General features: G+C 36.9%; 6 protein-coding genes across 9 annotated transcripts in view; 3 read left to right on the forward strand and 3 right to left on the reverse strand.

Moving 5' to 3' along the window:
• Positions 1-4,389, forward strand: part of strip2 (striatin interacting protein 2) — a 38,527-nt gene extending 34,138 nt beyond the window's left edge. For both annotated transcript variants that reach the window (XM_053508516.1, XM_053508517.1), the window contains 5 exons: positions 482-582; positions 683-749; positions 879-983; positions 1,188-1,392; positions 2,305-4,389. In XM_053508516.1, coding sequence (XP_053364491.1) covers positions 482-582; positions 683-749; positions 879-983; positions 1,188-1,392; positions 2,305-2,552 — 726 coding nt within the window. In that variant the 3' untranslated portion in view covers positions 2,553-4,389. The remainder of the gene's footprint in view (positions 1-481; positions 583-682; positions 750-878; positions 984-1,187; positions 1,393-2,304) is intronic.
• Positions 4,390-6,837: 2,448 nt separating this feature from the next.
• Positions 6,838-8,029, forward strand: LOC128534195 (small lysine-rich protein 1). The gene is made up of 2 exons (XM_053508524.1): positions 6,838-6,921; positions 7,152-8,029. The coding sequence occupies exons 1-2, from the start codon at positions 6,919-6,921 to the stop codon at positions 7,410-7,412; spliced, it is 264 nt and encodes an 87-aa protein (XP_053364499.1). The 5' UTR covers positions 6,838-6,918; the 3' UTR covers positions 7,413-8,029.
• Positions 8,030-10,175: 2,146 nt separating this feature from the next.
• On the reverse strand, positions 10,176-23,242 carry cd9b (CD9 molecule b). Of its 2 annotated transcripts, none has more exons than XM_053508520.1 (8): positions 23,027-23,242; positions 13,174-13,276; positions 11,864-11,961; positions 11,487-11,561; positions 11,307-11,408; positions 11,122-11,211; positions 10,945-11,028; positions 10,176-10,846 (listed from the first exon to the last, which is right to left on the reverse strand). In XM_053508520.1, the coding sequence occupies exons 1-8, from the start codon at positions 23,093-23,095 to the stop codon at positions 10,781-10,783; spliced, it is 687 nt and encodes a 228-aa protein (XP_053364495.1). In that variant the 5' UTR covers positions 23,096-23,242; the 3' UTR covers positions 10,176-10,780. The 2 variants fall into 2 exon arrangements, with proteins under 2 accessions (XP_053364495.1, XP_053364496.1); XM_053508521.1 differs by lacking the exon at positions 23,027-23,242 and adding an exon at positions 14,977-15,161.
• Positions 23,243-32,713: 9,471 nt separating this feature from the next.
• Positions 32,714-68,960, forward strand: ano2b (anoctamin 2b). The gene is made up of 24 exons (XM_053508515.1): positions 32,714-32,764; positions 33,084-33,413; positions 38,179-38,277; positions 38,561-38,715; positions 38,897-38,951; positions 39,202-39,253; positions 39,806-39,861; positions 40,008-40,055; positions 40,139-40,203; positions 40,332-40,466; positions 40,940-41,100; positions 41,957-42,039; positions 42,402-42,485; positions 50,248-50,322; positions 50,506-50,707; positions 51,041-51,152; positions 51,449-51,506; positions 51,661-51,761; positions 56,364-56,512; positions 62,000-62,152; positions 62,270-62,322; positions 63,351-63,517; positions 66,246-66,351; positions 66,861-68,960. Exons 1-24 carry the CDS (start codon positions 32,741-32,743, stop codon positions 67,227-67,229), a joined length of 2,892 nt encoding a protein of 963 aa, XP_053364490.1. The 5' UTR covers positions 32,714-32,740; the 3' UTR covers positions 67,230-68,960.
• Positions 68,961-70,540: 1,580 nt separating this feature from the next.
• On the reverse strand, positions 70,541-74,903 carry LOC128534194 (putative uncharacterized protein DDB_G0271982). 2 transcript variants are annotated; one of them, XM_053508523.1, is made up of 6 exons: positions 74,858-74,903; positions 74,544-74,586; positions 73,922-74,050; positions 73,756-73,824; positions 72,253-72,345; positions 70,541-71,264 (listed from the first exon to the last, which is right to left on the reverse strand). In XM_053508523.1, the coding sequence occupies exons 2-6, from the start codon at positions 74,583-74,585 to the stop codon at positions 71,184-71,186; spliced, it is 414 nt and encodes a 137-aa protein (XP_053364498.1). In that variant the 5' UTR covers position 74,586; positions 74,858-74,903; the 3' UTR covers positions 70,541-71,183. The 2 variants fall into 2 exon arrangements, with proteins under 2 accessions (XP_053364498.1, XP_053364497.1); XM_053508522.1 differs by having other exon boundaries at positions 74,854-74,903.
• Positions 74,904-76,329: 1,426 nt separating this feature from the next.
• Positions 76,330-105,030, reverse strand: ntf3 (neurotrophin 3). Its single transcript, XM_053508519.1, has 2 exons — positions 104,631-105,030; positions 76,330-80,280 (listed from the first exon to the last, which is right to left on the reverse strand). The coding sequence occupies exons 1-2, from the start codon at positions 104,646-104,648 to the stop codon at positions 79,492-79,494; spliced, it is 807 nt and encodes a 268-aa protein (XP_053364494.1). The 5' UTR covers positions 104,649-105,030; the 3' UTR covers positions 76,330-79,491.
• Positions 105,031-127,793: the final 22,763 nt, after the last annotated feature.

Genomic DNA, 127,793 nt, shown 5'->3' on the forward strand with positions numbered 1-127,793 from the left:
AAGAGATCACATTTTTCCCTACTCTGATAGTTGTTGATATGAACTTTAACTGAAGCCGCTTACCTGTTATATCTGCATGGTTTTATTCCCTGCACTGCTGTCACGTGATTGACTGATTATATAATTGTAGAAAGGAGTAGACAGATTTTCCTAATAAAGTGCTCAGTCAGTGTATTCTACAAGACAGTAGTGCATATTTTGTTTCAAATCATAGTGTAGCAAATTCTATTTTACTAATCAACCCTTGGGAAATGCAATGTGGTATATAGCTTAATAGTATTATAGGGAATAGCTTAAAGTCAGCTTTTTAATAGTGAATAATAGTGAATATACATTTCTGTTAAAGTTTCTGTTAAATTACAAAAGGTAAATTGCATGGTGATTAATGCATGATGTCAAGAATGTGCTCTTGCAAAATCTTGCGTGAAAATTGTGAAAATCTTAGGCATGCTAATGACCATGTTTCTGTTGTCCTGCACAGTTTGAATATGTGTCTCAACATCTGGTATTTGCCAACTGCATCCCTCTTATCCTCAAATTCTTCAACCAAAACATAATGTCTTACATCAGTGCTAAAAACAGGTAGGCACATTTAGTCTTCTATGTGATTAAACTTTTTCAAATATTATGTTTTTAATGCATGTTTAATCAGTATCTATTGTACAATGTGTTCTGACTGCAGTATCTGTGTGCTGGATTTCCCTAATTGTGTGGTCCATGAAATGCCTGAACTCACTGCTGAAAGCCTGGTAATTGCCATACTCCATAGATTCTTTATCATTCTGTACCTTTCATGACTTCTGTTCATGTCTAGAACATTTAAAATGTGAAGATGTCTAATCAGGTATAATAAGGAGTGTATGTGTTTGTATTAACAGGAAGCTGGAGACAGTAACCAGTTCTGTTGGCGAAATTTGTTCTCATGCATCAACCTTCTGCGGATCCTCAACAAACTTACCAAATGGAAGCACTCCAGAACCATGGTGAGAGATGAAACATTGCACCAAGGAGACCTAAATCATGTGAATGATGAGGCACTCTTAAGCTGACTTTAAGCTACCCAGATCAAGGCCTTTGTAAATTAAACTCATTGTAATACAGCAGTGAAAACATTACTCCATGGTATTGTGGAATATGGTGTCTTGTGTTTCGATGCTGGTGGAAACTCACTTTTCACTCCTTTCCAGATGCTGGTGGTGTTTAAGTCTGCACCCATTTTGAAGAGGGCACTGAAGGTCAAGCAAGCCATGATGCAGCTTTACGTCCTCAAGCTTCTCAAGATTCAGACCAAGTACCTGGGTCGCCAGTGGAGGAAGAGTAACATGAAGACCATGTCTGCAATCTACCAAAAGGTCCGGCATCGACTAAATGATGACTGGGCTTATGGGAATGGTAAGAACTTTAGCAATTTCTGGTATTCCACAATAATTAATTTGAGTATAATGCAAGTCCACATAGGCTATTATGGTAGTTTAGAAAATATGCCAATGATTTAGACCCTCCTCTGCCCTCTGGACCTGTCTTTGGACCTGGTGCCCCTCTTCTAATTGGAGATCTCATCGCATTGAGGCCCCGTGTGGTCTGCTTGGGATGTGTGTGGTGACTGGGGACTGCCTCCAGGTGCTTGTACAGGGGCCACTATGGATGATGTGTGCATCACTTTATACATCTCCCTTCTTACTCTGATGAAAGATGGTCAATCTGGAAACCACATGGTCCACATGGTCTTTTTCCATTGCTCCAAATAGGAGCCTTTTTTCTCATTAGTTTCACTAATTAGTCATTTTCTTATGGCCACAGAGCTGTTTAGTCCCAATCCTGTGAGTTCTCGTCACATTGGGTGAATGGCAAATGCTCTTACCTTCACTATAAAGCAGAGCTATGGTTTTTAAAGTTGATTTTTTTTTTTATCACACCAACCGTTTAATTGATCTCCAATTATTAATTCTTTCCGACCACATTTGTTCTATAAAGTCGCCAGTTTAGAACTATCCATCCAGTTGTTGATAATGTGTTGAATGGTTCTTAAACTGGTCCGAGTTCCAGTCATGTCAAATCTTCTTTTTGTTCCTTTGCCTAATGCAGCTCAATAATTTGACCGTTCTGAAGTGGTGACTTCTATGTTGCCTCCAAAATCACATCACATTCTGACTAACCATAATTTTGCTCCACCTTAGTGATGTAAAGGTCCAGTGTGACTCTGCTTCAGATCAGAAATCATGGACAGACCAGGCTAAAACAGTATACTTTTATTGTTATGTTCTTTAAAACACACTGATATCCCTCTCTCTTTTTAAACATCAGATATCGACGCACGGCCATGGGACTTTCAGGCAGAAGAATGTGCTTTGCGCGAGAGCATTGAGAAGTTCAATGCACGGCGGTACGACAAAAACCAGAACAGTGAATTTGTCCCAGTGGATAACTGCCTGCAGAGCGTGCTGGGCCAGCGAGTCGAGCTGCCTGAGGACTTCCGCTACAGCTATGAGATGTGGCTGGAAAGAGAGGTCTTCTCTCAGCCCATCCAGTGGGAAGGCCTGCTACAAGCCTAGTGACACAACAAGATGTTAACTTGAACCAGCCTGTTATACAACCCGTTGTGGATTCACAAGCATCCCACGTGTATACACACACACACACACACACACACAAACACACACACACACGCACACGCACACACACATATCCAGACAGAACTTATAGCAGTGCGATTCTTATCTTGTGTAAATAAATGCCTGTAAATAGAGATATCTTCAAATACAATGTATGAGTTTTGGGATGGTAAATCATTTCATTTTTTAAATACCATGTATACCTGACAACAAATTCTCCAATTCAACCTTTATATTGTAAATAAATAAATGACCGTTTAAAATATAAATACAGTAAAAAAAAAAAGTATTATGAGTATGTTCTACAGAAAGAGTGAAGGTATTTATTTATTTATCTATTCTTTTTAAGGGGTCTATAGTCTACTGATAAAACTTTTACTTTTGATCCGTACTTGCATATAAATATAGAACAAAAAAAAGAATGCATGTCAAACTAAAGAGACTTGGTTAAAAAAAAGCCAAACATGACAACCATAAGCATTACTCATATGTCAGCAAGACAGGAAAAACTGGTCCTTAATGACTCCTTCTAAATACTGCTGTCGTCTCTCTCTACATGCATAGTGTCCCTCATATAGTGTACTGGAGAAATGTCCTTGAGAAAGTCACGTTTTTTTTTGCATGTCAGACGTCAGGGCTTCCTACCATTCAGTTATAACATAACACAAAAAAGCACAGAAGTGTCCTTGGTGAATAGCATCACCCTCTTTACAGATAGCAAGACTCAAACATAAAGGTGCTGGTTTTTAACACAATTTTTAACACAAAATCTCCTCTGCCTTCCTCCACTCCCTCCTGTTCACCTCTCTTGTTGCACTTCATTAAATAAAGACGATTCATTGTTTTAAAACAGGAGAGGGTTTTATAGTCTTCATATCACAATTTTTATATTTATAATCATTTTTACTGTTCTGTCAAAAATTATTAAAAAACATTTTAAGTCGTGACATACAGCACTGTGGACAAGTCTTGATTCACCCCTCAATTCCTTGTATTAAATTCATTTCAATAAAATTATTAAGATTACATTTAAAAAAAAAAGTGGTTTTACTGCAACAGACTGCAAAGCGCCTAAAGATATGACTAAAAATATACAGTAGATATTGATTGTTTATGTAACAACCTGAGCAGCAACCTCATTTTTGCTCCAACCATTCAGCATCACCAGTATACTAATCACCTGTCATCATCTGCACCTGTTTCTCACTGGTTCATGCCTTTAGTTAGATTGCTTTTTTATGCTTGAATGATTCATAGGTCACTGTGTGGCTTAACAAACAAAAAACATTCCACTGAAACTGATCAGGTGCATGGACTTAAATTAGAGCCAAAAATTATTATTCCTCTAGATTACATTAAAATGTAAGAAAGTCTGACTCTTTGGAAGAAAAATATAGAGATATGAGGTGTGGCTCAAGACTTTATTTGCACAGTACTGTACTTACTAATAAAAAAAAATTGCAGACCAATGTAAGTTTACTTTCTTTCTTTAAGCAAGAAAAAACAGTAGAACTGTTGCAGAACATATTTTAATCTTTAATCAGATGCACCTCATTGTGTCTTATTCTCCGATATCACTGTCACAAAAAAAAAAGTTATGTAATTATTTCTGTTTTTCTGGTCTCAAAACTGTCTGTACAGAGATATTTATCCAACATAAGGGAACAATATCATCTAGTGGCTGCACAAAATAGATAAAATTGATATTGTGATTATATTGTGACATATTGCACTTGCAATATGCATTAATATATTAAAAGACATTTGTGAATCCATAGTTAATGACTGGTGTACATTATTCTAACCATAATTATGTGTTTGCAGGATCATTTGAAAGCTGAGCTTCCTCAACTTCATAAAAAAAATTATTGGCAGTGATGATCACAGGAATTAATTGTAATTATTAGTTATAACTAATATAATATTAATTATATGTACACTACCATTCAAAAGTTTTAGAACACTTTCTAACTCCATGATCGTTCCTGATTTTTATTTCTTTCTACATTGTAAAGAAATGCTGTCCAAAAAATGCATTAATCTCCTTTAAACAGTTGATATTGAGATGTTTCTGCTACTTAAGATCTGTAAAGACTTCATAACGCCTCTAATCTGAGGTGCTGTTAAACCTAAATGAACTTCTCGTTTGCGGCAGAGATGGGTTTTGGTCTCGCCCTCCTGGGATGGTCTTCATGAGAGCCAGTTTCATTATGGTGCTTGATGGATTTAGCAAATGCACTTGCCAATACTGTTCTTGCAAGAACTACTACAGAAAGGCTGACCTCTGTGTCTTAAAATAACAACTAACTGTTGTTTTTCTTGTTGTTACATAATAACCTAATCCCATATGTGTTATTTTATAGTTTTGAAATCCCCAGTATTGTTGTAGAATGTAGAAAATAAATCACTAAACAAAAAAAAAAGAAATTTGCAAGTGTTCTAAAACTTTTGAACCATAGTGTATATATACACAGAGACACAGAAAAAGCTCAGTTATATTTAATATACTTGTGTATAAAAAATTTTATACTAACTTTATTGCTATCCATTATATATAAATATCCCCAACCTCTCTTAATATAGTATATACAATTTATCTCTGTATACATTGCACAATAATACACTGCTCTTTAAAAATAAACATTTAATACAATGCTGATCTCACATAAAATATATATATATATATATATTTACATTACCTGCTTATCTTCCTACACACTCTGGGGTCTGAGATGGCCACTCTATAACCTTCACCTTTTCTGCTGTAGCCATTGGAGGGTCAACTTGGGCTTGTATCGTTGTTATGTTGGAACATCCAAGAGCGTCCCATGCAAAACTTTCTTGCTGTAGAATGCAAATTATCTGCCAGTATTTTCTGAAAACATGCAGCATTCATCTTGCCATCAATTTTAACTAACTTTGTTGTGCTGTGGGAGCTGACGCAGCTCCCAAACATATATATCCATTTACATGCTTTACAGTGTTTATAGTGTAATTTTGTCATTTGTGTACAAGTATCTCCTTATTGTGCTTTTTACACCACCACCACTTTTTTTTTCCAGAACAGCCTGTATTTCTCCTGAAGTTGTTTGTGGGTTTTTCTTCACGTCTGAACCAATTCGTCTGGCGGTAGTGTCTGAAATCTTTCTTGGTCTACCTGACCATGGCTTTGTATCAACATAACCTCCTATTTCCACCCTCTTTATCAGAGTTTGAACAGTAGTTACTGACATTTTCAAGTGCTGAGATATCTTTTTATACCTTTTTTTCTGCTTTCAACTACCTTATTACGAAGGTCCATTGGCAAGTTTTTTTTTTTGTCTTCCTCATGGTGCAGTATTCAGCCACGTCAGTGCATCACCTCATGAACTAAGAAACTCGATATTTATGCGCAGACACTAATTACAATTACAAGGAGTCAGAAGCTTCCCTTTAATAGATAGTGTGCCAATCTGTGTTTATAATCTGGCCAAACACTGAAGATTATGTAAACTTTTAAACAGGTTTGTTTGGGTGATCATTAGGTTTTAAAAGGAGTCGAACAACCTTGTGACAATTAATGACCACTATTCTTAAAGAAGAAAAAAATATATTTTGAACCATGAGTCATACTTTCCAATGGCAATGTTCAACAGTTTATTTTAGGGTATGTAAACTTTTGAGCACAACTCTACTTATTTAACTTACACCTCAACTTGCACTGATGTACAGTACATACACTACCATTTGCACTTCTGGTAGATGCTAAACTGCATTTCATGGCTGTGTCCATGTACTATGCAATGACAATAAGGTTGTACCTAACTACCTGCCTATTGTTTTACAGTTCTGATTTTCCATTTCACAAATCCACCTATTTACAGATATGTAAATACAATAATATACTTCAGTGTTTTATATCCTTTTTGTGGGAGGAGTTTGGTACGCACAGGCCCCGCCCCCAAATCTCGCCGCCTCCGGGCTCGTGCGGTAGGTAAGTGAAAGTCATAGAGCGCGCGTGTCTCCGGGACAACCCGATATAAACACAGCTGTTTCTCTCAGAATAAACGGACGTGGTGTAGTTCGTGACTAAGGTAAGAACTGTGAACTATAAACTTTTTTGTGTTTTTAGTTATTAGTAATTGCTTTACAGTTTTACGCGCGCATGCGCATTTATAGGTTCACGCCATAGAACGTGAGTACTTATCATATACTGTACTGTGTGTGTGTGTGTGTGTGTGTTTGCAAGAAGGGGAATTGCTATTTTCAAGGGATTTTCACCGTTTTCTTCACAGAGTGTCTTCATTACTTAAACTGCCTATTGAGAATGGTAAGCCAACAGAACATTGTGATATAAATATTCTTTTCGTGTATAGAACATAAGCATTCAGCCAAAAGTCTAGTCAACCTTATACCTGGTTAATTTAATTAATATATCCTATATAACTGTAATAGTTAGTCACCTTCCCCCTTTACTACTACATCATATTGTTAGTAGACAGTTTAATGACATGGATGACTGAAACCCCTTGTATACTTTCCTCAATGTCTTTTTTACAGCCTACAGGAACCAAAAAGTCAAAGTCCCATAGTGCTAAATCTGGAAAAAAGAGTGTCAAAAAACGGCCATCGAAGAAAAGATCAGCAAGCACTACATGCACAAAATCGCCAGTGGATATCCTGAGCCCAGCTGCCAGGGAAAACGTCTACTACATTGCCCACAATGCAGTGGACTGCCTGGATTTCAGAGGCTTTGGATGGTCTGAAGTCACTAAGAAAAAAGGAAAGGGACGAAAAAAATCCCAAAAAACAAAAAAATGAGCAAGGAAGGACCTGTCTTGCTGTCACTTATAAAAATACCATAGATATTTTGTAAATATTGTCGTCAGGTACATCAATTCTGAATAAATTCTCTCAATATATGTTTTTAATTACCCAAGCAATATTTCATTTAACATGTGTACACAGTGCTTTTGAATTACTGTAGTCAGAAAGTGTTGTTTTTTTGTAACAACCACACAATAGTCCTGGATGCAAACTTTGCATTGATTTTTTGATCTCTTGTACAGTAACGATTTATGTAGGAACTTGTATAGTATATGGCACATGGACAGATTAAAAATGTGTGTAATCATTGTTAGGGTAAAGTAAGAGTTTTGGAAGAAGTGTCAGTGGTTTATAACAGTCAGAGGTAAACAGGTCAAATAAAGTTTTCAAACTGGAAAATCGTCAGGATAAAGTGGTGACAAGCTGCATTTTTGTGTTAACTTAGGAATGTACAAGACGCAGTGAGATGAAGCACAGAGGGAAGGGCGCAGCAAAACAAAAGCCCTTCAACAGTAAGCTGAAAAAATGCAAAAAATTTTAGAAAAGGCTTAAAGTGCAAGTGAGTTTGAACTGCAGACACATAGCTACTGTTATCTGATTAGACTATCCATCACTGTCTAGCAAGTAAAACTGTAACCGGGGTGTACTACGGTATATTGCTTTCAAATTAGCAGAAAGCAATATACCGTAGCTTAGTGGGAGTGGAGTTCTTTTTTCATGTGCAGAGAGAGCACACCTGAGCAATAGAGCGGCACTTCTAATCCATAGTACAGTAGTATGCTGATGATCAGTGGAGGCATAGCTCTTTTATAGTGAGGTGTAAACAATATAATTTCACATAGGTCACAGGATAATGAATATTCATAATTGTATACAAGTGTATAAATGTTTCTACTTTAACTTAGGTAATGAAAGCTTCAAAAGTTGGTTCCCCATATCCATAGCAACTAATCTGCAAAGGAACACTCACTGATAGTCATCTTAAAACAATACCTGAAGACATAACACAGACGGATAAACAAATACTACTGTATGGTCTGAAAGTCAGTGCATGTTTGCAGCCCATAAGAACCCATGGTGACTCAAGTATCACAAACCTTTTAAAAGTTCCTTTTTCAGCTTTATTACTTGACTTCTGCCTACAAGTCCCTACTGTACGTTACATCTAATGAATATCCTGTTGCAGTCATGTAACAGTCTGTGATGACATGTTTCCAAGGTCTGTCTCCCCATTACCTATAATTTAACAAAGTGTACCGTAAGTACAGTAAGCCATCCCTCTGTAACAGCTAGTTAGACAAATGCTAACTATTAAGTCATTGACTAAATAGTAAAATGTAAAATTCTAAATGTGCATGTGGTTTGGTTGGTCTGGGTTATTTATAGCCCCCATAATTTCACTTAAAAGAAGAAAGGGGTCTGAATTCTTATGGGTTAAGATTGTCAATAAAAACCTTAGATTAAAATGAAGCCCTTTTTAAACAGTAAGTCTGGCATATCCCTAAAGCATTGGGCCAGCTATCATAACTTGATAATGATAGTAACCAATATTTATAATCAGTGAGGTTTAATCTTTGTCACAATGTGAATCACAATTTGAATATTTCTACATTAGAACACTAAAGAAATTGCAAGATGTGTTTAAGTATTGTAACTACATTTATATGGGTCATTTAGCAAAGCATTTAATCTTGCCCAACTATTTATGAAATTAAAGGTATACTATTTCTTCTTCTTTGTCTTTCGGCTGTTCCCTTTCAGGGGTCGCCACAGCGAATCATTTGCCTCCATCTAACCCTATCCTCTGCATCCTCTTCTCTCACACCAACTAACTTCATGTCCTCCCTCACTGCATATACTATTTACTGTTGTTAAAAGTAAATGGATCTCACTCATCAACCAAACTAAAAAAAAAAAAGCACCAATCTACAAATGTTACTGCATTCTAAAATAGTTTTCTGTGGTTGACTGCGATACGAGTGGTTTCAGTTAATGGAAACTTCGTATCAGCTCAAATCATAGATGCTTTCTTGTTTGCAGCTCTGTTAGAGCATTTTTCAGTAACTAATTTTCCAACACTCACTGCTGTGTAAGAATTTCAGATCAGTAGCTCCCAAAACCAGGCTGTCCAGCGCCAATAACCGTCATAATCAGAGACTCCGAGATCATAATCTCCCCCCCCCCCAGTTTGTAAATGTCAGCTGAAGCGCTTGACTGACATCTACATTGAGCTGCTGACTCATGATTAGCCCATTTTCAATAAGCTACAGATCTACTATATTGAGGACCCCCTCCCCCCCAAAAAAAGATGATCAGTGGATGCATAGCTTTTATAGTGAGGTGTAAACAATATAATTTTACATAGGTCACAGGATAATGAATATTCATAATTGTATACAAGTGTATAAATGTTTCTACTTTAACTTAGCGGGTAATGAAAGCTTCAGATGTTGGTTCCTCATATCCGTAGCAACTATTCTGCAAAGGAACACTCACTGAGACACTTTAAAACAATACCTGAAGACATAACACAGACGAATAAACAAATATTACTATATGCTCTGAAAGTCAGAGAATGTTCGCAGCCCATAAGAAGTCAGAGACTTCATCATAATTCCCCCCCCTTATTCTGTTATTCATTTACTTATGCTGATGTAAATGTCAGCTAAAGCGCTTGACCGACATCTACATTGAGGTGCTGACTCATGATTAGCCCATTTTTCAATAAGCTACAGATCTACTGTGATCAAGCAGTACAAGGACTCTGAAACGTGTGTAATTGCACATAGAACACAACTGAATAATCAGTTTGGATGTTATAGAATCTGCCATGACTGCAGAAAATGGTTATTTAACTTATTTTTGAGTCAACAATCATGAGTCGGTATTCTGAAATACTGTACAACAATTGCAGAATTCAGCACAATGCATTTAGTTGTAAGAGTTGTAGGGCTTTGTCCTGCATTTATAACCTTGTACATAAAGAAATTAGCCAGGGTATTGGAATTCAATGTTTTTAGATAAATTTTATTTACCATTTCAAAAATAGTTAACTTTCCAGTATAGATAAATGGGAAATTATGATTATAAAATCAATCTATTGCTAAATAAAAATGTTTTATATAGTGAAACTAAAATGCAAACCACAACAAAATAAAATACAAAATTAAAAGAATATTCTACAGGCAAACCAGAAAACTTAAACATTGGTCTCCAGTGCAATTTTCAGCTGGATATGCAACTGCATTAGAAACAGAATTTAATATATTAACATATTATAGGGTGTTTTAGCAGATCGCTTTGCCAGTGAACACCTGGTATACACTTAAAGGGGAGTCAAGTTAGTCCTGAAGGGAAAATGTTTACACGACATCTCGAGTCCTTCTGACGGCACAGCACAGCATCATGCTGAAGATCATGCCAAAGATCTGTAAATGAGAAAGCCAATTGGCATCAATGAATCATTAAGCATGTAATCTTATTTATCTCAAAGTATCTATCAGTTCCTGCACAACACTATACTCACCATAATCAGTCCAATGCCAATGCCCACACCTGCAATAACGTGCATCTTAGAATTGAATAATTCATATATTGCAGATGGGCAGCTCTAAAGAAAAGATGAAAGAAAGCAGGTTATCAACTGGAAAGAAACAGCCAAAGTGTTGGTCATTATACATAATGACAAAGTGTAGATTGTTACCGTAGTGACAAGAACATCAAGACCCTCCTTCTTTGGGCAAGTGTCTGCACCGCCATCAAAAAAAGTTCCAGATGGACCGCAGCATTGCAGCTAATGGAAGCACGGGGCGAGGGGGGGGGGAAATTATCCACTGTGAAATAACAAAACCTTTAACAAAAAACATGTACATAAAATTTAACACTTACACCAAACTGAATAGCTCTCAAAGTTTCTTTGAGTGCTGGCTGCTTGGTCGACTGGTATTTGCTGTACAGTTGATTGTAGAACTGAGTTACATCATCTATAATCTGCAAAAAAGGAAAAGAAATGTTACAAAAAGGTCTTAAAAAAAATAAATAATTAAGCCTGCTTTATCCTTCACAAACCTTATCTTTATTGGAGAGCCCCCAGATTCCTGCCGCCACTTCTGCTGCAAAGATGATGAGCAGGAAACTAAAAAACTACAGATAAAGAAAAACATGGACAGAAGAGACTTTTACTGTTCTGTCAGAGCATGATATTGAAGTAATTGAAGTAGTTGAAAATTGAAGACAGTTTTAATCATGTGGTTTAAAAACAATGTTGTAGTTTTATTCATTCTTTATTATTTTTATTTATCACAGTTGCCCCCCCTCGCAAATGCATGTTGCTTAAAGTAGCACAGCATGACATTAGAATTTTGAATGCGAAACAGGTACAAAAATATACTGGAAACATCCCAAAAGTCAACTGATTTTATATACATTTTTAATATGCTACTTACCAATCCTAGCATAAACTGGGACTCTCTGATGGCTCCACAGCATCCAAGGAAGCCGACCACCATCATAAGGGCCCCAGCCACAATGAGAATGTAAACACCTAAACAGCACAAACAGTGGTCAGTATAGGGGAGGGGGAGCAGAAGGAATTATGGACAAAAATCTTTTTAACACTGATGCATGTTATTCAAAAAGTATGGCACATTTGAAGCCATTCTTTTAGTGCAGCATGGGCGTATTCAGTATGCAGAGAGTGCAAACAAAACAGTCCCAATGCTGAAGTCTGACTAACACCACCCACTATGTATTGTTGTAGGCACTCAATCAATAAGATATTTGCCATTGCAGGACAGTAGCTCACTGCCCTGTGGTCATGTTAGGAGTTATTAAACTAATGAAGGGGGGGGGCTAAGAGCCAAGCATTTTTTCATGGGGGAAAACAAGACAGAACAATGCATCTTGTTATGGGATTGTGGAGACTGGCGTAGTGGGAGTTCAGAACAATGCTTGTCTGATGGGTTGTGGAAGAAGAAGGGTTAGAGGGAAGAAATAGAACTGGTAGCTCTATGGATAAGATATGGGGCTACCGATTGATAGAGCATTAAGTTTAAATCCCAGCACTGCCACCACTTGAGTAAGGTCCTTAACTGCTTAGTTACGCAAGAAATGCAAGTTGATCTGCACAAAACCATCTGACAAATGCTGCAACAGTATTAAACTTAATTTGCCACACTACTGCTAGCAGTCAAGCATGTGTTCCCAATTAATGGGTATGGGTATTTAAGCAGGTTAGTCTAATTAGATTGGATTAATTTAAACCCAGTGCCATCAAATCCCCAAAACAGGGGCATTTTAGGGATTGGGATGTCCAACAGTCATCAGTGAACAATGTTCACTGGGGCAAATTACAATGCCACCAAAAAAATAAAATAAAAAGTGGGGGTGCTCCACCTCCACACTTTAGTCATCTTTCTGCCTTTCCAATGTAAAACAGAAAAGTGTTATACTTTACATAAATATTTTGTTTACGCTTTGAACTTCATGAAGTAAAAAAAAAAAAAAAAAAAAGCCTATAGGAATTTGAATTGTCAAATGTATAATACTCAAGACATTTGCATTCTACTATATACACACACACTCTTTTTCCACTCTGTGTGGTGTATCTGATTGCATGACCATGTTCATTTGTTAAATTTTTGGGCATGGCCATTCCCATCACAACCAAAACTGCAAAGGGAATCTGAAGGTCTGGGGGCATAACTCAATGCTGAAAGATTTGTGTTAAATGAGTGATTTTCTTTGTTGTTATTACCTGTGAGGAATGCTGAAGGGGAGTCTTGCGCCTGAAAAAGGCCAGATGTTGACTTATCAAAACGCATCCAGAGTGCAATAGCCAGGACGAATGTACCTGCAAGCTGATTAAATCACAACACACATGAATATAATGTTTACATTTCTTTCCAGCAGTAAGATAACAGAGGTCTAACTGGCGCAATGTTGCCAGATCAGTTAAGGAAGTATGTAGGCAGCTTTGTCTTTTCAGACAGGTGAAAAACACTCGAAGTTAGGAACTTAAAAAAAAAAAAAAAATTATATTATATATACATACACTTAACAAGAGACATCCTCACTAGGGTGGGGGACATTTAAATTACACAGAATCAAAGTTGTACTTCACTGCATCATTTTACTTAGACAACACTTTACACAACAGTGGATGTGTAGCAGGCAGGAAACCTGGTTATGCACCTCCTATAAATTCCACAACTGCAAGGTTATGAATGTGAGCAATAGTATGAATCTCATTCAGTGGGCACATTTCCTTATGGATAAACATGATAAACCACAATAATTACAATAATATAGTAAGATAAAATGTAAAATCAATTGTTGGAACACAGTTGTCATGCAAAACTTAAGTTCAATAGTGTTGAGGTAGGACCTGAAACTGCTTTTTGTCAAGATCAAAAATAAGGACAGGGTGTGGTCAGTTTCGCTCAGGTTTAGCACTCCTGTCCACAAAATGGCTAGCAACCCCAAGTATTATTTACATATTGGCCTTACAGGGAACCAAACCCATTATAATCATTAGATGGATCTGTGTGCCTTATTTGTTTATTTGATCTTTTCCCCCACCTGATTAGAATACTTAGCAGGAATACTTTCTGCAAGTTGCTACCCCCGACGCACAAAAGCCTAGACTTGCAAAACAGGTTTTCACTGACCAAGTAAGCTAATTTTAGGGTTAACAATTTTCTGCTGAGAATCTTTCAGGTGATAATAATTATGACTCACAATTCTGATCTAGACTTTAAAAAAAAAAAATAATAATATCTAGAAAAAGTATAGAAAAAAAAAAAAAAAAACATTTTCCATTTAACCATGGGTTAGTCATGGAACAAAATATTCAGATTACCATTACCAATGCTTGGAAGCTTGGACATTTCATAAGCCCACATTCCTAAGCCCTGCTCGTAGCAAAACATTGCTAAAGTAAAATTATGACTAATTCAACTTCTTGAACTAAAAGGAGCCTTTCATAACCGATTAAACCATTCACCCACAACTTCCCTTAAACAGCACTTACATTTGTCTACATGTACTCATCATACTGGACAGAGCAAACACCTTTTCAGGAAACAATGCCTTAACAGTAAATTATACTTCCATGAAGAACTTACTCAAATCCATTACCTCAAACATGGCTATTCAAACTGCTTCAGAAGGTGGAAACAAATTACATTCAGGCATTTAGTAGAAACTCTTATCCAGAGAGTGACTTACACAAGTGCTTAGAAGTTTCCATCATTAAATATATGCTTACACTGGTTCACCAGCTAGAAGTACCATCAGTCACACACTTTGGGAAGTCAAGTTAATAAATGACTAAAGCACTTTTTTTTAACCAACCCGAACATGTCCCAAACTAACATATTGTAGATGAAGGAACTCCTAATCTATGCACTAAGAGCCATGAGATTAATCCACAAAGTGAATAAACAACACAGCACAAGCCATGTTTTGCAATACACTATCACAAGTCAATGTTAGTACCGTAGCCATGCCGGTTTAAAGGAACTAGCGCCATTTGCCAACATTAAACGCCAGTACCTACCCAAAACAGGAAATTGAAAGCAAACATCAAGTACTTGATGCAACTAAGACCATCTCCTGCTCCCATGGTTAAAATTTCAGGATGTCCAAGTGAAGAAAATCAAAGAAAGTGTGTAACACCTCTGGAAACGTCGTGAACGTATACCTTCCCTCAGGAGAGACTGAACAAGGAGGAAAACCTTACAGCCAGCCACGCCCCTTTATAACACTCCCGAGCCTCATTTGACGGCTGAAAGCAGAGTGTGGGCGGGGCAAGGTGTATTAGGATTCAGGAAGTTAGGGGAGTGTTCCCGGAAGTGCAGGTGTATCTGATAACTCTGATATGATTCAGTGTGGACAAACTAATGGTGTGGTTTTTGTTGGACCATAGATTTGAATGATGCATGTTTAATTAGGGAGATTTTAGTTTCAATGAACTTGGAACTTCCGTGTTTATTTAAAACTACACTGAATGGATTTATTTACTTATTCGTTGTTTAAAAAAAAAAAACTCCACAAAGTATACTGATGGTAGTAAATGTAAAGAGAGAAGGGAATAGGTCAGTTAAATAGCTTGTCCTTACGAAAACATAAAAGTACAGTAAAAAAAGTATAGTATAGTCTTTGTTTTGAAAAAACAAAACAAAAAAACAAAACGTGTTGTTTCAGGAAGTGAAACTAAGTAACCAAATGTTTATCCATGACTTCTTTTTCACTGGGGCATAAATATGAGGTCAGCGTCTCTTGTTATTCATAGGTAAGATAAACTGATAGAATTCAACAAAAGAATGTGCCATTTATAATAAATAAAAAAGTTCCAAGGTTTGTACTACCACAATGAATGTACACAGCTGGTGCCATTGCTACATAGTCATGCTATGTGGTGTGCATTGATTGGTTTGGGACACAGCAGTTATTCCAAGCCCATGCACTCAGAGGCATGAGATTAATCCACCAAGTAAAGGAAGAACACAACACAATGTTATGTGATACCCTTTTCCAATCAACTTTCATTAGCATTTTACAACCTGAGAAAATGAAATTCCAAAGGCTTACACCCTGTAACTTTAAAGATAACTAACATATAAAAACATGTCTGGTTCAGATTTGGTTACGAAGTTTGTTGTGTGGAAAAGTAATTGAAAACCGGCCCTCCGGCTAGAATCTTGGAAAGCATACACAACATTATCATTGTCTTCCATTGTTCCTATGGCTGGTAGAATATCTCTCTATTCTTTATTTAGACTGTAATTTAAATAAGAAATTGTTTTGTTGCCTAAGAAATATTTTTTATGAATAAGGTTAATAAAGTATGATTTTATTGTCTGTTTCCATGATCTTCTAAAGTAGAGCCAAACAGCTGTAAAATTTTAAAGGTCAGATGAAATGTGAGTGTTTATGGTTAAAATGTGAATGCTTTCTCTTTGTTTAAAAGTAGAAAAGAAAAAATTAAGGACCTATATATTTTTATAAAGTGCACCTTTGAATGCACTTTCAATGCGGCATGGCATGGAGGCGATCTGCTCGGGGTCAGAATGCAGGGTCAGCCATGATGTTTCTATTATTTTACCATATACACCTGTACTGTATATTGGTTAAATAGGAAGAAAGAACACTGATCACAGTGTAACAACAATTACATTAACAACTGTTAACCTGAAAGGCAGTTCTCCAGTAAAAGTATGTGTAAAAAGCTACCAGTGATTTACATTTCAGTTATGACTGCTTGTTCTCTCTTTAACGGCCTGAACAGGTGGTTGCTTCCACACATGCTCTGACCACTTGTCCAGCTATCCTGTATGCAGTGGTTGCTCCACTGTTTGGCATTGTTGGCAGCATGACAAAGACCATATTTGTTGGCTTTCGCAACATTTATTGCATTCAGAAAGTCAGGAATTTGAATCTCAGCTGTGAATTAAACATGACGTAATTATTGTTCTGCCTGGAACCTGTTTAACCACAACTTTTAATCTGATTTATCTAAGTTGCCACACCTCACTCTAAAATTCTTTTGGGTTACAGAACCTTTAGAAGGGAAGTATTATGCAATATTAACTTTTTAGTAATTTTTAGTCATGGGTCTCCAGTCTGTACCGCTTTATCCTGAACACACAAATACACAGGAAAAAAAAACATTTCCTGCTGTTTGTCCTTTTACATTTTTGTACTAGCTGGGCTTACATAAGCTACTCAACTTTCCTCCGTTGTCACCTTATAAACCAATAACTACGAGATCTTTCCTGCCCTAATACTCAAACTCAAAACATTGGAAAAGCTATAAAGAGTCTGCATGTAACATAGCCTGCTTCAGCTTATAGATGTGTTTTAAATATATATAGCTAAATATTGAGAATAAAGGCTCTTTTTATTAGTCAAAAATGCGGGTGGAAAATGCTTGATAAGGTGCAAAAGGGTCTTTTGGGCGGCTCATTTAAAGCTACAGCCACTGCATAAGACACTGACAAAATGAATGCATGATCTAAGTTGTATTTCTGGTGGAACACTACTAGATAAACTTTTAAAGATTCCTTAAAAAAGGAGTATAATATGTAAGCCCTAAAAGAAATTGACAACGTGTTTATAGAAGTGGGCTACACACCTATAAAAACATCTCCCCTTTCCGTATTGGGCTTCTTTCGCTTTTCTAGCCAAAAAACATTAACAGTCAAGGCTGATATTTTATTTTATATAACTTCACTCTTGCTTGTGCAATATTGCTTAAGTGTATTTTGGTTTGAATTGCTGTGTTCTTCTGATATATACCGTGTGTAATATTTTTTCCACCAGATCTCTAAAAAAAAAACTGCTTTTTGGTCTTATTTTTGTAGCCACTGAATAAATGATTTGGGAATTTTCACCTTGTCTACTAAAAGTAAAAAAAAAAAACACTGCTGTTGTGATGCTTGCTACTCGAAAATATTTTTTTTTCTACTTGATTAAATGTTCACAGTAAATAAGCAATAAACGTTCAATATAAAGTAAGTGCTGCATTCTAAACCGCTCTTTCTAATGTCCAAGCTTGCTACTAGCAGGGAAATTAACCAGTAATAGGTGGTTATAGCATTATACATGTTTTTGTGATTCTCTGAACAGCTTCAGTTTTCTGTGGCAACACCATACCCCTGAAAGTGTTGGACATTTTTTGGCCTATTTTACAACTATTTCTCCACTGAACATTAAATCTGTGAATCACCTGTACAGCCACATCTAAAGTGTGTGCTAAACTGCGGATGCTACAGAGGAACGCTGAACTCATTGTCATGTGCTCGCATCCAGTTTAAAACAACATACTTTGTGAAATTGTGTTAGAACACTAAATAAATTGTGATCATAATGGGATGCATATGGTGAGCAGCAAACAATGCTCGACTGTGTGAAATGTATGCTAAGAAAATATTTCAGTGCAGGTTGGGAGCAAGGATTAATTCTGTAACATGAAATTCTGAGGCTATTATTTGCATGTCACAACAAAAATCAAGATTTTTATTCAGCTATTTTGCTGGATTATGCTCTAGTCTGATTTAGAATCTGTGTCTAAATGAAAATCATTCTGTGGATCATTATGGGCTTATCGTACAAACATGTTAACGCTTAGTACTGCATCCGTATTATTGTTCTTCTTAACATTCACAATTGTTGTGAATTACAGTTATTTCTGTCCTTAATACTTTGTGGGTTTGTGGTTTTATAGAAACCTGGAGGGCAAGTGGCCTCATTTCACTGCCAAATGTAAACAGTGCTACACAAAACATGAAAGCTGTAATATTTTATTACAGGAACATGCCTTAACCAGTGTTTCCCACAAGTCTGAAATATACCTGTGGTAGCCAGCGAAACGGGACGGCACAAATATATATATATATATATAGATAGATAGATAGATAGATAGATAGGTCATTCTAGAATTGCGGGTACATTTTGCGTCTCCGAGATAAACCTTTTATTATTTTTCAAAACCAAAAAATTTATTGAAAGAGTTTTGAAAAATTACACAAATTATATCAAGCTATCACTAAAAATAATGTTTATATGTGTATTTAGGAACATTTTGACATGAAAATATTAAATTAAAGACTCCCTCTATACCTTTTTTTGACTGTCTATGCCTCCTGAATCATACATTCAGCTTCAATTTCATGAAATAATTACATCTAATTTTAATCTTTTTTGTGTGTTTACTCTACTAATTTATGTAAACAGTTGCATAAAACATCTATTTTCTGTATTATTTGTAATTTTAGTAATTAAAAAATACATTTTTGTGTCTGTCCCTACGTTCTGGTCAACTCTGTTAACTCTGTTATAAAAAGGCACAACAATTTTTAAAGCACTGATAAAAAAAAGCATGTGACTTGCTCTAAGTGATGTCACTTCCTCTGGCGGGAAAATCTGGAAGGCACTGAGGTATGTCATTATTCTTCTCTCATTAATTTGTACAATATGTGTAGGTTACACCAATAGTTGATTAATTATTTGTCGAATCTGTTACTGTGATATTTCAGTGAATCTCTCATTCACTTTTTTAAAAACAATAATATGATGAAAAAACATAAATTTCTGTTTTATACATGCCATGTGGTATCTGGTTTGAGGTTAGCATCTTGAGCTAAAGCACAAAATGGTGGAAAATGTCAACTCTGTTATTGTCAACTCTGTTAGTGGTTGACAGATTTTTCTGTTCGTACTTTGATTTTCAGAACAATTTTAGCAAATCAGATCAGCAAATATTGAAAATCTTAAGTTTGAAGTGTGTTCTATGAAAATAAAAAAGTTTAACATAAAAAGAAAATACTATTTTTTGTCTTCTTTTTCTATTTGAAATGTACCCGCAATTCTAGAATGACCCATATATATATATATATATATATATATATATATATATATATATATATATATATATATATATATATATAGTCACATAGACTAATAATAATAATTAGAGAGGCACATTTCCTAAAGAAAATGTGAGTGGTGCTTGTTGTGGCATCATAGTCATACAGTAGCTATGATGTCACAGCTGATGTTGGTCTCAATGTTAAGTCTGTAGGAATTTTTGGGGCAGTTAATTTATGGCAATTAACCGCCCACCCCTTAGGAAAGTCATAGCACCCCTTTCCCGAATAAGCTGCACGATTTGACACCTCACTTATGGGTCTATGACAAACGCCCCAAACTTGCACGGAAGAGGAAGTAGCAGAAAAAGACCTACAGTAGAGAGTGAAAATTCCTGAAGAGATTTTAAGTGCCTATGCGACTGCAGGGTCAGTGCTAATGTGTGCGGCATCTTCGACTGAAATTTGATGTCACAGCAGAGGCCGGCCTCAATGTTAAGTCTATGGGACTTTTTGGGGTCCTTTTTGGGGGGATTTTAGGAGCACCACGCGACTACCCTCACCAAAAGTCATAGCACACCATTCCCGAGCGAGCCGCACGGAACGGTGTAACATAGTCTAGGCACACTTAATAACTAGAGCGGCACATTTCCTAAAAAAAAATGGCGCTGCTTGCCATGGCATCATAGACATATGATCATATGATCATGACTATGATGTCATAGCTGATGTTGGTCTCAATGGGACTTTTAGGGTCAGTTAATTCATTGCAATTAACCGCCCACCCCTTAGGAAAGTCATAGCACCCCATTCCCGAATAAGCCGCATGATTTGATACCTTATCCATGGGTCTACAACAAACTGTGCGGGACTAGTTACAAACTTTTGGCGGAAGAAGAATAATAATAATAAGAAAAAATATAAGCCTGTGAGATAACAATAGTAGTGCTTCGCTTCACGAGCACCACTAATAATATGAAAAATTTTCTGAGTTCTATCTACATTTTTGTGACATCATTCCCTTATTTTAGCAGCAGTAAAATGTACACATTTTAAATGTCTCAATGTTCTGAAGCCTTCTCCCTCAGCATATACCTGCAGGTAATCCGTATAAGCAGTTGTTTTTGTTTTTTTGTTTGTTTGTTTGTTTTAGTTGGTTATTGACCAATGCAATGTTTGTGGCAGGAGCCGTGTCAGTTTTAAGGATTTTATTCTTCCTGTTTTTTTTTTTTTTTTTTTTTAAGTAAAACTGTGTTTTTCTGCAGAGCATTTTTGTCTATCAGTACACTAATATAATTCTTTTTTCATAACGCCTGCATTTAGTGACTCTCAGTACACTGAGGGAACTGTCCGCTACAAGTTAATCGATCATGGATGGCAACATTTTTCCGGGACAGATTTGGGCGGCCGACAATATACTTGGGCAGCCCAAGTTTGGGAACATTTGGAAAAACACTGCTAAAAATTTAAATGCATAGAGATTTTTAAAAAACTTGTCTATATTAAACAAACAATTCAAAAATCAATCGATCAAACAAGCAAACAAATAAAGAAATATCTTAATTTTCTTTGCAGGCTCAAACTTTGACTCCTTTCACAGAAAAGCTTTACACTTATTAAAGCTTACACATATTTTTAATGCTAGCATCCTTAGCTTTGATTATGATGTCCAATACGGTGGCCAGTTCATGTGTGATTCCTCATGCTCCAAGGAACCACTCTTTCATATTTTAAATCCTGGAATATGCCTGTACAATCAGGGAATAAAAACGACTTTGATAAGATAACCTGGTCATTCAGTAAATTCGGCTCATCGGCTGACTTTTTATTTCCACATAACGTTGCTGAATCTAGACCTGACCAACTGAAGCAGCCCCAGATCATACAGTAACACTGCCTTCTCAGGCTTGTACAGTGAGCACTGTGCATGATGGGTGCGTTGCTTCCCCTTATACACTGACACACCCATTGCTTTGGGATAATCTGGACTCTTCAGACCACATGAACTTTGTCCCAATCCTGTAAGTGTTTGTAACATTGTGCATGTTAAAATGGTATTCGTTTTTTTAAAACATTTTTTTTTTTTGTGCAAATAAATTACACAAAGATTCTTGAAATGCTATAACAATTTATGGTTGGAGTAAACAGTACACGATCCAATGTATAAATAGGTCCCATTTCTGTGAAAATAACTGACTTGTATCTGCTTGATTTTATGAATCATGCTGCTATTTTTGAATAATTCATGTATTTCAATACCTTAAGAAGAAGCCATTTAGTAGGCCAATATGTTTCTCTATACAGTACAAGGCAATAGACAGCAGTAACCACTGTGTGAGTCATTGCATTCTCATACATGTATTCTGCCATCTTGTGGATCATCATTGCATTGCAGTCTTCATTATGCCTACCATAATTCCAAATACACTGTCTATTTCATCAAACTGATAAAAGATCATAGGTGTTTTGTTCATCCTCGGATTGGTGTTTAATCATCCAGCCAAAGTGGTTTGGAGCCCACTGCAATCATTCCTGATCCTTAAACTTGCAGAAGAGACGCTTCTGTCTCTGCAAACGTTACACACAGTTATTCACGAACACCATTTGCAAAAATACAAGAACTTGGCTGCGAGTTATTGCCACATCCCCATACTGTCCCGACCTCGCTCCAAGCCATTTGCACATGTTTGGCAAAGGGAGTTCCTGGGACGCCAGTGTTTCAGACATGAACAGGCACCCTAAACGAACCTTGATGGTATCCGAAAATAAATGTAGGTTTTACTCTCATAACTGTGTTCTATTATTCTGCACACTCAAAAATCAGTTTGCCTTGAATATCCCTCAAATATCAGTTGTCATTCTAAAAAATGTCAGCTTATTATTTATGCTCTTCTGATAATCACTCAAAGATAATTGTATATATATAGTGTTTAAATAAAAGGTCCAGAAACTTCAAAAAGGGAACAGATTTGTTGCAATCCAGTTAATAATGTAGGCCGGGTTGGTCAGAGTTTAATCGCAATCTGTATTCTTGAGCTGTTTGCTCATCAGTATTGCCACACTTACAGTACAGTATCACAGTGATATTGTGGTAGTCATATGATTGAAAACAAAGTAACCAAGTAAATGCATATCATAAATATTAAGTTTTACATTTTATCCATATTTCATTTACGAACACCTGATTATTTCTTTAAATAAAAGTAAACAAAAGTAAATGAAAGATTTTCTGCAACTCACCCAAATAACAAAATTAAAGCTGAATAGGAGATATTTGACCGACTTCTCTCCACTTGATAAAGCTGCCATCACGACTCCACCGGTAAGTCGCAACTTTGTAATAAAGTGACTGCAAATGGTTTTCTATGCCAGACAGCAAAACAAGTATTTTCCAAATAAATGTGCAGGGAGAAAGTTCTGCTGGTTTTAAGATGGTCAGTGCCACTCCTTCTGTGGGGATGTGAGAGATGTGTTTGTGTTGAAATGAAAGAGGGAGAGAGTGGGAGAGAGAAAGAAGGGGTGGAGGTGGTGAGTACAGTAAACGGACAAAAGGAGTACAGAGGAGCAGGACATAGGGACAAGCAACTGGTGCTCTAAAACCAAAAGGGGAACTCTGGGTGTACGCTATACAGTCAAACAGTAGAGAGCGAATTGAAAGGATATTTATTTCGTCTTTTATTTTTGTACCAATTTGGACATAAAAAATTCATTTAAGATCACAGACTTGCATTTAATATTTTAAGAAAAGTGTTTTATAATAATTAAATATGTTAATATAAATTAATAATAAAGGAAAACAAGATGGAAAACTGTTTGAATTCTGTATTCTTTAAACAGATTTTAGTTTATTATTTCTTAATATATATATATATATATATATATATATATATATATATGTATGTGTGTGTGTGTATGTGGTTCAATAAAGCCTACTTTAACTTGACTTGATGCTCATATTTTCAGCCTTCTTGTAATACATGTACTTGTTTCTTACTTTAAAAGTAATTTTTTTCTATATTGACTCAAACAATTGTGAACAATTATGAAACCAATATTAGACAATGAAGAGCTCATTATATATATTTACAAACTGAGGTCACGCACTATGACACACAAACAAACTACACACTCAGACATTTGGAATGTAATTGAGTTACCCTAAGGCTAAAAAAGGAATAAAATTTAATCCAGGGCTTGAGTTTCAAAATTTGTGGTATTGTGCAGATACTTTTAGTGCTAATGGTTAATATGCAGTTGCCTTACTCATCTTTGCATGACACTGTAATGTTTATGGCTTTTTCTACTAGTTTCGGGATGGTACAACCAGAAGGGCGGTAGGGATGACAATTGTGCCTTGGCGAAGCGAGTGTTTTGTACAAAATAATAGAGTCCATTGTCACAGACAAGGCACCGCTCTCTCTCACCCACTCACCAATCACCCATTCCTGTCAGTGCTGTGTGTCATTCTTCACAACCAGAACACAATAGATGTCAGAGGGTTAAAATCAGTAGATGGTGGCAGTAAGGAATTGTTACACATTAAGGCTCATTTTGGCAGAAGCTCTGATCCAGAAGCACTTACAAAAGACAAAATATAATTCAAGCAAGTTTGGGAATCAGATCTCACCAACTGCAGGTCAATAGAATGCATTTGTCTGCCAGAATAGTGACAAGTAAGACTTTTGTTTTGGTGGAAACCCAGCATTGCTTATAACAGTGCGAGAAAACATTGACTATATTGAAACATTGGGCTGGAAAAATTATCCATGGTCCTCTCGTTATAACTTTAAATAATACTTTGCTTGCTTGCTACCTATCTTTTTATATTAGTCAGTGAATGTAAATGTCAACATTATGGGTTATTTTATGTTGAAAAAATGTGGAAACATTCAAGAGGTAAATACTGTTAGGTACATGAAATATCAACAAGCAAATGCAATAATATGTACTGATTATTTAAATTCTCATTAAGTCTTATCAAAGTTCAGAATAGAGCCAAGAAGCTAGTTTGTTTAATATGTAGGAGGTTATATAAAGGGTAGGCAGATGTTTTGGAATTTAACCCGCGAAAAATTTAATGGCACACAGAGAAATATTAAATGCCTCAAAGGCTCATCACAAAACAGTCTTATTACAATCCAAACTCTGGTCGAAACTGTGCACATGGGTTAATTCTGATTGCCCACCATGTGGTAGTTTTCCTTTCAAGACTAGTAATTATGAATGTATATTACTTTGTTGTTAAAATGTGAATGAATATAAAGTCAGCCTGCCATTTTAGAGATGTAAACCAAAACTGAGAGTTTAAAATCAATGTCTTATTGAAGCTAAGCTTAAAGTAAATAATAGTAGTTTACCAGATACTTAAATCAGGATCAAAAAAGGGTTTTAAACTAAATCCTGACTCTTTGTGCAGCTAGATTACTAGATAAACCTTTGATGTTGAAGTAATCCGGAAAGTTTGGATTCTTATGAGAACTGTGGCAAAAGAAAAAAATAGGTGATAATCTAAAGATAAATTTAAAGTGTGATTTTTAAATTCTGCAATAAAACGATGGCATAAGTAGAACATAAAGGAAAGAGCTGTTTAATACAGTAAATTTGCTCAGGCAGATGGCAGATTGTCATAGGTTTTCACCAGCGAAATAATGCTGTACATGTCCACAAAAAGTAAATGATGACAGTGGGCCTTGGCAAAGTGATGCTTTAACTTGTATGCTATAATTTATGTGCCTTAATCCCAGAACTCCTATTCAAAGCATGGGTCACCTGGTTGTCCACAAAACAGATATTGGACACTGAAGAATTATATTGTTTTATACTCCTTTGGGAGGTTCCATGAACCACATAATATCATAAATTAAATACCGGCAAATATTTTTAATTTTTTATTTGAAAAATACTATAGGATTTGTGTAACAGGCAAAAAACATAGCCCTTATATTCCAACAGTTGTTTAATTTAAATTTAACAGAGCTAGCTACCCAGCCAGTGTACTGTATGTGTGCGAAGCTTTCTATGACAAAAGTTAAATGAGGAGGTTTACATGAATTAGGCATAAATAGTTCTTTGTTGTTCATCTGCCATTGCTGTTGCTGCACACTGTAGCTTTTTTGGTGCCTTCCCTTAACCATAGAGGTACAGTACCAGACTACAGTAGTCTTGCCCCAGTGTGGCTTTATTGTGTCTAGTTCTTCCCCTGATGCACAACAATGTGCTTTTATGCCGGAGCGCTTCCTTTGTCCACAGGGTCACCTATGCTGGAGTTATCCACATTCTCCCAGGTGACAAACTGGGGTCCAGATAATGAGAGTCTGTCAGCAACATGTTCAGCCATTCTTACTATGAAGGTTCTTTATTCTGACAATATTTGTCACCACATATAATCTTTCTTTTTTGTAGAAAATGTACATGATTGTTATACCCTGATAGTCTTCTCTATATAGGACATAAGCATCTGGGTTCCTCACCAGCATTCCACTTTTCCAAGATAAGTCCACTGTTATGAATAATAATTGGCAGACATCATCTTGTTTATGATCATTGTTCTGCTTTTTGGCATAAATCTTAGCTTTTTTTGTCCTCCAGAGATCCCAGCAGATCTTCTTCCTCCTCTAGCCATGTATACATTTTAAAAAGTCTTATTGCACATGATTGCTTTAGGTCAATTCTTACCAACCTTACCAATTCTCCCAGGTATAGGACATGCTCTAGGTAAGGTAGGCACTTTCAGTAAAGCACTACTGACTTTACATAACATATGTGGGTGATGTCCAGTGCTATAATATGACAGAATTTAACATTCTAATCCTAAGGGGTACATGTCCTTGCAAATGAGGTAACCAATTCAGTGTGCTAAAGCTAGGATTACCTATTATCTTAATTTCAGATAGCAAACAAATTGATCAAATTACTCAAATATTTTGTGTGTGTGTTAACAAAGGTCAGTGTGAAATGTATAAAATTCTTAGTTTAATAATTTTTTGAAATATCATAAAATTTTAAATACAAAAAAAAAAAACAAGAGTACAGCAAAACCAATCATATACACACTGTTGCCATCTAAAGTTCCAATTAACAGACAAACAAACAAATAGCTTCCTGTAGTACCATAATGTTTCACCAGAGGGCTGCAGATCAATCACTCATTGTCTTACTCATCTTCTACACCGCTTTATCCTATATACAGGGTCGCAGGGGGCCTGGAGCCTATCCCAGGAGACTCCCACGAGGCAGGGTACACCCTGGTAGGGGTACCAATCCAACACAGGGCACACTCATACATACACACTCATTTACACACTAGGGGCAGTTTGGGCACGCCAATTAGCCCAACCCGGATGTCTTTGGAATGTGGGAGGAAATCGGAACACCTGTAAGGAACCCATAAAGCATGGGAAGAACATGCAAACTCCATGCACACAGACCAGAGGTGAGAATCGAACCTGGATGTGCAAGGCAACAGTCTCTTACTAAAACTCTTACTAACATTTAATTAAGAAAAACAAACATTTTTAGACTAATAATAAAACTTTTGTTAAGAATAATTAAAATAACAGATAGTTATATAACATGTACAGTCATGTGTAAAAAATTAGTGCTCTTCTTTTTTAATAAAGAGCTGATGATTTACCATCTTAAATTCTGTGAAAGCATTACAATGTAGAAAATAACAAAAACAAGATACTGTACCAATCATATTGTCATGACAGGCCTCATAAGTCCATATAGAAGAGACAAAGGAAATACTTTATAGGCTCTTCTGGAACAGGAAAACAAAACAAAAACAAAACAAAACTGATAAGTCTAGATGGGACAGCCCAGAAGATATATCCTGACATTTAAGACAGATCCTTTACTTTAAAATGTAAAATCACAAACTGGAAAGATGTTCTCTAATTTCCCAATTCAGTACCTGAAAAACACATATACTACTGACCAGGACAATTTAGTAAGTATGAGTGGTACATGTGGCCAGTAGGTGCCTTCAGACCACAAGAGCCATAAAAAATATTATTAATAATAAAGCAGTTCCATATTCTACCCCACGAGGGAGCCAAAGTTCCCTCTTTTCTCCATAGTAGTTTTCTCTGGAAAACTAAATTCAAAATACCAAAATGTAAAGAAAACACTACTGACTTAAAGCTGTTATACATGTAATAATATTTAATAATGTTTATATTCAGAATTGCAGTAATTTGGGCGAAACTGTCTTGAGCATCTAGGATTAGGTCCAGGCATCAGAAATAATTAGACGGTTTTTCTATGTAATATAGCTAATAGTGTAGACACAGCTGAGCTAGTATTAGTTTTGTTCTTTGTGCCTTTCATTTATGATCACATATTTTGTTGCTGCTCAAACAGTTTGGTTTACATAGCAATGGACATGAACCCCTTTTTGTAATTTAAACCCCACTACTTAACAGCTCTTGTCATGAAGTCCACCATTTTGAAATGTAACCCTGGTATAAAAATGAATAGAATGCTTAGGATCTGTCTTTAGAAGAGGTCTTTCTTTAGACGTGACATTTTCTAGCTTTCTTGTTTCCAACGAGAAATCAACTGAATCAAGAGCATCTGCCAAGCTGTGGGGGTGAGCTTATTTAAGAATAAATCTATTTGTAGAACCTTGGACAGTGTATATTATAATTTCATACTTGCCAATATTTACTACTGATTTTGATGACTAGATGTTAGATTTAAGCGTAAAAGTAATTACAAAGAAAATCTAAATTAATTATATAGGTCTTTACATGAAGCATGTGGATGTTGAAGACAAGTTGAGACGTTTACATGGGAAAGTATTAGGGACAATAAAAAATATTTTTTTTTGTGTGTGTGTGTGTGTGTGTGTGTGTGTGTGTGTGTGTGTGTGTGTGTGTGTGTTTATCTAATACGTTATAATATATTTAACGCAACTTTGTGCAGTGCAAAAAGCTTATCTTGTTATACAACCTTGTGATGAAGTATTCTGATGAGCTACTTGTGTTTCACGGGCTTTCTAATATTCCTAAAGTGTAGTAGTATCATGCAGTGCTGACTAATTAGCTATGCTGACTAATAAAACCTCAGTGCGCATATGTCAGTCAAAGAGTCTAATTAGACCTAATACAGTCTGTGACATTGTTTATTTCCTTGAAGTTGGGATAAGGGTTCCACGAAAAGCAGGTACAGACTGCCTTAATATTTAATTGCAGAGATATTTAACAGGTGAGGAGTGTAATAAGACACTATCCCACATCATACAGCACCGGGAGATGAGAGGTTCTTGCTTCAAGTCTTATATTCAAGAGATTATGTGTTATAACTATTGAACTTTAATTTTGGAAGAGCATAATCTTACTTCAGAGCTTTTCAGAAGGATTTTTTTTTAACATTCACTATTTGCAGCTAATCAATTAGCGAAGGTTTGAGTCTGGAATTTGTCATGAACTCTGTTCAGCTGTTACTAAACCAAGACAACAATTTCTGCCAATTAGTTCGGGTTTGGCATAGCCATAAGTCTCCTCTCAAGCAGGCATGGTATTAACTGCTCCAACCGTCTGTGATTTAAGCCTGGACAAAGCCGAGAACGGATTTTGCACTCTGACAGTAGCCAAGAGACCCCAGACCCTCAAAATGGCTATGAACAGTCCAGGATCACTGACACAGGATGGTAAGTGCATGTCAGTCCTGTTAAACAATAATTGAGTAGACATAGTTTGGTCATGTTATAGTGTCTCTATTTGTTTATGCTAGGCAGTAATGGAATTAAATTAAAAAATACTTGTGTGGTTGTGGTTGGGCATCTGAAAATCCACTTTATTGAAAATGTTTAAAAACAGTAAATGTTAATTGGAGGTATGCAGAGATACATACAGCATACTTTTAGATAAACCATATTTAAAATAATATGAGCTTCTTTTTTTCCAGTATAGTCTGTGTTTTAGTTTCAGTTTTTACTTGAACTTCACACAGATTTTAAATTTGCAGTTTATTTGCTAATGAAATTAATGTGTCAGAAAAGTAACATGGAATGAACAGCAAATCTTTTTAAAATAAAGTATAGTTTAAAGGCTTAAAAATTTAGATAAAACTTAAAAATAGCATATGAGTGTAAATGTGATCTTTTGCTGTAGTTTTCCCCAAATTAAACTAGTAGTAGTGACAAAGTAGCCCACTTCGAGGTCAATAACGAAAGATTCTGTTACAGCTGATGATTAAAAAAAAATACAATTGGGCAGATTTATTACATAATAAATACACCTAAGTATCTTATCTTGGCCATAGCATTAAAACCACCTGCCTGATATTGTATTGGTCCCGCTTGTGCCATCGAAACAGTCCTGACCTATCAAAGCAGATTCTACAAGACCCCTGAAGGTATGCTGTTTCTTAGAGCATTAGAGCAGATCCTTTGAATCCCATAAGTTGTAAGGGCCTCTGTGGACTTGTTTGTCTAGCAGGTTCCACACCTGCAAACTCTTTGGCATGTTCCTCAAAGCATTCCCAGACAGTTTTTGCAGTGGGAAAGATGCCACAGCCATTTTAAACTACCATTGCCAGGGAGGTCTGCTCTTTGTCTGCATGGTAATGTGGTGGAATATGTCAACATGTTAACATCCACATAAATGGAGGAGACAAGAGTTCCCAGCAAAACGGTGCCCAGATCATTACACTGGCTTTACCAACTTGCCTTCTTCTCATAGGGCATCTTGATGCCATTTCTTTCCCGGATACAGGATGCACACACACTCAGCCATCGATACATGAATTAAAATAAAATGTGACTTATCAGTTTAGGCCACCTTCTTCCAATGATACATGGTCTTTTGGTCATTTGCCTTTTTTGGACACTTTAAGGAGTAGACTTTTTTCAGCATGACTGTCCTGACCTGTCTGCAGCTACATAGCCACAGACACAGCGAGTTGTGTATTGTCACCTTTCTGTGATATACTCTGGAGCTTTTAAAAGGGCTAGTCTTAAATAGGCCTTTAACACCAATGAACACAATCACCAGTCAAGCAATCAAGTTCCTAGGACAAATTTTTGTAGGTACTAACCAATGCATACTGGTAACACCCCTTAAAACCTGCCGTTTTGGACATGCGCTAACCATCGCAGTCTGGCCCTTGTCATAATGACTCAGATTCTTACTCTTGCACATTCAATACATCACTTTTGAGAAACAACTGTTCACTTACCCTCTATATCCCACCCCTTGACAGGAGCCATTTAAACGAGATAATTAACGTCATTCTCTTGACCTGTCAGGCTGGTTAAAGTAAATGCAGAATGCATAGTCCTCAGTCTTACCGCTTTAATAATAAATAAACGATGATTAAGCAGGTTTTATGAGTAATATGTCTAGGGATTTGGTTACACATGCAACACTTTGAAACCATGTTCTGTACTAATAATTATTACATATAAATTGATTTTTTTTATCAAAAATGTTAGAGACTCAAAGCAACTATCACCTGAAGCATGAGTACCATTCACAAATGAGGTGTAGAGTTTTGGATAATTTTCAGGTACTCTATTTGCTCTTTCTTTGTTGGCTTTTCTTCAACTAGTAATAGAAGTTTATCATTTAAAATTGATAACATTCTGACAACATTAAAAAAATTCTTTTAGTTTAATGATGTTTATGTAATTGGTAGATGACTAAGTCTTCTTTTCTGTGTAGATGACAAGCTGTTTTCCTATCTGGCATTTCTTATAAGTTTTATACAATTTTATAAACATTTTAACAATTAACGACAGGTTTTAATGCCACAACATATTAATGTTCTGTAGAATTAACATATTTGATATCCTGGTACTTGCTTTCACAAATATTGCTTAATGTTTTCTTTTTCTGCCTCCTTTTTTTCTCACTGATAAACATTTCTTGTGTTTTTTTTTACTGCGAAAGTTTTCCAGTTTACTGATCCTCTTTTTAGAGTATCTATCCATGGTCCTGAAGCTTAAGCGCATTTTTATTCTTGAGCAAAACCATCTTTTGGAAAGTTGTCACTTATAAATGATTGATTTAAGCAGTTTTTTTTTTTTTCCTGCGGTATAGAAACGAGCAATGTCATGAATCAACTGAGGAGAAATGTGGCAAAGAGTGAATGCAGTTCCATCCACAGCGACAGACTGTACAGCATTGCCAGAGAAGTTTCTGGAATGGGGCTTGATGCGTTTGGATACATGGAGGAGAGTTCACATTCGGTGAGCTACATTTACCTGCTTCATGCTGAAATGATATTATTGTTATCTGATTATATAATTTTTTTTATTTATAAAATATAAATACTATACCATTAAAAAAGTTATTGTGGTTTAGACAACACGCAGCTAATTCAAGACAAATGAATTAGAGCTCAGTAACAAGCACAACCTTTCAGGCTAACTTTATAATAAGTTGTGATTTATATCTATTTGTTTGCCAGGTTCCACGCACCCTTTCCAGCTACTGGCAGTTTATATTCCAGCTCCAAATAACTTTGCCCAATTCTATGTCTCATCACAAATGCACTATTGCAGTCAGATATGTACAGTATGTGTGTGATTTAAACAGATCAGTATTTCTCTAATGGCTCTAATGGTCCTGAGGCTGAAGATGCACAGGTGTTTCTAGAATGAAGAGAGTGACGAATCCCAAGTTTCTATGGAGATGCGGTGGTTGCGCGAGAGCCTCGCCTCGCGCTTCCTAGTCAGCCTCGTCAGTAGCGAGCAGCGCCAAACCTGTACAGGCGGGAGGGTTTCTCTTGTGCAGAGTAAATGGTGTGATTTGACGACGGGTTAGGATGCTAAAGTGGCGTGTCTTTTCGGAGTGATTAGGGTGTGGACATGTTCTGAGGAAAGTAGGCGTTTGTGCGGCGCGCACGTCGCGTGGAATTAGAAGAAGCAGAAGAAGGAGACGTTAAGAGCGATTCAGTTCGCTGTGTATCTCCTGCGCTTTGGTTTCTATTAAGAGCACAAACAACATGTTACACTCTGACAAGCTGCCCGTAAGTACTCTTTCTTTACTAACTAACTCACTCAACATGCTGGCTCAGTTTGCCTGTTAGTAGGTTATTGAATGACTTTTAACGCGTACAACCTTGAATGGAAGGTGTCCCCATCCAGTGCTGCTCTCCTCGTCTACCAGGGTATATCGGAGTCTATTGAGAGCAGCTAAATTAGAAATAGCAATAGACTGACCTACATCCATGCCTATCATCAGTATGCACCCCCTCACCCCACCCTCCCAGCTTCCCTCTGATGTGAATTTGATATGCACTGGGCACGCATGCTTCTGCTCATTTACGCTTTTGTCACCCGCTTCAGGTGGTCAACAACTTTTTGGACGGTATGGGGCACGAACCGGGCAAAGGGCTGTACTTCGCTGATGGGAACAGGAAGGTGGACTATGTGCTGGTGTACCGGGTAACGCCAGTGGTCCATGACTCTCCAGGACAGCACCGGCTCTCGGTCATCTCCAACGGCAGCTTTCCACGAGCAGGGAGCAAAGGAGCTGAAGCAGTGAAGGAGGACAATGCTGAGGTTGTGGTGGACATGGGACCAACGGATCCAGCCGAGGGTGAGAAATTCAGGATCCGAGATGAGTTTGAGACCCACCTGAGAGAAGCAGGATTGCACATCGAGCGTGACAATGAGGTGGGTGAAGGTTAATTCGCTGCATCACACCTGAAGTCTCCTGAGTAATAGGACAGTTTCTGTTGACTCACTGTGTTATGGTGACAAACCAGAGTTCAGCCAAATGTTACCAAACGCACCCCCAGAAAGCAAGAGTTGATGTGGGTTTTTGAGCAAAGGTTTGAAGTCGAATATTAAGGTGGTGTAAATGGAATGCTTTTAGTCAGCATTGAAAGCTGTGAATCATTTCAAATGGAATGGTTTTCATGATGCCTTAGTGAAGGATTTTTTTTCTGTCACTAGGCTCTGGCCAGAGAATTTCGCTAAAGATGTGCGCATATTTTGCAGATTTGTCAAGGCTATTTTATTTATTAGCAAGTAATATTGATAGATTTCATTTTATATCAGCTCTTCTAGAACTACTGCTTCACAAAATATACCAGAGTGGAATTTCTGCATGTGTGGGTGTTTGGTTTGGGCTACTCCTTTTGGCTGTCTCTTCTAATCGCACCGGGACTCATGCCAGGTTTTCCAGAGAAACTGTTTATTTTTGAACCATAACATTTTCAGAGGCCAAAAGAGCAGCATTTTTTTTTTCATGTAAAACCTGGTTATTATAGATGATTTTATCAGTAATCATATTGGATGAATTATTACTGTCAGTCATTTGTATGTTTATTCTGGATAAATGCTTAATATGACAAATCCTAAATAGATTACAAAGGTATTTTTAAAAGTCATCCTAAACAAAAGAAGATCAAAAGCAGCTTTAGTTGTTAAACAGAAACCTGGTGTGAGCTATACACAATATATGATTATTATAGGAATGAGTGATTGCTTACAGTTCTAATATTTGCATGCAGCTTACTCATGGTTACTCACCTAATTAATATTGCATTGTATTCCTGGATAGACAATGCTTCTTTTAAAACTGAAATTATGAGCTCAAATTATGGTGGAGTTGAATACGTTGCAAGTAATTAAAAAAAGTTTAATATACGTATATGCACTAATAATATTAGGCTTTAATATCTTAAAATGAGTATTAGATGGACATACCGTTTTTTATTTCTAAGTTTAAACTTACAATTTAGGCATTAGATTGGGAAGCACTTTAAGAATATTATAATTTTGCACTTGATTTGATCTTAATTTAAGTGTATACATCTTTGAAAGGATTTGACAGTATTTGAGCACTAATTGTTCACATACTAAAAATATACTTTAATAGACTTAAAATGAGAGTTAAAGAAGAAGGTAAAGAATCACTGTAATGCGCAAACAACAAATGGTTGCTAATTAGATTACTTTAGCTAAGCTCATAAATAATTGTGCTGCCCAAAACCAACATCAAACTTAAATGTGTAAGTAAAAGACATTTTGTATTTCAAAAGACATTCAAAGACATTGAGAAAGCATGACCTTCAAAATGATCATGTTTAACAGCTAGACACTTATTTTATTCACACCTAATCCTTTATAGTGTTGGATTTGGGTCACCTTGCCCATGGCCTTAATCAAAAATGATTTTAAAAGCATACAGTACAATATTTGTCTTGTCTAAAGCAAGCACACTGCACTGCACCTCTCACAATTAATTGCCAATTCTCAAATCTCAGAAGCAGAGTATTATGCAGACCTTTTTAATTTACTTACTAACATTATACTTTATGTAATACAGGATAGCTAATTGACAGGCAATACATTTTAGAACAAAAATGTAGTGAAAATGCCTCCACAGTATGTATTAATTAATTAATTAATTAATTTATTTATTTATTAATTAATTTATTATAAATTAATTGATTTTTTTTTTAATGAAAACCTTGCCTTCCTGCCATTTTGTGTTTTTCAGTAAGAACTGTTATATGGTCCAATTATGGAGTAAATGTAATATGGAGTTATGTAAAATTGTTTGTCATAATAATGTTTACCTCAAGAGTTTTGTGTTGTTGCACATTTACAGTGTTTTATTTGAGGAAAATAATCGCAGTATATTCCTCATTATATTAAACTATGCAGATTGTGTAATATTGTTAGATGATTAGTAAAAAGCAGTAAATATCTGAATGAGTGGTGAATCCCAATTATTTGCCATTTTTAAATCCTCCAGAGCTTTGAGCCACTCAAAAGCTAAGAATTGTCTCGTATCTCCACATTCCCACTTTCAGCTTTTTCTTTATTATTTTTTTTTTTGTAAGAACTACAAAATACTACTACCTGTATCCTTTACTTTAACACCATCTGGATAACTTGGAAAGGGATGTGAAAAAAAAAACCCTATCAATTCACTTTAGAGCAACCTGCTACTGGCGTTGTTACAGCAGAATGGAAAAAATCTATTGCGTTGTGTAGTGTCTTAATAATATTCTAGGTTAAAAAAAACATATGGGTAATCATAAGCATAAGCAAAATTATTACTCATGTAAAATGTGCAGCTTTTTTTCCTCAGTGGCTATTCATGATTGACAAGACTATAAAAATGCTAAACTAAGTACATGTGAAAATGTAAGACACTGTCAGTGTAAGTTAATTTAGCTAGTAAGTTAATTAAACTATATCTAGCTTATTATGCTAGTTTAGATCAAGCTCGATGATCATAAATGTTAATACAAGCCATAATAATTGATGGCTGTCGATGAAAGTGTTGCAATACAAGTTGAACTGGGCACTGTTTGATCTGCATTTTATTATTCAATGACACTGACAGACTTTTGAAAGAGATATTTTCAATTTAACTAAAGTGCAGACTCGGAGGAGGACTGCAGGATTTAGGGCACCATTTGGGTAACGGTCAGACTCAGCACTCATTTTGAGCTAGAGTTAGTCTATAATGCCTGTAACCATAGTGACAACCAGAGAGATTCTATTCTGAAATAGAGTACTGTAGAATTATGAAAATAGAGTAACATCTTCCTATATGATTTTCATATGGACCAGTTATTTTTATTCATTTTGATACCCGGATTTATCCTTCTTTTTCTTGTTTCTCTTGGATTTGTTGCTTGTTGGCTAATACATTTCAGTGCATCACGGTGTATCAGTGGCTCCTTTGTTTGTTTTTAACATATTTAAAACCTGAGGCCCTTGGTGTAACTAACTCTAAAGGGTGGTGATACATTTAAATATTATATAACTACTGCTAAGTACCTGAGGCTGCAGCCTGTAAATTATTCACTTCATGTAATGACTGCAATCTGAACAGCGAACTTCTCCTTTCGCCTGAGTGTCAAGACATTGGACCTCATCAATTTTATCAGAGCATCGTAACAGGCCTATTTTTATGACCATTATCATCATCATTATTTTAATCATCATCATTAAAATAAGTTTTTGTATCATCAGTCATACACATGTTAGTTTTGTCCTATTCTGACTGCCCTTTATTTCTGCTTAATTATTCCAAATGCCAAAGACAGGATTCACCCTATCATGTGGAGACACTTCCACTTTTGAGCCTTCGGAAGCCCCTTAAATGTCAGCCACAGCCGGTTTCTGTAACGAGGGCTCCCCCTCAGCCCAGGCTAAAATCGACCTAATTGCCTTACCCTGCTGAGATGAAGTACTAATTGGAATATCTTATCCTAATTAACCTTCTCAGATCCACATGTTATTTTTATCTCACGTTCGTGTGGTGTGTGTATCGCGGGGACAGAATAAAAATGTGAGTACCAGGGTCACCTGTTCTTCTTTCTCCCTAAACAACCGCTTATTTGTTGCTCATGATGTCATAGCTAAGTATTACCAGACCGATAGAGTTACTGGCATCTCTGTGTATAGAAGAGGGTCCAGTTACACCCCCACCAGCCCCCCACACACAGTGTTTTACCGAACTCCATGTAGGTGAAGTTTGTTATAAATGTTTCACTGAGCCTCAATAGAGATATGTTTGATAAAGTGACCTGTTACCTCCATTTGTAACTGTGATGTACATGCAAAATATTTTTTAACACATAATTAATCCCCTGGGGAAAACCTAAAGTGCACCCAACCAAAGCACTGCCCAGCATTGCAAAGACAGCTGGGACCCAGGTAATACCAGCTAGCATAAGGTTTACCAGAGGACACAGTTGATCAAGATCTAAAACAAAGAAGTGTGTCTGACAGTGGAGCATGACCAGTGGTACAAAGGGATATATTAGCAGTGTCTATGTCAAGGAAGGGATAGGGTTAAAAAAGTAAATAAAAGGAAAAAAAAACCAATGTTAAAAAAATAATGTTAGTGGTGTAAAAACATTTCTGTGTTATTTTTACAGAGGCATCCTGCTGTTTTTTTTTATTTTTTTTTTTAGAAAAACACATTTCAGTATATGATGGGGTAAAACAAACAGTATTAAAGTATAGGATGTTTATTGTTGACTTAGCGGCACTGTGGCATAGTGGTTAGCACTGTGACCTCGTACCTCAAGGGTCGAAGGGTAGATTATTGCCTTGAGTCTGTGTGTGTGTGGAGTTTGCATCTTCTCCCGGTGATTGGTGGGTTTCCTCTGGTACTCAGGGTAATCTCCCACATTTGAAAGACATGCAGATTAGGTTAATTGCTGTTCCCACATCGCCTCTTGTGTGCCCTGTGATGTATTGGCACCTTGCCTGGGGTATACCCCGCTTCATGCCCTAATCTCCTGGGATAGGCTTCAGGCCCCTGCGACCCTGTACACAGAATAGTGGTATAAAAGATAAATAAATGAAAATACAATATAGTAGACTTGATTATTTGACTTGAGATTGATAAAAAACGCAACTTTCTTGAAGCTTACAAAGCTTACTCTATGTGTTTCTCCCTCAGCATAAGGTCTATGGGCAGGGATTTGTCCGGCTACATGCCCCTTGGCCAGTACTAAGCAGAGAGGCAGAGTTTCTCAAGATCAAGGTGCCTACCAAAAAGGTGTGTAATTTCTAATCACTAGTTCTGGATCTATCTACCTACACAGGGCTTTATTTAATGCCAAACTAGAGTCTGGACCATATTGTCCAAAAATCTTTAGACCACCTTAATGATTGTACCAGAGCCAAGAACTCTCTATATATTTACAGTACATTTCTGTGGTTGTCTGAAAGGGAAAGTTTGTGAAGGGGACATGTTTGACATGTTTAGATAAATACCCAAGTCAATGACTGTAGATTAATTTTCCCTCATATCATGTTGTTTTATTGCACATGTTGCCCAGAGCTATGAGCTGAAAGAAGAAAAAGGTCTATCAGCAACTATGAGCACAGTGTGGAGGAAGCTGAACCAGCCATTCCAACCCAACATCCCTCATCTGCAGCATCAGAGCCGTACGAAGTTCCTCTCTCACAGCTTCTCCCGGGACAAGCTCCACCTGTAAGAAACCTTTGGGGATAATTGGTGGTGGTGGGGTGGGGGGTGTTGTTGAGGCAGAGCGGTATTTACTAAGATTTCTCCATGTGCCGAAGGCACCTTAGCATCTCAAAAACATAAACCCTGACTCATCCCTTTACCCACACCTGTCTTATTCCACGTCATTATACTTGTTTTGTTTCAGATACAACATCGAGTGCAAGGACACCTTCTTTGACAATGCCACAAGGAGTCGAATTGTGAGTTCTGTTTTCCTGTGGCTGAAAAGGTTTTCTTGGCTTATTTTAATGGAATGGCTGTAGTTAGCTGTCCTGATTGTTATGTGGAGCTGTTAGAATAATGTGGTTATTTACCAGAAGTCTGAGGTGGCCGCGTTCCCTGTGGACATATTACTAGGAGACAATTCCCCTATGGAGTTTTCAGGAACAAATTGCTTGTTTGTCTCTCCCCTTCTCTCTCTTGCTCTCTCACTCTCTCCCTTCCTCCCAGGTGTATGAAATCCTTAGACGCACTGCCTGCACACGGACCTGCCAAACCATGGGTTAGTAATTCAGTAAAGCCATAACCAGTCGTGGCATAATGTTGGAGGGGGTTGTTTAGAAAATCTAGGCCTGACATAAGAGTTGCAGTGAGCGCAGAGCTGGCAGAGCAGGTGCTGGAGAGGAATCCATATGCTCTCCTGGATCGGTCCGCTCGCCAGACGGACATTGCCACCAGCTACAATGGAATTGAGGCTAGCTAACAGAAGGGGTTGGGTTTAGGGTCTCTTACTTGCTTCTCCTCTGTCTCATCTACTGTCTAAACTGGGACAGTGAAGCAGGGTCTATGGGGGAAGTGGTGGTCCCTCTAGCTTGTTGCTAGGGAGCCATCTTTATAATTGAGGGCTAATAGTGAGAGTGTACATGTTGTTCCTCTGAGGACTGATTAATTACTTTGATTAAAGCTTGTGTTCTATATGTCAGCCCCCTTCCATTTTGAAATGCTAATGTGCTGCATGTACATGAAGCAGGGCACAATGTCCTGTCATGACAGTAAGATGATTACCCCTGAGGTAGTGTGTGATAATATAGTTGAGTTTTCTCCTTGCCTACAGGTATCACTACATTAATAGCTAAAGGGGTATATGACTCTGCTTTCCCTCTGCATGATGTAAGTTAATTCTATGATTTAAAAAAAAAAAACCTCTTTGTGTATATATGACCCATTTAGTTATTATTAAATGAAGCATAATGATATTCTGCTTTTAATATATTCAGTGTTATTCATGTGATGCTTTTATAATCGCATGCCTGTAGGGAGACTTCCACGACTCCAGGCAAGGAGAAGAGAAGAATGAGAGACAAGTGAGTAGCAATTTTACTGTATAAACTAATCAATCATGGTGTGATTTGTATTCATAAATTCTGAATTCTTCTAATTGTTTCAGCTATTACATGATGAATGGGCCAGATATGGAGCATTTTATAAATATCAGCCTGTAGATCTTATCAGGTACATGTATATTTTTATATATAACTTTGCATATTGCTCTTCACCTGATATTATGACTGCCTTTTGCTGCTTATATTCATGACCGTGATCCACACTTTTGGCCTACTTACTTCATCTTTTGCCCTCAGGAAATACTTTGGGGAAAAGATAGGCCTCTACTTTGCCTGGCTTGGCGTTTATACTCAGCTGTTGGCCTTGGCGTCTGTTGTAGGCATCATTGTGTTCCTCTATGGCTGTTTCACCATCGACTCAAATATTCCTAGGTATGGGACAGTCTGTGGCCAACAGGTATAAGGCTTGACGTATTTGGGTAAGAGGGTTATTCAGAGTTCAGGCCTGCTAATTTTAACCCTAGGTTTTTGTCAATTGTAGAATTATGGAGCAAAAAAGTTACTTGTGTCACTTGCAGTGTATCAAGCAGATATAAGTGTGCTCCAGGAGCAAAAAGCAAATTTATTTACATCGTTAGTCTTTAGTACATCTTAGTACATCAGATATAATTCTTAAACATTACATATTTGTGTGGAATGTTTTTAACAGAAAATTTCAAGTTTGAAAAGAATGTGATTTTATTAGTTTTATTTATAATGAAGATAGTTATCTGATATTAAACATTAAAATAAACAAATATTTTATTCATATAATCCACTCAATCATGTCACAATTGAAGACACAGTGTAGAACTCAAGTAGGTGCATTTGGACTGATATATCCATTGTCTGATTTGTTTTTCCAGTCTGGAGATGTGTGATGAAAAACGGAACTTCACTATGTGCCCTCTTTGTGACACTGCCTGTGAATTTTGGCAACTGAGCACAGCGTGTGGCACTGCCCGAGCCAGCCACCTCTTCGACAACCCAGCCACGGTCTTCTTTGCCATTTTCATGTCCCTCTGGGGTAGGCATCATCCTCTTCGTCCACCTTTTAACTTTATGTTCTTCCTCTCTTCTTCTTCTTCTTCTAACTTTATATTCCTCTTTCTAATATTTGTACTTTATTTCTTACCTTGTATTTTAAGGTAAGGCCAAACATAACATAGGTCCATTTTTTTTGTGTGCTGCCTTAGCATTCCCTCGCTCTGATGAATGTAAGACTCAGGTGAAAGGCTGTGGTAGTAAGCAGATCTGTTGGTGTGTCTCTATGGAGATGGAGATTGAAAAAAAAACTTGTGTGTGTACAGTATGTGTGGGAGATTAACAGTCTGGGTATAGTGTTACCTGTGTCTATCAGTGCCTGCGTGGGCTCAAGGCTCTATCATCAGCTTTTCTTGTACAGCTTTTGTAAAGGCCTTTTGTCTTTCATTGCTGCTTGTTGTGGCAACAGGGCAAACACATTATTTCTCATATGCAAGCACTTATCCTGAATTGGGCTTGGGAGGTGGTCAGATGGACTCTGTTTGTGTGTATGTACACTCATGCACCTGTATCACTGTTTACAGGCTTGCACCAATGAATATCTGCAGATGATGTCATTGACATTCACTCATGTTTTTTAGACTGATGGTAAACATTTCTTTACTTTTGAGCCAAGGTGAATAGGATGATACCTTATCCCGGATATTATTACAAATCTAGTTTAGAAAAGTTTGCTTGAGCTAATACAGACAGTACAAGAATAATAGAATATGTAAACAATCGATGTTACCATGTAATCTTCTCTTTCGTATGAGTTATGTAATATGTTTGGTTAGTCATCTCATCTCGTGTTTCTCCTTTTTTCCCTTTTCATATCTCTTTCTCTTCGCGTCATAAAGCGGTAATGTTTCTGGAACACTGGAAACGCAGGCAGAACAGTTTGAACTACAGCTGGAACATGACAGGAATGGAGGAAGAAGAGGTGTGTGTCTTAGACTCACAGTAAATATTAGTTTACATGATACAGTATAATAATGGCTATAGTGTTTACTGATTTAATTTTTCCACTTAGTCTTAAATTCAAATTTGAATTTAATCATTTATTCTAATACTTCCCTTTCCACTTTAAAAATGCACTCTTCCCTAAATCAGGAACGAGCAAAGGTTTGATTTTTTTTTTCTTTGGTAAACCCATCTTCCCCGAAGTTCTTCAAGTTTGGTGTGTTTCCTTTGGTTTGCAGTGGATTTGACCCGTTTGATTGATTTTAAAAGACTTCCAAACGAAGCCAATGAATCACGTACAGAATATGAGTTAAATATGATTGTTTGATTTTTCATCTGCAGGAGCATCCCAGACCTAAATATGAAACATTACTTCTTGAAAAGAAACAGAAGAAGAGGAGAAACAGAAAGAAGAACAAAAGTGAGGTGGGTAGTTTTCGTGTGGAATGCTGAAATCTTTACAGAAATAATCTATAATTTCCTTTGTTTTTTTTTTTATTCTTCTTCAGGATCTTAAACTATAAAAAACAATTTTAGTTGTTCCTTTGAATTATAACTGACTTTCAATAGCTGTCTTGCTTTTGCTTTGTACAGACTGTTACTGAAGAGTACAGCACTTGCAGTGTATATGTTTTCTCTGAAGTAATCAGAATGAAGAGTTAGTGGTAGAGGGCTGGTGCCAGACGCTGCAAGCCGCCAGCAAAACCCCCATGATGCACTGCTCTGGCTGCAGTCATTTGGCACCATAACATGAAAGGTTGGTGGACTGCTCCTGGTACTGCCACAGCAGAAGGAGTGGTATGGGAAAAAGGGAGAGATAGAGAGAGACAGTGTGATGTAGGTAGGAAGAGAAAGGTGAGCAAGCATTGGAGAGGAGGTGAGAGCGCAGCTTCTCTGTCCATGAGCAGTAGAGGTGTCTGGCTGGAGCTCCTAATCGCTAGTGTTTTTGGTGTTGTTACCTGTTAGTGTGTGATCCGTGGGCTCTGTCTGTTCCAGCCTCAGAAAAGTGTGGAGGAGAGCAGCGATCCAGGCAAGGACAAATGGAGACAGTGGTTGCTGTCTACCATGGCTGCAGGGAACCTGGTAAATGCTGATCTTTCTCTTTGTTTCTCGCCCACTGTAGTTCCTCTAGAGCAACGATCACTATTCCTGCTCCTGTCCAACAGAATTTAGCTCAGCCCTAATCCAAAAGATCTGATCCAGCCAATCTAGTAACCTTGTGCATTTCGATTAGGGTTGAATCAAAATTCTGTATGAAGGGTATTGCCTGATCACTGCTCTAGAGATTCTGCACCTGCTTTCATGCTTCTCTGTTCCTCGCTCTCTATATCTTTTTCAGTTTCTAGTTCTACAAGGTTTCACCTCTCCCCTTGTATACTTATGGCCTCTGGTCTTTCCTTTCTTGGTCGCTGGGCTCTGAATCTGCTTTTCTGCTGCTGCTTTGCTGTCAGTAGCTGATTTTGACCAGTCCTGGATCTGCCCTCTTTAGAATGATGCTAAAGCGGGCTCGATCTTTCATTTTTTCTTTGCCTTGGTTGCAAAAGTTTTAAGTTCAACTGAAGTCTAGGTGGGGCTTGGGAAGCATATTATTACTTTTAGTACTTAGTTGGGACGAGAGTAGTGTCATTCTTTGTGTGCTGTTTGGTTGGAGAGTATTTCATTACTTCTAATACTTAGCTAGTAACAGAGTGTTGTTTCAATGTGATATTTTCTTACTTTTTGTACAGTATGTAAATAGAAAATTAAAGTAGAATTTACTGCAGTGCTCTTAAGATAGTGGGAATTAACAAAATATAATCTCCAAGTAGCTTAACTCTAGGTAAGGTAAAAAATGAGCTACAATTTAGTGTAGTATTTAATACAAGATAGCTTTACTGCAGGATATACTGATATAATACTTAATATCGTCAATTATTTTGATCTCAAATCATTAATAAACCGAATGTTTTGTAATCGTTATGCTGTTTGTCACAATTCACATCAGGATTTCCAATATTAATATTTCCTACATATATGACTTTATGAAGCTAATTATTTTTTTATGTAAACATACGCAATGAAAATTACGCATAACACATATTCTGTGATGTTTATGTGTCACTAAGCATGTAAGAGGATTAGTTAAAGCCGTAAGGCCCAGGCCCACTCTGGGGCTACACTTTGACACTAGCTGTTCACAATAATGGCAATAATAATCTTATCCTAATCCATCTTCCACAATACAGTTGTTCCTGCTTCTGCAAGTCACAGAAAGAAATTTCCACAAATCTTATTTAGTCCAATGTTATATACTGTATATGGCCCTGCCATATGAGATAAAAAAAAAAGATAATCTGATATCTTTAAATACTTTAGATGTTTACTTTAAGAGATTGATTTTGACATTTTCAGCAAAGCTTAAAATCTACTGGTTACTTCAATTGAGTTTTTAAAGTTTAGAAACTGATTTTTAATGGGCATTTCAAAAATGAAGTTTACTAAGGAAGCAAAATACGCAAAACACTTGTCAATTAGTGCTATATCAATTATACTGTACTTAAATGTACAATATGCCTTGTGTCCGTGCCCTAACTCTGGAGGTGGCTTTCTCACTTGATTGTATGAATCATACTGTAGGTGTTTAGACAGAAGGATAATCTGTGTCTGAGGGCTTGTATGTATAAAGTATCTCAGAGAAAGCATATTCATAATGAATTGTTTAATGCCAAATTTACTCTGTCCATTTGCAGCAAGTCGATTCTAGGTCAGCCCTCATTTTTAAAGCGGTGTGATACCCGGGGGCCATGGTGTGCAAAGTAGACCCAACGTTTGACAACGTTAACTTCTGCTCAGGTTACTCCTATGTGGTATAGAGTTGCTTATCAGCTTCAACCAACTGTGTGTAAATCAATATATTTTACTGTACATACAGCACATTGCTGCTGCCAGCTTAAGGCTTCTTTTTCTTTTCAGCTAGTGCTTGATCCTGAGTCTTGTGTGTTGTGATCGGATGGCATGTTGACAGTGGAGTGAAGTTGATGTAATTCTGCCAAAATGCTTGAAATACAATATGAATCATTAGAAAAATTATCCATGTCAGTCAAGGGGTATTAATAGAATGGCACAGTTGTAAAAGGAATACAGGCTTGGAGTCTGTCAATCAAGCAAACGTATATGTGGGACAATTACAGGTTCAGAAATACTACTGTATCCTTTTTTTTAAATAAGGAGCATGAGGACAATAGTTTAAAATTGACACTCATAGTTCTCTACAGTATATTGTTTTTACTCCATGTGTGTGTGTATAGCATACAGTGGATATAATGTCTACACACAACTATCACTGCCTTAAGTGAGATAAGGCATGCTATTGCATTTAAGTGAAATGTTTTAGCGAAAAAAGGAAAGAAATACAACCCTAAAACAATTCTTGTAATGTAGTGCTACATGGTTTTCTGGTGAGACTTTTTCAATTTGTGCACATTCTGATTGACATTTTATACTGTACCACTCTACCTGGCTGCATGCACCAGATCTATCAAATTAAAAGGTGAGGGCATTCCACAGGCTTTTTACAAGATTTACATCTGGGCCATTAAAAACACAGATCTTCCTCTTTAGAAGACATTCTTTCATTTACTTCGATTTGTGCTTTGCTTTGGTATTGTTCTGAATGCTGAAAATGGTCTTTGCATTTTTTGTGGGAAAATACATTCTTGGGGGTGTCTGAACTAAGGAACAAGTGCTGTTGAACATATCATCATTAGAATTATGCCCCAAACTTTATATGTTCATCAGACGTCACATTGTGCCACATGGTTTGCCAAAATCTATGCAGGCTTGGATGTCTTTTCGGGTGAAAAATATTCTGTCTCCCCACCTTTATCCCAGACATAGTTGTCAGATGCAGGTAGTTACCAGTATGTTCCAGACATTCCTGCAACTCCTTTAATGTTACTCTATGTGTCCTGGCAGACATGGTGATAATTTTTCATCTTGTCCTTTTCTTAACTTTGAATGAACATCCTGTTCTTGGTAATGTCACAGTGTGCTCTATTTTTTTTTAAACTTGTTGATGAATGCCTTCCTGGTGTCCTATGGTGTATCTAGTTCTTTAGAAATTTGCCTCTCCTGCTCATTGGTTTTCAACAATGAGATCCAATACGTGCTTTGTAAGCTCTTTGTGGGTCATAAGTTTAGCAGTCAGGTGAAACCAAGAAGATGTCAGGAAAAGCCTAGGGAAACAATTCTGGTTGTTGCATAATTAATCTTGGCTTCGTATTTTACATGAAAACCTTTTCATTTCTGCTGTAGCTGTTGAGGAATAGTTTGTATTGCAGGGTGAAAAATGATTGGATAGATACTGATATTTAACAGTTTTATAATACATCTGAAATCTCTCTGTAGTACCATTCGATTAAGAATAAATGTGCTTTGCAATCATACATGGGGATCGCCAAAGTTGTTTGTGTGTGTGTGTGTAGGGGGTTTAGTTAGAGGGTCTGAAAAAAGGATATTAGCCTCATATGAGTGTTTTTTTATTTGTTTTTAATATGCTTTCTAAAAATTCTTTTTAAGTCTTAAAATCTACTTTAATCCTGCTTTTTCTAGATTGTTACGTACATACTCTGGCCAGCAGAGAGAGCTATGCTTCAACCTAGTGTTTGTATGGAAGCTTATGTGTATTTCTGTGCGTGTGTGAGAGAGAGAAGGGAGGAAGAGAGAGGGAGTGCCCTCTCAGCTGGACTGTCACAGCTCCACATGAGGCAGATCGCCGAACTCAGATTAAACCACAGTCCCTGCTTCATCGTCATGGCAACCCTGTGACATTCAAGCCCCTTTACATGAACACACATGGGGCTGTTCTGATCTGGTGTTTTTTTTTAAGCCTTATTACACCATTATGCCTACTCTTTAACGAGACACAACTAGTAGGGATGACCATGATAAAAATAATAATAGTTTCAGTAGGGTGACAAGCAAGCAAATGTGCTATTCACTTACAGACGGAAGCAGAAGTACATTCAGTATTAACAGCTAGCAGGAGGAAAGTGTTAATTTGCGTACAACCTCCTCCTCCTTAATTGTATGTGGTCATTTTTTAGGTATAAAATAAGAATTTATTGTTTTTCCTTGCTTCTTTGTTTTATATGTACAATAAATATGTATACTGTCCTCATCCTGTTTGTTGTTTAGACTATTGTTTTCTCATTATGTGAGTTTATTCACACTGCTGTGGAACCACAAATTGGCTATAAAACTTTGATGGCTTCTTCTTAAAAAATACAGACCATTTGGGTTTTTACAAGTCTAGTTAGTTCTTGGGCAAGAGTTCACAGAGTTTCAATGGAGTTTATCTTAATCATATTAAGGTCTGATCATTATGAAAGTATCTTAGCGGGAAGTCTGAGTCTTCCTGAGCATTATATAATTAAATTTGCCATTAATCTGTAAAGGTCATTGGCAACCTCGTTCGAACTGCTTATGGGAAAATGTGTGTTTTTGTGGTCTTGCACATGGAATGGGTGTATTGAGGTGAGCCATGACGTGGGTCTTTTGGCCTGAGCTGTTCGAAGGAATTATTGCATGTGTGCATGAAAGAGGGATTTAATCTCTCTGTACTTAACACCTAAAAGGCTCTACTGTATAAATTGAGAGGTTTGACCAGTGCATATTTTAGCTCTTACTGTATAACTATAATCATGTTTCTGCCACAATGTTCCTGACCCCTTCTAAACTAAACTACAGTTATGTGTCCCATATGGCTAACATGAGTATCATATATATTTTTGGTCTTCCCTTCTCTCTCTCTCTCTCTCTGAGTATGTAAATGTACTGTACATACATGCGTCTCCGCATGAGATGGCCTCAGAGGAGTTCTCCATCAGTGAGTTTGTCACTAATTTCTCAAAGTGTTTAACTTGGCTCTGTTGGAATGGTGTGTTTAATGTGGTCTGTCTCCACGCAGTAACTGACACCCAAGCAACTGTTCACATGGAACTTATTTTCAGCACTTTTCACATATATCATGAATATTAACATTCTGTGAAAAGCCTAGCACAAGCATAGCAATACATCTGCACAATTATCAGTGTAAAGCTCTCAGGGTCAGACACAATTCTTTTGAGAATGGAACAAGGTCTTCTAAGAGTAATAATAGGCAAAACCTTTTATACATATTTAATGTCATGTTACAGACATGTGCAAAAGCACAGGCTTGACTTGACTGTTTTATGTGACAGATACTGTAAGAATAAAAATTAAAGCTGAAGAACAGGGGCACACTCACGCTCCACTTTTTATCACAAATTTTGCAGATAGACCTTGCCAAGGGCTAGATAGTAAACAGACAACCCTGCCTTTTTAGTACTGACAGTGATTTTGCATCATACCGAAAAATTTTGGAAAATATTGGCATTTTTAGCATTTGTTCGTCACTCCTTTTTTGGAACAGATTAGAGCTATGAGCTAGAAATCTAGGCTGAGATAGCACTGGCTTACATCTTACATCAGCAAGCGATTCAGGCTTTATATGCAAGCGAAGTGTTGAATAAAATGTGTTTGAATGAATTGCAACAAATTTATGAGAGGAGTTCAAGACAAACTCGTGATGAAATTTCTCGTAAATGAGAGCATTTACTATTGACATTTACAGAAGACAGGGCATGGTGGTGTGACTCTTAGTTAGTAAGACATTTAAATGTTGTAAAAAAATTTAAAGGAGTTATTGCCACATCCTCTGTATTTTCCACATGTTTGGTTACGGGAGTTCCTAGGAGGACAGTTTTCAGCAGACAGTCCAATCATTGCTCTGGCATACTGAGAAACCTTTTTACCTTGTTAATATTTAAGCACTAGTAAGAAATAAATTAGTTTTTACTCTTGTACCTGTGTTTTGCACAATCAATCCGGTTTGACTTAAACAATCTCATATTTTGGTGTGTATTTTACATGGTTTATATTGTGTGCGCTTTACATGTATTTTGTATCTTCTTTAGTTTATAAAGTACTAATGCATTTATAATCATTGTATATTTATAGTGTATCTGGAGATGTCTAGCTCCATCTGGCCTTTCAAGGCAAAAAGTTTTTCTGCCGTTTAGTTTTAGTCAGCGAAGCTCCGTATATCCGGGGATCCTGGAAATACATCCTGACAATTAATGATGTTGCTGCCTAAAGATGGAGGACAAGCTTACCTGCTTCATCTTTCTCTCGGAATAGTGTGATCCACGTTTTGTCACTGAGAGCATGGGTGTGCTGAGAAGCAGCATGATCAGCAAGGTCACGTGTGACCCATGACTCTCCCTGTGGTTTGTCATTAATGGCTGGGCTGCATGACCTACATTCATTATTTTCCAAAACCCAAAAGCTATGGCATTCTGAAAGCTTCCCTCAAGTACATTCATCAATCTTTAGCAGCTTTGGCTGTCCCAGGTCTCAGACAGTGTGGTTTAGTCATGGTGTGTGCTTCTGTGTGCTAGGTGGTGCTGTTGCTCTTTTAATGAGCTTAATTAAATCTGGGAGAGGCTACCAGGCCAAACTACTAGAGATCCCTTACCTGCTCAATTGGATGAATGTTAACCATCGAATATATTTGTACCCAATACAAAATAATTTTGGTACTTTTATAGCGGTCATATTAGGGAATGGGAAGATTCAGTGGTGTGTGCATTTCACCAAGTTTTGCATTACATTGTGTTGATGTTTTGTGACATTTTGTTCTGGCTCCAGCCACAAAATTGGGTGAATAAGGAGACTCTTCATGTTTGTTTATATATTGCTACTTTTGTCTACATCAGCTTAATATGATGCGTAAGGATGTGATAAGGGTAGTTTTTCTTGGCGTATTTGCTTTGACTTAGCTGTATATGGTTTTATGGTTATACGATAAAGGGTAACTCCACAAGCAGTGGAAACATTTCAAGTGCTTCAAAGTGTTTTTGGTGAATTCAAAGACATGATCCTTAGGAGATGCTTGTGATATGATTTATGCACTGAATGGTTTAGGTTGTAAACCAAGTTATAGTTTTGTTGAACCATTGTAGTACAACGTTGAAAGCCACTGTAAATGCCACAGACATTTGAATAAACTATGAAGAGAAGGAAGTGTACACCCACAACACAGGCACATACAAAGGGGCATATATTTATTTAATCCTCCAATTCTCTTCTTCTTCTCTGTCTTTTTCTCTCTCTCTCTGTCTCACAGCCTGGAGATGAGAAACTTACATGGAAGGATAGGTTGCCTGGCTATTTTATTAACGTCTCCTCTATTTTACTAATGGTGAGTAGTGCTACTTTAAAAACAAATTTGTTACAAGCAGGTAATAAACTGCAAATATGCTTTACAATTAAGGTTTAACCTCATATCACAGTATCTTTCTAATTTATGTCTTTCTGGTTGTTATTGTTTTTCTTTTTATGGGCTGCTTTCTTTTAATCTATTCACTTTCCTCTTGCTCTGTAGTTTGGTGTAACTTTTGCTGCTGTGTTTGCGGTGATTATGTACCGCATCACCGTCTCCGCCTCACTAGCCAAGAGTACAGACCCCCAGATCAAATCGAGTGTGCGGGTGACTGTCACAGCCACAGCGGTCATCATTAACCTAGTTGTCATCCTTATCCTGGATGAGATCTATGGCTCTGTGGCTGGCTGGCTTACAGAGCTGGGTGAGATTTATTTTACACTGCATACTGTACGGTTACATGCATTTGGACCGAGTTGCATGGTCCTGTGATAATACTGCTTACTGTCAGTCAATATTATTCTCTAATGAAATATTTTGTAGAAAGTTGAAATTATTTACTAATTTAGGAGACCTTTTGATTTGAATAGTTTCATTAAAATGAATGTAAAATAGTGCCCTTTCCTTCTTAATTTTGTATCAACCTCACTGTAGTCCAGAGAGTAATCTCTAATGTAGATAAAAGTGATGCTGGGACACTTGATACACAAAATCCCCAAATAACTTTTAAAAATACCATTTTCCGATGTATTTGCAGAGATTCCAAAGACCGAGACCGGCTTTGAGGAGCGTCTCATTCTGAAGGCCTTCCTCCTTAAGTTTATGAATGCTTACGCTCCCATTTTCTATGTAGCCTTCTTTAAAGGAAGGTAAGTAACCATCTTTATCCTTAAGCTTTAGATTTTGTTTGTGCCTGGTTGCTGTTAAAGTAAACTGTACTTCCGGTAAGAAATATTAGGTAGGTTTATTAGATAGATTAAGGAGAATATGTAAAAGACAAGTGAATACTACAAGAGATTTTTTTCTGAGGCTATATTGAGGCAATATTGCTCTTGTGAAGGATTGTGTAAAGGACAATGTTTTACAACAAAACTTATTTTATGAAAAAGGATGTTGGAAGAGAAATTGCATTCAGTTTAAATTTTTTTTTAATCCCTACCAACAGGTTTGCAGGCCGACCAGGAGATTACGTTTATGTTTTCAACCGATACCGCATGGAAGAGGTAAGTTATAAAGTGTCCCTGTGTGATTATTTACACCTGTTATTCTGCTATCACTGCTATAACCCAGTAATAACTGTATTTGCTACTGTAGTTATTACAACCATTTTGGAAGGCATTTCAATTTCTGTCTCTTTCTCATTTTTTTCTTTCCCAGTGTGCCCCTGGTGGTTGTCTTATTGAGTTATGTATTCAGCTCAGCATCATCATGTTGGGAAAACAGCTCATTCAGAACAATATCTTTGAGATTGGCATCCCGTAAGTAATCAGACAGTTCACTACAGTATATCTCCCTGTGTAAAGCATGCTCAGTCGTGCCTTATCTCTGTATAACCTGAAAGATACAATATCTTCAACTTGGTTAAAGAATTTAACATATTATCAGATCTGTCCCTAGGGCTTTTTTTCTCTTATTTCAGCATGGGAAATCTCTATATTGAAGTTACAGTTTTTCCTATAAAGGATTTAGAATACTTGGACAGGATAATAAACTAGGACACAATTTCCCCAAAGCACCAAAAGGACCTGTAGACATGCATTTCCATTTACTGAAAATCCCTGTTTAGCCTAGATTTCCCTCATCGTCCTTTAAAGGAGCACATACTCACGTCTCTTCATCCTTGTCTTAGTTTTTCTCTCTCATTCATTAGAATAGTGTTCATCCACCACTGCTAAGATATACAGTAGGTATTTACTTGTGGTGTCCTGTCTGTATTTGCTTTCTTGAACCAGTGTGTTTTACCCAGTGCAAGGTGTTTGTATTGTCTATGTCTCCTCCATGTTTTCCATTTATTTTAATTAACGTGACATGCTAGCTTTCAGGCCAATCCACAGCCCTTGTTCTTTGTTGGGTTTACGGTAAATGCTAGCGTCTCTGGGGTTTTGTTTTCCCATGGCTCAGTTTACATCTGCCCTGGCGTGCATTTCTAAAACGGCTGTTTATGGTAACAGGCCTATGTCTTGTACCTACAACTGTGAATACATCAATCATTCATTGGCACCGACACTACTACCTGCCTTTTGTTTGTGTGGTTGTCTGTCTGTGTGTGGAGAGACAGTTAACACAGTAGGTATGAACATGTACAAACACAGCATAAACACAACTATAGGCTGTGAAGTATATACATAACAGGTTTGAAGCTGTTGGTTTTTCTCTATGGGTTTTTCAAGTGTCTATTTGACAGAGGAAGCACATATGTGAGGCAGGCTGCAAAACATCTTCTGAAGTCACAAGAGCGGGAGTCTGAAATACAACCAAAAATGTTTTTTACAGTACTTTGATATTTTTATATTAAGGGATGCAAATATATCATATTTATTTATTATTTTTATTATATTATACAACCTGCTGCATGTCCTCTTGGGCCTTTCTCTTTTCCTCCTGTCCACAGCTCCATCTCTAACTTTGTCGTGATGTACCCCTCATCTCTCCTCTGCACATGCCCAAACCATCTTAATCTGGTCTCTCTAACTTTGTCCCCGAACTTTCCTACCTCCATTCTCTCTCTTATATACTCATTCCTAATCCTGTACATTATTTGTTACTCCCGAAGCAAATCTTCAGCTCTGCCAGCTCCAGCTCTACTCCTTGTCTGTCACCAGCAACAATGTCCAAACTCTACAACATTACTATTCTCACTACCGTCCTGAAAAACATTCCCTTTTATTCTTCCATTATATCAAAACTAAATAAATTGTCTGCAATGCTTCTGTGCCGCCACCACCACCATCATCATCATCATAAAACTAGAGAAAACTTTAAATGATGTACAAAATGTCAAACTTTAACCATGTGAAGGGTTTTGCAGGCCACCACACAAAAGCATCCAGTATTGTTTATTGAACTTGATCTCAAGTTGACCAGCATGAGACACTGCTTCACTGCTTTCCAGTTTATTATCCACATTTATGCACTTGTTATCATTTTCTATTAAACCATCTTTCTATTAACTTAGCTTGTTTAAGAATGCAGTTGACGAGAGTGAAGTCCTTGGAAAGGCCTGGTAGAAGAAAATGTGGGTGACTTTAAACTGATTCTCCTGCTCTGCTCTATAAATACCCAAATTCGTTACTGGAGAAAGGACAGAGCTGAAGTGCCTGGTGCAAACGTTCCGTGATGGAGGCCAGAGGGGACAGGAGGACTCAATATCCCACAATTCCCTCAACACACAGACCTGACCTACTTTGTAGTTCTGATCTCCAAACAGCTTGCTCTACTCCCTGTCTTACCATATTATATCATACAAATGGTATATGAAAGTGTTCTCCAATATTTAGAACCAGTGTCCATTACAGAACATGTTGTTGCATCCAAGGCAGCGTGTGTGTGTGTGTGTGTGTTTGTGTCTGTGTGTTTTTGTTCTAAATGCATCTCAACAGCTGGTAAATGGGAGCTTTAGCACGGCAGGAGAAAGGCACTTCTAATACAGAGACATTAAAAAGTAATGTCCTGGGAAAGGGCTGTATTTTGGGGGTATAAATAATACATCAGCTGCGTTTAACGGATTTTATTGAAGACATTAATAGGCAGAGATATGGACCACATGGCCCATTTTATTGTCTATATTTGGCTTTTAGAGTCAGCAAGAGGCACACGAACTCTTTCTCGCTTTTCCTTTTTACTGTACTCTTATTCTCTCTCCATGGCAACTTGCTAAATATTAGGGATGACTTTCTACACACAGGCCAAGGTTATTGTTTATCTAAAAGGGCTGAATTATTTTAATTTAATTATCTGAACACCATAGTGTTTGTAATTAAAAATGGCACTAAACATATCTCTAATATAGATCTAATTTATCTAATAATAAAAAAGATACAAACAATAGAATATTACTGAAATTACATGGGATGTTCAAGTCAAACCAGGATATTTGATGAAATTTCTCATGAATGAAAAAAAAACTGATTTAAAACTGATAAAACTGATTTAAATTTAAAGTCATTGATGAAACTCTTGGCTGCAGTAAAACATTTGAATGTTGCAAACATTTTTAAAAAGCCTGTACAGCCATGAATAACTGAGATGGCTTAAAGCACACCATAATCATTCACATGAACTTTCAGCAAGTGGAATGCTCTCAGGAAAAAAAATGGCCTGGCTCGATCACTAAAGGCATTCTGTTTTTTCAGGATAATTCATGACCTCATACTGCCTAACGCAACACCTGCACGTTACAGAAATGGTGGATGGGAGGTATTGCCACATCCGCTGTATAGTTCTTGCTCCAAGCCATTTCCACATTTTTGGGCCATTGAAGGAATTCCGGCGAGGCCATGTTTTAGCAGTGACAATGATGTAAAGCAGGCAGTCCAATCATTTCTCCGGCATACTTAAATTTTTTTTTTTATCTTGATTGCATCCAAGCACTAGTGAAATACTGGGATGTTTTCTATTTCTACCCTACCACTATGCCACAGGAGAAACTAAAAAAAAGATGTGAAGTGAAAGAAAAAAATTTTTAATTTAAGAAATTGAAAAATTAAAATTATTTTATAGCACAATTTATAGCAATAGCATTTTTTTAAAACTTTTTTTTTGTTGTGGTTTATGACAAAAACATACAAAAAAAAGTGGTTAGCGTGCCTCCAATTTGTATCATGTAACAAAAGGCTTCATACTTGACTCATACCTGAATCGAATAAATATAAAATACTTTTATTTGCGTTACTTTTTTGTCCCATGTTCCCAGTCCCAACACTGTTATCAAGCAGATAAATAGAAATAAAAAATAATAAAGAATAGCATCCTATCACATATTCTCTTTGACCTTTACCAAACATTTGAATATGACAATAATGTAGAGCATTTTAAACTGTTTTTGCGCAAAATGAAAGCAGGTAAGCTTTCTAAAGGTGGTAGGTAAAGATAAGGGTTACATCTAAAAAAAAATAAAAAAAACTTTATCTGTTTTAAATGCTCATTATGATTATCATAATGTGTAACAGATCTGTATGTAATGACTTTGTTTTGGGAATTTATATCAGTGTAAAATTTCATTGGCTATAACACCTTTTAAAAAATTACTGTAAAAGTTGCCTATCCTGATCCTAATCATCTGGAATTGTCATAGACAGGAAACTATTTATTGGTTTTCAGCACCATCCGGAAAACTTCCCTTAGTAATTATTGGATTAGGAGTGAATTTTAAATTATTATTATTACTTCCATTTTTAACACAGTAAAATAGATCCAAAAATTGTTTTGAGCATGGGAACTTTTTTATGAGTAGAATGGCATGAGATTGCATGCTGAGACTAAGACATACTTTCTGGAACATTATTAGGTTGGAATTGGTCCTATTTACTCAGGTTGTAACTTTTACTGCAGAGTAAATGTTTATGAGTGAAAAGTGAGGAGCCCGGGAAACATGCAGAATGCCATACTTCATTTTCATTCATGGGGAACCACAAGTAGCAACACTTTGGAGCCTAAAAGTCAGTAAATAACTTACCTTTATTAAAAGGTAATACGTTTAATGTTAGTGTGCTCTAACATGCTACTACTGCGTCAGTGTCTTGTGTGCTTGGCTGATTGGCCAGAGCTGTGAAACATCTGAGGATTTATGCCACACAGCTTTCATTCGTTCATTTTTCAAAGCTAAGGGAAAAACGCATCCATGCTATTTATTTATACGCAATTTCCTAAAAACCATTAGTGCTAAGCTTTTGTGCTTTTGATGTTTGGTGTCCAACTGATCAAAAAAAGTTTTGCATTTATTTTATAGAACTTAAAGTCAAAGGGATAAAAAATATATATAAAAGCATGCATATATAATAGCAACAATGTGTATCTTCCAGATGCCACTTTCATATATTATTAATTAATATGTGCGCTTTTGTTCTTTGTACTTTCTTCAGGAAGCTGAAGAAGCTGTTCCGCTCCCTAAAGGAAAAAAAGCGAGCTCCAGAAGTACATGTGGAACAGACAAGTCGTATTCTGCGCCAGTGGCATTTGGACTACGACCTAGAGCCGTTTGAGGGTCTCACACCTGAGTACATGGAAATGAGTGAGTGACCTTCTTCCAGCCTCAAAGTGTCAGAAATGCTCATCACTTTAAGCCTCTTTAATGTTTTTGGTTGTCATTTACTGGTGGTCCTCTCTGACTGTAGAGTTTAAATCACTTGGATTTGTTTGCATGCTGGGTTAGAGCATGCAAGTCCTGCATTTGTCTTTTGGTCATGTTAACAAACAGCGTTTCCATTAGCGAGTGTGCTGTGTATAATTCATGAGTGAATCATTCCTTATGTTGTTGTTATTGAACATGTGTGTGTTTAGCATATCTTATACAATCAGCATTATAAAAGGAAAATACATGTAGAGATTTATTCTTAATTTTGCATGTCGTGTAATACATTCTAGCTCAACAGGTGATACAGGTATTGTACATACTGTATTTTTTATTTTATTTTCAACTAATACAATTCATGTTGTTATTATAGACTTTAAAAAAAAACTTCCCAACCCGTCAGGCCATTGAATAAGCAATTAACTGTTATTTCTGTTATAACTGATTGTTTTCTACTGGAACTTTAAATTTCAAAGGAAAGGGCTTATCTAGTGCACTTGAATTCAGCTTGCTTTACATTCATGCATTTTCTTTAAAGAGATTATTTTCTTAATTTTTAATCTCAGTTGTACTATATCTGAGAGAAAGAGAAATGCATAAGGCATGTTGATTGAAAAATGCAGTTTAGACACTTTGATAGGCACTCAATACTCACAGGCCTAAATGAGTATAGCATCTCAGTTTTGTCCTCAAGCAGTCCTCCAGTCCTCTAGTAAATTCTATTTCCCACAAAGGTTGTGTTCCATGTTAGTGTGAGATGACAAAAGAGCAGTCTTGTTTTCTGTACGAAGTTATAGGCTATAATTATTTATAAGTATAGATTATTGGATTATGTGCAATGACTTATCTGGAATCGTCACCTAATCACTTTCTGCGGGTTCTCATAAATTTGAGATGCTTAGTTAAGCAAATATGTGACCCATCATGTCAAGTCAGTTCTATGACAAACAGTGTGCATCGTATCAAAATTTCAGCAAAAATCGGTTGATAAATACTTTATCTTCCTGATTTCTGAACAGAATTGGGAATGTTTGAAGAATGTTCAGGACTGTTTTAATTTTAAACATTATTTTAAAGCAATTAGCACTTCAATAAACAATATCAAAGTTGTTTACTCTAGTTGTAATAGAAAAACATGCATTTTCTGGCTATAAAACTGTGCTGCTGGTTACATTATTTTTTTAGGATAGCAGGGAAACCCTGGTGTAAATGTGAGGCTGAGATTTTTTTTCTTTCTTACTACACCAGAGAATTCCTATTTTAATATTTTAAAAAATAGGATTCTGATGGATTTTTTCAAGCAGCTCCCATACCAGCCATATTTCAGCAAGCAGGCATGATATAATAATTAAATTATAATAAAAATTGAGCTTATTGTACGAGGAATCTGAAGATTTACATCTCAAATCACCCAAAATGTGACTTAATATATGATTTGATGTTGTGGGTCACATATATTGATAGAACAATAACTAGCTTAAGGCAATCTAAACAAAGACTCTTTCAAAGAATGCTGGATCGAAGTTTTGCTCAAAATGTATTCCAGTTTAGATTTCAGGTCTAATTGATTTTTGTAATAAGTAATAATAAAATATACATAACAAAAAATATTGTTATTACACAACATTTTATATTGCCGTACATGTATTTGATAAATGTTAAAAACCAAGGCATACAGACTCTACTGCTGCACTCTAGTGTTATTCTTTACATTTTCAAGTCTTTCTCTCGTACACCAGATCCTGTGCATAAATGGAGTAAGATCTGTGATGAGTTAGGCAGATGTTTTCTGGTGGATAGGGAACATTTTGATGTAGTAAGGACACAGAAAGGGCGGGGAAGCTATAGCTGAGCAACACTTAAGGAATGCCAGGTAATATAAATGTGTAATTGCTATAGTTTGACAGACTGTATTTCATATTTCAGTCCATGATAGATGTAGTTATGGGAATGGGAGGTTTTGAATTCTCATATAGTCGAGAGTTTAAGACACTTATGAAGCTTGAAAGCCAAAGAAAGGTCATGCTGATTAACACAGGATTGCATTAAATACACCACTGTTCTATGTGTTTAACACATTTGTTTTTTCAGCTTTAATAACTACTTTGTCTTTGGTCAGGGTTGCTGTGGAATAACTGACTTATTTTTTTTAAATAAATTATTAATTATTAATTTATGAATTAATTATCTATTTAATATATATGCTGTGGTAACAATATAAATAAAGTGAGGAGTTGGTAGGATTAATTAATTTGTCACTATTCCTTAAAACAAAATTTCTTGAAACAAACACAAAACATCGCAAATATATTAAGCTATTAAACAAAAGAGTTAGTTTTGTGCGCGCGCTCTCTCCCTCTTAAAAGCAAATGGGAATAGATAGTATTGTGGCGTGGGCGGGGTTTTGCACTAGTAACCATCATGCTTTGCGGGAGGGGTTGTTAGGTGTTCACCCTGTCGGGGAAAGGTGTTTGGGTTAGTGGCTTTGGCCAGGGTGTGTGTGTGAGAGTTAGAAGTGTGTCTTTATTAATGTTGATGTGTCGTGTATGCTATTTCGTGCCATTGTTAATTAAATTACTCCCAGCCATTTGCATTTGGCAGCAAGGAAGCTCACTCGTCTCTCCACCATCCTTTCCCGGCGATAAAAACGCTACAGTATTTTAGAACAATGGTGAACATTTTTCCTGCCCTATTTTAAGTATTATTATTTTTTTTTTTTACAAAGTAGCTACTAACTTAGTACTGTAGTTACTTACCTACAGGAGCTAGTAGCTACTAACATTATCTACTTATAGGGGGAAAAATCACTGCCAACCATGCTCCTGGACATCTGTTTATGTAAAAGTGTCTGAGATGAGGATGGGCACTTAAATGAGGATTATTTGACCATTCTAAGAAAGTGGGTTCTGTCTCCTGCTTCATTGATTGTTCTGTCATACTGTGAGTTCAGCTGGCAGATTTGGGCTTATGCTCTGATGCATGACTGCGAAACTGATGATGACTGAAGTTCAAATTACTCTCTAGATGAATTAATAGCTTCATCTGCAACACTCCTGGCTGAGCTGAATTCAGAAAGTAGCAGCTAAAAGAAATGTACCTTCGATGCACACCACCCTTAGTAAGCAGTTGACGCTTTTGCAAGTGATCTAATAGACACCTTGCTTTTTTTTGGCAATGAGTCATCTGGGCCAGGTTACAGGAATACTGGCTGCCAAGTTGGAATCTTCCTCACTGCCTGGGCTATGTAAATTAGCCCCATGCAACCTTGTGAAATGAACCTGCCTGGGTGCTTCATTGAGGCTGCTTTTAATGTAGCCCTGAACGTTAGGTTGCAGGTTTCAGAATCATAAAAGCCTAGTGTCCATGTGGTGCTTTAAAAGAACACCACACCCTCTCTGCACTTTCCAGATGCCTGGAGGGATGCATATTCAGGCTCCTGCTTAAGTATTTGAGTGTCCAAATACCTTTCAAGGTTGGGTCTAGACTAAACCCCCAACTACTAAAGAATTCAGGAGAACTTGCAACTAATTGCTGGGGGCTGGGGATCTTCTTTCCGAAAACATCCCAGAAAGTCATGACTACAGTGTTGCAAGGATACAAACTTCAGTTCTATCAGCAGTCACCAAAGGTTTTCTGATGGCCCATGGCATCAAGACACTCCATACAGTATGTTTGCATGCATGTACTGTAATTTCCCTGATAAATAAATTAACCTGAAACTTCCAGAATATAGATAGCCATGAAAATTCCTTGTAGCCAAATCTAGAATTTTTGACCCTGAATCATGTCACCTTGCAGCTTTTGAGTCTCATGTGGTCCTGTGCATGTGCTTAGTTGCATACTTTCTGCTAAGGAAGATAACTAACCCCTAAAAGAACCCCTGTCTAAACATAAATTCAAGCAGTTGAGTGGATGACTATGACCTGGAGCATCTCAACATCATAGGCATTAATTAAAATAAGTGACAAAATCAGTACCACCTGTACAGATTTCATGACGTATCACCACACAATCGAGTACAAGATTTACAAGATGACATAACCTCTCTCAAGGGGAGGGCATCTGTATTCATCTGTAAATGTTTTTCGTGGCTGTCCTACAAAAAATAGTGTTGTTCAAGACATTGTTGGCAGCTTTTTAATGTGTTATGACCCCGTTTAAAAAGGTCAAATAAAATATGTAGTTAGAACTTTGGGTATATGAACCCTGTATAACCTTCAGGTCATTTAAAACATGTGAGAGGTCACTGACAATTTTTTTTTATGTTTGTGAAATTTGTTATGAATAGTGTGTTATAAATCATTGCAGGAATAGCTTAGCCTAGTGCTTGCTGTAAAAATCATGATGAACTGTTTTTATGGCCACCGCGCGAAACCGCATAGGTGAGATAGGGGTAATAGTCAATAACAGATTATGGGCCAAACTTCGCTAAATCATGAAGGTAAAACAATTATAAAGATCTTGACTAAAACAACATGCATGAGAAATCACAAAGGAGTTTTCTGCAGTGGAAAAGTGCTCTAACTATCAGAAAGTAACGCTGTAATTTAACTGACTACTTTTTAATGACAATAATTTTGTAATGTAATTAGTTACTTTAAAAAGCAACGTCCCCCAACACTGGTCATAAGGAATTAAAAGTACTGTATTTGGGCCCCAGTACACAAGTCTCTCATTCTAAAGCGAGATTTAGGGAATGATATGGAATCACAAGCAAGTTGCCAAGAGGCAAGTTTCACTAGTTACATAGCAAGTAGAAGCTTGTATGATTATGAGTGAACATCTCTTTTATCTAGGTTAAGTACAATTTACTCTTATGCTGAAATCCATATTTTTTCAAAACCATATGTGATTTAGAGGTAAACAATTGTTAACAAAGGTCAAATTCATCTAATGTTTGTAGCTTTAATTAAGGCAAACTATGGCCATTTCTGTTAATACTGCCTTAGCTATTGATTCTTCCTGCTTTGTCGGCAGGCTGCTGTCTGACTCACCTCTGACTATCAGCCAGGAGGTTCCCAGTTGTTTACTTGTTAACACAAGTACACTTTTTACAGGTTTTAAAACCAAGCCATATTCTAATCATGAGGCAGCACAATTAAAACAAGAGAGACTTTTGTAAGACTTTTGTAACACTGGAGAAAAATCAATAATGTCCCTAAGGTTTCTTCCCTAATAACTAAGGCCAAGATAGAAATCAGTACTTCGGTAATATACAAAACAGGTTATGTTTTTAAAACATATAATTCTGGTAACTAAGGCCTTTGGATTTTTAATCAGTCCAGGTACACATAATCTAACATTGTAATAAAAAAAATGTTAGTTCGTGTTTTTAGCTGCACTGCATGCACATCATTCAGGCAGATGCATGATGATAATGAGCTCAAGACCATCTATTTGTTTGTGTTTATTCTTTCCTTTCTGCAGTCATCCAGTTTGGCTTCGTCTCCCTCTTTGTGGCCTCTTTTCCTCTGGCTCCTCTTTTTGCTCTTTTAAACAACGTCATTGAGATCCGACTGGATGCTAAGAAGTTTGCCACTGAGCTACGCAGACCAGATGCCGTGAGAGCACAAGATATCGGTACGAGACTACATCTATATGTACTGCTTTATATCTAGAAAATAGATCATATGTGCTGAGGTTTATGCACATTTGTGACAGCTCTTGTAATTTGATGTTATTCATGTCTTGTTCTAGGAATATGGTACAACATACTAAATGGCATGGGCAAGTTTTCAGTACTGATCAATGTAAGTGGGCCCATTTCTTAGTTTTAGCTCCTCTGTACAATTACATAAACACTTAACTACACTATTTATGTGGTTCTGCCCAAAAAAGATCTATGCGTGTAAGAGAGGTGACAGGACAAACCACTCTGAAGTCACTGCAAAGAAAGTTCTTTTCTTTCCATATAAAATCTTACACTTCTTATGGTATTCAGTACACATTGCACACCAGATTGACCTAGCGAACTTCTCTGACATTTTCACAAAACAGTGCATGTCCGGTCAATATTAAAGTATGTCTGTCCAAGCATTCTCACTGTGCTGGTGTGTTATGTTGTTAAAAATTTTACCTGTCAGCAACCACAGGGTCCTACTGTAACTGCATACCATGTGAGTTATAGCTGAGATTCTATTATAAAATAGTTTGGTATATTAGTATTAAATTACATGTGTTCTTGCTTTGTATAATGTTATACTCTGGTTTCACACTAAATCTTATATAGGTGTGTATAATCTGTTCCTACAGTTAATGTACTGTATTAAGTTAATAAGTCTACCTTGGACAAACTGTATTAATTTCTATTCATCTGCCTAAAAAGCATTTTTTAAATGCAACTTTTCCATGAAAAAATGATTTTTGAATTATAATGAGGAGCAAAATTAATAAGATGGAATTCAGGTTAGAGTGGTAAATACAGTTGACTTGCTTTTCCTTAAGAGATTTGAAAGCCATTACTAGCAGAAACAGCAGTCTATGTCTGTCTAGTTCTGCCAGTCATTTGATAGACTGCCAAATTTAAAGTCTAATTTCCTACCTCATTGTGTACAATTCCCCACAAATGTCACAAAAAGACAAAGAAAGATTGCTTTATATAATAATTATTTTATTTTGTACACCAATAAAAATCACAAAGAAAAATAAAATTAAATATTTTTCACTCATAAATATTTTTTCTCTACACTGTTGACTGTTTTGTTGACAGTGCCTACTTTTTGTCTTTTCCTACAGACAAAATAATGCTCTAAAAATGTAAACATTTCCTTTTTTTTAGGCTTTTGTCATCTCCTTTACATCAGACTTCATCCCACGACTGGTTTATCAGTACTTGTACAGTCCGACTAGCACCATGGATGGCTTCATCGATCATACATTATCTTACTTCAATGTCAGTGATTTTAAAGGCACAGCACCTATTGTCTCCGGTATCACAGTTTGCCGGTAAGCCCCCACCCCTGCTGTTTATACTTTGTTTAAAACTGAAAGTATGGTTTCTTAATACAGTGGCTACTGCTTTTACGTTAGCAGGTGGACATAGTAGGTACATTTTTGAGGTGATTGGTACCAAATAAAAAGTAGGTATGCAAAGCATATAAGAAAGTAATGCTGGAGCTACAATATGTATACAAGCATGATGGGTTTAACTGGACAGTCAGATCATTCATGTTTGTTTTGAGTTTGTTTTAAAATTGGAAACTATATGAGTGGCCAAAATTTTGCCAATATTTAATCTTTAATATAAATTCCATGTGTTGTAAAAACACAGTCTTATAGTCTGGAATATGTTTGCCACTCTTCCGAGGGCCTTCATCAGTTTTTAAAAACTGAGAGATGAGAATTAAGAAATAAAGCCCTGATGAGTAGTGACATGTCTACGTCACATTCCAAATGAATGCTCTCCTCTGTACAACATCTTGTCCCATAAAAGACTAAGGGTTTCTATGCAATCGGAATTTCCATGTTAATAGAAATCCTGTAATCCTTTATACTTTGACTGTATATTTTAGCAACTTTTTTAAATTTAGGATGTCCGTCAGCTCAGTAAATTAGCCTAATCTAGCTCCTTGATTAATTCAGACATGCACTGATATAATAAAAATAAAAGAGGAAAGATGAATTCACATGCTGCTTTTAACATGGTGTATCTTATGTCCAAATGAGCTTATGCTGTACTGGCATTCCAAGGGCTTTAAATCTTTAACGACATATTTATGCAGTAAATGCAGTACCATTTAGATCAGGTGCACCATTTAAGCCATGTTTAGAACAAGATTTGTATCAAGTTAAAATATCTGTGACTCTTGTGTCTGGTTTCATTTAATGCTTTGAGTGACATTATTAGCGTGCATTTTGTGAAGTCATCAATCTTTCTACCTCTGTAACTAGTCTAGCGAAAGAGGATTACATTAAGGATTAAGCAATGTTCACACAATACTAAAATTACAAGGTGATAACAGAGAATTCCAAATAAATCCTCTAAAAAAGAATCTGCATAAAAAAGAAAGGTATTCCTATCACCTTCTTTATAAAGGGTATTAATATCACCATCTGTGTTTAGGAAGGGTATTCCTATTACCCTGTTGGATTAATGTCAGCCTAGAAGTTACATTAGGGGTCTTTCAAATCCCAGCCAGATCCATGACAGAACAACAGAATTATGTCAATAATACGTCAGTGTAGTGGCTACATTTATAACAGTTGTCCTAGTGGACATCTCATTTAATAGTTATTAAAATTCCAATCAGTTATTTATTGCAATATTTATAAAGTAATTGCCTTTTGATGTATTAATATAAAAGTAAAGAAAGTTGCAGAAAATAGTTAAAAGAAAATTACTGTAAAACAAGTCACATACATTTGGGAAAATGTGCAGCAGATAAGGATGTCTATAATCTAGCTAAAGAGCAGATCACTTTTAGTAAGAGCATGCTCGCAACTATAACAAAGAACACTACAGGATATTTTTTCTTTTATTTTATCCTCTCTTTTATTAATATTTCTGTTTATATACCTGCTGGTTCATTCTCTCAACACCTGGTGCACCTTATGTTCATATACAATCATCATGCGCGTGTACATTGAAACAGTACATTCGTATTATTTGACACAATTTTTACCTTTTCAATGGTAAAATATGTAAAGTGGCTAATATAACAATACAAATCTATCATATATCCATGACCCATACAGTGTATATACAAATTTACACACCCCTGTTAAAATTGCTGTTTTTTGTAATGTAAAATTTTTAACCATAATCAATCATGTCAGATTTTTTTTTAGTTTATATGTGATTTGATATAGCAACCAATAGAATTTAGCTGAAAAAACAAATTCACTATAAATGTGTTAGGATAAAAAAAATTATCACAATGTGAGGGGCATCAGTTTCTTCACTTGTTGATAATGGTCTTTACAATGTTCCATGTTATATCCAGGGTTTTAGAATACTGGCCTCATTACCTTTCAACATTGAGATCCTGTATATAGTTTACTTTGTAAGCTCTTTGCAAACCATGGTTTCAGCAGTTGTCTGAACCCAAGAAAAGGTCAGGACAACCTACAGAAACTGCTCATCTTCACTTGGAGTTCAGTCACATGCCTCATTATAAATGGGTATGCACAGGATAGGCAGAAAAAAAGTATTCCCCCCCCTCAAAAAAAAGCATACTGTATGTGTTGTTTTTTCAGTTAATTGTTGGTTGCTATGTTAAATTAAACGTGAAAAAGACATTTGTGTGTACAGTATAACAAAAACATATATGTTGAAGATTTATATCCACTGTTTCTCCTGAAATAGCTGCTTCAGTATCAAATAATACTTTTAATGTACATTTAATGTAAACATAATGAAAAACAAAACAAACTCAACAAACAGACTTTAGGGCGATTTTCCAGGAAGCTACAGCTAATTTAAACTAATTGTATGCCAATGGAAATCCTAATAATACTTTATATGGAATTTGGTAACTTTACTGACCATATATGTTCAATGGGATCTTATAATAACAGAATGAATAGAGTGAAATCTGATCTGATGTTTTCTCCCATGTAGCAAGCTTAAATCTGTGGCATGTCTAACAAAGATCCCTTAAGAAAATAGAGCTTCATAAAATACCTTAGTCTGTCACACATTTTCGTGCATTTTTAACTCTGATCTTCTCTGCAGGTATAAGGATTACAGGGAACCACCGTGGTCTTCAAATGCCTACGAGTTCTCCAAACAGTACTGGTCAATCCTAGCAGCTCGACTAGGATTTGTAATACTATTTCAGGTATGCTTTTTACATTCCTGGCATCTTTTTACTTTAATCCTTTTGACACAGCTTCTCTTAGCGTGATGAGTATTCTCTCGCTCTATCTCTCAAAAATGTTTAGCAGTGACAGAATACAAGAGGATTTAATAAAATCATTTAACTGTGGTGGCAACACTGGAAATTCTTTGAAAAAAATTTTATGTTCATTTCTGAATGTGGGTGTTACATGGGAGATAATACAAAATTAATGGATTGATATTGGATGTGAGGTCAGATTATGTTACTTGGTACAATTTTAATTAAGCAGTAACAGAATACATTTTTAAAGTAACCTTTCAACCATGTATGTTAGTAATTAGTGAATGTAATTGATAACATTGGCAAAGTGAGGCAATTGTAATACAAAGCCATGATGTCTTGTTGAGGTAAAAACGCTTAGTATGATACTCTAAGGAGATACTTTGTTTGCATTTTTCCATACTCATTTCCCTGTGTCTTATTTTGTATACTGTACTTATGTGCTTCAGAACCTGGTCATGTTCTTAGGCCTCCTGGTGGCCTGGGTAATCCCAGATGTGCCTAAGAACATCAGTGAGCAGATTAAAAGGGAGAAGACGCTGCTTGTAGATGTCTTCATGAAGGAAGAGAAGGAGAAGCTTCAGCTCATCCATAGCCTTTTCTCAAAGGAACCAGGCCCGCTGCTGCTGCAGGAGCCCAGAAAGGACGTGCAGCCAGTGCCTGAACCCCAGGCTCCCTTGCCCAACTTTACACAGGCTGATGATACAATAGCTGCTTCCCGTCCCCGTACCCGAGCACGTGCTGCTAGCTTTAGCCAATTTACTCGCCAGGCCTCCATGTCACCCCATCATGACGGGGGCACACAGACAGCAGTGTGAACAGCACAAGGAGGGGTTCAACGGCCATGAGGTCTTCAGAGTGCCCATACTCAGAATGGAGAAATAACAGAGAACGGAGGTTAGGGCTAAGCTTTCCACTGAGTTCCTGAGGTGAATTAAAACCAACCATACAGTGGTTCTCACCGGAGCTAATGCAAGAGATGTTATTATATATCTATCTCTGTACTGTATGTCTGAGCATATGTCCACAGGCGGTGTGTTTTGGTTGCTTTTAAGGCTGTGGTGTATCCACACAGTCTGCAGAGGCGATTTTATCCTGCTCCTAAGCCAAGGCTTCCTAGGCCTGCTTGCCATAGGACCTCATCCCATGCACAACGAAACTGGTTGAGAGCACAGACACTAGAACGAAAGACATGGAATCTCATCCATGGGGCCTCTCGCACATTTCCCCCCATCTGTTATTATGCTATGGGGAAGATATTTTTTAAAAGGACTCAACAACATTTTCATCGGGTCCATGCTTACTGAACATTTTGTGAAACTGCACAAATCCAAGCTGCTTTGCGAATTTTATGAAATGTAGCGTATCACAGCAAATAATTATTCCCTTTCATTTTCTCAGGTAACAGCATCACTGTAGGCTTTATTTGTTTATCTGAATAATCTTACATCTTTGTGTTTTTTAGGGACAATGAAACTTTTTTTTGTTGATAAGGGATAAGGAAAATGAACAACATTATTGCACAAATTGTATTGTACAAAAACAGTGCATAAAACTTGATGAGTGTCAAACTTGTTACAGGTCTTTTTCTTTAAAGGTGGCACTCTTCACAAAGTGAATTGTTCAGTTTTCTCATAAGTAAACTATTATAGATTATAAGACTGACTCTGAGGTATGTGTTACCAGGTAAGGTTTTGTTTCTGGTTAGGGCCAGCGAATAAGCCGTTTCACGTTTACAACTCGTTATTTATTATTATGGTTTTTATTTATTTATCAACTTCTGTTGTATGTATAAGTTACAGTGTCTTTCTTGGAAAAGGCCAGTCAATAGTTATTATCCACTGAGAAGTCAGATACATGAGCCAAGATAATGTCAACGATATGTAGTGCATATATAGATGGAACTATGGAATTAAAATCTCATTTTATATTAAAGTTTACAGATCTAATTTATCTCATATGTATCTACTTTCTAAGTTCTTACAGTGCATGCGTAATCTTCTTTTGATGCAAGTCCGCATCTTGGCACTTCTTCAATGTTTATGAATTTTGTACAGTTTTCTGTCTTTCTGTAAAACCCAGGACTATTCCCCCAATATCATCAGCCAGGAACAGATTAACACATGGTAGGAGGCTGGAAAAAGAAGACCAACATCTGGCTGTGACACTTTTTTTTCCCCTTAAATGACTCATTGGGCTTCTCTGTTGGCAGTGCCTTGTGTTCTGTTGCTTTATGGACAGTGTCTGCACAACTGTATTCTTGAGTGCAGAATTTTAGCAGCAGATGCCTATGTTAGGGCGAGAGATCATTTTAAACTTTCATCAATTATTTCTGAAGTTAAGTTTCATATCACCTCATGCAGCAATGTAATTTATTATTATTTTTTTAATTTATTAATCAGTTTCCATGGCTTTGAGAAAGAACTGTGTACGAGTGCCATTCTGTGACCAGGCTGGTGGCTAAAGAAATGATCCCATACATACATAAAAGAATGACTTATGTATGATTTGCTAGCTTTGAAGGCATTAAATAAACTGAAATTGAACATGATTTCCAATTGTACACTTTCATACCATGTAGCTATTCTATTTAACTTTTTTGTAATGGTTCAGTTTATGCTTGCATGGAAGTAATTATTGCATGAAATTTATTCATTGAAAGTTTTAACAGGAAGATGGCATTGTTGGTAGCTAGGGACATAAAATTGTTTGTGTTCAATCATTTCCTCCTTCTACAAGCCCTAGGCCCTGTTCAAGTGTATTTTGTTCATGACAAATATGATTTTATGCAAACTCATGTCATTATATGAGAATGTGATACAGTGAAAGGTTCAGCTTCACCCTGTAATTATAATCTTTTCTGTCTACTAACGGCAGTCTCAACAGCTGAATAATTTAATAAAGCTCCAGTCAGTTTGTCATTTGGCTGGCTAATGACTTAGACGTCATGACAGGTGTTGTCTGGGTGTAGGTGTACCGCACAACTATGAAGAAATGTGATAGATCGATTAATGTTTCATTAATGACTCAACAATTCCTTTAGATGACCTTGGCCGATGTAATGTTTTGTATAGCACCATAATAATCAAGTGTATTTCCAAGTACATGATGGTCAGGTGTTTTTCTGAAGAGTTTTTCATTAGCAAATAGTTAAAGTGGTAGCAGTCAGGAGGAGATTAGTGACAGTAATCTGCCTCCAGCATTTCTTGAACAGGGCTTGACAGGGTGAAATGAATGTCATGAAAATCAGAGAGCATTATTTTGCAAATGTAAGTCAAGAGACACTAAAAACTCTAATTCTATGAAAGAATTGTAGATATTGTCTACATATTTGGTTTAAGTTACTTGTGATACTCATTACATTGTATCCTGCTTTCCTACTGAATGTGAATGCTTATGGATGTGTATACCTCGGAGGCATTTTACAAGCCCAGAGTATAGAGTATACATGTGGAGTTTCACAATCCAGGCACAGAGGGGCAACAATCATATCCTTTTTCCAGAATTTCCTCTAAGGGCAACATCTCTTTACCTGAAGATAGTACATACTTGAGTTTCTCATAGTTTCAAGTGTTGGTTACACCTTAGAATTCGTCCATTTTGTATGTGTACATTTCCAAACTCCTCCATTTTGTATGCACAGGTAAGCCCTGCCCATGGCACATTCCTCAGTTAAGTCCACAAGATTGATTTGTGTAATACTTGACTTCTTATTTTCTCTTTTGCTAGATCTCCAACTGTTTGTGCATTTGTGAAGAAGGCATAAACTAAATGGATGATTTCGAGAGTGCGTCTGAAAATGCAAGTGTCAGATTAAAAGAAAAAGAAGAAGAGCGGGTTGATCTCGTGAACTGGTTTTCGTGATAATGTATCCTAAGCAGGTAGACCAAAACTGCTTGCCAATTATGTCTTAATCCTTTTCAGCAACACAGCGATACCAGACAGTCAGCGACACATTTTGATTCTATGCAATTGTATAGATAATTATATAGCATTCTAGCATTACCCAGCACTATTTCTTTTATTTATTTTTGCTGATTATTTCAGTTATTACTTGAATAGAATAGAATAGAATAGAATAGAATAGAATAGAATAGAATAGAATAGAATAGAATAGAAATGGGGCAACATCATTTGATGTGAATTTATGTGCTTGCTTGTATGTATCACAGAAAAAGAAAAAATGAGAGAGAGAGAGAGACACTTGAGTCTGGCATTTTCCTGCCCTCAGGGGCCAGACATGCTGCAACATGACTCCCGAGAATCTCCTTTATTTAATGCTAGACCTGTATGGTTGGGGCCCTCTTTCTGTCTTTCTTTCTTTCATTCTTTTTCTCACACTAGTCATGCATCAGTCTAAACTTCCTAAAGAAGACACAAATCTAAATAAACATGTGTGTATAAGATCAACATGACCACATTTAGCCCACGGCATCATGGGAAACATGATCAGCTGAAACTCTTCAAGATGTCAAATGAGAATTCAGTTCTTGCCTTAGCAATTCATCACTTTGTCACTTTACCATCCTCATAATCCACATAGTCACGATCTATTCTATTGTTAGTTAGACCAAAAAGCTTACACATTTACAAATTGCTTTTCAGCTACAATATAGCCAAAATATCTTGCCTTGAACATTAGTGTAGCGCAATATACAACTTCAGTACTTAATGTTATACTGATACTATACTGATAGTAGTTCTTTGACTATTTTTACAGTCACAGACTTGTATGAGTTATCTGTTCCTTCACTATACAGTAATAACTTTTGTTACAGTCTCATGAGCAGATGGGTGAGTTTCTCATCAGGCTCAAGGTCCAGATCCTGCATCAGCACTCTCTTCTGGAAGTCCTGTAATGAGAAAGGTATGTTCCAGGGCTATTTATAGGAAATACTATGGTTTAGGATGCTAATCAATCATTCAATTAATAAAATATATGGGACGTATGTGCTAAGCCTAACTAGTTTAATAGGATAGTAAGGTCCGCACACAAGTTATCTCCACTTAAAAGAATCCTTTACTCCCATGAATATCCTCTGTTTCCATATTCTGTATAATATGCGTACCTACATACCAAAGCGGCAAAGAATACATGTACATACTTATAAACCTCCCACATACCGGCGATTATGAAAAGATTACTTGCACAGTATGCCTAAAAAGGAAAAAAATACTAAATAAATATATGATTAGTAATATATGACACTTAATAGTGATTATATGTAAAAAAAAATAAAAAATAAATGTTTTTGTGACTAAATATCTTCAATAAGCCCCTCGAGTCCTTGCATTTAGGGTGAAGATCCAAAAAAAATGAATGAATTCCACCACCATTACTAAAGCTATCGCCTACATATCTTAGGGCAGTATGAAGCTTTGACAAAGTGCACAGCTACTTTTAACCTCAAATGTCTTTGTGGAATTTTAAAAAAATTGCAAGGTGCTTAGTGCGCAGAATCCACTTTGTTTTTATTGATATACTTTGAACTTATTACTTGTAAATTCATTGTATCTTTTTTTAGTTTTAGTTGCTTTGTAATAAACTATACAACTGCCATGTGTGAGAATTTCTGTTTGATCCAGAAAACAGCCTACGGATTGTATTTGTGAGCACTTGTCTATAGCAATTTTTTTTTTTGTGCTTAGTGTTTGTGTTGGTCTAAATCAGTGGCTTGGCAATGCTCAGCATGCTCTATGTAACATCTGGTGTAGTTGGGTCAGCCTTTCCCTGACTCCAACATCTGTGTGGTTAATCGATTTATTGTGTGTGTGTGTGTGTGTGTGTGTGTGTGTGTGTGTGTGTGTGTGTGTATGTTTATATTCGAGGGGCTACCTCACCCTGAATTCACGTAGCCTGTGTAATCTGCCTCGGACAGACTCACGCTCAGATGCTAGGGCTGCCACATGGCTTTTCCATTGCTCCTCCTTCTCCTTCAAAAGACACACAAAACCGCATCACACACTCCAGGATGATATGACAAATACATGAGAAATGCCCAGTGCTTAAAATGATCTCACCGTGCTTGGCAGAAGCAGTTTGCAAATATGAGACTTACATAATTTTCAGTTATTGCCTTGACAAACAAGATTGTGCATTAAAAGGTTTGAGTCTCCTCTTATAAGTGATGACTTCTCCCAGAAATTTGGGATAACCCTGAATCCTGAAGAGTACTTCATTCTGAAAAATCGACTCGCTTCCTGTGTGGCTCTGAGACACGCCTTACTGCTCATGTTAGCGCGATTTAGTTGATATAGAGTGATAGGGATGGGTATGTGAGCTCTATTGTTACATACTGAAAATATCTCTCATGTGGACTCTCCTGCTTCCGCTGTGGTAATAGTATAGCTCCTTAAGGAACAGAGCTATGCCTATAGAACTTGCACACTTTTCAGCATATGGAACACATCAGAACGCGGTGCCTCTGTTTGTTCCGACTTTTAAAAACATGTTCCAGCACCTCATTCCTCAGACACTCAACACATTCACACCCAGGTCCCCAGGGGGAGGGGGGGGGGGGGGGAAGGGTGGAGGTGTGTGATTTATTTTAATTTATTATTCTTTTTACAGGGATGAATGAGGGTATGTAAAGTTTATTTATTTGTATCAGACGGTGGCAGTGATGAATCGTAAAAGAGCGACGGATGGAGTGAAGTACACGATAGAAAGAAACTGGAACTGGAAACTCTGCCATCCGTTTGTAATTTAAGGGCCAAATAAAACCTGATTACTTTGGAAAGTGCTAATTTATTTTATGTGATCGAAATAGTCGAAATCTCACACCTACAAAAGAAAACAAGAGCAGAATGGTCCAGTGAGAATTTCCCATAATTGCTGACCAACTGGAAACAACAACAACAACAAGTTGTTCTTTGGTGACCTCACCTAATCCTGTTAGACCATCACTGTGCTGGCAGTCAGATGCATGCAGCTGCAAACTTTCTTTCCTTATACACAGACACACATACCGTCTCTGAGTCTACTCTCAAGCTTCTAGCTAATTATACAACTCAGGCTTGAGTCCCTGCCAAGTAAATCACTATACACTTACAGTACACCGTCTGCTGTTTATGGGAAGAGATGTGTGGTTATATTGTAGCACTTTTCTTTAGTTCTACTCAGCATGATTTATTTTGTTAAGCCGAGGTCACAGCATATGCGACTGCATTGCACCAATAAAGCAATCAAGCGCAATTAGGATTGCAAGTTAAGTTAGTCTGCTGAGGAAGCCTTACATTGCTTGGCTAGACAACATTGTGGGATATCAGACATGGATATAAATAGCTTTATCTCAGCAGATTACCAAAGCGTTAATGGCCAAGCTGGCGCCCAGAGCATCATACCCTCCTCTGCTTCTCCAGCTCGCACTGCCTCTCCTTCTCCTGCTGCTCTCGGTCTAACCTCCGGCGGTGCTTCAGGGCCCACCACACATATGGCAAGTCATATTAATAAATTTGGGCTAAAATTGGGGTAATTTTGGTTTGGGAGTTATTGTTCAGGGGTATTTACCCTTTCTTCTTGTTTCTGCTGCCACTCGCTTACATGACATGTGCTCTCCTTTGGTGTCTTGTCTACTTCCTCACTTTTCTGGCTGTTTAGGAAAGCATAGTCCTCTTCTTTGCACATGTCTCTCATAGACTGTGAAGAGAACAGCCTGTCACAGCTTCATCATCAGCTCATAATAATAAACAGGTGTTCTAGGACAATGAGCAGATTCACTTCTTCCAAAGCTCTGAATTCAAAGGTTAAACAATCGGAATTGTTACAATAAGCATATGTGTGCCGGCCTGGGAAAGCACTTCACATGGTCACATTTTGGCATTGTGTTCGTCTGTTTGACAGAAGAAGTTTAGCAATCAAAGTTAATAAAAAACATTGTCAAGTATTATTAGAGTAAACTCCAATGATGTAAACTTTAAAGCACTTCTTGTAAGTCGCTCTGGATAATAGTGTCTGCCAAATGCCTAAATGTAAATGTAAACTACTATACAATCATGTTTTCTTAAAGTAGGGACTGCAGTAAGAACTCAGTTCTTATATTAAAAAATAAAGAAATATGCCAGAATTTACTCACATCAACTTCAGCATGGTTTTACATTTACTGTATCAGTCTGAAAAGTTTCCTACTAACCTTGGACATAGGAATTGCGGCGAACCTCTTCATGTGAGCCATCCTTGAAAGTAAGTGGAGCAAAATTAATAATTATTTTTAAAAAAACTTAAAAAAACAATTCTGGATCACAAACTGTAGATCAGGCAGCAAAAGGTTTTGAAATAAACGTACTAGTAGCTTATTCCAATGTAATCTGTACAATTAAATGAAATGTTGTCCATATGCTGCTCGATCACACAGATTCACTCACTGTTCCGCTTCCAGCCTGTTACAATATCAACAGCATCACATATCGACATTACTATCAGCAGTAAACCAGCAAACTCACCTACTGTATGAAAGAGTTTTCCAGCTTGCGAGTGTTTGCAAGTTCTCCTCTATGTACTGTATACTGTACAGCTGATCCTACTGTATGTGGCGGTCAACCTATTTCCGAACCATGATATACCCTGACGGAACCAAGCAGACGTTACAACTATTTTAGCACAGACGTGCTAGAACTGCCACTAACGCGCTAATAAAATCCAACAACTCATCAATCTTAATTGTTTGGAATTGTTTCTGTCACAGCGTTCTCTGTACACTGTGTTCAGAATGTGTTGTTTCCATACCCACCCTCTCTATTTACATGTCTGTGCACATGGTATTAAACTATTTAGATAATCTGTGTTGAACAATAAATGCTTCTACAGTTTTTAATACCCAAGGAAACTACTAAAGCAAGACTCTCTAGACTTGAATGCTTTGAATATGCATGACCTTATAGCAATTCTCTGCTTATTTTTGGCTCTTATAACATGATGACAGTCTAAACTGGTATGTCTGAAACCTAAATTGTCTTGAAGTCAAAATCTGAAATTTAATCAGCATTTGCACATACAGTACTGTAGATTGCTAAATCATGCTACTCATGCTAAATTCTTCCCTGCTGGAATAAAATCATAAGACGCCACCAGAGAGCTTTAATGTCCCTGGTGGTCCATATTGGGAATTTAGTGGAAGCTGTTACATAATTCACTTTTAATGGTAACTATCTTACAGACATAAAGGCCCACATGGGTCCATTGATATTTGTTAGGAATCAAAAATCTGTAACAAAAACCTTTAAAAATGTGATGAAATCAAGTCAGTACCCTTACAGAGATCATTTTGAATTAAATTAAATTTTGAATATTTTGCATTATGGTACTTTATTTAGTAACTATTTTTCCGTATTTATTACTCTTTCCTTTCTACTAAATAACAAGCGTGAGCGACTGTAACCAGGAATAAGCAATTTCCCTCTGGGATTAATAAAGTTATTTCATTCTTAAATCTTACTGTAAGTTTAAGTTAAGGTTAAATTTTGCCACAAACTATTCATTTATTTTATGTAAACTTATTTTATTTATTTTTATGACTAACACCCATTATCCCAGATGATTTGCTGTATATCTTTCTATATTTCCAATTTTTTTCTGGTTTCAGCCATATTCCACCTAATACCCCATCCAGACCGCCATCATGCTATGCTTCCTTTTTATTTATTCATTCATTTAGCGTCAGTGGCTTGAACTGTTTGGCTCATGAACTGAATGTTGTAACCCAAAATAACCTTTAATCATCCTCCATTTGGCGGTATCAAAAAGATCACATGTTTCACATGGCTGTGTGATTTATTGGATTAGCACCCGTCACATGCTGATTAGAAGAATTATTGTACTCGTTTGTGTTCCTCAGCAAATAATTTAGTTAAATAAAATACATTCATAATTTATAATAAATCAGATCACAAAATCATCATAAAAAAACAAGTTTATTCGGAGAAGGCTTTTGCGGAAACAGGACTTAAGTGTCATTGCATTTAAGTGGTTTGCCTTTTTTTCACAATGATCCTTCAAGTATCATAGACCACGATGGAGCATATTTAGCCAGATAAATGAAGTGAGGGACAAAAACAAGTAATTGTGGATTAAACGAAAACTACTTCACTAAACAAAAACATCCAACGTACATAATTTTATATTATTAAATTGTGCTCTATTGTTAGCCACAATTAACTCAGTCTTGACGAACCCAAATAGAAAATGACATTTAAAACATCAGGTGGAACATGAATCAAACAATTTGGCACATTCTCCTTTTGAAAGGTGTAAGTATCCATCAGTAAGAAAAAAAGAAAAAGGAAAAAAAAAACCGTATTTGTCCTTGGATTTCAGCATTTGCACTGGTTTCCATGATCAGGGTCATCATAATTTCTTAAAGCAGCAAGAATCGTATACAGTAAGCACTACAACAGCAGGGCCTTTACACACAGTACAATAAATGATGGAATGTGGCACTGGATGAATTGAAGATGATCTAAAGATGAGCAAGATCAAGGGGTGTGTATGGCTGCATGCCTTCCAGACTCCAGTGTAAAATACAGCTTAACAGTGAAGTGCTGAAATGGATGTATAGGCTCATTCTCTAGAGCTTCTATATAGAAATAAGAGTTGCTATATTATGAATATTGTCTTAATATAGTTCCAGATAGAAATGGAGGAGGCATCCCATTGGAAAAAAAAAACAAAAAAAAAAAAACACAGCACATAACCGGTTCTGTTCATAACGGTAGATGACATCTGAATGGTGTTGAAACTTTGACTGGCCTAGAGAGCCTTATCCGATTGATCAGACTCTTGCATGAGATTTCTTTGTATTTCTAAACGCACCATTAACACATATTTAAGTACAATACAATAATTAATCATGTTTCATAGCAACACATACTTTAATACATATATGGACAATAAAGTTTTGCACTCATGGTCTTAAAAAAGAAATTGCACACCCTATCTATTTATCTAAGCACTCTGCTTGCACAGCTGATGAAGACCTTTGTCTGAAAACATTTAAAAGAGCAAAGGTTTACAGGACACTACAGCAGTACTATTTCACATGGATTTATAGGGGGCAGGGTCTCTTCAATGACCCTATGGGATGTTTATGGGCTGTTACTACAGTCACCTGAGATACCAAAACGGACCTGTTTAAGCATAGCTGACCCCTGAGCTGTAAAGCACCAGCTTCTTGCCCTTTTGTGTAGTCACTCGTCACTCAAGTCCTCACAAATATATGGATTTTTTTGTCTCTCTATTAATAGAACATAATAATACAAATAACAAAAATTTCTATAAGGAAACAATTCATTGAAGTGTACATAGCCTGACTGGGATACTAACATTATTATTTTGGAATGCAGATGAGAAACTCGAATGGAATTTTCAGGATGTAAACATGATGACTACCGGGCTCAATATCCTCTTAAAAAGTCAGGGGAATATTAGTAACATCTGGAAGTCTTAAATTCTAGGTGGTACATCCTTAAATAAAGCATCCGCTTGCTATGATACAAATCCTTTCTTTTAAAGGACACCAGCTATTTTATTTGAATGTGAATAGTTTTAAAAATAAATAAATAAGAAAGCCTGGGATTCAAACAGTGTTTTTGGTAAATGGTTTCCCAGTGTGCAACCTGTTGGACATAATGACCACAAAATAACTCACACTGGATCAAGCTTTTACCAGGTACATTTCCTGTGATTGTATATCCTTATTTGAGGTATAGTGTGAACATAGACTCGGACAGAACAGACAAGTAATGGAAGCTATTGCAACCAGTTTTATATAACGGTACCCAGTTCCAAAAAGAAACGTTTTGGTAGTCAGATGTCCCTGTGAAATGAACAATAGACATTTCTATTTAAAAAATGATGTAACAGCATAGAACAGTGGAAAAAAAAAAAAAAGAAAAAAAAAATTATGTTGGAAATATCAATGGAGTAGCTTAGAAGAGGTGGAAAAGTACTAAGAAGAAAACCATACTGGAATTAGGGACTAGCTTTCACATATTTAATGTGTCACGTACAAAAATCCTTAATCCAAAGAAAGGTAAATCTTCCTAATGCCACTCAAATCCCAGTATGTACACCACCTTAGTACAAGTTCTTCTGTAAATGAAAATTTAGCCATAAGTCCTTTCTTTGATTTGTTGCCATATGGCTTCATGAATAAATTTAAAAGCTGCTACATAAGGTGTTAATAACGGCCAGTTTATTCCTGATCTGTTGGCTTAAGGTAAGCGGTTTTATATCCATTATTTCTCGATTTGGCAAGAAGCTTTATTCAGTCAGCACTCTATTCCATGATGTTAAATGTAAATAGAAAGGTCATCTCTACTTCTCTCCCCCCCAAAAAATAAAATAAAATAAAAATCAGAGTATCCACTAATTGCTAAAATGGACTCTCCACAGGTATCCACATATTTCTGGTATTTGCTCTCCTTTTTTCTGTACATAAAATTGCGTGACCAGTATACCCATATGCATTGCATTCTGTGCACAAGTATACAAGTTATACAAAAATATATATTTCTTAATTATTCCATGCATGTTGCGATACACCTAAACCTTAACCGCTCTGTGGCATTTTTCTTCAAAGTAAATAAGATCATCTGAACTATGACTTTTTTTTCCCAGACATACTGACAGCACAAAATCAGTAGCACAGACTGGAGCAATACTGTTGATGCGTGATGAGGATTTGACTGGTAAATTTCTGCTTTTGTAAGCATACAATCTTTTTTTTTTTAAACTGAAATTACACTAAAGTTTATACTTCAATTGCAGCTGATCCCAGGATGCAGGTCCAAAGGAGTGATACATCCTCTTTGTTTGTGAAGATGCTTAGGAAAGGCACATAGTTTTACCCTGTAATGCTCTTTTAGTCTAGTGGCATTGTATGTCCATGATCGTCTTAAGTCCATCCATGTGTCTGTTTTAGAATATGCTTAGATAACCACTTAAATAAATAACACAAATATATTTATACATAATATAGACACATATAGACTACATGCATTTATATAACTTAAATAATAATTTATACCATATTTACAACATCCCAGGGGAAAATGAAAACATAGTGGACAGGGTTGCCTTTATTTTTACGTCTTGCGGTGTTTGCGTGAAAGCGCGCAAACACATGAGGTGTTTATCCGTATCCAGCGCCAGTTCATCACGTTCTTAAACTTGGTAAGGGCACGGACGTATGTCTGTGAGTTTTTGCACTGTGAGTTCCAGTGCTTTTCATCTATGCCTCGGCAGCCACTCTTAATCGGCATGCTGTTTTGGCAGGTTGTCTCATAAAAGTATTGCTTCATAATCGACCGTTTTATCTCCACCTCTGTGAGCACAGAAACCTCGACTCCATGGATGTCCACTGCTGTGGTCTTGTCTGTTACCCAATGGCTCATGCTGTCACAGACCGAGTACTCACCACGGTAGCTCTTGTGCTCGGCATAACGCTTCTGGCGGGTTTTATTAGTACTCTGAATGTCCCGAGCACCCTCGAAGTCGTCCATGAGGTATAGCGGTGGGGGTTGCAGGGGTGGCCGCTCGCTCAGTAACACTCGCGGTGAGTTATAGCGCTTTTGCTGTCTCAGTAGCTCATCGGCCATAGCCCTCCTAGACTGATAGGCAGATGGGCTGACATGCTGGGGGTGTTCCATATGTGTGGGTGCAGTGAAGGAAGTGGGCACGGGTGTATCTTGGTTCCCCTCATCTTGCTTCTGTCGGCTGCGACTTATGTCAGCCTGCAGTAGCTTGACAATAAGCGTGTTTATAGGGTCCTGTGTGGGCCGCTGCTTGTTCATTTCAGTGATGGAGACACAGTATAGGTACGTGAGGAATATCACGTACAGAAGGATGGACATCACTAGATTCACCTGTAAGATCTGCAGTGAGAAAGAAAAAAGCATCTTTAGAGACAAAAAAAAAAGAAAAGTTTCATGAATTGCAAATAAATATTTAATAGTCCCTCCTGTTTTTTCATAGTTAAATCACAGTATTGTGTATAATCCATTATTATACATGAAAATCAGTAGTAAAGTGTGGCAGTAGGAAAATTGTGTATGACTTTGCATTTGGGTTTAAGCTTCTGTGACAGGTTTATGCTGTATGTATCATATTGTTTTGCATATTGGTGAATAGTTAATGTTATGTAATATGTGGGTTCTAATGATGCTCTTTTTAGATCTTGGATCTAACCACACTCACACAGTAGCTCTATTCAGGGATAGAGCCTTAGAGATGGCCTCAGTGATTTGGGAACATCAGTAAGAGGAGGTATGTTCAGTTTCCCTTCATCTCCCTTTGATCATGAACAAGTGAGAAAAGACTGTAGAACAAGACCTCTTGATTTCAGTTGACAGGCTGATAATCCCTCTGTGACAATATCTTTGCAACCTACCTTAACAGAATTCTACCCTCTACTTTAAGGTCCTCCAGGATGATGCACAGAGAGAACTGACTTGAACTTGACACTGTGACTCTAGATGGACTTTTTATTCACTTTATCAAACGGGACCCTATTCTGTAAACAGCAAATATTCATATATATGAATTCGCTACCATAATCACTCTTGTGCTTTCTCAGCTCTCATAGACTCTTTTGATGTAATTTCATGTTAATGGAAATAAATAATTTCGCATTTCATCTTTCTAGCTTTGTTTGAAGGCAGACCATTTGGAGAAAACTCCATGACCCATGTCACACAAACCTACATCTTCTATCTTCTAACATCTTCACCTTACACCATCCTAAAGATGATATTTAATGTGTACATTCATTCACTTTATCTATCCATAGAGTTTGTAATTGACTTAATTTGTTCCAATGATGCTAATATCCACTATTATGGTGGTCTTAGGCACCTGGTGTGAGGACATATCCATAATAATAATGATAATCCATTTCTGCACTGATAAAATGGTTCATGAGCTTATGTGACACACTATACCAAATCATAAATAATCTCTTGACCTCTTACATTACAAAAGGTATGCCTGCAGCTCCATAAGCCATGTCCACAACAGCAGAAACCCATGCCAAGAAGGGACGTCCTGGTTATTACAAGTGTTTTTGAGACAAAGCTGACTGTCACCTCGTTGTTGTTCTTGTGATTGGATTTAAATCTGATTTTTATCCCATTTTAAGATTTTCTACCTTCTTTGTTTAGACTTTTAAATAATGTGGGTTGTTTTATTCTGGGTTTTCTATAGCCACGTACTTTAAAATGGACAAACTAAGGTTTTTTTTTTTCATCCTGAGATTAAAAAGTCCACAGATATTAAGGACTTAAAAAAAATAATAATAAATTAAGCAAAAACTTGCTCCAAAAAGGTCAACTCCACACTTAACTGACTTCCCACCTCTCTTGCAGTCCAAGTATATTGATGATTAAATCTAGGAAGCCCTTCAACAAGGCCTCATTCCACAGACAACTTTTCTATCTGCCAGTTTCTTCTTTGGGGAAAGGAAAAGGAAGGTATATACCCACACGCAGCTTCCAGACAGTTGAATACCATAAATGTAAAACATAAATAGTCTGTTTCTTTGGGTTCCATTAGCTTTAAAGTATTTAATGCCTTTAATTGAATCAGGATATGGAGAAATTGCCTTCTCCCCTACCATGCATGCTATAAGTACATAGTAATTGTATATAGCTTGGCTTAGCCCTTTGCTACGCTGGCCCCATCATCATTAATTTCCTTAGACATGCTAGGGAAACAGGTAATCATGTAAATTAACGTCTTGATACACAGTGTTACCTGCAGTCCTAGAGCCATTGTTAAACATTTAGATTCTTCCGGTTGTTTTTGTTGACAAAAAAAGTAGGAGTCAGAGATCACTCGCTTACTTAGCTTTATCCTGTGTTCAGGGTCGCAGCGACCTGGAGCCTATCCCAGGAGGCTTAGGGCACGAGGTGGGGTACACCCTAGACAGGGTGCCAATCCACCGCAGGGCACACACACATACTGTCCCATACACACACTACAGGCAATTTGGAAATGCCAATCAGCCTAACCTACATGTCTTTGGACTGTGGTAGGAAACCAGAGTAAATCCATCAAGCACGGAGAGAACATGCAAACTGCATGCACACAGAGACGGGAATCGAACCCAGACCCTGAAGGTACAAGGCGACAGCACTAACCACGACACCACCGTGCCACCCAGAGTCGGAGATATTTATTTCAAATCTGAACTATTTCACAGAAAGGATTTATGATACAGCAGATGAGGTTGTGCTGGAAGAACGAAGACACTAGATAAAAATGCAAATCTGCTAAGAATCTAAATTTGATGATCATCTAGTTTAAGATGATACCTAGTCTGTACATTCATGCATCTCCTCTATACATGGATTTGTAACAGACCTAACTCATTCCAGTGGTATATTTAGCCACTCTTATGTTGGTCATAGGCTCTTTAAGGTCTACCGTATCAACTACAAGCTGTAGAGGCACTACCCGCTATCTTTCCAGTCATTCAAATGCTCTTCAATAAGGTTCATTTCAGTTCAGTTCAGTTCAGTTCTAAGGAGAATGATGGGGGATTAAATCAACTGCAACTTTTTACTGGCTATCTACCGAACATGCTCAGTAACCATGCCAAAATCTGTAATAAAACCTTCTTATAAGCTCTATAAATAAGTAACTGTTTATACTTAATGTTTTCATAGTGATCAAGTAATACATGTTGTCATTTTTAGTACATAAGGAAATGAATTATTGTCTTCATGTACACAATTTTTAACCAGACTAGGCTATTTAAGTAACTTAATACAATTCTCAGTTTAAAGTCAGGTCCACGAAGCTGCTGAACAAAATGAACCTGATTTATTGGCATGATGAGTATAGTGACAGGAGTCTGATCAATTTAAGTACATAGGGATAGACTGTGGTATACCATATACCAATAACTGAAGTTAACCTATACATTGTCTGCAAAAACACTACAAGAGATTGTATTAATTAACAGAATGAGTTAAGCTATGTTGTTCATTAATAGAATTAATAGTCAAGATGTTAATACTGTGGCTAATACCCTTATAAACTGTTATTCATAGTCAGAGGCTATTGTCTAAACTTTCTCACATCCTGATGCTCCAAGTGTTGATGGATATATTAACTCACCATGCCAAAGCATTAGTGAAGTATACAATTAGTATTAAAGTGAAGTCAAGTGTTGACTATTGTTGGTCCCTGCTTAGATTATTTGAATTCTGCTAGCCTATTTATCTAGTGTTTCCGCTCTGTCTAGCTTGATTATGATTCTAATTGCTGATATGGATCTGTTAAATAAAGTCTGTGTGTATCAGTATCCTACCGACTCCACCTCATTGAAACATTCAGTGTGCAGTACATGGTGTGCTTGCTATAGTATTTACATCATAATGTATGTAACCTTTGAGCCCAAAAGGCTGCTTAACCTGTCTCTTTCAACTATTTTTAGCATGAGTTCTTTTGACGTGTTTATTTGAATTTTTTGACTGCTTATAAATCATTTTCAGCTTTGACTCAACACGAGGCTGAGATTTTTTCTAATTCATTTGCATTATGTTTTCTCATTTATTTCTAACACATTTCACCTTACTCTTTCACAGCAACAACTTTTCTTCGCAGGTGTAACAAAACCCTTTCAAATCAGTGATAGATCTCTTTAATTGGGACTTCTTTTAATTGACCGAGGATGATGCTGAACCTACAGTCCCAGTGTCAGAGCTCAACTAATGATGATGGTGATACATTAAGACCAATAGGTTAAAGGCAGTCAGTGGCTACAGCTGGTACATCAAAAGGTCATTTGGCATAAACGGGGCCTGTCACACTGTTGAGTTATGAAACCACATACACTTGGGCCTCCCAGACCTCTGAGAACCCTGTGTGTATATATCTACTTTCACTAGCACTTCCCATACTGTGATTTATAACTTTACCATGTGAAACTTTGAAATGAGGCACATATGAAAGAACTGGGAATTCAGAGACCTCCTGTCCATGGCAATTGTTTTGGGCGTTACGTAATTAAAGATTGGTTTTGTAAGGCAGTAGCCTTCTTGCTTGGGCTGCTGAACAGGAAAGATAGTTATTTTAAGTATGTTCTTCTTGTATCCATTTGGATGTCTTTGTTGTGGGAGGATGAATTCCAACCAAAAATATGAGATCAAGTAAAAGAGTTCATTTTTAGCTCAAAAGGCAATACAGTATAAGGACTCACAGCAGCAGGCCTTATGTGCATGAGTGTGTGTGTTTATGTCTATAAATCATCTCTGTTTATCAGGGTCACCTGGCATGTAATCTCATTAAATTTATAAATTGACTAATATAAAATCAAATATACTTAAAAAATAAATATTTTCGACGTCACATTACAGGCAGCAGATCACATATTGGGTGATGTCAGATTTCCAATATATTATACTGTACTGGCTAAATTAATAAAAGATGTCTCCTTAGATTGGCGTGTTAGAGAAACACACAGCACAAGATATAATACGCTTTTATCATCCTAATCAGTAAAGTCAGTCACTGTACTCCTGTCTTTGTGGCTCAAAATAATAACATGGCTTTTTCAGTAATGCATTTTATGAGAACACAGACTCCAAAAAAAATTTCACAACCAATATAAAATCCCCCCCCCCAAAAAAAACACTGCAATTACATTGTGATTCTGCTGTCAACCATATGGGTTTGCTTAAAAGCACAGATCATTTACTGTATAGCCTTTTTTAATTACTATGTTTTAATGAATAAATATATACAGTATATATGGGTCAGGATTGTGCAATATAGATAAACATCCCTCTTTAAAGCACAGGCTAATTTTAACCAACTATATAAACATGGCTAAGCAAAAACAAAAAAAAATGGGTCAGGCAGGCTAACATGTAGCACAGATTCATATGATCACATGTTTTTATGCTTGGGTTTGGGTTGTGTCTATAACCAAATCATACTCATAAAGTAAACATTTTATGAGTTTAATAACGGTAAACGTATATCTTTTAATACTAATGATAACTTGGTTCTACTTGACGTATACGAAAGCTCATATGCATAGCTTAGTGTCTGAAGCCTCCCTGTTAATTTCCATCTACTGTTTTGTTTTTTAACCGGTCATTAAGTTGTGTTTCTGGCACAGATCAGTGCCGTTTGTGCTTTAAGTGGTATATAAGCAGGAAGTTTGTAAGTTAAATTGAGATTAGCTGTACAGCAGTGAATACTTGTCCTCGCACACAGGGATGCAGGGTTTATATTGTGCACAAACCTATTAAATGGTAGTGACTGTTTTCAATCATCCACACTTTAATGAAAATGATTTTAAAAACATCTGTTCCAAAAGATTTTAAATCACCAGTCTTGTAAAATTCCCCCCCTCATTCATTCATATTTTGCTTAGAAGGAGCTATAATGTCTTCATTTTTTAATGATGTCTTGAGAAATAGTTCTTCAGGCTTTCTTCAGAGGAATGTTTTTTTGCTTGTTAAGCCACTCATTGATCTATGAATCGTTCAAGCATAATAACAAGGAACCAGTGAGAAACAGGTGCAGATAATAAAAGATTGGTTAGTATCCTGGTGATGCTGAATGCTGAGTGGTTGGAACAGACGAAAGGGGAGATGAGGCTGCTGCTGAAGTTGTTACATAAACGCCCAAAGAAGAAAAAAATAAAGAAAAACATGCTTTAAAATGAAGATGTACAGTATTATTACAGTTTGTATACAACGCATACGGAAATTTGATATGGGACTAGATAAAGAGCAAAATCTTATTAGTTGTTTATCAATGTGTGATTAGGTTCACAGGTTACTTTGTTTATGTACAGGGCAAAAACAACATCCATGGGAGAGTTTCAGGGCAAAGCCACCACTGACCAAAAATAACAACTGGCCCGTCTTTTCGTACATTTGACAAAAACATCTTAATTCTCTCTAAATCTGTTGGTCAAATATTTTAAGGACTAATAAGTCAAAAGTTGGCATAAAATCAACACAGCATTTCATAAAAAGAACATCATACCAGCAGTCAAACATGGTTGTGGTAGTGTGATGGTCTAGGGCTGCTTTGCTGAATGACTTCCCATAATTAATGTAAAAAATTAATTCTGCACTAAAAAAATCCTAAAGGAGAATGTCCGGCAAACAGTTTGTGACTTTAAGTTCAAGCGCACCTAGGGTAGGCAGCAAGACAATAATACCAAAACACACCAAAACACACCAAAACACACCAAAAGTTTACCTCTGATTGGCTTAAAAAAAGATTTTGAAGTGGCCTAGTCAAACCGTGGCCTAGTCTTTATACTTGAGAACCCTTCAATGTGGCAGATAGGGAACAGCGATGTGAAACACTCGTTACCAGTTATTACAAACACTTGATCGCAGTTATTGCTGGGGGTTTAACCAGTATTAATGGGGGTTTAACCAGTATTAATGGGGGTTTAACCAGTATTAATGGGGGTTTAACCAGTTTTTAGGTTTTAGGGGCAATTACTTTTTCACATAGAGAAAGTTTTTACAGTATATTTACTCTGGTTATCTTTGTGTTATATTAAACTTAGTTTAATAATATGAATCAGTGTGAAAAAATATATTTATAAACAAAAATATATTTATATTGTGTTTTTCCTTCGGCTGCTCCCGTCAAGGGGTCGTCCATTTGATCCGCACAACAACTTGACACATGTACATGTCAAAATTGAAAGGCGAGCACATTACTTACAATACTCTAATGCTGTATGACTGGTTCCAACTCTTAGATTTGTTTTCATACTGTATGCACAAAATTTCTTGAACAACATTTGCTATCATGGCTATCAATTTCTCTAAATTATCAGTAGTGTTATAATGTAATTAGGATTAATTAAGGACTGTCAGGATAGTTTGCTTCCTTTCAGAACAGTTTCCAAATTTGTCTTAATTATCATAGGGCACAGTGATTCTCTCTCTCTCATCTGTCATCCTGTTGCATAATCAGAGGAAATGGAAGCCTCGAAAGAGCACAGATGTGCAGAGATGACGACCAGATTTACAAATGCAATAAATAAGAAGGTGGTGCCAAGGAACTGTTCCAGTAAGAGGACAAGGATTATCGAGGAAGTTTTGTTTTATTGTTGCACATTAGCAATATGATGTATGTACTGTCTGTTGTTGTTTTTTGTCTAAGGACAATTTCCATTTTAATTGATCCCCACTGGTGCTCAAACATCAGAAAGGAAACATCATAAGTTCCATACAGCTGTCTTAATCTGAAGTGTTTTTAAATCATTTTTAAATCCCCAAACTGTAAGCTACACATGTACAGTATTCGCCAAAATATGCAGTACTGAAACTCATGCAACCCTAACGTGCGTTTGTCAGCCGTACATGTTCCCAGTAGTAAAAAGGAAGTTGAGTTGTGCAGTTGTTGTTAGAACTGGGTCTCTCATGAACAGGGAGTTTGAAAAAGGTGGCAGAACATTTTCTTCCCATACCCGTCCCATTCGCCCGATCTTGCCTACTTGTGGGGAACGTTAACGGAGAGTGTGTTCAACTGCGAAGATCTGCCAAGAACTCCGCCGCCAAGACCTCTGAGTTTGCAGCAACCTTCCGGGAATCCGGGTTGAGAATCTGCATGAACGGTATGAGCCCTGTCTACAGCGAGGCGGTGCACACACACTCCGAACACTTACATTACGCATACCGTGGTAAATAAGCAGGCTAACAGTGTGTATGTTAGTTTCTTTCAGGAGAAATAAACTCCCAGCTGACAACAAGGTAATATTGTTCATCTTTTCATTTCAGTACTGTATATTTTGACGCGTACTGTACATCAGCCAAAATCCTCTAAGTCAGCTGATGTTAAGGAAATTATCTTTGCAGCACAGCTTTTATCTCGCTTTTAAAATCATACAGCATACTTAATTGGTTTATGCTTGAGGGTTTCATCTCAGCAGTAAAGTGGGCATGACAGTCACACCCTACATGTGCATTTTAGTTTATAAAGGCCCAATACAAAACCTTTTCTATTTCTAATTCAATCAGGTTTACTTATTGTTTGACAGGTTTAGTACATTCACAGCCATTAAGAGATTATAGGGTTGCAAAAGTAAGCCGAAAGCCTGGCTTTGAAATGCCTGTTTTATAACCTTCCTATTCGTCATTAATCATTCTGTGGCAATATCAATCATATGATGTGCAAGTAACTGGTTGCATTTACCTGGTGAATTACTGAGTCCATTACTCTAGGCAGTTTCCTTGCATGATCTGTTTGCCAAGCCAAAGCAGAGTCTTTCAAGTGCCTGGAATGAGCCTCTGTATCAGTACATCAGGACAGCGATTAACTCCAGGGTAAATGGGAAAGCGCGAATAAAGTATGTAGACACTAAAATCTACATAGACACTGTCATTCATAGGCTGGGTGATCGCAAACAGTATAAAGCTCCTTTCAACCATAATTTCCCTCTTCAGGATTAATGTTTCACTCATAAGCTGTTATAAGTGAAAACATAACAGATCATACGCTAGCATGCATACCAGAAAATGCAATCTGAGGTCCATGCCTTTCATTTGAACTTTACTTTGCTGCTTTAAATTTTTTTTGCAGAGCCCTGAGGTATTTCAAACCTGCCAACAATGTGTCTTTGATGAGAGAACTTGGAATTATGCAACAAACAGCATGTAGTCACATGTGTCAGGGGTGAATGGCAGCAGGAATAGCTGCAGGAGTGGACTGATCATCAGCGGATCAAAAGAATGTTTTTCTTAAAGCAACCTGGCAGCCGGACTTAGAGCAGCAGGGGGGGAATGTGCCAAGCCACCCAGTCGAATGCTTCACAGCTCTGCCTAAACACAAGGGACCTGTTGTTAAATAGCTTTTAGAAAACCTGAAAAGTCAAGTAAAACCACTAGCTATGGGGAATTAAAAAAGGTTTAGTCATGCACAATTGACACTCACAACAACATCCCGGGCCATCGATCTAATCTAAGAAAAGGCTACTGAGTAATGTTAAATTATATAACATGAACCTTGTGATAATTTATAAACGGTGTGTGCTGCCTGTCTATTTATTACTTTTTATTAGATAACAATTCTTAAAAGTTCAAACTTATTCTGCATAAATATTCAAGTTGCTGCATTTACCATTTAGGCAATCGATGTAGAAAAATAACTTGTTTAATAAGTTTAATAATGCATGATATAATTATTAATAATATAAATGATTTAATATCACTTCTTGTTTCACTACCCTGTTAGCTATGATGTAATAAAAATGTCATTAAAAGTCAAGAGCCCACAACCTTTTAGAGTGTGAAAAGGAGAAACTGGTTCTTCCGCATCGTTAATGTAAGTTTTATTTTAATTGTTTGCTACTGTACACCTGTACTGTATTTTACTAAAGGTTATATCATCACTACTTAAATACCCATAAAGCAGTCGCATTCTCAGACATAGGTTACAGTATTAAAGTCTGTATTTGTATTGTCATATTCTCAGTCATTTATGATGGCTGTTCAAACCAAACCGGGACTTATGATGAAACTTCTTGTGATGAAGGCGTAAAACCGATTGACATTTATAGAAGACTTCAAACAGTACGTTGATGAGATTCTTAGCCACAGTAAAACTTATGAATGGTGCAAATGTTGTAAGGGAGGCTGTACTTCTGTGAAATACTATTCCGTCCGAGGTGGCTCGGAGCCCACTGCGGTCATTCCCGTGAACGCTCAGTGAGTGGAACGCCTTATCGCCGAAACTCAGATTACTTGTTGCCAACTTATGGAAGAGACGCATCTGTCTGTGGGAACTGCACACACAATTGTTCATGAACAAGACTTCCACTTTACAGGAAGTCGGCTGGGAGTCATTGCCTCATTCCCCATACAGTCCTTGTTCCAAGCCATTTCCACATGTCCATGGTCCATTAAAGGAGTTCCTGAGAGGCCAGAGTTTCAGACATAAAGCAGGCAGACCGATCATAACTCCAGTATACTGACAAAACTTCCTTTTTATAAATGTAGTGTGCTTTCACCTGTACTTAATCAGGCTGCTGTTTAGAACACATTGTCATCACATATTTTCACGTGTGTGCAGCACGCAGCAATCTTCTGAACTAGAAAAGCATGTGAGATGTGTGACTTTTCAGGACATATATTATATCAGGCATAGCATGAGTGGTTGAATTATTTGTTCTCTTATTCTTTGTGTTTACTTGAGGCTCACAAACCGGCAAAGGCATACTGCCACTTTTTTGTTTTTAAATGTGCAATTAATTATACTGGAGTATGGACCAAGATTAATAATAATGATTTTGGCTAGCAGTAAAGAATTGAAGGGGGAGCAATAAAATATATTATAACTAGCGTGAAAGCAGCTACTACAGGTAGATGTCTACACTGTCAACTTATGTAATCACGATTAATCATGATTTAAAAATACTTTAAATCAAATACTTTTACTTATAATCAAAATACTTTAATACTTTGAGATTTACTTGTATTATAAACATGCGATGTTGGAATAAAGAAATGCATGACAAAATGGGTAAATATCGTAATCATTAACATGATAAACTCATTGCAGCAGCAATCATATTCACATATCACATCTATAGTGGTGACCGTGTTTATAGTGGTGACCGTGCTTGTAAAAAGTTTCCTGTAAAGTTTGCTCGAGCACTTTGGTTTCATCCAAACTTTAGAATCTAGAAGCTTTTTGCAATAAAACTTGCCATTCAGCACACCTGGTGATGTTTCCACAGTCATCTTATTATCTGTGTTAAACATGCCGTTATCACACACAGCCAGGTAACTGCGCTGCAATTATAGGAAGCCATTAAGGTCAAACCATACAATTAATTTGTGTTAACAAAAAATAGTAATATATTAAATTTCTAGATTAATCGCATGCGTTAACGCGTTAATATTGACAGCCCTGTTAGGCGTTTAACACACAGCAGTTTAAGATTTCCAGATCTTTGGTGTGTTGTTTGAGTTAGGTTGTGGTATGCTCCAATAGGCTGCAAAGGAGGCTTTTCTACCAGCAGAAAGTGTTCAGCTGTTATGTGATGCACTCGGAGTAAGGTCAAGTGTTCTTACCAAAGTCCAGCTGGACATAAATGCATGTGCATGGATTTTGCTGCGTGGGTGTTCTTCACTGGCTACACACATGCCCTAAGACCAGCCACAAAGGCTTAACACTTTGTGAGCTTTAAACACCCATCGGATAATTGTATTATCTGAGCTCTACATCTCAGGGCATGCTGTTACTGCAGTACAGTAGGTACAGAAGGTTTACCTGGGATGGAAACATCATGTTTCTGTCTAAGCCACTTAATACATTTCAGATCCCATAAATTCTCTCTCTTTCTCTTTTAAATACCTCCAACGGTCCTTGAGACTATAGTTTAGGTCTGAACATCTGAGTGACTTACTGGGACCATAGATAGAACACCCCAGAGGCAAGTATTTTGAGTGTTCGAAAAGCTAGTATGTTACAACATGTTACAAATGACAACAGTGACAGGAATAGCAACACCCGGTAAACCATTGGGTGTCAGACCCGGTCCTGTTCGTCACAGCCTGGCAGCCTTTAAGATTTAACCTAATTTATTACAGCTCATCACTGTGTGCAATATATTAAATTGGGAAGGGAAACACACATTTCCATGGCTCATGCAAATAAGTGCACATCTGACTCTAATCTTGCAATTCCGGCTGCTAGTTCCTGGTAGAGCGTCTGATACTTACACGGTCACTACATGCATCCAAGAAACACTTATGTTCGCAGCAAAAGAGCATTTGACTGACACTGGGATGACTAGCCACTATGGGGGTTAACAGTACTGTACGCCCATTCGTTGAATTCGTTAACAGTCTAGCTTTAAGTAGTGCTAGTTCCATTGCAAAAAACAACCTTAACCTGCTAAACACCTCCTACAGTCTGCAAACACTGTATGCCTAGATTAACAATCAAGAACCCCCCCCCCCCCCCCAAACACACACACCAAGATAACCAAGCAGCACAACACTGAAGACTTAAATATGTACATATCACTTTAGAGACATCAAATTTTGACAGGTTTGAAGAGATTTATGATTTCATACTTTTACAAACATATGCTGTTTCTTGTTTTTTTTCCCCCCAATTTTCTCCCGTGTCCAATTCCTCCCTGTCACTAGGGGGCTCCCACATTAAGGCTTCTACTCCCAGTCAGTCGGGAGGGCCGAAGACTATCACGCGTTTCCTCCGAACCACCTGATGTCAGCCGACCGCATCTACTGTACTCACTCGCACCGTTGGGGGCGGCGTAACACACTCGGAGGACAGCGCTATCCGCTCCTTTCGCTCGCGTGAGCTCACAGACGCCCCTGATTGGCTGTAGAGCCGCGATTGATGTAGCAGCACGAAGTACCTCTCATCCCTCCCCTCTGAGAGAGCTCGGCCAAGAAGTGCAAGTTTACTTTTTTTTGTTTTTGCAGTTTGTGCAGGATTTGATGAGGATACAGCACCATGGGTCTGAGCAAAGTTAGCGCGGACAGTAGCAAGAAGAAAAGAGGCACTTTCAGTTTTGAAGCAACCGGTGCCAAGAAGAATTAAGGTTAACTGAGGTTTAATGTCTATTTATTTCATATTTAACTTAATTTACATGTCTGTACTAAATGTTCTGATTTTATAAGCAAAAATATGATGATAGTATTAGAAATTGGGAATATTTTTGGGTTGCTGGAACATATTATATACATTCACATTATTACCTACGGGAACTTGCCTCCAGAAGGGATTACATTTATTTGCCACACAGACGTTTTATTCACAGACTTTTTATACTTATTTTATGCACCAACTATAGCAATTGCCTGAATAATGTTTTTAAAATATCCTTTAAACATTGATAGCTTTTATTAATTGCATACACATTTTAAGTTAGGACTACACTTAATTAAATCCACAAATCCATGTACTTAAAAAACTATTCTATAAATAATTCTGAAATACTTTTTGTATATAAAGCAAAATAAAAAAGCTTGATCACAGTAATCACTGTATCGTTATCACAAAGACGCATACAGAGTCAGTCCAGCAAACACTGGGTGAGAAGCAGAAATACACTCAGTGAATCCCTTTAGGGTAAAAGAAGGTCTAACATGACTACTCTCTAATAGCAGCACATGCTTTTAATAAAATAAGATGCCTTTTGATTTGTGACAAACTACACTTCACTATCCATGTGCCCAAAAAGGAACATTTAACCCAGACGTCATTCGTCTTTGAGTCCATTTTATTTTATAAAAATGTAATTTTCCAATGCAGACTATCAGAACTTTTGGCACTAGAAACTGGTGCTGTGCTCATCATCATGTCGGTACCAAAAGTTGACTGGAACCAACAACATGTAATTTTTGATGAATTTCTCAACTAAATGGTTAAGCAGACAAAAGAACAAAGTGATCATAGTCATCACTCACAACAACTAGGACTCACTAACTCATTTTCAACCTGTCCCTCGTTTCAAATGTGCAATGGAAAACACCCTAACAGTTAGAGATCTTATGTTTAACCAGTGTAGTGGTTTCATAAATGATGGCAAAGCGATGATGTTGGACTGATCAGGCTAAAATAATCAGGAAGGAGGGTCAGCGACATCATGTGAACTAAACATGGGCATCATGACTATGTCTAATTGAAATGTTCCTTTATATTTTGCCATGCGTGATTGTTCTTCCCACACACTTCACACTTCAACATACTGGGATCACCTGGTCTACAATGGTGATCTTTACCTATTGTTCCAAAGATCTCAGGAAACTTATAAATAAAAATGACCTCAGGTAAGGATATCCCACTTGGTACTCTGGTAATTATGCACTTTTAAAGTTAAACAGCTAGAGGTGTATTTCCCATCAAAGCCCATGCCTTTGTCCAAAGATTTTGTCAGAGACCTTAAAATACTTATTTAATCCTTGGTTGCACCTGTTTCTATTCTTGGTCATAAAAGAGCCACACATGAAGCTAATATCACCTTATACTGTGTGTTATAAGCCGTAATGCTCTCTAGATTTCCAGATGTTCTCATAAAGCTGGAGTATCTGGACCCCCCAAACCTGGATCAATGACTCGCACCATACACCAGTTTCCATCTGGAGAAAGGCAAAAGACAGGAAAGAATGCTTTGTGCACACTTCTTGGTTTACATTTAGAGATCTGCGGAATGCTTTCAGCACACACACTTGACCCCACAGTCTCTGAAATCACATCAAGATCAAACAGGCAAATATTTCCAGTCAGGGAAATCTACACACATACATGAACGGTGTGCTGACTTTGCATCTAACTTTCATTATCTTTGGAGCTGAATCATTTTTCTTTCATTAAACTGCTTTATGATGTTCGAACACTATCTAATTTGACACATACTGTACTAATTAAACTGGATTTTCAGCTAAGAGCCATTACTGACTGTGTATTTTAGTTACAAAACAGACTTTGTATAGGAAACTATTCTCGGGCACAACGTCTGCTTAGTGTCAGTCTTTTAGACCATCACTGATTGAAGTATAATCGATACAGAAATGGAATTTTGGTAATTTTAGCGTAGTTTAACCTAAACTCTAATACTTATCCAGTCACACTGAGCGTAAGATAAATAACAAATTTAATACATTTCTCAAAATTTTTGTCATGCACATGACAAACTGAACATCGCTTTCTTTAGGATTAGAGATGAAAGGCAGAGGAAAGGCACTTTAAACCTTGTAGCTATGCGCCTGTGTGTTTGGAGCACACTTAGAGGGCACTGCCTTGCCAGCAGCACTCAACACCTCCTATTAACACAGAGCGCACTGCATGTGTGATCTCTACACACTCCCTGCCACTGCCTGAAATTGTAGGTTCTCTAATGATTTTAGAGTGCTGAGCCTGCAGTCAGGTCTTATTTTAAGCCCAAATTATCCTGCCTTATACTGTGAGCACGGCTCCGAAGAATTCTTGTAACATGAGTCTTCAAAATGGTGCATGTTTATATATGGAAAAGTCTTGACTAATTAAAAGATAAAGGTCCTTATCCTTTATCTGAAATATGTCCAGATTATTTGTGACTTTTTAAGGATATAACTATTTAACTCCGTGCTTGCTTCTTGAAGCACAGTGTAAATAATTGCTTTATAAAGATGAGGTTAATTTATACATTAGAAAACACATTCCATCTTGGAGCCAAAGAGCAGAGCATAGCCAGGGAATGTTCAGTCTTGGAGTGATTAGTGCTCATATTCACCCAGCACACCTTTTAAAGGCAAATAAAGGCTGGGTATAGGGTCAGAGTAAAACCAGTAGTCCAATGGTAGAGTAATACTGCCCTGCCTGAGTTGGGAAAAGCATGAGTAACAAAACGGGAATTAGGTTAGTGCTTGGAATAAGATTACCCAGCCTGTCATAGACAGTAATTGTTGTTTTTTGATTGCAAAATTACCATGAAACAAAATTTATCTATCTTGATTTATCTAGGTTGATGAATAATCTTTACTATAAAATCTAAATCATCCAAAAGAAGACATGTTCGAGAGTTGTTTGTATGGTTGTGTTGTAAACACTCTTTAAAGACCTACCAAACTTGAATGTGTCTGATACGGTAAGCATGTCTGAAATATTTGCACTTCTGTCCTTATCATTTATGATTAGATAATATTTGTCTAGCCGCCGCAGCAGAGTAAATATTTTTAAACGACTGACAGTTTTACAGCTTTTCTCCTTTGCTGAATTTATTTTGGGTTTTTACTGTTTTTATTGTCCTGCTTCCAGCCATGTTGAAGTCTCCCCAAAAAAGTGGCTCATGATAAGTTTCACTACAGAAAAAAGGGCACAGTAATTTGGCTTTCAGAACAAAACATGCCTCCAGAGAATATAATAAAGCAGGGTTTAGTAAAAAAATGTGTCAATTTAATCTTTTAATCTAATTTGTTAACTGGAATTAAGGTTTTATCATGATTTATATATATATATATATATATATATATATATATATACAGTACTATACAAAAGTCTCAGGAACCATATTATAAACGCTGTACCAATTTTGTTATATATGTTTATCATGTCTGCATAATTATTGACAAAATCATTAAGTATTTCCATATATAAATAAAAAATAAACAAATAAATAAATAATTTACATTACAGGCGAATATATGCATGGCTGTAAAGAAAGAAATAGAGCACAAGACAGACCAGTTTTCAGATGGAAACAAGAAACCTAATGTACGCTCGTGGGATTTGCATAGAAATAGAAAGGAGCGAGTGTGACAAAGTTACCAGAAGAACTTCTATTCTCCAGCAAGCTCAGTAAAACCTAACTAATACTTTACTTATAGTACTGTGCAAAAGTCTGGGGACATACAAAAATATGGCATAAGCAAAGATTGCTTTTGAAAACATTTCTGCAAAAAAAGAAACTTCTATAAAGAGCAATAAAATAAACAGTCAATATTTGGAGTGAAAACTTATTTCTTAAATCAGGAGTTTTAGTCACAGATTTGTGCTGTTTTATAAGAAAACAGCTGTTAGGTTTTACTGAGCGTGCTGGAGAATATGAGTTCTTCTGGTAACTTCTGGTAAATCCCAGGAGCGTACATTAGGTTTTTTTGTTTCCATCTGAAAACTGGTCTGTCTTGTACTATATATTTTTTTTCTTTATAGCCATGCATATATTCACCTGTAATGTTATCTATTTAAAAAAAATTAAGTTATATATGGAAAACTCCGGACTTCTGGTAGTTCCCAGAATTTTAAAATCTACAAAAGGGGGTAGGGCATTTTCATATTTAGCTCCAAAGCTTTGGAATAGCCTTCCAGACAGTGTTCGGGGAGCAGACACGGTTTCTCAATTCAAAAGTAGACTCAAGACGCATCTCTTTAATCTGGCATACGCGTAACTCATCTCATAACCTCATACTCCAGTACATCTATCCTGAATGGCAACTACGCTAATTCTCTCCATCTGTTCTGTATTTTTCTACCCATCCCGAGGCATCTGGAGATTGTGCCAGCTTCAGTAGACGAAGGCCAACCCTGCAAGGTTTGTGAGGCATCCAGAGAAGGACCAGCTCCAGCTGGATTCTGCTTTATGATGCCCTCTGCACCTACTGACTCCCTATGCTGAACTGGACTTCATGTTAATTTAAATAACTTCGGTTATCTTAAACTTTCACCTGCACAACACACATGATGTTATTTTTATCTGTTATCACCCAGATGAGGATGGGTTCCCTGTTGAGTCTGGTTCCTCTCAAGGTTTCTTCCTATTGCCATCTCAGGGAGTTTTTCCTTGCCACTGTCGCCGTCACCCTTGGCTTGCTCATCAGAGACATTTCATTCATCATTCATTCATTTCATTATTATCTAGACATATTTTTCTCACACATACACACTTCCAAATATTTTCTTTTCAAAAAAAATTATTTCATTTTTGTGAAGCTGCTTTGAGACAATGACCATTGTTAAAAGCGCTATAGAAATAAAATTGAATTGAATTGAAATACTGAATGATTTTGCACATAATTATGCAGACATGATCAACATATATAACAAAATTGGTATAACAAAATACTGTATACAGTAATATGGTGCCCACTTTTGCACAGTACTGTATATATATATATATATATTGTATATGATACAAATGTGAATATATAATGTATAATGATATGATATCTTTTTTGTTTGTTTCTTTGTTTTGTTACCATCTCCTAATATCAAGATTAACAGTTAGCACTTTGCCAAGTACTGAACTAATAATAAAATAATAAATAATATTATTTTTAATAAATATAATAAAATAATAAAAACTCAACTATAAACCAATAGAAACATGGTGCAGCAACACGTTTATTTAAAATATGATGCTGCATTGCATCCAAAACAATGATTCGCTGGTCTAAATAACATCAGTTTCCACCTTCACGCATTTAACAAATCAATATGACTCAATTTTAAATAATCTAAAGCTAATACTTGTAAATACAGTATAACTCATTTAAAGGTAAGAAGATTTACTTTATTTATCTCTGATGCTGATGCTGTGCCCAGCCATGTTGACTTGGCATCACTCTACACTCTGGAGGGAACTCTGAGTTGAGAATACTGGAAGTTGACCTACCAGTTGCTGGAGCATGTCATGCGATGAAAGACATTATGAATATTTACTCTGATGAGAATGAAGGATTTCCAAACGCAAACCAATTATATATATCCTTCATTTAAGTATACTACATATTAGCCTACAAGACATGTCTTTAAACTAAGGAAGGAATCCAGGGGGAACCTAACAAGCACAGAGAAAACATAAAAACTCCATACACACAGACTAGAGTTGAAATTCAAACCCCCAAACACAGATGAGTGGGACAACAATGTCAGCAACCTCACCACTGTGCCTAGAGCTACAATGATATTGTAAATACCAAAAACTACAGTGATGATAACAGTGCTCAGTGTTAATATGGTATGTACTGTATTTATGAAAACTTGTAAAGGATTGTAATATTGATACTTTAAGAAGGATTGTGCCTAATATGATTAAATGAGCATTCGGTAACATGGTTACGGTTGTTTTGATCCAGTGGTAGTGTATGGAAATGTGATGACCAACCTTGTATATTTGCCAGCACTATCTGATAATGACTGTGCCCAGTAATCAGATAATGCCAGCCTATTTTCCATCTGTACTGTAAATGGCTGTAAGCACCAGTAACACAAAGGCAATTTAACATTGTGGTTTATAAGCCTAAAGGTCTATTGCACACGCTTTGTTTTGCAAAACATCTTTCCAGAACAATTACACAAGTCCCTAACACACAAAGACACACATGCATACACACACTATACAAAAGCTATTTCACCCTGCAGCTATTCCAGGGTCAGTTTGTTTTTGTTGTACTCTTGCCCATGTTATGATATGCAGTACCCTTTAGTGATATAAGAGGGAAAGAACATTATCCTTATATCACTGAACTGATCTGTAGTGTTATGAGTTTAGACACAGATGTCATAGGCGATTATAATCACATATGTCTGCTCATGCAGTATCTGGTTTTCCTTAGGCTGTCAAAGCACCTTTTTCTTTCAATGTCAAAGTGCAAAGGAGTTTTTATGAAAAAAAAAAATATATATATATATATAATGTAACTCATTCTTGAGATGCCATCAAAGGTCCAAAATTCCCAAATGCACTTTAAGTAAAGACTGTCTAGATGGTCTCTCAATTTATTTGATATTCACTGGTCAAACTATTCCATATATGGTCAAAGCTGTGAATTTCCCACAGTATGAAGATGAAGACCAAAAACAGCCTGGGGTCACTGCTGGGTATGGTTGTTTGGGTATGGTCATGTTCGAGTATGATTTGGCCTTTAATGCTTTACATGCAAGTACTCCTGAATTTTTGGCCAGATCCTCAGTTCACATTCTATAGTGACAGGCCAGCTGTGGTGGAGCACCGTCACCGCGCTCAGATAAATGGGGCACTTCAGGTCTAGGAGAGTAAAGAACCACACAAGAACAGGGCTCATGTAGAACATATAGACATAAGCATCATGAATGGGAGTGATGGTGGAAAGAGTGCATGAAACCCACTTATGTGTGCATGCTTGCCTTTTAGAGATTAGAACATATCTCTATTAGACTCAAAATAATTAGGCCTGGCAAAACAAGTACTGTTGCTGTATTTCAGAAAGTAAAGGTCAGAATAGCAAAAATTTTTGTGCTTCTGAAAAATGTAAACTAGACCTCAAATTGTCTAGGGGTTTTATTCAGACTTGATTAAATCCAAACATTTTGCTAGTATTTAAACTGGGAACACTGGGAGAAATATTCTGGACACCACATTCAGACCATTCAAACTGCCTGCCTGTTTCTGCCTATACCTTTTATCTACACACATACTGTATTTGGACTATTTTATTTTTTTTTTGGTCAGAATACAGAAGCTAGAGAAAATGTAAAAAGACTTGTGTGTTTATATAGGAATTAGAAGGGGACATTACAAATGCGTCTGTCCGATCCAGTACAATACATTATTTAGCATTTTTTCAATAAGTAATGACAGTTAATTGCACACACAAAATAAATAAAGGTCATGAAATCACAACATGAGCTCGGGATGGAAGCATGCCCATGGGTTGAATTAGCTGACCAAGAACTCAAGCCAATATCACGCCTGAAAAACTGGCCTAAGTCCAAAGTCAGAATCACATAAACACACAGAATCACACTTCTGTCTTTGGTAAACTTCATCCCCACACTTCCAAATTTTACTTAAATCTGTAATTGGCTAAAGTCTTAACGTCTCACTGCTTTTGCTTAAATCAACTCTAAATGAGTGACTATTGATCTGATACAGCATGCAACCTGCATTGCATTTATACTGCATTTACTGCATATACAGTACATGTGCTATTATATCAGAACTATTACACTGACCAGAAATATTAAATCAACTCCATCCAGCCTGGACAAAGTCTCTAGTGTTCAAATCACCACTGGCAATGAGTACAACTAACCGAACTGACTGATATAAAGACCTGGATAACAAAAAACGTTTTAATGTACAGCGTCATGACACAGCTGAGGCCAAATAAACTTATATAATATATTATTTCCAGCCAAACCAGAAATATATACGCCTGAAACTGACAGCCTTTTATGTTAAGTGTTCTTCAGCTCAGTTTAAAAATCACGGTGCCATTTTAGATTGATGTCACTGTGATTAAATTCTCACATTACTCACATTACCACTAAGCCGGAGAGAAACAGAAATACAGTATAAGGTTGACTTTGTCTCTCTCGTGTTGCTCCGTAGTAATATGCCCTTATATATGCATTTGTCACATTTTGACATGATCATGGCAGTGCTGTTCTTAATACTCTCTTGGCCAATAGGCAGGACAGAATAGGCAGTTGTAATATGTGCATAATAGCTGCTAGAGGTTTTACGCGTACTAAACACACTGTTTGTTTCTGCATAAACAACACAACACTTCTCCTAGTTTTTCATGAAGTTTTTCATTGTATTGCCCAACCCTCTGACCATACTGAAAATCCAGCCTAAACCTTCCTTTTTAGTGTAATTGCCCGCTGACCAAATTACAATCAAACTATATTCATACAGACCTGCCTAGATCCACAGTTAAAAGAGCACTCATCAATTACAGTACATGCAAGTGCCTCTGTGCCACCCTCCTACCCCCAACACACACACTCCATCCCAAACACAGATAAAGAGGATGGATAAAGAGGACATAATTTCTCTAAACATCATGGCTTGAAATTTACAGTACCGTGTCCCCAAATCTGCAATTAGCTTCTAGCCCATGGCAACGAACTTTTTATAAGACGTGTCAAAAAATACTTTCCTTTCATCTAACCACAGACATAAGCATCTGGGGTTTGCTAAACTCTACTGGAACTTTAACTGATACCAGTTCTATGGTCAGATGAGACCAACATAGTGTTTTGTAGCAACAAAGCAATCAATGTGGATTTGGCATGAAAAGCGTATGGTTATAGAGAAAAGAACTTTCTCCAGTGTTAAGTACGGTGAAGAATCTGTAATGTTATGAGACAATTTCAATGAAACTCTGGCTGACTCGACAGAAGAGCTGCGGTTGAGTCATTGAAATTATTCAAACATATCTTTAAATCCACACAAGTTTTTGACATGGCCACCCCATCCCTAACTTCACCCCGATAAAAAACCTGTGGTATAAGCTGAAAATTAAAGTCAGCAAGCTCATAAAACATGGAAATTCTGTACTAATTTGAAATTCTGTGCAAATTATTTTATCATGGTCTATATTTTCCTTTATTGCATCCACCTATAATCAGTGCCCTCAGTATAAATAACTCCTTCTCTGTGTACTGTTTACATATGCAAATTATTTATCATGGTATACAATATCTTTCTTTATTGCATCCACCTATAACCATTTGCACTCATAGTATATAACTCCTTCACTGTGTACTGTTTACATATGCAAATTATTTTGCACTGTGCCAAATGCACTTCTGGTTAGATAATAACTGTATTTCGTAACCTTGTACCATGCATGTACAGTGACAAAAAAGATAATTCTAATCTAATCTTATCTAATATAATCTAATATTGTTTAAATAACTTGATGTTAATCAAAGATAAGATTTTCTGTTAGCTTTAGATTAGGCTAATTAACTAATAAATGAATAAATAAATAAATAAATACTATCAAATATGTAACTCATTTTTGAACTGGCTATAAATTTTACATTATTTTAGGTCTTAAAAATGCAATATTTTGGCGAAAATTTCAATTGCAAACCAGCATACTTTATGCTTATTTTGAAAAAAGTCACAGCCTCTATTTTTTTGTATGTGTGTGATTTTTAGGATATTTTTAAGATTATCTGACGCCAGAACAAGGAAAATAACCAGATTTACTGACGAGCAAAATAAATATTTATTAAATAACAAAATGCGTATTAGCCATACTTTAATTATTAAAATAGTGAATGTAAACTTTTTTCTAAATTACAACTAATTGAATGTGTGTTGCTCAGGAATCTGAACATCCCAGCTATTTGCACTGACGTCTATAAGTCTTTATAGTCCTGTAAATTCAATGGCATGCGGAAAAGCCCTGCTGGTGATGTTTCCTATTCTATTACTGCTCAATGTGGCACCTGCAAACACTCTACAATTCTCTCATGAACGAGCAGGTTCATCATTGGTTATACACACAGATTACTCTTAAAATTGTATAAACATTGTTTGACATTCTTATAGCGGATTATAGTTGAATTATTTGCTCTGTCCATTTGGGCAAAAATACTGTAAAAGTAAATGTGACTTAAAGAAAACATATGAGCTTTTCTTGCAGGTTCAGACAGGCTTAACACTTATTTATCGCTCATTAACACTATAGACACTGCTAAACATTTTACGTTAGTCTGTAACCATAGGTTGCGTAACCAACTGGGTTACATATATAGGGCTTCACCCATCCTCTGTCCTGCACTTCTTTACTTAATTTTAGAGCGGATCCTTTTTTTTTTTTTGTGTCAGGTCTATTAACTCTATTTGACAGATTCCTCAGTATGGCAAGCCTATACAAGACCACAGAGAGTCAAAGCCATTAGTCTGTCTTTCAATGTATGTATGTATGTATTTATGCGTGTGGGCATGTGTGTTATATAACTGCCAAGAAAACGTGAAAACAAAAATGAACAATATATTCTTCTAAGTAGGTTTTCCAAACAATATGTACATTACATCATAGTACAGTACATTCGAGTGGATTATTCGTTTGGAAATGGGCTGCCACTGTTTCAGATGAAAACAGCTCGCTGTAAAGTCAGTTCAGACAATCATCCAAGAAAACCAAGTGCAGAATTAACTCTTACTGTACACATGGGGGCTTACGAATAAATGGTAGGTGTTTATTCGTTATTTGGAAATTATTATACTGTACAAAAAAAAGTTTCTTGGTTTTGCAAATTTTCTCACTTTTTTTTTTTTTTGTTGTTGTAACTTACTGCTTCTTAAAATTCCAGGGTGGGGGTGAGAGGGGGGGGGGGGGTGTCATGCTTTGCATAAACATGCATGAAATGTATTCTCCATGCATGTCAAACCCACATTTTAAATAGTTTCTCTGGCTGCTGCCTTGTGGATATTGCTGCATATTTCTGATATCTGAGGCAGAGCTGATCCATTAAACCTGAGAGAAGGCCAGTGTGCTACAGTACTGTAACGCAGCATTGCCTCTCCGGTGGGATGCGGTCTGGGGCGCAGCCACGACACTTTCGGCCCTCTAACTCTATTCTCTTCCACCCAGATGAGAGCATATGAGGGAAGGTTAAGGAATCAAGTTGCCCGTACTGGTTTTCAGTTGTCCCTCAGGCTGTATATTGCATTTCACCTCTCTGTTTTTTTTCCCCCAGCTGCCACAGATTGCAGGCTTTCGCTTCAAAAACCCGGGACTGACGCTACAGCGCTTAACGCAGACGGACAGAAGAGAGGAATTAACGCGAAAACACATGACAGACTGGAAAACCATCTGCGCGCGGACATTCACTCTGTATGGAACTCAAAGCTGTTTAACGGAAGAAATTCAAGAAAGTAGTGTTTAAACTGTCTGTGTGTGTGTGTGTGTGTGTGTGTGTGTGTTCAAGCGCGAATGAATACAGTGTTCGAAAAAAAAAACTCCGAAAGTTAACAGAAACCAGACTAAATCACACATACCGTAATAAAGGTAACCATAGCATCGGTGGGGGAATATTCAGCAGTCCCGACATTAAGGTGACGAGTTTATAAAGGATCCTTTTTGGAAACTTCCCAATTTTTTTCCAAGCGCACTGCGTCGTGCTGCTCCAACAAACTCTTCCTGACACGCAGTGTGTGCTCAGTGGTATTCCCTTCTCACTGCCTCACTCTATCTCTCACTCACTCACTCACTCACTCTGTCTGTCTCGATCTCTTTCTTCCTTTCCCTGCCACCTCTCTCTCTCTCTCTCTCTCTCTCTCTCACTCACTCCTTTAAGCACAAATACTGTACACTAGCTGCCAAAGTTTTTGTGTGCAAATAATTGAACAATCATGTTTTTTCCCCACTATAATCAGACACTCATAGCACAATGCACACTGTAATTTTGTTTGTATTTTTAATCATATACTGTATACAGTATATACACTTTTGTTAGAACACTATTTAGTATCAACCCATGATTCATTACTCATTCATCTTTATTAAATGTTTCATCATGATCAGGGATGTGGTTGATCCAGAGCCTATCATAGGATCCTGGGAACACTGAGTGTCAGGAAGGAATACAATTAAAGGTAGCCAATCCAAACTTTTTTTTTTTCTTTTTTTTTTTCTGCCAACAGGGAGAAGATATAAAACTTCACAAAGCACAGGATCAAGCCAGGGAGCAGCAAGATACAGGACCTCGTTTGTTAAACAAGTGCATTTGTCTTTATTAAAGAGATTTACGAAGCCCATGAGATTCTAGGAGTGGTGAGTCCTTAAATACAAAGTGTTTGATGTAATACATTTTTATTTCCATCTGTCTAAAACATTGCATACTGTTTATACAGTATATACACATAACATATATGATGTACTGTAGTACTGTTTTTTACAGTTTTAATTGTTTAAATCTTCCCTTTTTCAATGACCACTTTAAAGCGCTTTATAATAATCACACTTGAGTAAATAGTCTACAGTAATTTGAATTGACATCTTGCATTTAAAAAAAAAGAAACAAAACTTCAAGACAGACAGCATGACTTTGGTGAAAAAAAAAATTAAATAGTGAAATATTTAAGCTAATGGAGCTGGTTTGATTATGAGGCATACGATGCTGGTTTTATTTGTCATTCAGGGTTTAATACTTGGTGTTATTAAGTTATAAACAATAATATAGCAGCAAACATTTGTAGAAAACTGAACATGGCAGTTTCCATGTCTTTCCTTTAATAGGACACATTCTTCTAATTTTAGAGGTGTCCTGCAGTCAAATTAAACTTTGATCAATTGGCATCATCCTTCCGGGAAAACCTAATTTTTTGCTGTTCTCTTTATATATCCACCAGTGTTTTCACTTGGCAAGTCTGCCAAAATCAGCACCATTCATATTACTAAGAGGGACAGAATGACGTTTTCAGGAATGGGAAGTTCGATGTTTATGGACTTTAGTTTAAAGTTAGGACTGGCTGGAAACACCAATTTTTTTATTTTTAACTTTTTTTTCTTTTTTTTTTCATCCAGAATTGAAAAGGTAGACTGAAAAGTGTCATATCTAAACACACCCTGTGGACTAAATATTTTTGCAGATTACACATTGAAGAAATGAAAAGTAAAAGTGGGTTGGTGTATCACTTTTTTTTTAACTTATAACTATTATTAAAATAAACTTAAAGAGGTGCTGTTAAGGCTATGCTTGTTTTTCCAAGTCATAGATATTCCTGCTGAAAGAAGAACAGGTTTAGTTTCCGAAACTAAGAACAGACCAGCAGACCTGAATCCCACTTGTCTCAACATTCAGTGAGCTTTTAATCACTGTAGCTGCTATGTTAATTGCTATTGTGTGAACTTTTTATGTTATTGAATATGATATTTTCTTTGGATGTGTTATATAATTTGAGTAAAGTATTTAAAAACGAATTATAAGAAAGAGACATAAAATACTGAAAGTACTAAATCCTTTCTGTATGAGGATAAATTTTTCATACAGAAATTTTGACCAATACATTTTGATTTTGAAAGAATAAAAGAAATGAAACTACAAACCTGTCAATGACACACAAAAAGGTTGTGATATGGGTGAATAAATGCCCAAAACGTAATCATATAGCATATGCATTGAATATTGACCAACAATAATCATTCCAATCATAATAGTTTAACTAATGCCTTTAAAAGACATAAACATAATAGTTACATACTGTAACAGTAAATTTAATGGTTTCAATTTGGCATCAGTATTCATTGAATGAGACAGAGAGGATGTGGTCAGACCACTTGAAAGGCTGGTGTTTAACTAGCAAATAATAATAGACCACTATTGAAACTGAGTTGCTGCAGCTGTGGTTAAATAGTCACACATATATCAACATTAATCCTGTTGCAACGCTAATATTCAGATTGAATATGTTTGTATTGAGGAACCCTTGTCGAAGCAATTCTGGCTATCTTGCAAAACTTTGTAGGGAGAGTTTTTAGACCACCATGTTAAAAGTTAAATGGCCAGGTCTGCTTTACGGTGGAATGAAACCTGTCTGGTAGTGTTTTTACAAGCTTCTCATACTTCCTTTGCATCTGTGGGAGGTTCCATGTCTGTTTACCTTTGCACTTTAAAGCCTTGATCTTTAATTGAAAGCTCACAGTATCTGTCTTCTTTCTTCAACCATTATGTATGTACTTAAATTATTGTTAAAGAGGAATGTTGGACACACCTATATGACAAGGCCAAGCTGGTAGACATTCAGGATTATGAGCAATTATGCATCAGCAACACCAGAAAAAGGACATAATTCCAACATAGTACAAACTTGTCTAAGAGCTAAAACTTCTAATCTGTGATGGCAAATGTCATGTAGAAAGAAGCATCAAAAGACGCAAAAGAAGAAGGGAGAGAGTTGTTCGAAATAATAATTTGTGCAATGCAAAAAAAATTTCTTTAATCATGTGGTCCAAGCGTGGCAAACTGCTTGCTGTTGGTAAACAGTATACACCATAATGTATGTACTATTAGATAATACATATACACATATAAGAGAGTTTACACAGGCCGAGATAATGCTATTCATAGGCTGGGAATGCCCCTCCCATGGCTGATCAACAGCTGAACTGGAGATTAATAATAATAATAATAATAATAATAATAATAATAAAACAACTTAATTATCATTATAATTACCATGTTGCAGTTTCACGACTTTAGGTATTCTAATGCCATGCCACAAGAAAAAGTGAAACCTTTGATATATTATAGACTAATGTCTTGTCTTTGGCGATATTACACCTCATCACACACATCGTTTCCAAGACAAAATTTTTATCCTGCAGTGAACAGCAGTTACCAGTTTGTATACATATTTATTACAAAAAGGCTTTATTTCCCAACTATGCATTACAGCACAGTGAAAAAATTAATATTTTTCGCATATCCCAACTTGTTAGCAAGTTAGTGTGGAGGGTCATGTGGAGTGTGACCCTCACAAGCCCCCCATACCACCCCCCCCCCAAACACAACCCCCACCCCGTTGACCTTATCAACATTTAAGAAAAAAAAATAATGCAGAGATAATGCTACACTTGCTATGCAACCCTCAAGTGATCCTTGTACCTATACAAGACATACACGTGTACAGTATGTGGGAAGCTGTTGCATTCGGCATGTCCTGTTATGTCTGCCTCGCCCTGTTCTACAATAGGGATTTCTAAACTCTATTATAACCTTATGGGACCATGTATGTACATACCATCGTCTAATTCCAAAATTAAACTGCTATAGAACCCTCATCGACTACAAAAGTGAAACTGGTATAGGAGGAGGCTGATGCAGCGTAAACACACAAGTTTTTGTTTGTTTGTTTTATGTTACTTCAATTATTTTAGTAATTAGTAATTAATTAGATTTTGTGAGCACCAAACCTTAAACTTTTTTCCTTGTTCTAATTTCCAGCTCATTCCCCAAAAAAATGAAAGAAGAAATTAGCTATGAGTTTTAATATTAACACTCAATTAGTGGCATTTTCCAAATTGTATTCAATCCACACTTATCTAATCAAAGCAATTTTGCCAAATCACTTTGACACAAATAAATCATGCATACATAAATATGTGACTTAGTAGTTAGCACTGTTGCTTTACACCTCCAGGGTCGGGGTTCGATTCCCTCCTTAGGTCTGTGTGCATGAAGTTTGCTTGTTCTCACAGGTACAGGCACAGGTACAGGAGTGAAAGTTGGTGAGCTAACCATGGCAAAACTGCTCCTGTTCAAATCTCAGATGTGTTGAGCCTCACTATAAATGGAAGTAAGGGCCCAGATGGTTGAAGGTAGTTGAGGTAGAAGAACTTTACAAAGAAGCTTGAATGGCTTCCTGCATCTTCTAAACAGTCTCAAGTTTTCCTATTAGGGATGATGTTAGTGAGGGCATCACTAAAGTAATACCTTAGATGAACCAAGTATATACATTTTTTATAATAATATATATACATTTACAAAATATCAAGAAAACAGTTTGGGCATTAATTAGAACATATGGCATGACTAAATATTCATAGTGACCTGATGTTAAGATGGAGGGCATTTTTTTTTTTAATAATTAGGAATCATTGGGACATGTGAGGCCAGCTGGAGTGAGCTTGACATTATAGGGTTTAGATGTAATTCAAGTATAGTTGAAGCATAATTAAAGAGTTAACATATACAAGTTTGTGTGTGTTGTGTGTGTGTTCCTCCTCTTCCCAGTAGCCTGCCATCTAGTGCTTTGACAGTTGAGGAGCCTGTGGGAAGGACCAGGCAAATATTCACCACCTTAGTCATTGGTATATCCATGAACTGCTTCAGACTGAAAAAGTGCTGGAAAGTAACTTGAACGTGAGCACCACAATATGTTTTATTAAAGGATATAATTCATATAGGGATTTACTACAGTATGTGCCAGTATGCATTTGGCTTAGTGTTTCTTATTTTTTCAATACAAACATAGTTCAAATTGACAGCAGCATTTGTTTTTATTATCAGAAAGACTAATTGTAATGATTTTCATGGGTTCAGTGTCATTTATGTTGGCACTAGCCTTGGTTAAGGTGTACTGCTTGGATGGTGTCCTCAGATGGCTCGTTGTGGGCCAGAGCCTACCTAGGAATCTGGCATGAGCTGCCAAGCCATCGACACTGCATTGTGCCATGAAAATTGCACTGCATGCAAAAAAATTAAATGGACTTAAACAAAATCCAGAAAACAAATTTAAAACAGATAGTCAAAGATACTGTAAATATAGACATACTGGTAAAAATTTAAATAGAAATTTGGACCAAAGGACAATCCAAGGCAGGCAAACTAAGGCCAAACTTAGCAATCTGTCAGGAAATGAAATGCTCAAAACACTCAGTAGAACTAGCAAACAGCAAGGCTTTGCATTATGCGCATTGTTTATTTGCTTGTTATTCCAAACATGGAAATTAAAACGACCAACAGGAAAAAGTTTAAAAGTTCAGGGTAAGATGGCTTCTCCTGGTGAAGTATCTGTGGAGGGTATGACAGATTTACATTTACGGCATTTGGCAGACGCCCTTATCCAGAGGGACTTACATTTTTTTAATCTCATTATAGATCTGAGCAGTTGAGGCTTAAGGGCATTGCTAATGCACCCCAGAGGGGCAACTTGGTGGTGGTGAGGTTTGAAGCTGGGACCTTCTGAAACATAGTCTAATACCTTAACCATTGAGTTACCCCTGATTTGTCAGTGTGCTACAGTATATAGATTAACCTAATGAATAGGAGTAAATGATTGTCATAAATACTAATAACAGGATTTCAAGTATACCTCAAAAACAAAACCATTTATAATCCAGTAGAAAATGTGGAATTGATACAAACCTAGTTTTGCACCTGGAAAACAGACTGGACTCAATAAATAACCTGGAAATACTGTTGGAGAAAATGTTCAGGTTGTTCATTGTACTGTTATACTGTTTGATCTCTGGTCAAGAAAATCTGATCGGTCACACGTCTGGACACACAGGAAGTTAGGGGTAAAAACAAAATTCATGACAAATGATAGTTTATAGTCAATTATTAGTCATGCTGTGCTTTGTATTATCATGAAACACCTATAGGCAACAATTTTAGTTCACTAGAGCACACCCCTGGGATTCTTTTCTGACAGCCTCCATTTCAGATGATATAATGACTATTGACCTCATCATTGCCCTCTGTAGGTGGTGATTACAAGACAAATGGAGTTTTAAAAAAATAGATTGTTTGCAATTAGTTATTATGTCGGTAATGACATGCAAGGGCAGAAAGTGAAAAGCAGAATGGAAAAGTTGCTGTTGAGACCATCCTCCCATGAACTCCATCTGATTGGGTGTAGTGCATTACTTCTTCCTGCCCTTGGCCTCATGCTGTAGTGTGATTACCCAGTCGAGCTGCCGTTGCTACTGAAGATTTGTTTGCCTGATTTAACACTTAGTGATTTTGCTTATAGCTTTTGATCACCGCTATCACCAATGCACGCCCACTTATACGATGAAAAATACAGTTTTTGATTAGTGGTTAGTTAGCATTGCTACCTTGGTAAAATTTTGGAATTCCCCTTCCCACACTTCCATCCCTCTGACTCCACAATTACCTCTGAAACTCGATAAAAGATACTTTTGTTGACTTAGTTTAATCAATTTAAGGAACCATAAACTCGTAGATACAATATGCATTTTGAGAGCCTGTAATAGTGCTTCCCTGTAATCTCTCCCTAACCTTTATCTTCAGTTTGCATCCTGCAGTGTAGCAGATGTGTGTAAAAACTTATTGAAGTCATTTGAATGTTTAGTATAGGTTTAGTAGTTTTACACCTCTTTTATACACCTCTTTGTACCTTGTTTTGTCACATTGCTACCAGTTCAGGTCAATAAGAACTTTTGCGTATTTGACATCAACAGTGTTAGCTTACTGCATTTATACCCCTGAGTTTCGGCCTAATTGGGTAGTATTGCTAACCCTCTAAGTTAATTTTCAAGCTTTGTGTTGTACAGTGGGTATAGAAAAGAATCACCCTACAAAACCTTATAATCACATTTTGTTGCTTTGCACCCAGAAATGAAGACAGACTCAGTTTTTGTTTTATCTAGCTGTAGCCAAGTGAAAGATATGATACCATGTCAGAATGTTAAAAAAAAAATTGAAACACTGATTTGGAATAGTAACCTCCTAAAAAAAACTCAAAAATGTAATCACATGTAATGGCACACAAAGCCATTTGACTTTCAACTGTAATCAGCTGTGGTCATTTTGATTAGTCCAGCATGTGGAGGCATTTCAGTCGCTGTTAGAGCAACTGAAGCAAACAATCAATTACAGGTGGCAAGGCACTGTTAAAAGATCTCTGGAATTAAGTTGTACACAGATGATGGAAACAAAAAAAATCAAAGGCTTTATTACTACCTAGAAGCACAGTGAAGTCTTTTGTTTAGAAATGGAAAGTATTTGGTAGAACACAAACCCTCCTGGACCAGAACGTCGCTCCAAACTGGATGAAAGAACCCGGGGGAAACTGGTCAGAGAGGCTACCAAGAGGCCCACAGCAACTCTGAAGCAGTTGCAGAACTTTATGAAAAAGAGTGGTTATTGTGTGAGATTGCATGGTTATTATGTGACAACAATATTACAAATCTTCCACAAATGTGGCATGTATGGGAGGGTTGCAATAAAAAAGCCACTCTGTCAGAAAGTTGTAAATAGGAAGAATGTTTACGTTCCAACTTTGAACATCTGTGGAATGATGTAAAGACTACAGTCCAGAAACGCTTACCATTAAATTAAACTCAGATTGAGCAGTTTTGCAAAGGGGGGGCAAAGTTTACATGTGCAAAGCTTTGTGTGCCATTAAGAAGGTCATTAGATTTACCTGTATGAGTTTACTTTAGAGTTATTGTTAGAAGGGGTTGATCCTTTTCCATATCAGTGATTCTGTTTTTTTTTTTGTTTTGTTTTTTGTGATATATCCTTTACTTGGATGTTAAATTGTAAACACAGCTGGATAAAATCTGTCTTCATTTCAGGTTGTAAAGCAACAAAATGTGATTATTTTAAAGGGGGTAATTATTTTTTATACCTACTGTTGGGCTCACTGCTTAATGCATCTTGAATAGTTTAATTCCTTCCACTGTTTGCCCTCCTGTTAAAGCTATTCAAGGTCTTTGCTCCTTCATATGTTACTACACATAGAACTTTGTACCCTCCATATTTTGATATTCATCCCAAATGTAGCCAATGTCACTGCATCCCCGATGCAATCTGTGCATATACAAGTTCACCCAGGTATGTTTTGTACAGAGACTGGCAAAAGTTACATTGTAATCTTGTTCTTGACATGGAGTGAAAGGGATTAGGCTACACCCATATGGGCTGAAAGTAGAGAGATACTGACCTATGTTTTTCAGCTACTTCAAAGCAGTATTTAATCACCCCCCTGCGGGCAAGTATTTAGGGTCACAAATTCACGACAGGGCACAGGGCATAGGACTATAGAATTTCAATCCATAGCTTCTGGTAGTGGGTGGAGTGAGCCTGCTCTAAAATGTGTTACAGACACTAATCACAAGGAACTCTCTCAGTATGGAACTACACATCCACCTACTGTATAATATCTAGGGCAGAATTTAATGAGTACAAAGTCTAGGATTTAAATAAAGCATCACATTTTTATTTAGCTGACGAGGAAGCATTAGAAGCAGTGGAAATATTTACCAAATTTGACCTTTAATATACTCAAAGTCTGGATAGAAGATGATAATGCACGGAATTTTAACTACGAAGAGAGGAACTCTGGATATACTGTAGAGTCACACCATACAAAGTAGCTCTATTCAAGGCTCATGTAACTAGGGTTTTATAAGAAATTTGAATAGGGTTAAACTGAAAATTTATTTTGGTGCATAGAGTATGTATGTATGGATGAGACTAAGCTTACATTCGTAGTAGAGAGGCTCCAGCCCCAAACTGTCCACGATCTAAAAAGATGTTTATGACTTATTATGACTAAATCACAAGGAGATGGGCAATGTACTCTGGGATGGGTACTGATGCTCTCCAAATACAAAAATGGGTAAGAAAAGGTCAAAACCATCAGTCACCAAGCTGTACCATACTGTAGCAAAATGTGGAAAAAGTGAAGCGCTGTGAATACTTTCCGGATGCACTGTACAGAGGAGGAACGGGCAAAACATACAGGTATTCTGTTATGTAAAATGTTATGCATTTAAAGAAAGAAAGGTTAGTCTAACACTTATGTCTGATAAATTATCATGCTACCTTATGTTGCTTGCTTACATAATGTTGGATATAATTCCACACTGTTTCATATGGAAGTACATACTTAAGTGCTGTGCAACAAAACAGCTGCAATCTTACTAGCACCCTAATGATTTGGTTAACCTTATTTAAGGTGAGATCATAAATAGTCTTTTGAGGTACTGTGTCATTATAGTTTTGTGGACTTTTGCCCTTTATCTTTGTAACTTTTAGTGGTGGATAGTATAGTGGAAAGTCCATTTTGGGCTGATATTGTGTCTTTTGAACTCTTATGTCAGCAAATCACTGTAGATACTATTGCCCTATTACTTTGCATTTTGATGAGGCGGTGACACTGACATTTTCCTACACAGTGCATTTACTGGTTTCACCTGCCTTCACAATGACCCTTTTGTTGAGTGCAGTGTTGAGGCTCAGTTCGTTTTTCCTAAAGACACTTGTGTGTTCCAGATCTGTAACAATGCACTCCCTCCCACCTGTTTCCTCCTGATCGATGTGGAAGGACTCTCCCATCCAGGCGACTGGGCCTCGGGGTCTGACGAGGCAATGATCCCGGCCCCTCATCTCAGTGTACTGTGGCTGCAGGGAAAGGTGGGCAACAGTCATCAGAGCAAAAGAAAGAAAGGGGAGAGAAACAGCAGAAAAGAGAGAGAAGGAGGTGGAGGCCTGCTGTCTTTCCTGGCTGGATCAAGTTTCTACCAGTTTACACGGGTCACTGAACAGTTTTTCACTTTTATCTTTGCCTCGTAACTCACATAAACACTCTCACTCGTACTCTCAGCCTCTTACTCGTTCTCGCTCTTTTTTTCCTCTTTTACACACAAATACACACATACAGTACACACACGCAAATAAGTATGTCACACCCTCGTGTAGCTCTTGTTTACACTGCAAATCAGGCTGTGATAGCTAGCTTGAAATAAAAGATCAGTTGGCTAGCCTGTGCTTATTTGTATTAATTATGAGCTGATATTTGTCACATCCATGTTTACACAGCATTCATGTGCTCCACTTAGTAGAAACATTCCATGGTGCGTAGGGCCTCTCACCACAGCTCCTCGCCATGTGCTGTACTCACTTGCACAGTGGTGGTCCCTAAACTATTTACCCAGCCGCTGCTATTTACACTTACATTTACATCTCACACACACACACTATCTCATCAGCATCAATATCACAGAGATCAAAGAGCCAAAGGATTATTATTATTGTTGTTATACAGTGCCTGACAGTGACTGGGATTTGATGTCACGACCTCTGGGGCTAAACTTTAACTGCGTGGAGATATTTCCCCTTTTTCCCATCTTTCTTATTTTATTCTTCTTATACCCATCATTTATCCGATTTCCCTTTAGTGGCAGGGCTTGCAGTCATTCAGCTTTACAGTGCCTATTCACTTTTAAAGTGCTTGTGTTCAAACTGGCCTGAGTGCTGTGTGTCGCACAAACAGTGAGGAGCAGTGGGAGCTCCAGCATTGGGTCTAGACTATAGTGGGGCTGTGATGCGCCCGCCATTGAAAACAGGGCTCCTCTTGTGCTCTTTAGGAGTCAGACAGAGCAAAGCACTGACCTGGAAAGTCAGCCTGAGAGTGCAGCGTAACTCAAGGCTTGGGGTTCAGCTTACCTGCCTGGGCACCGGCAACAGTGGAGTGGAGTGCAATCTCCGCCAGGTTAGATTGCCCATTGAGATAACACGCAAATACCATATGGGAGTTGTTAAGCAATACTGCTACAACACAAGATAGAGATAACGAACCGTCTAGAGCTTTGTGTAAGAATCTTAGCTCGGTTTGTTTTGTTGTGCAAAATGTATCTACAAGTCAGGAAGGGGATTTCTGTAAGCGTTTGCAAACATGATCAACTGGACCTCATACTGTACTGTAGGTAAAGCGTCTATATTTTATGATTGACTTAAATAGGAAGTGCAAATTTTGTCCATCATGTACTGTATTTGTTAGATGCTTTTGTTGTTCCTACAATGATGTGGATGTTGGACATACAGTAATTGCACTTCCTACTATATTTACAGCATCCTAGCTGTTTATGAAAAATAAAGGTTGAGATATATCGCGATGATCACCTGAAACTATTTTTCGATAAACAGCTAGTCCCTGATGACTTTCATAATCAATTTAAAATCAAGGAAAAACTCCCTGAAAAAACATGAGGGAGAAAGGTTTCTCCTTGAGAGGAACCAGACTCGAAAGTGATACTGATGCAGTGTATAAGAGGGAATTTGTTTTAGGTAATATAAAGTTTACTTTGTTGAGGTCACCACCTGTTGACTGAATAAAGACTTGGGTACAAAACTGATCATGGCTATTTCAGTACTTAAACTTTTTAAGCCATCGCTGTGAAACGAGAGTGAAGATTTAGTTAGATATACTCATTGCCATGAGATGGATAGGGTAAATAAATATAGTGTGTGCAGGCAGGGAATCCGCCAGCACTACAGTACCTAAAGGCAGAAGGAAACATAGACATGAGGGCTCCCTTGAAAGTAAGGCAACCAGTCACTTCACAGTCAACCAACCTACCTGAGTGAGCATATAAGAGAGGAAGGAGACAGCATCCAAGGAGACCAGTTCACCTTAACACTCTATGCCCATAAGTCCCACAGATCTGCAACTTTATTTAAGCATAGCATCCACAAAAGGCTTGACTAGGTTTATACATTTTCAGACTGTGTTTCAGACTGAGTTCCAAAAGTAATTGGAAGGCTATTACGTAACGTTGCGGCTTATTCTCACGTCTTCTGTTTTGAGTAAGGATTCTGGCTGCCACATCCTGGTCTAACTTGAGCTTGTTTACGGATCTGGTGGAATATACAGACAGTATAACATTACAATAATCCAATACAGAGGTAACAAAAACATGAATCGGACTAAGATCTCCACTGTTCCTTAATGCGGTAAACTGACAGAGTTGGAATGGAATAGAAATGTTTAATGTAAAATCCCCAAAATCAAATGAAGATCAAATGAATCTTTTTGATTATACATATCATAATTTGCGAAGAAATGCCGCAAATTTCCATACACAGTAAACAACTAAAATGCATATGGAAACACTTATTGGCATTCATTCATTTTGCTTATTGTGCCCATTGTGTAGCATGTCATAAAAACCACAGGAAGCCATGAAAAGATTTCACTGATCTACTTGACTTTTACCATTCAAGAAGCTGAACTGCACTACAAATTACCTGTACATTAACTTTTTGTTGACATAGTGTGCATGAATGCATAAAAACTGAGTGACTGTGTGAATGCATTGCACAATTTATTCCCGGCATTACAATTAGGAGACCTGTGACGGCATGCACATCCCTTATTATTGATGTCTTTCTTGCTGTGTAAGAGCAATATGTAGAGGTAAAAATGGCATGAACTCACGCCACCCGAGTAAAATGTCAAATTAAGCAAGTTGAGATCATAGTCTTTGTAATCCTGATCAATCTTTAGATTTACCTTACCATGATATGATTTTATTTTCCATTTCAGCAATTACTTTGTCAGTTATGTTGACATGATGAAAAGACATGGGATAGGAGGTCCTCATAATCAGTTTACTCAAGATTAACTTTCTCTTCTGTTACAGCTTCTTGCATGTGCATGTTCAGAAGTGTGCTGAAATTTACCCATGAATCACAGTTAATGTGTGGGATTGGGAAATTTAGATCACATAACCATGCCTATGCACATCTGGCTGATGGTCTTAAAATTCACACTGTTTACCAATTGGTAAAAAATAAAAACTAAGCAAACTTTTAGCGAGAACTAAGAATCGTTTCATTTGAGGAAGCCAATTAGGAAGCCACACATTTCCAAGGTACAGATGAAAGCATCAGTTCAATTCAGCACCTTAGTTAGTTAGCTGTTACTAATCATCCCTTTCCTCCTGATTGACTTAATTTCCTACTATTTGTATCCGTTTCATGCATTAGAGTGATTCCTATCATTACCCATAAAAGGCAAACAGAGGATTTGCAATATCCAGGCTTAGCAGGGGTGATTCACACTTTCCACAAACACTGAGAGTGCACCTGATCCCTGTGTCTTTCCTTAACACATGTTTGTGGTCGTGTATCTATATACGTTATGTGTGTGGGCAGGTAGGTCTGTACCTAAACACAACAGGACAGGGAGGTTTGTGTAATGTGAGTCTATGATCAAGGTTATCTTGTAACTGGCTTGGAGGTCAGATTTTACTAGCTACTCCAAATACTGTGCATCGTCCTTTTTAAGGCTTTAAGTTTCACCCCACATCAAAGTTGAGGCTTATTATTCACAATGTCGCATGACTATTTGGCAAGCATCAAGATTCCAGTCCTTGTTCACCTTCTGCCTCACAGCACTTTAAGTTCCAGCTTAAGCCAGTAGGGCCCTTAATCGAGAACGAACGGTGATTAACCTTGTGCTTTGAAAGCTTAAGTTATGTCAGCCGTGGTGTCCCCTCATATTTAGAAATTTCACAACCAGACATTTCTGCCAAGCAGGTTATTGTAAACTGATACAGCTACAATGACCCAAGGTTGAGCGTTTTTAACCCCAAGCCAGGATCTATGGGTTTTGTAACTTAAAAGAAAACATATTTTGTATTAAAGAAAGAGAGGGATCATAATGTGTAACAGGTAGAAACATCTTAACGTGGTGTAGAAATACAAATCAGCCATTTTTAAATAGTTCAACTGTTTTGGTACAGAAAGCCGGATACCTATAAGCAATCACACTGGTCTTAGCTACTATCTGCATTGTAAAATATGATGCATTTCAGAAGCCAAAGTCATAGAATGCAAGTATATCTACAAACTCATGAATGAAATATTAACAAAGAGATGCACAGTAGCAGCTGTTCAGACAAAGACCAAGCCAACTTTTATTCATGTAGTAAAACTGAAAGCAACATTTACAAGTGTTCTGCATCTCCCAATGAAATAAAATGGTTTCCTAATACAAACCAGGCTTTTTCTGTGTATTATTTAACTATGTTCCATATTTAACATAGACATGCATGCACATTTGTAAGAATGTGTATAATGAAATACATATAAAAAGTTACGTATGTTATGGTTAGCATTAAAGCGCTGTTATACAGTTAAATGCTTTATTCTGCCTGAAATGTTTAAGTTCTCATAGGTTCTAGCATAATTATCTTAATATCTATTTCTGTATCATTCTTTTAGGCATGACGTCAGTGAACAGGCTGGGATATTAAATAGTTTTCTCTGTTTAAAAACTAGTACAACACACACACACACACACACACACCATGTTTGGTAATTACTTTTTGTACCAACCTTTTCATTTGCACCTAACATTACTACCTGGATTACCTGTTTTATTATGTACAAATGCTATTTTTAGACGTGTGTGAGTGTAGGTTGTGGATTACACATGGATGTTTCATTAATAGTTCCAGTTTTTGTTTTTTGTCACTGTGTACTTCCTGCCCACACATGGCTTATTATTCCAGCAAGATCAATAGGACAGATCTGTACTTCATGTTTTCCATTTGTTTTTTTTGTTTTGTTTTTTTGGTATTAATTAATTAATAAAAGTTTCTGCTAAGTGAGAGGAAACTGCTACAAAGCCTTTTGTGTTCAGTCCTTTAATTAAAACCCCACATTGTACCCTGATTAATAATAGCAAATATCACAGCAATGTGATAAAGAAATACATCTTCTGTTCAGATCGCTTGATCATTTTTTTTTTTATTGTAAGATGCGTAGAACTTTGTCTGAATTTATAATGGTACATGAAATAAATATGATGGTCTGCTAATTCTATTAATGATCTGCTTACCACATCTTGCAAATCATCTAAGCAATATTTTGCAATGTTATTGTAAATTCTATAAGACAGTTTAAAGTGATAAATGTCGACACTCCATCCAAAAGCCCCCCAATACTGCCAATGTTATACAGGTTGAGCTTGTTGATTTTATTTGATTTAGCACACTTAATATGTGTGGTGGTAAAATTCTGAGGAAATTCACAAATGGCTTCAGGGTGAATGAGATAAAGTAAATAGGTGTGATGTAATGTACTGCATATGTTCATGGGTGAGCAGTTTCCCCGAAATCTATTAGGCTGCGAGCCAATCCTGAAAATGAACTGAGATTCTGCTGCTTATATTTATTAATATCTGATATTGACCCTGAAGACAGACAGCGCACACAGGCATGCACACACATTTCACACACATGCACACACACTCATGGAATGAAAATAATCAGAAATGACTGATGCATGATGTCCACAATAAGCTTTTATTTAAATTATAATGTCCACAATGAGTTTTTTTTTTAAGAGAAAAATACTGTATTGAAAGCACAATACAATATTTTCCTCTTTAAAAAATATTGTGGACATCATACATCAGTCATTTCTGATTATTTTCCTTCTATTTACCTTAAAGCAGAGGTCATGAATCTTATCCAAAGAGAGCCAGTGTAAATGGAAGCCTTTATTCCAAGCAAGCCAAACCCTGCTAAGGATTGAAAGCAAAGATGGATGGATTAAACAAGCGGAAACAGGTGTGGCTCCTGATTTCTTGAAATGAAAACATGCAAATACACTGGTCCTTTGTGAATAAGATTGAAGACATTTACAGCAAATCAAAACAAAACCAACTGAACTCTGAGATTTCTTTCTGACACATTACTGACAGTTTTGCATTTTTTTTTTATTTGGGTTTCCTTACACTGTTCAAAACATGCAGCTAGATGGATGGCCTGGCCAAGCGGAATTACCTAGAGGTTTAACTGAATGCATGGATGAGTGTGTGTGTTGGATGTCGGGGCGGTTCCTGCAATGGAACGGCATCACATGACCTCTCACCTTGTGGCCAATGTTACCGGGTCTGAACCTTACCAGGATAATTCGATCCTGATGATGAATAGATGAAGAAATTGTCCCACGCTCAAACTCAGTGATGTGGTTTCACCTAATATGATTGACTGATTCCAATAGCCCTCTCTAATTATACCACCTCACCAACTGCTAAACCACCATGAGGGAGAAAACAATCCTGACACCAAGGAATAACTGGAACATGAGCCCAGACTGCCAGCTTCCGTTCCCAGCCGTGATTTTCACAGTTTCTCTCCAGACGTTGCGTTATGGTCTGCAGCATTAAAAACATGAAAAGTCCCTCGAGGAGAAGAAGCAGGGGCCCTGAAGAGACAAATTCCTTTTTACATTTTACATGAACATTACATTCTTAATGTTAAGATCCTGTACGTTAAACATTCGAGCAGAAGTGAAGTCTCATTGAGAGAAAAATATGTATGCTCATTAACTGCTGTTGACTCTGTTGCAGTGTGTTTAGTGTAATAGCTATAAAAAACGATCATCATCATGGAGGGTCAAGAGTACAGGGTACAGTCAGAGACAGTCTAAAGCAATCAACATTGGGCCTTTTAAAGGCTTAAAAAGGAAGAAACTTTGATGTAATAAATACATTTGTTTCTTTTCATAACCTTGGGATTTCATATACTGTACCTTATTTGAAAGAAATGCAAGCATGATTTTTATCTCAAAAAGGCTGTAAAAGAAAACCTCTGCAACAGTCTACACTAACCTGAAATCAATACTAGAACTTTTAGTTCATGCCCCTGGAAATTTACATCTAGGCATCTGGCAGATGCCCTTATCCAGAACGACTTATATTTTTATCTCATTAAACATTTGAGCAGTTGAGGATTAAGGGCCTTGCTCAAGGGCCCAACAGTGGTAACTTGGTGGTTGTGGGGTTTAAACCTGGGATCTTCCGAACCGTAATCCAATGCCTTAAACACTGAGCTACCCCTGAACCTCTTTGGATATATTGGGAATAACGTCAATCATTCAAATACAAAGTACTTTTTTCTTGCATTCTATCATCAAATTTCTTGTTTCTAAATATATTATTTTCTACTTGCTACATTTTTACAGCTCTAAAAAATTTAATGTAATATACTGTAATGTTCTGTCCATGTGGTTTCTTTCCAGGAAGATGTAGAATTTATAATTTTCAAAACACCAAAACCATTATCCTGAAAATTAGGCTGCATTCTCAGCATTGTATTTGTTGCATTGTTGTTGTAATGTGTAGGTGAAACAGAACAGGATGAAAATGTCAGCGCTCACCTGAAGTAAGAAGGTGTAATACGAGCTTAAATCTGGTTTGATTTTGACATTTATTTTTAATGTTTCATTGTAGCACTATCTAGCTGCCAGTTGTCTCCAAAGAATTATTTAGAATCTTAGCATTGGCTAAGTTTATTTTCTGGAATTAAACTACAAAATTGTTTGGGTGGCGTTATTTTATTTATTTATTTATTTATTTATTTATTTATTTTGCATTAATAATACTGTATATTCATCTGGTTTACTTGAGGTTATTGGAATTGTAAAGATTTTTAGGCCCTTTTTTTCAGACATTTTTTTTTTAGATCATATTAGATTACATTTATGGCATGGGCAGTATAGGTGTGTCTAAGTGTGAACCTCAAATATTGATATTAGGACTGCATGTTAAGGTTAAAGCAGGTTTGATGTTGTACTAGAGTATTTAGATTTTGGGTGTGTGCATGTTTCTGTGTGTGTCATGTAACTTAAACCAACTGTGAATATCAGTATAGAATTTCACATGAGAAGTTATAATTTGGTACCGAATTCTAAATTATCATTATGTTTAATTTAGTGTGCGAGTAATTTCCCACTGGTGACTAAATAGTGCAGAAAAAGACTTACATTGACAGCTTTTTCTAGCTGACTCTAATTCCCAGGGTGCAACATGGCCAACGAGTACGGCCGCATTTCGAAGCACTGTGAATATTTGTAACGCTGTATGTTCTGTATTTAACCATCATTGTGTTTTAGTGCTTAATTAATTATGTCCTTTGAGAGATTTTAGGGAAATGTGCCATTATTGATTACATGTGAATATTGATGACAAACTAATCTACTTCCCTGATGTTACACATGTTAAAGCAGTCCTGTCCCATTTACTGGAATAACAAGAAATGCAAGTTTTTTGTCTAACATGTGACTTTCTTGGGCTGTGTTATGGAACCGGAAGGACTAAGGATGGATCAGAGTAAAGCTTTGGCTGTAAAAGACTGGCCATTCCCCAGACGCTTGAAAGAAGTACATACTCGGGCTTCACAAAATTTTCCTGTTGTTTCATTAATGGATTAAGTTTCATTGCTGCACCCCTAACCTTCTTGTTCAAATATGGCAAGTAATCCCCGGTATGAAACTGCTGCCAATCATGTCTTCAATAAAATAAAACATCGCTTTATTATTTTCACTGATCATTGGTGATTATTTTCACTTGGTTCAAAAGGTTAGGCTCATAAAATGGCAATGCATATCATGCCAACACCCACCACGGCCATCTGGATCCACTAAAAAGAGCATTCGGCCCAAATCCTGGTTTGTTGATGCCCTTGTTTGTGGCTTTGATGGGAAAATTGACCCAATAATAGCTGCATGCTTTCCAACGCAGTGCCCAAAGGGAGTAGTGCCCCTATGTCTCCGATGCCAAATCATAACACTTGTGCCCACACCTCACCTACCACCGAACATTCAGGTGTATAACAACCCTCCAGTGCATTGAGGGGAAATATTGGTCTCTTAGTATTCTCCACAACATAAATGTTTATGGGGAATGATCCCAGCAAGACAATGAATGCCTCTAGTGGAGCGAATAGGTGCATGGATCATGGACCAGCATCTTGAATAAACTGCACATCCCAACAAGAGGTTTGCATGCCTGCATTGCCTTAACAATCCATTATTGCTAGCTTGTCACCAGATGTACCAGCCGTAAAATATTCAAGATCTGCTACACCACCCAAGTCTTTCCATCCTACCATGTCTTGTCTCTTAAGCTAATACAGTCAAGTCCTCCTGGCAGAGAAAGCTCCCCAATAACCCCCAACAGCCCTCAACATTTAGGGGCATCCTACATACTGTACACACTCACAGCCATCATAAGTTCTTGGCTAAGAAAAAAGAGCTTCAATATCCTACTGGGGAGGCTTTTGGGGATGTTGTTGGTTGATGTCCAGCTCCAATTCCCAGAATGCAACACAGACTACAAATTTGGCCACAGGAGACTGGTACAGTTTTTAGTATCTTGCAAATTTACGACCACACACCTGCACATTACACATTACACTCCCTGCTTAGTTGTGTAGTATTGCGTTGTGGTTCTGCCCTGATATATACTAAGTGATTCATTCTTATACAGTATTGACTTACCAGTTATAACACTGCCTGTTTTTCAGATCTACGATTTAGCCTAGCTCTCTTTGAACACTGCTGCACATCACTTAACCTCTTGTATTTGTGTCTGTGTATGTTTTGTGATTAATCCAAATTCCAAGTGTTTATCTGCACTTGCAGGTCCTTGTGACAGCTTTGACACCCTTCCAGCATATTTACTTCAACGTTCATTAAGAACACTCAGAGGTTGTCAGTTCTCTTACATTTTTCATTAAAAGCTTTGATAAATTATCTGCCAACAGAAGGGAATATTGAAATAACACTATATTTCATTTATTGTAATCCTAGGGTGGAACTGGAAATGGTAAATAAATAAGTTTAAATATAATGTATTTCTACTTTTTCTTTAGATTTTCTTTCTTAGATTTACTTTTTTAAATGGGACTACCTGACGTCTTTGTGGATGTCTGTCTGTCTTCCATCCGTACCTCTTTTTGTCTCCTTTGTACTCACGACCCTGTCCCCCTTATCCTCCATGAGCCCAAACAAGAAAACCTGGAAACCTCAGGAGTATTACTTACATTATTTGCATTCGATTCTCAGAGATTCTCAGCCATTAAAGCTTACCGAGTCACTGATGAGTGCCTGCCTGCAGAAGAGGCTGCATTGTTCTCTATGGCCAAAGGTACATGCTCCTTTTTTGTGTGTTGTGTGTGCATAAGAGAATCTTTTCGTTCCTCCTGAATTCCTGACTGGTTGCTATGGTTCTTCTTTCCTCTTTTGTCATAGCGGAGAAGCTTGTAAGGTACCTGAGTCATGTAGATTTCTCTGAGGACATGTATATGTGCTGATGTAGAAAATAAGGGCATGTGTGTACGTAGATGTGATTATGGACTTTTACTGTTGTGCAGGAAAACAAATAGTAATTTTCTCCAGAAGTTCCTGGTTTTGTCATATATCATCTAACCTAAGTATGGATTTTTGTTGAGGTCAGAATCTGTCAGTGATCATGCCACAATGTTTAGCGTCATCTCCAAGAGGACTGCAGGAACAGGACATATGGAGGAAATTAAACTAGCAATATACTGCTTCCACTCCTGCCATGACAAAGGTAACTGGTCGGTGCCCCAAAATTTGACCCTAAAACAGAACTCTGATATTCTGGATTACACAGAGCTGCCTTTCCTTATAATTAAGAGATTCGGGTCTTCCTTTCTAAATGTGAATCGTGTAAATATATTTGTACATTTTAGAACTCTTGACAGTGTTTGAACGAATCATTCAGACTTTTTCATATACAATGAACCAGCAGAAATGCATTCTCCTTCTTGACCTATTTTCATCATGATTTTGTCTACTATATTTTACACATGGTCTATCTATTATAAGATATGTGCAAACCTTTATTTAGGGGGAATAATACAGTATGTGTAGGTAAATATACTGGTATTGGTCGTTGGGTTGTTTTTTGGTGGTTTAGGGTTTGTTTAATTGTTGTTTTGTCTCCAGGAAATAACTCTGTGGATTTGAGCATGACGTGTGCAGTTTGTGGGAGCTTTTATACCATTACAGTTGAGTTCAACTAAACTGGTGATTTAAACAGAAAAGTTATTATCATAAACCACAAGAGAAAGTACAGTTTTACTGTTTTAAGAGATCCATATATTTGGGAGACAAGCATAAAAATGATGTAGTAAAAAACATCTGTTAGTAAATAAATGAATTAAAGAATAAATTAATTTTAAATTAAATTTAACTGATACATTAAATTAAAATGGTAATGTATTTACTCAGATTTTTATCATTAAGTGCTTTGGTAGCTAGAGAAAGAGTCCAGCAGAAAACTAATAAAAATTGTAACATTTCTTCTATTTGCTTTTTTTGTATGTGATGTTGATTTTGCAATCTTCAGATCATCCCAGATAATTAAAAGATAAATTTGGATCAGCTAATTGGGTGCTTTGGTTAATGAGCCATGATTTAAAACACCCCTGCACAATACAAATATAACTTTGCACCTTATAATTAGTGTTAATAGTGCACAAGTCAGGCACATCATGCAAAAAAGGAACTAAATTTCATAAGACCTTGGAAAAAAATACTAAATGGTTGAAAAAATATTGGGTTAAAAAATATTTTAAAAACATATTTTAATAAACTGTCTTCTGCTCCACTAAACCATAATCAAAGGAAGGTTTGGAACAGTTATCTCGGGTCTCAGCTTAAATCTGTGATCATGCACTGGGTCCAGCAGAAACCATTGCTTTCTAGGACGGACATTCATTCTCATCTTAACTTTGCCAAGAAGCACTTGGGTGATTCTAAAGAACTCTGGAACAGTTTTATAGCAGATTAAAGACATGGACCATTATGCCTGGCAAAAGCTAAACCCTGTATTTCATGCCAAGCTTGTTGCAACACATTTGTGGCTGTGTTTTAGTTTTGGGAAGCTATGCAGCATCAGAACAAATTCACCTGCAAACTCCAAGCTCACAGACCTGAGGCAGAAATCAAACTATCGACCAATTTGGACACTGGAGGTGCAAGGCTTTAATAGAATAGAATATCATTTCATATCATATAATAATTGCTATATTTTCTATCACTATTGAGCACAATTTCTGTTTACTGCTTACTGTCCTTAACTGTACTTATAATTACACTGTAATCTTTGTACTTATCCTGCAAAGCATCAAGAGGTTGCATATAAATAAAATTACAAACTAACTGCTTTTTATAGTTAATTACTAATAATCATACAGTAGGACAAATATTAACATAATACTGTAGGACATATACTGTACTGTATTCAAGTCTTAGACACTTGTGTTTTTTTTTTTATAGATTAGTTTTTAATTTTTTTACTATTATTAAGTCAGTACAAAAACATATCTAAGCATTTTCAAGCATCAATGTTTCACCACAAAACATAAAACATAAAATGGAAACTGCTGGATTCTGCATGCAAAAAAGAAACAGGTGCAAGTCCTCAGAAGAACTGTGGCTGGTTCTGCAGGATGCTCTTTAAAACTAAGTAGCTGATTTCCAACTGGATAAATTGTTCCTGAGACAAAAGAGTCCTCAAAGGTGTTGTCACACCAAATACTGACTTTGGTTCATTAATGACTGTAAATTCATAAATTTACTCGTCTTTCTTTCTTGCTGGCTTTTTTCTCTTCTTTCTTTTTTTTTTTTTAAGGGATTCTTGCTCAACAGTATTTATTGTATTTATTTTTGCATGTGCCTTTTGCACAATACTCTATGTTTAAGGACATAAGTGCTAGGACTTTAATTCCTGGCAGTGTATGTCTGTTTTCCTGTTCTGTGTGTGCCACATCTGGTGCACTCTGTGTACTAAACTTCTTATGCTCCCTGTTCTGCTGTTGCTAACAGCTGTGGAATGGGGATTTGGGATGGGAAAGACATTGAGATCCAATTTGGACACTTGGAAACTTTTCACAGCTCTTTTTTAAGATTTATGTAGCTCAAGGCTCAAGACTTGGAGTTTGGTCAGGCTTTGGTGGCCGACAATAATAATGAATAGGAAATGGGCCTATTTTAGCAGCGATGCTTGTTGCATTTTGACCAATTTAACATTCCTCCACCTTCTTCTTTTGCCCCATGGTTCAGTTTTGTTGCTCATACG

The sequence above is a fragment of the Clarias gariepinus genome, chromosome 12, assembly GCF_024256425.1.
Source record: "Clarias gariepinus isolate MV-2021 ecotype Netherlands chromosome 12, CGAR_prim_01v2, whole genome shotgun sequence".
NCBI lineage: Eukaryota > Metazoa > Chordata > Actinopteri > Siluriformes > Clariidae > Clarias > Clarias gariepinus.

Bases quoted from the DNA above. Each gene is read 5' to 3' on its own strand.
- cd9b (XM_053508520.1), bottom strand. From the start codon at position 23,095: ATGGCAGCTTTATCAAGTGGAGAGAAGTCGGTCAAATATCTCCTATTC. The intron at 11,212-11,306 runs GTAAGTGTTAAA...TGCTTCCATTAG, and splicing joins TGAGAGCTATTCAGTTTGGT to CTGCAATGCTGCGGTCCATC. The intron at 11,029-11,121 runs GTAACAATCTAC...TCTTTTCTTTAG, and splicing joins TTGATGTTCTTGTCACTACG to AGCTGCCCATCTGCAATATA.
- ano2b (XM_053508515.1), top strand. From the start codon at position 32,741: ATGTTACACTCTGACAAGCTGCCC. The intron at 42,040-42,401 runs GTGTGTGTCTTA...TTTCATCTGCAG, and splicing joins CAGGAATGGAGGAAGAAGAG to GAGCATCCCAGACCTAAATA. The intron at 62,323-63,350 runs GTAAGTGGGCCC...CCTTTTTTTTAG, and splicing joins AGTTTTCAGTACTGATCAAT to GCTTTTGTCATCTCCTTTAC.
- LOC128534194 (XM_053508523.1), bottom strand. From the start codon at position 74,585: ATGGCTCACATGAAGAGGTTCGCCGCAATTCCTATGTCCAAG. The intron at 74,051-74,543 runs GTTAGTAGGAAA...TTCTCTTCACAG, and splicing joins CCGCAATTCCTATGTCCAAG to TCTATGAGAGACATGTGCAA. The intron at 73,825-73,921 runs GTAAATACCCCT...TGGGCCCTGAAG, and splicing joins AGCAGAAACAAGAAGAAAGG to CACCGCCGGAGGTTAGACCG.